This window comes from Hyperolius riggenbachi, chromosome 5 (genome assembly GCF_040937935.1).
Source record: "Hyperolius riggenbachi isolate aHypRig1 chromosome 5, aHypRig1.pri, whole genome shotgun sequence".
Lineage (NCBI taxonomy): Eukaryota > Metazoa > Chordata > Amphibia > Anura > Hyperoliidae > Hyperolius > Hyperolius riggenbachi.
Genome location: NC_090650.1, coordinates 346,307,358 through 346,451,536, shown reverse-complemented (window position 1 = coordinate 346,451,536; position 144,179 = coordinate 346,307,358). Strand labels below are relative to the sequence as shown.

General features: G+C 43.5%; 3 protein-coding genes across 5 annotated transcripts; all 3 read right to left on the bottom strand.

Moving 5' to 3' along the window:
• Nucleotides 1-16,281: 16,281 nt before the first annotated feature.
• LOC137517758 (cytochrome P450 7A1-like) lies at nt 16,282-31,737 on the bottom strand. Its single transcript, XM_068234785.1, has 6 exons — nt 31,658-31,737; nt 28,166-28,406; nt 25,020-25,630; nt 24,339-24,469; nt 21,855-22,033; nt 16,282-16,592 (listed from the first exon to the last, which is right to left on the bottom strand). Exons 1-6 carry the CDS (start codon nt 31,735-31,737, stop codon nt 16,293-16,295), a joined length of 1,542 nt encoding a protein of 513 aa, XP_068090886.1. The 3' UTR covers nt 16,282-16,292.
• Nucleotides 31,738-36,729: 4,992 nt separating this feature from the next.
• LOC137517757 (cytochrome P450 7A1-like) lies at nt 36,730-60,106 on the bottom strand. The gene is made up of 6 exons (XM_068234784.1): nt 59,983-60,106; nt 52,815-53,055; nt 42,393-43,003; nt 42,131-42,261; nt 41,183-41,361; nt 36,730-39,323 (listed from the first exon to the last, which is right to left on the bottom strand). Exons 1-6 carry the CDS (start codon nt 60,060-60,062, stop codon nt 39,024-39,026), a joined length of 1,542 nt encoding a protein of 513 aa, XP_068090885.1. The 5' UTR covers nt 60,063-60,106; the 3' UTR covers nt 36,730-39,023.
• Nucleotides 60,107-84,104: 23,998 nt separating this feature from the next.
• On the bottom strand, nt 84,105-135,172 carry UBXN2B (UBX domain protein 2B). Of its 3 annotated transcripts, XM_068237420.1 has the most exons (8): nt 134,858-135,170; nt 128,249-128,352; nt 121,063-121,183; nt 107,405-107,497; nt 100,465-100,574; nt 97,666-97,803; nt 92,594-92,755; nt 84,105-89,866 (listed from the first exon to the last, which is right to left on the bottom strand). In XM_068237420.1, the coding sequence occupies exons 1-8, from the start codon at nt 135,005-135,007 to the stop codon at nt 89,704-89,706; spliced, it is 1,041 nt and encodes a 346-aa protein (XP_068093521.1). In that variant the 5' UTR covers nt 135,008-135,170; the 3' UTR covers nt 84,105-89,703. The 3 variants fall into 3 exon arrangements, with proteins under 3 accessions (XP_068093521.1, XP_068093523.1, XP_068093522.1); XM_068237422.1 differs by lacking the exon at nt 92,594-92,755 and having other exon boundaries at nt 134,858-135,172; XM_068237421.1 differs by lacking the exon at nt 97,666-97,803 and having other exon boundaries at nt 134,858-135,171.
• Between the last annotated feature and the right edge of the window lie 9,007 nt (nt 135,173-144,179).

Sequence of the window (144,179 nt, the reverse complement as noted above, 5' to 3'; positions counted from 1 at the left end):
TGTGTACTGTGCTCACTGCTCACTGGTATTATTCATCTCATTTGGCAGTGATACCCTTCAGTTAGGTTGTACTCTGCTCACTGCTCACTGGTAATATTCATCTCATTTGGTAGTGATACCCTTCAGTTAGGTTGTACTCTGCTCACTGGTATTATTCTTCTCATTTGACAGTGATACCCTTCAGTTAGGCTGTACTCTGCTCACTGCTATTATCGATCTCATTTGGCAGTGATACCCTTCAGTTAGGTTGTACTCTGCTCACTGCTCACTGGTATTAATCATCTCATTTGGCAGTGATACCCTTCAGTTAGGTTGTACTTTGCTCACTGGTATTATTCATCTCACTTGGCAGTGAATACTTAGAACAAGAAAATGTATGCATGCTCAAACACCAAGTTTAACCCTAACAAATCTGGCTTTGCAAATCTGGCCTAATTGGCTTATCATGAGGCATAGCTCATGCAAATATGCATTTGCTTTCGCATTTCAAACTATGCAGGATCAAAAACCAATACCGCAAAGCGGTTGCCCTGCGGGAATTAGTTTATGCTACATTAGCACTATCCAGGAGCACCACGGGGAGGCGGGAACTAATTTCCGCAGGGCAACTCACAAACTGCGATATTGGTTTTTGACCCTGCATAGTTTGGCATGCGAAAGCAAATGCATATTTGCATGAGCTATGCCTCATGATAAGCCAATTAGGCCAGATTTGCAAAGCCAGATTTGTTAGGGTTAAACCTGGTGTTTGAGCACGCATACATTTTCTTGTTCTAATCATTTGGCAGTGATACCCTTCAGTTAGGTTGTACTGTGCTCACTGCTCACTGGTATTAATCATCTCATTATCCAGTGATACCCTTCAGTTAGGTTGTACTGTGCTCACTGCTCACTGGTATTAATCATCTCATTACCCAGTGATACCCTTCAGTTACATTGTACTGTGCACACTGCTCACTGGTATCAATCATCTCATTACCGAGTGATACCCTTCAGTTAGGTTGTACTGTGCTCACTGCTCACTGGTATTAATCATTTAATTGTGCAGTGATTCATTAGCAACATGTCTGGCAGGGTTCGTGGGGGTGTCAGGAAATAGAATTCCATTGCTTCAGCCACTTCTGGGACTGCTCCACGGCCAGGGAGATGCCGTTATCACAATATTTTAAAACTTCTGGTCCCCGTGTGGTGGTTGAGCAGATGGAACATGACATATTGATGGACATCATGACTGCATCCCAGACCTCTTCTGTGAGCAGCACTCCAAGCAGCAGCAACAGCAGCCAACGCCCCACACTTGCTGTGACTTCCACCCCAGCAGCCAGTGGTTAGCAGCCCTCCCAGGACGACAGCGCTCTGTCCCTCAGTCCGGCATCTGGGAACATATTTATGGCTGAAGCTCAGGACCTACTGGGGAATAATATGGAGGAGATTCAGCTCGGGCCAGAATCACAACTCTTATTGGATAGTGTAAAGTGGCTGGATAGTGTAATATTTAAGGGCTCTGCCTCTGACACGGGAGACCAGGGTTCGAATCTCTGCCTGTTCAGTAAGCCAGCACCTATTCAGCAGGAGACCCTAGGCAAGTCTCCCTAACACTGCTACTGCCTATAGAGTGCGTCCTAGTGGCTGAAGCTCTGGCGCTTTTAGTCCGCCAGGAGAAAAGCGCAATATAAGTGTTTGTCTTTTTATTGGACAATGTTGATGAAGAGGGGTCTGTGTCTGGGAATGTAGGGGTGGAAGAGGAGGTGGGGGAGTCAGAGGAAGAGCTTGATTATGATGATGATGATGATGATGATGATAATGATGTTGTGGATCGCCCGTATGTGCAGCCTGAGTCCGGGGAAGAATGGTTGGAGCAGGATGACGAGTCACCTAGGCAAGGATATCGCCATATGTCAGGCAGGGGCAGGTGCAGCAGTGGGCGTGGAGGAAGTAGACAGGACACTGATTCAGCCAGCACCACCACCATGCAACCCCCAAGCACAGATTGTTCTGCTGCACCCTCTGCTAGCGGTAGCGTCCAGGGCCACAGTAAATTGAAGTCACCGGTATGGAACTTTTTTGAGGTGTCAAGCCAGGACAAAAAATATGCGGTCTGTAAGTTATGCAGCAAAAAATTGAGCCGTGGGAAAAATATGTCCAAGATGGGTACCTCATCCCTCCAGGGCCACCTGAAGAGCTTCCACTGTCCTCAGTATGAGGAGTTCAAGAGGAGGCAGGCACTGCAAGCAGGGGGTGCTGAGAGCACAAGGCCCACCACCACAGCAGCATCATCCCTCCCTCAGGGTCATGAATCCCCCACCGCAGCAGCAGTACTAGCACGCAAGCGCTAATCCACCTCGGCTACTCAGGACGCAGACATTGAGGCTGGCAGCCAGTCGTCTCTCTCCTCTGTCTCCCCTGCATCACATCCTCTTCAGACCCTGCTGAGTGACACCTTTCAGGGTCTGCCCAAGCCTCTGACTCCAAGCCACAGGTGCATCCGCAAACTAAATGGCTTGCTGACCCGGGCCATGGCATCACAGCTCCTTCCCTACTCCCTGGTGCAGGAGGGAAGCGATATGCGGACACTGCTCCAATTTGGCATCCCCGAGTGGCAAATCCCCAGTCGCCTCTATTTTTCCAGGGACGCCATCTCAGCACTCCACAAGATTGTGGTGGAAAACGTGGCCCGTTCGCTCGACTACTCTGTTGGCAAGCGGGTCATCGTGACCATGGACTCGTGGAGTTTCCGATTCGGGACAAGTCGCTACCTGTCCTTTATGGCCCACTGAAAAAGAAGGGACACCGAGAGCCCAATATAGTGTAGTAAGTTGGGTGATGGGTAAATGGAAAAGTATATGATAGATATACTCACAAGTCAGGGTTACCAATTAGGCAACCACTGAGTAGGCAGGTGAGGAGATTAGACCTGTCCTCACTCAGGATTAATATGTCGCTCTCTGTAGATTAGGAGAAGAAAGGGAATTCAACCCCTCCACCAGGGGTGGATGCTGATATTTGTAAGGAGAACAGAGGCGCCAACAGAATAAAATATATCTAAAAACTTTAAAATTCCTCGGGAGCTGGTGGTGGACTCATCTCCCCGAAGCAGACATGATACTGTCAGTATTAGTACAAACACATTTATTTATATACTCCAACATACAGTGCAATGCGTTTCACGGGTATATTCCCGCTTCTTCAGGAAATAATTAACAGGAGTACACACAGTGCAGTCTTTAGGTCACGCTAAGCGCCTCTGGGTGACACTGGTGGAAGAGAGGGAAGACAAGAGCGCAGCAGCCCAGTTAGTGGTGCCACCATGCGGGATCAAGGGGGATGCAGCAGGCTCCTCTCATCCCACTCCCTCCACACCGGCAAAGCAAGCCCGCCTCGGCAGCAGCAGCACCAAGCCTCGGCACTGCCAAGCGCTGCTAAAATTGGTGACCCTGGGGAAGCAGAAACTTAGGGCCGCCAACGTCCTGGCTGCCCTCAGGAAGCAGGAGCAGAGGTGGCTGACCCCCAGAGGCCTGGAAGTGAGGTATGTGGCAGCCGAAAACGGGGCCAACCTGGTGGCCGCAGTGCAGCAGGGAAACCTCCAGCACATCCCCTGCTTGGCCCACGTGCTGAATCTTGTGGTGCAGCGCTTCCTGCGCACCTACCAGGCGTCAGCCACTCATCCTCCTCCAGTGGTCCCATCACCGCCAAGTGCCATTGGGACTCACCTTCACCTCTGTGATTGCTTAACGCGTATTTCCCTGTTTAAAACCACTTATTAACAATTAATAGCCCCATTTAAAGTGTTGATTTCACTTTAAAATCCATTTTCTCAAAAACAAAAAATTATTTTTGGAATTTTTTTTGTTTAAGTTGTAGCCCATTATCACCTTGATAATTTATGCAATTTGGGGGATTGTAGCATGTATGGGAGCTTTGCTATTAACGTTAAAAGAAAATCCGGATCCGACTGTGATTGCCTCATTCACAATTGAAAATCGGCGTTGTGGCGTGGACGCATTTCATAACACGAAACCAATCACCGGAGGCAGATTTTTTTTTAATAACGACCGTGGATCGAGACATCCGAGCATCACTATTTGGCACTGACTACTAAAGGGCCAGTGCTTCTTAAGTATGTGATAACTCCAAATCATAACAGCAGAAAAAGTTTTGAAAGTTTTGAATGCAGGATTAGCATCTTTATCACTTAATACACTCAGACCAGTTGCTGTTGAAATTTGATTTTTACGGTGACACTCCCGCTTTAAATGCAATTTTTCTGATGCAGATTTCTCATAGGCATTCATTCAAGTCCGTTTTCTGCATCCAGAATTCAGGTGTAGTGGAAATAGGCCCTAATATGCAAAAACGCACATAATGAAAATCAATGGGAACACAATGGTATGCATTTTTCATGCGTTTTCCATGCGTTTTTATACGCTTCAAGAAATTGTTTTGTGATGTATTTCCGCTTCCTGTTGTCTTCCTAGTGATTTGCATTAATGGAAATATAAAAACGCATAAACAACACATACAAAATGCATATGCATTTTGTATATGCCAACCGCAAACACATTAAAACGCATGCAAAACACTTGAAAACACATCTGTGGTAAAAAACGCGAACGCACCAAAAATTTTAAAACGCAGCTAAAACGCACAAAAAACGCTCACAACATAAAATGAAAACATGACATAAAATGCAGCCTTTCATGTTATGTTATGTGTGCACCCTGCCTCAATCAGACAAACTTTCTGAGTGCTGGCAGAGACGTAGGCAGCTGCAGATCATAAATTAATACTTTATGAAGAGAGTGGTATCGGGTTCTGCATTCCAGGTGTATAAAAACTATTTCAAACGGCTTGTTAATCCACAATACCATAAATATTAATGTGTATACCAAATTGGTCATTAGGTAGGCCGCTGCTCCCATCCCATTTTGAATAAAGCTTTTTATACAGATGGAACGCAGTGCCAGATACCTCTCTCTTCATAATGTATTTATAGTGATCTGGTCTCTTTTACCTGAGTGCGCAGACTTGTATATGAGACGGATACCTGATCTACAAAATAGCTCTCATAGAACCGTTGGTGACAGTGAACGCGTAGCCATAGCGCCCGTTTCGTTTTTTGACTTACACAGATCATAAATTAAAACTGCCTTTTCAAGCAATACAAGAGGCTACAAACAACATGGGAAGATGCCCTCAATCAATATGACAGGCACTAAACTGCAATCAAGGCTGGCCTGACAGTGAAGTTAGGGTCTTGGAGAGGGACTCTGAAGATTCAAAATAAGATACTACCACAAATTTTGTGTGTATTTACTTGTGTAGAAGGGCTCATGGGGAATTGTGGGATTTGGTTTGTTCAGCTAATAAATTTACAAAACTCTGATTTGCTGTGATTTCTTCCTGCTTTAGCTCATGATTGTGGCCAACTCACTCAATACTGATCTCATATTGCTCCTTCTGATAAACACATAACTAATAGGCTTTCTATTGATTGCAGATAACTGCTCAGGGCTGCCATTGACAGGAAAAGGTGCAGCAGTATCAAGGTCCTACAGGAGCTAAATACATGTTTTCTAAGTGCTTGTCTGCATGAACCATTTGAATCAGTGCATCCCTAAACTTCCAGAGTGCAGGTCACGTCATGATCATGCTTATGCATAGACAACCTAAGTAATGTATGTAATTGTTTTGCATAGAGATATAGTGGATATGTCAAAGTAGCTATTTTAAGACATATAAACATTTCTCTCACACCTAAACCTGTCAAATCTCTGCTGAAGTCAGACTAATTAATATGCATAAACATTATTTCCATACAAAGGTAGCAGTAAAAAATGAAACCTCTTCTTACAGTATTAACTATTTTACGACCAAAGAAGTTAAGTATTTTTTATCTAGTTTCAAGCCGGTGATCTGATAAGAAATTGAATTTTTTGTAGACGTCCAAATTGTTTCTGAGATTTTGTGATTGATTACCTAAAATCGATTGCAAACCGGCAGGAAATTTCTAATAGATTCATCCATCTGACAGAAAATTGTACCCAGCTTAAAGGGAAATTACCAGCATCTGGATTTGATGCTCATAAACCACCTGTGAGAAAACGCGGAAAAGCCGCTGCGTGTGCTCAGAACAAGGTGGCTGATTCCGCATCCAACGCGGCGGTTTGCACGCGTAGGCCTACATCTGCCAGTATGGCTGAACGAGGAGAAACCGCCGCATGCCCTGATAGTGATGCGGCTGGTTCCGCGTCCAGCGCGGCGGGTGGTACGCAAGACATGTCTGGTGTGGCTGGGACTGATAGTCCACACAGGTTCAGAAGGACGCGCGCGAGTGCTGAGAGGCAGAACTTTTATGACAGCCAGAAGGGAGTCAACTGACCAAGCCGGTCAGCTGACGATTCAACCAGTTCCATTGGTCCAGCACTTAGGGGAGGCGCTGGAGAGCGCTGGGCTATATATACTGGGTGCTGGTCATTCGCTGGTTGTCTGCCGTTGCGATCACTACGTGGAAGCACTCAGACCTTATTGTCAGAATTTGTGTTATCATTCTGTTATACTTCAGACTAGTTCCAGGGTGTAGATGATCAAGGACCTCACACCCAAGATTAGGGACTTGTGTTACCATTCTGTTATATGTCAGACTAGTTCCAGGGTGTTGATGATCAAGGACCTCACACCCAAGATTAGGGACTTGTGTTATCATTCTGTTATACTTCAGACTAGTTCCAGGGTGTTGATGATCAAGGACCTCACACCCAAGATTAGGGACTTGTGTTATCATTCTGTTATACTTCAGACTAGTTCCAGGGTGTTGATGATCACGGACCTCACACCCAAGTCTAGGGACTCGTGTTATCATTCTGTTATATGTCAGACTAGTTCCAGGGTGTTGATGATCACGGAGCTCACATCCAAGACTAGGCATTGTTTATTATCTCAAACACTGGTCCACATGACAGCCCAGGGGCCCCAGGTCTCTCTCACTCACTGGGGCCCCCAAACCACCATGCGACACCTAGGGGGAAGTGCGGGCAAGCCCTGGACCTCTCACCTCCAGGGAACTCACCCCACCACCTCTAAACTGAATGCCAACTGCAACAAACACAATTGCTAACTTCCATCAGAGCAATATCCTGCCTCTATCTGGCCAGCAGACGCTAGTCAGCCAATCAGGTGCACTGTCATACACCCTTTGCCTGCTGTACCATACCTAGCAGGAATTACATAGATTAGCATTCAGGTGGGAGGCTTCGGTTGGACGCAATCGTGAATTGCGTCGTTTACAGGGACGCCCCGTGTAGGCACATCTCCCACACGGTCCCCTCCCTAACCACTCACCTGTCAACCGCATCCTAGAAGCTGCAAAAAATAAATTTAAAATCACAAACACTGGTCCACATGACAGCCTAGGGGCCCCAGGTCTCTCTCACTCACTGGGGCCCCCAAACCACCATGCGACACCTAGAGGGAAGTGCGGGCAAGCCCTGGACCTCTCACCTCCAGGGAACTCACCCCACCACCTCTAAACTGAATGCCAACTGCAACAAACACAATTGCTAACTTCCAGTCAGAGCAATATCCTGCCTCTATCTGGCCAGCAGACGCTAGTCAGCCAATCAGGTGCACTGTCATACACCCTTTGCCTGCTGTACCATACCTAGCAGGAATTACATAGATTAGCATTCAGGTGGGAGGCTTGGGTTGGACGCAATCGTGAATTGCGTCGTTTACAGGGACGCCCCGTGTAGGCACATCTCCCACACGATCCCCTCCCTAACCACTCACCTGTCAACCGCATCCTAGAAGCTGCAAAAAATAAATTTAAAATCACAAACACTGGTCCACATGACAGCCCAGGGGCCCCAGGTCTCTCTCACTCACTGGGGCCCCCAAACCACCATGCGACACCTAGAGGGAAGTGCGGGCAAGCCCTGGACCTCTCACCTCCAGGGAACTCACCCCACCACCTCTAAACTGAATGCCAACTGCAACAAACACAATTGCTAACTTCCAGTCAGAGCAATATCCTGCCTCTATCTGGCCAGCAGACGCTAGTCAGCCAATCAGGTGCACTGTCATACACCCTTTGCCTGCTGTACCATACCTAGCAGGAATTACATAGATTAGCATTCAGGTGGGAGGCTTCGGTTGGACGCAATCGTGAATTGCGTCGTTTACAGGGACGCCCCGTGTAGGCACATCTCCCACACGGTCCCCTCCCTAACCACTCACCTGTCAACCGCATCCTAGAAGCTGCATGTGGACCAGTGTTTGTGATTTTAAATTTATTTTTTGCAGCTTCTAGGAAGCTTCTAGGATTGCGTCCAACCGAAGCCTCCCACCTGAATGCTAATCTATGTAATTCCTGCTAGGTATGGTACAGCAGGCAAAGGGTGTATGACAGTGCACCTGATTGGCTGACTAGCGTCTGCTGGCCAGATAGAGGCAGGATATTGCTCTGACTGGAAGTTAGCAATTGTGTTTGTTGCAGTTGGCATTCAGTTTAGAGGTGGTGGGGTGAGTTCCCTGGAGGTGAGAGGTCCAGGGCTTGCCCGCACTTCCCTCTAGGTGTCGCATGGTGGTTTGGGGGCCCCAGTGAGTGAGAGAGACCTGGGGCGTCCCTGTAAACTACGCAATTCACGATTGCGTCCAACCGAAGCCTCCCACCTGAATGCTAATCTATGTAATTCCTGCTAGGTATGGTACAGCAGGCAAAGGGTGTATGACAGTGCACCTGATTGGCTGACTAGCGTCTGCTGGCCAGATAGAGGCAGGATATTGCTCTGACTGGAAGTTAGCAATTGTGTTTGTTGTATTGTTTATTATCTGTTATGACTTTCTGCTTTCCTGACCACTCTTCTGTTCACTTATTCAGTACTTCGCTATATCTGATACTCTGTTGCCAAACCCTGCTTGCCTTAGGATTACCGAATCAGCCTCCTGTCTCTGTACTTTGTATGTCCGTGTGTTGCCGACCTGGCTTGTCCGACCTTGAGAGCTATCTCCTCAGTTAAGAGATAGTTCACAGATCAGTCAGTGACATCCTCCATTGGTGTCACTCACGCTCTGGTCCTTTCCTCTCCCAGTCTGACTCCTCCCTGCGGGAGATTCTCAGGCTGCTGATAGGTACTCATACTCTAGCAGTATTCCTTACTGCCTTTGTACCTGTCCTCCTGATATTGTTCTCAAAGTATTGCTGTTGCACCAAACACTCATATCTCTCAGGTGTCCAGAGGTTAGTAATATATCTGATTATCGGTGATACTGCAGATCATCAATAATCAGGTATATATCTGTATTTTTGGTGATACTGCAGATCACCAATGATCAAATCCTCTCTGTGTTACACCGATCGTTACACCACTATATATATATATATATATATATATATATATATAGTATCTTCTCAAAAAATTAGCATATTGTGATAAAGTTCATTATTTTCTGTAATGTACTGATAAACATTAGACTTTCATATATTTTAGATTCAAATACACACAACTGAAGTACCGTAGTTCGAGCCTTTTATTGTTTTAATATCGATGATTTTGGCATACAGCTCATAAAAACCCACATTTCCTATCTCAAAAAATTAGCATATTTCATCCGACCAATAAAAGAAAAGTGTTTTTAAAACAAAAAAAGTCAACCTTCAAATAATTATGTTCAGTTATGCACTCAATACTTGGTCGGGAATCCTTTTGCAGAAATGACTGCTTCAATGCGGCGTGGCATGGAGGCAATCAGCTTGTGGCACTGCTCAGGTGTTATGGAGACCCAGGATGCTTCGATAGCGGCCTTAAGCTCATCCAGAGTGTTGGGTCTTGCGTCTCTCAACTTTCTCTTCACAATATCCTACAGATTCTCTATGGGGTTCAGGTCAGGAGAGTTGGCAGGCCAATTGAGCATAGTAATACCATGGTCAGTAAACCATTTACCAGTGGTTTTGGCACTGTGAGCAGGTGCCAGGTCGTGCTGAAAAATGAAATCTTCATCTCCATAAAGCTTTTCAGCAGATGGAAGCATGAAGTGCTCCAAAATCTCCTGATAGCTAGCTGCATTGACCCTGCCCTTGATAAAACACAGTGGGCCAACACCAGCAGCTAACATGGCACCCCAGACCATCACTGACTGTGGGTACTTGACACTGGACTTCAGACATTTTGGCATTTCCCTCTCCCCAGTCTTCCTCCAGACCCTGGCACCTTGATTTCCGAAAAATCCGAAAAAAAGTACTTTGGACCACTGAGCAACAGTCCAGTGCTGCTTCTCTGTAGCCCAGGTCAGGCGCTTCTGCCGCTGTTTCTGGTTCAAAAGTGGGTCCATGCTTCCATCTGCTGAAAAGCTTTATGGAGATGAAGATTTCATTTTTCAGCACGACCTAGCACCTGCTCACAGTGCCAAAACCACTGGTAAATGGTTTACTGACCATGGTATTACTGTGCTCAATTGGCCTGCCAACACTCCTGACCTTAACCCCATAGAGAATCTGTGGGATATTGTGAAGAGAGAGTTGAGAGACGCAAGACCCAACACTCTGGATGAGCTTGAGGCCGCTATCGAAGCATCCTGGGCCTCCATAACACCTGAGCAGTGCCACAGGCTGATTGCCTCCATGCCACGCCGCATTGAAGCATTCATTTCTGCAAAAGGATTTCTGACCAAGTATTGAGTGCTTAACTGAACATAATTATTTAAAGGGTTGACTTTTTAGTTTTAAAAACACTTTTCTTTTATTGGTCAGATGAAATATGCTAATTTTTTGAGATAGGAAATTTGGGTTTTCATGAGCTGTATGCCAAAATCATCAATATTAAAACAATAAAAGGCTTGAACTACTCCAGTTGTGTGTATTTGAATCTAAAATATATGAAAGTCTAATGTTTATCAGTACATTACAGAAAATAATGAACTTTATCACAATATGCTAATTTTTTGAGAAGATCCTGTATATATATATATATATATATATATATATATATATATATATATATATATATATATATATGTATATATATATATATATATATATATATATATATATATATATATGGATTATCCTATAGAATAGGTTCTATCATGCAACTGCTTTGACTCATGCCTTATGCAGGTGCTTTGATCTTCTACACATGACACTTTTGTTTGTCAATTTTGATGTGCTTAGTGTGAGAGAAGCGACAAGGTTAAGGCTAGGAGTATTGTAGGGTAGGTTCGTTTTAGGCATAATTTAAGGCTGAGTGTAAATATTAGGCTTATTTTAGGGGTAACTGAAGTTTGATTTCTCAGTGTGGTATTTTATTTAGAATCCATCCATGAGGTTGTACTGAGGTGACCATTTGACCAACACTGGAGAAGATGTGTTCCCAAAATTCTGCCCACCAGGAATCAATATTCTAATAAAAACAAAAATAACTTGGAGTAAATTCGTTTCAAGGCTTATAGAAGAACTTTACTGAATATAGCTTAATGAATAAATTGCTAAATTTGTACAATATGATAATCTATAAAGTTTTGTCAGCTGTAACCCATAAACTAACTGGATTGCTGAAGCAGATATTTATGCAAATTTTGTGAGGAACCCTGGAAAGTATATCCAGAATTTTTTCAAGCATCTGAAAAGTTGCCTGAAAAGGTCCTTAAAGTAAAACTTAAGTGAGAGAAAAAAAAGTCAGATAGTCAAAGTCTGAGGGCTCTAGATCCTATTATGGTTTCTCTGTCCCCTCTCAGTTCCCTCGTTCCAGATCCGTCACCCCCGGTACAGCTACTCCACCAACTGATTGAATACATGTCTGTGAGCCCTCGGAACACTTTAGGAGCACTCATGTCTCCCAGTGTTCCCGAAGACGGGTTGCTCCGTACTGCACATGAGCGAGTGCACAGTCGCCCATATGCAGTATGGAAGCGCCATTCTTTGGGAGAACTCGGGACATGACTGCTCCAAAAGCCTTCCGAGGGCTCCTGGAGGTGAGGTAGCTTCACCGGAGACAGCGCTGGAAAGAGGGGAATGAGAGGGGACAGGAAAGCTTCAATAGGCTCCAGAGCCTTCCCTCTCCATAGGTAAGTACTTTTTTTCAGCACAGATTTGCTTTAAAGAGGAGCTGTCAGCCATACTATGCCAGATAAAAATAAGTAGATAAATACTAGCTCTTACATAACATGTGTATTGCACAGTCCAAGTGTTGATTTCAGTGAACTTTATAAAATAAAAAAAGGTAAATGGAGAAAATTCTGTTCGCTGGCAGGGGCCATCTTACTCCCTCCAGCTGAAGCCAATGGTGAGGTAATTTCCTCCCTTATTCCCCCCTCCTCCCCACACCAGTAGCGAGCATTGATTGTAAATGCAGGGAATCCCTAAGGAAATGGTAGCAGGGACAGGGTCCCCATGGATGCGGTGCGATTCGGTGGTGGCAGCCACTGCCCACGTGAATCAGCGCAGATGCCTGTGGGGCTGGAGTGTGGGGAGGGGGCAGACACGGACAGTCATGGGAGGCAGCCAATGAGAGGAAAAGTAGTGAGAGTGACACAGGCTGCAGCCAATCAGGCTGAACTAGCTGTGTCTGTGCAGAAACTCCCCCCGCCCCAGCCTGCACTGCAACTTCTCTTTTGCAGCTGATTACTGGCTGCGTACTAAGGAGCTGAGGACATGAGGATTAATCTCTGCAGTAAAAAGTAAGATTGATTTTAAAGTTATGCATTGCCTTTTTAGCATTCCTTTTATATGATCAACATATAGAAATAGAGAATTGATTTTGTTTCTCATGCCTAACAGTTACTATATCAAGATTATGATATACAGTTTATAATAAGGTAAAATTAGGACATCTTCTTGCTGGACTCTTTAACACTGCTACTGCCTATAGAGCGCGCCCTAGTGGCTGCAGCTCTGGCACTTTAAGTCCATCAGGTAAAAAGTGCAATATAAATGTTCTGTGTCTTGTCTTGTCTTGTTTGCTTTTTGTATTTTTATCTTTTAGAAAATTTTTAAAAAATGTGATTACATTTTATTTTATTTTCAAAGTCCATCATTTTCCCATAGAAATATTGTTATTGAATGTGTTAATGTGTCCACGTGTGCGTACCAGTAAACCTGTAATGCTTCTAACTATAGGATATATGAAAAACTATTGGATATGTGTCTACGTATTTCCAAACGACTTTTTTTGTGTATTACGGTACCTTTTTTCTTTTAGATTTAGAGTTTTATATTTGGTCTGACTTTGTTCAAGCGCAACTGCAAACCATTGGGAGGTCTTCCTTACAATTTGCAATGCAAAAGTGAGTCTTCACAGTAGAGTTCCTCTATAGTTATTACACCAATTGTAATAACATGAAAATGTAAATATGGATCTTCCATTTTTAAGTGCACCTGAACTCTTGCACAGGACAGAAGGAAACATAGAGACATGCACAATGTATGTATTTAGAGAGTTTAACCTGTGTAATTCCCCCTCATCTGTGTCTAATCACCACTGTAATTTTATCGCTCAGCTGTGTCAGCTCAAAAATCTCATCTGCCACGGCAGAACAGCTAATTTTTAAGCACAGGATGTTAACAATATGTCTGCTTCCATGAAAGCAGAAAATTAACACTTCAGATTTATTGAAGGATATGGATCAGCTGTAAGAAAGAAATATTTTTCTTTAGAGTTTATTATGCTGTTGCGTATCTTTTAGAGTTGAAAGGAAGTTCTGAGTTCAGGTCCGCTTTAAAATGCAATACCAAAGACACAGTAATAGTATACATTAGGAAGTAAAATAGTGGTACGGTTGTATTGATTCCACAATATTTTATTTACACATGAGTAAATGCTATCATACAGTTTCCAGTGTGTTTACAGCTATACAACACAATACAATAGATGCATTAAAGAGTAACTCCAGCATCCCTGATTAAATATCATGCAATTCATCAAACAATCTTTATTTTACAATGTATATTTAAAATGGTAAGGTTTGTACTTAAAACATAATTTCAAAATTTGAAAGCAGTTGAACTTACTAAATACAGTATATCAAGTAAAAGTGAGCCTCCCATGGTGCAGCATGTCCTAAGATGAGTGCTTCTCCAACAGGTCAGGGGGAAGGTTCATATGATGACATCATCACACTATGTCTAAAGCTAGGTACACACAATACAATTTTCTGTCAGATTTACCTGCCAGATCGATTTTCTTTCCAACATGTCCAATCTGAATTTCGATCGATTTTCCAATCGATTTCCGTCCACTTTTCTGGAAATTGATCTGGAAATTGATCGAAATTCAGATCGGAAATGTTGGAAAAAATCGATCTGGCAGGTAAATCTGCCTGAAAATGGTATCGTGTGTACCTAGCTTAACTCTACAGTCCTAACAGGGGTGTGTCTGAAAACAGACTTGAGGTCTTTAGAAGCCCTACAAAAGAGATCAATCTCCTGGCTGACATATTGACTTGTGGTTTCATTGCACTTGGTGAGACAAAACTGCAGTGATCCTGGGAATTCAATTTTTGTTTTTATAATGTAAATGGCAGATACATGTGAGAGCTTGAATTCAATGTATGCCTAGAGTTCCAGTTTAATACTGTAGTGTTATAGGTAGTACTAGATAGTTAATACAACGACTATACAAAAGAATACTGGGAAGATAAGTACACTTGGTTTGGTTGTCCAAAGAAAAAACACTTTAATGTTGGCCTTCTGGTCAGTTTTTTGTTCTCTTTCTTGAGTGAAGCAGTGAATCTGAAGTAGTTAGGATCAGTATTACCTACGGCACATTACCCATCTCTGATCCACAATAGTCAGGATTTTCACAAACCATGTAGTGTTGCTCTAATTAACAAGCATAATTGCATAAGGTTAAGTGTGGTTAGCTAAGTTAAAGAGTTCTGACCATCACAGAGCAGTAAAATTGACATATGCTTTGAGTGCTTGAGTTGGACAACCCTGTTCTAGTTATATTATTCCACCCCATTTTGCAGAAAGGCTCAGTGGCTACCAGGAGACCAGCTTTAGGGCTCATCCCACTATGCGGTGCATTGTGCATACTGTTCAATATAAAAGAACATCAGATTTTGCACAGAAATAATGTTTGGCCTTCCCACTAACATGGTGTCTGGTGTGCAATGTGATATTGTACTGCTGCGTGTGTTTTTGTGCACAGCTTCATTCATTGCAATGGATGGGGTCAGGGTTGCTATGGACTGGTAGCGTTGGTGTTCGCATTCTGGATCCTGCATTTGTAAACACGAATTTAACCACACACCGCACTTCAGCACCCAAAGCAGAGGACAGGGTCACAGGAAGTTCACTTACTTGTGGTTCATATGACTCCAATGCTTTCTCCTTTCAGCATGGCAGGAGAAAGCATCAAAGTCACGTGAAGCACGACGTGGGCTACAACCTCTAGACCATGGCTTTTCAACCTGTGGTACGCGTACCACCAGTGGTACTTTGCTGTTGCCCAGGTGGTACATGTCAGGTGTGCCTGCCACTTAATTGCCCATCTGCTGCTTGTCTTGGTCCTCCACAAAGTTCAGCCCCCCTCGCTCACTACTAATGCAACCTGTAGGCTAGCAATCTAATTTTAACCCTTATACCCACAAATACTTCCTGCCCCCCCCCCCACACACACACACACACACACTTTTCTTAAAGTATACCTGTAAGAGAAAAAGTGCACCTGGGGGGTACTTACCTCAGAAGAGGGAAGCCTCTGAATCATGAAGACGCTTCCTTCTTTCTCCTCAGTAGAGGGGATCCAGCGCTGGGACCCCCCAAAGATCTCCTTGTTGGCGTGCGCGAATGCACAGTAGCGGCTTTCAACTCGGCGGAAACAGCGGAGCCCGGTCGAGCCCAATCTACTGTACAGGCACATTGATGGTACTTGAAAAGTTTTATGCGATAAAGGTGGTACAATTAGTGGAGAGGTTGAAAAGCCCTGCTCTAGACCTTGTCCACTAGCTTGGGTGCTGAAACATGGGGTTTGGCATCATTCGGATTTCATTATTAAGGATCCTGAATTTGAACATTATGGAATGGACCATGGGTGTCCATGCATTGAATAATGTACCTTTAAAGAAATGGCTTTCTGGACAAATGCAGTGGAGACAAATGTAAGCTGAAAGATAATACTTAAGCTCAAAGTTTGCAGGGAACAGAGCTACTTGGTATGCTTCCTCGATATTTACAAGATGATTCATAGATAAAACACATTATATAGCTACACATAATAGTTAACATTTACACTAGGTTTATTAGACAAGTTTCAAAACTATCTACACAATTTACAGAAGGCATCAGATATTCAACACATTTACTGAGTTTTTAGGCGGTATCTGAAGTTCACATCATAGGTTGGCTGTAGAATGCCCAGGCCTGCCCTGGACTGGTCTATTGGTGGTACCTTGCCATTTTTATCAACAAGCTCTGCCTCAAAGTAACAAATCATCAAGGCCATTAACAGCTTTATCTCATAGACCGCAAACTGGCGTCCAGGACACTTGGTTTTTCCTGACCCAAAGGGTATATAATAATACTTCAGTTTCTTTCCTCTGAGGTAAAAGTTGGTCTTTTCTTTTCCATTTTCATCCAGAAAGCGATCATACTTAAATGTCTAACAAAGAAAACACATAAGAAGACACATAAACACAGGAGCACATATATTAGTATATTGATAAAGCAGGGAAAAAGAGCAATGACAAGGTGCAAATAAATCCAGCAATAAATCACATCTGTTTATATGTATATAGTTTTTGACCAAGGTGGCTGCAGACTAGCATATCTGTACTGCACTCAGAAGGCGAACTGTTGCCAGAGGCATAACTAGGGTTTTTATCTCCTGGGGACAATTCCTCTAACCACTTCTGAAGAGTTCCACAGTGGAGAATTTTATTTATCTGCTGCAGTATTGCGATGGGCCTCCTCACTTCTTCCTGGCAGCTGGACGCTGGATGCAGCATACCTCTAGCTCTTGATCATTTGATATGCAGTGCTGGAGCAGGTACAGTATAATACTCCACTGTGCACCTCTGCAATGTGTGGATGCGTGGAGGAGGTGCGGGGGGGGGGGTTGTTCTAATGGGAGGGGGTTACTGGGCAAACTTGCAAGATAATAAGGGAGTAAAATACTTGCAAACTTGGGGGGGAGATGATTGGGTCCTAGGGAGAGTGCCCCATCTTAGTTTTGCTGGGGGCCCCTGTGGTTTTCTAGTTATACCCCTAAAAACTCAAACATAATTACAGAATAGAACAATTGTTTGTAGCTTCTGAAGACAAGTGGGGCCAAGAACAGGGAAACCTTGCAAAAGGCAGACAAAATCAGTAGTAGTAACATCCCTCAAAAATCCCCCCAAACAGCAAATTGTCCATCATGCCTGTAACAGGTCATAAAATATGTACTTGAAAAGAGTATATACTTATTTACAACTAACTTTAAAGGAAACCTAAACTGAGAAGAATATGGATTTTTCCTTTTAAAGAATACCCAAGGTGACATGTGACATGATGAGATAGACATGTGTATGTACAGTGCCTAGCACACAAATAACTATGCTGTGTTCCTTTTTTTCTTTCTCTGCCTGAAAGGGTTAGACATCAGGTCTGAGGCAGGACTGGGTCAGACTACAGTGTAAATGGAAACTGGAAATAGACTATTTTATTTGAAAAAAAGCAGTGTTTATATTAATAACTAGCTGATTGCCCGGCATTGCCCGGGTATTTATTTGGTGGGTGTTGGCTCCGCCCACATTTTCTAACACACACACAATTACTCAATGTCCAAGTTTGTGAGCTTTGCGGTCTTTAGCATCAATAATTTGCATTGGAAAGAAAAAAATCTGATTGGCTGTTTGTGGCTCCACCCCTTTTTGTGAATTTGAACCCCAGTCACCCAATGACCAACTGTACCAGGTTCGAGGCCTGTGCCATTAACAGTGCAAGAATGGCAGCAATTCAATATTCCCCTTAAAAAGCAATAGGTGAAGTTTGATTTACTTTTGTAGGCTCCATCCACTTCTCTGAATATTAATCCCAGTCACCATCTGAGCTAAGTTTAAGAACCCTACCATTAACAGTGTAAGAATGGCTTCAGTTTACATTCACTGTGAAATTTGTATTTGTCTCCACCCACTGATGACCCGGGGTTGCCCATGTATGTATTTGACTGGTTTTGGATCCACCCACTTTTTCTAACTCTAACGCACAAACACTCAATGACCAAGTTTGTGAGCTTTGGGGTCTTTGGCATCAATAATTTGTATATTCCCATAGAAATTAAACTCATCAGATTGGCTGTTTGTGGCTGCGCCCCTCTACAGCATTTGAACCCCAGTCACCCAATGACCAACTGTAGCAGGTTTGAGGCATCTGATATTACCAGTGTAAAAATGGCAGAAATTTAAATATTCCCCTTGAAAATCAACAGGTGAATTTTGATTGGCTATTATAGGCTCCACCACTTTACTTAATATTAATCTCAGTCACCCAGTGACCATCTGGGCAAAGTTTGAGACCCCTGCCATTAACAGTGAAGAAGGGTTGCAGTTTACATTTTCCCAGGTAATGACCCTGCCATTAATGGTGAAAGAATGGCTGCAGTTTATATTTTCCCAGTGAAATTTGATTTTGGCTCTGACACTTTTTGTAACTTGGACACACAACCACTCAATAACCATGTTTGTGAGCTTTGGGATCCTTGGCATTAATAATTTGTATTTTGCCAGTGAAATGAAACAAATCTGATTGGTTGTTTGTAGCTCTGACCCCTTTTCTGAATTTGAACCCCAGTGACTCAATGGCCAACTGTATCAGGTTTGAGGCTTGTACCATTAACAGTGCAAAAATGTCATCAATTTTATAATTTCCCTTAAAAATCAACAGGTGAATTTTGATTGGCTTTTTTAGGCTCCACCCGTTTCCCTGAATATTAATCCCAGTCATCCAGTAACCAGCTGTGCAAAGTTTGAGAACCCTGCCATTAAGAGTGAAGAAGGGCTGCAGTTTACATTTCCCCAGAAAAATCTGTTTTTGACTCCACCCAGTTTTTGTATCCTTGACACACAGTTGCTTATTGACCAAGTTTGTGAGCTTTCGGGTTCCTGGCATCAAAATTGTGCTAATGGAAACAGTTTATCCAGCAAAGAAATCTGGCTGTGGCTCCGCCCCTTTAGTGAATTTGAACCCCAGTCACTTAATGACCAACTGTAGCAGGTTTGAGGCCTCTGCCATTAACAGTGTTTAAATGGCAGCAGTTTCAACATTCCCTTTGAAAATCAATAGGTGAATTTTGATTGGCTCTTGTAGGCTCCACCTACTTTTCTGAATATTAATCCCGGTCACCCAGTGACAAACTGTGTCAAGTTTGAGAACCCTGCCATTAACAGTGTAAGAATGGCTGCAATTTATATTTTCCCATGTAAAAAGTTAGTTGTTTTTGGCTCTGCCTACTATTTATAATTTAGACATACAGTCATTCAATAACTAAGTTTATGAGCTGTGGGGTCTTTGGCATCAATAAGTTGCATTTTCCCATTGAAATTAAACAAATCCGATTAGCTGGTTTTTGCCCGCTCCCTTTTCAGAATTTAAACCCCAGACTGACAGTCTCCCAGTGACTGACTGCACCAGATTTGAGGCCTCTGCCATTAAGAGGGTATGGATAACAGCAATGTAAATATTACCTTTGAAAATCAAAAGGTGAATTTTGATTGGCTGCTGTAGGCTCCACCCACTTTCCTAAATATTAATCCCACACAGTCACCAAGTGGCCATCTGTGTCAATTTTGAGAACCCTGCCAAAAACAGAATGGCTGAAATCAATCTAACAAATCTAATTGGCTGTTTGTGACCCTACCCCCTTTAGTGAATTTGGACACCACTCACCCAATGACTGACTGTATCAGGTTTGAGGCCTCTGCCATTAAGAGTGTAAGAATGGTAGCAATGTAAATATTCCCCTTGAAAAGCAATAGGTGAATTTTGATTGGCTGTTGTAGGCTCCACCTACATTTCTGAATAATAATCCCAGTCACCCATTGGCCAATTGTGTCAAGTTTGGGAACCCTGCCATGTAAAAAATTAGGTTGTTGGCACCGCCCACTTTTTCTAACCTTGACATACAGTCACTCAATTACCACGTTTATCAGCTTTGGGGTCCTTGGTATCAATACTTTGTATATTCCCATTGAAAAATAAACAAATCTGATTGGCTGTTTGTGGCTCTGCCCCCTTTCTGAATTTGAACCCCAGTCACCCAGTCACCAACTGTACCAGGTTTGAGGCATCTACTATTAACTGTATAAGAATGGTTTAAATATTCTCTTTGAAAATCAAACAGTGATTTTTTATTGGCTGTTGTAGGCTCCACCCACTTTCCAAAATCTTAATCTCATTCACGCAGTGACCAACTGTGCAAAGTTTGAGAACTCTGGCATTAATGGTGTAAGAATGGCTGCAGTTTACATTTTCCCAGTAAAATTTGTTTTTGGCTCCGGCCACTTTTTTTAACCTTTACACACAGTCGCTCAATGACCAAGTTTGTGAGCTTTCAGGCTCCTGGCATAAAAAATGTGTGAATGGAAGAAGTTTATCCACCAAGGAGATCTAATTGGCTGTTTGTGGCCACGCCCCTTTAGTGAATTTGGATCCCAGTCACCCAATAATCGACTGTAGCAAGTTTGAAGCCTCTACCATTAACAGTGTAAGAATGGCAGCAGTTTAAATATTCCCCTTGACAATCAATAGGTGAATTTTGTTTTGGCTGTTGTAGACTCCACCCACTTTCCTGTATAATAATCCCAGTCACCCAGTGACCAAGTGTGCCAAGTTTGAGAACCCTGCGATTAACAGTGTAAGAATGGCTGCAGTTTGCATTTTCCCATTTAAAATGAATGGCTGAAATTTGATTGGCTGTTTTATGCTCCGCCCACTTTTCCTGGATTTGTAACCTCAGTCACCAAGTAACCAACTGTGCCAAGTGTGGGGACTATGGCTTGATTACTGTGAGAATGGCAGTCTTTTACATTTTTTCCATTGACATGAATGGGTGAAATCTGATTTGCTGTTTGTAGCTCCGCCCAGCTGTGCAGGGGGGCTACGAGACCCCCAGAACATATCATCCCAGGTAGTAAGGGATCTGTATACCAAGTTTCGTTCAAATCAGTCAAGGCGTTTTCGAGTGATCGCGGCACATATACACATACATACACACATACATAAACACATACATACACACACACATACATACACACATAGACACATACATCCGATTTTATATAGATAGATAAAAAAAAACAACGATTCAGCAGCAATTAATTGCCACCAACGGAAAGCTCTGTTGCTGGCAAGAAAAGGGGGAAAAATCATTTGTGTGATGATTTGTATGGCCCTGCCGCGAGCTATGAATGCTGCAGTGGCCTGAATTGTAAAAAATAGCCTGGTCACTAGGAGGGTGTAAGCCTGTGGTCCTTAAGTGGTTAAAAAGTAGATTTAAATATAAAATAAAACTATAGAATATCTTAAAAAGTCATTTTAGTAGGAGGATGAAAGATACAATTGTTTATTTCATTAGTTTATTTTCATCTTGGGTGTCCTTTAAAATAACACCAGTTGCCTTCCTCTCCTCCTGATCCTGGGCCTCTAATACTTTTAGCCACAGCCCCTCAACAAGCGTGCAGATCAGCTGCTCTGACTGAAGTCAGACTGGATTAGCTGCATGCTTATTTCAGGTGTGTGATTCAGGCACTTCCTCAGCCAAAGAGATCGGCAGGACTGCCAACTGGTATTGTTTAAAAGGAAACATCCATATCCCTCTCAGTTAAGGTTCCCTTTATGCTCTATCTTCTAAACTCTGTACTACTTGTAACACCACCTATCTTACCTGGGGATCTTCATAAATTTCAGGATCCTGATGTACCGTTGGTGGGTATAAAGCAACAATATCATCTTTTCGGATGTTGAAAGTCCCAGCATCCTCTAGTTGTAGAGAGAAGTTCTCTTTTGCCACTCTGACATTCAGTGATGCGCTTGACAGTCTCATGGATTCTTTAATGATACTTTCTGTTAATGGAAGAATCAGATCACAAGAATCTCAATTTACACTTCTTTCCCAAGAAAATAATACATTTTTATTACAATTCCTTGCTGTAGAAATTCGGAAATCCTAAAGAATAACTCTGGAGTGCTGTGTACCTGTGTGACTGAGCCGAGGAGGCAAAAATGGAACAATGCCCATCCGAATAGATAAACTTGTTTTTTATAGGTTCAGGTAGGTCAAATCAGAGTTGAGGTACCCATACATCTTCTGATTTTGGGCCTGATCAGCCATCAAATTCGATAATTTTATCAAATCGGATCATCGATTAGGCATGTCGCAACTAGCATGCCTAATCGATGATTCAATTGATTTCAGTCCTATAAATGGTCGAATGTATTGATCGAGCATAAAATCTCTTGGTCCAATGTGATCGATTGGGTACTGGATGGCAAAGGCATGTGATATTGCGACGACCGACTTAAGCGATGTGCCCCTGACTCCTTTCCCCCAAAGTGGAAAATGCCCCCCCCCCCTTCTCTCTAGTGTCTGTGTGTGGTGTAAATTCTCACCTGTCCCACTGGCGCGACTCCTGGTCACCTTTGCTGTCACCCTCGTTTGGCACCAGTCGCGTGAAGCCCCAAGTGGTACACGGGGCACCAAGTAGTGGTGCTCATCGTAACGGCAGACACGGGGTTGATGGCAGATGAGGACGTAAGTCACACCAGCGGGACAGGTGAGATTTTACACTGCATGGGGTGGGGACATTTTACAGTTGTGGGCCGGCAAGGCAGGTGGCTGAGGCAGTGTTGTTAGGCTGATTCAGGATAGATTTCATGCCGAACTGAGGAAACTCATTTCAGGTTTGATACTTACCTAAGTAGGGGAGAGGCTCTGGATAGTATAGAGCAGGGGTAGGGAGCCTATGGCTCGGGAGCCAGATGTGGCTCTTTTGATGGCTACATCTGGCTCACATAAAATCAGTAGGGGTTGATTCACTAAGCGACACTACTCAAGCAGCGTAGCTTAGTGTGGCAGTGCAAGTAGAATTTTCAAAAGTAGGCACGCTACTGCTGTAGCATGCACTACTAACTTACTTGTGCTACCCCAAAACGAACAGCTGCTTCAGTTGTCCCTCTGTGGACCCTGTTAGGTCCAGTGACTTTTTAGGACAAGATGCCCACACTTTGATTGGCCCAATAGGCTACCTGCCACTTGACAGGAAGCCTATAGGGCCAATGTGCGGGGATCTCCTCCTACAAAGTGAATCAACCCTCAAGTCAGCTAGCTAATTGTACAAGCTGTTAGTCGGTATGTCTCCTGTCTGGCTCTCTGGGAAATTGCTGATGTTGCTAAAATCCAAAATAGCTGAAGACGTGTCTGACACTTCCGCTGCCCAGCAGATCAACTGTATACACATCACCATGGCAACAGGGACAGCCCTCTGCTGCGCATGGCCACTTTCACAGTTTCGAACATATTGTGTGGCTCTCACAGATATACATTTTATAATATGTGGTGTTTATAGCTCTCTCAGCCAAAAAGGTATAGAGCCTTCCCATTCCTCCATTTGGCCCATCGTTGCAGGCTGCAGCGCCGTCCCCAGTTTGGACTTGTGAATGCGCAGTTCGATTGCACTCATCCTCAGTACAACTCAGGGTCGCAAATAGTTCTGAAGGTTGCCCGAGGAGTTCCAGACAGCTTTTTGACCAAGCAGGTCAAATAGCTGCAAACGGGGAGGGTGCTCCAACGACAAGTGAGGCAAAGGAACTGGGAGGCTCTATACTATCCAGAGCCTTAACCCTTAGACTGGCAGCTAATATTTAACATCCCAGCTATGTTTGAATTGTGTTTATTAGATATCTCTCCCAAAGCTACATGTACCAAAGTCCACATCAGTCGATAGGGGCGTACATGAGGTGCAAATAAATTTGAGATGATTGAGAATTACATGAATTATTATGATACAGAACTATGCTAATTATTATGAAAATCTATTGTAAAATGGACTAATCAAATCTTGCAGTAAAAGCGTTGCTGTCCATTTTCAAGCTTCTTAGTTTTGCAGTAAGATTTGCATAATTCTGCATCATCTTCAAATTATATGCATATTTCAAGTAAAGTAGAAAGTTAGCACTTTGCAGACAAAACTTTGAACTAAACACCTTTTAGACATCTGTGGCACATGAATATGAAGAATTAAAAACGCGTATTGACGTCTGCTGTGGGCTGAAGTACTTTTGTGCTAAAATACATTTTTGTACGGATGCTAAAACAAAGAACACCAATGGAGGTCCATGGCAGTCTAAGGGTATTGACTCTTAAACATACCTAAAACATGCATGTCATCCAGTTGTTGCCGAGTTAGAGAAATGCATTTGCCATCAAAAGTCACTTTTTGATTGGAGTTCTTCAACACCTGTTGGACTTCCTCAGTGGCAGCTTTCATTGCTTTTGGGCACCTATAGAATTTTTTTTTTTAAAGTCTGTATATTAGATCTGATCTATTCAAACATAAGCATTTTGTATAAAATGAAGCAATTTAAAGAGACACTGAAGCAAAAAAAAAAATATATGATATAATGATTTGGATGTGTAGTACAGCTAAGAAATAAAATTTTAGGAGCAGAGACATAAGTCTAATAGTGTTTCCAGTACAGGAAGAGTTAAAAAACTACAGTTGTTATGCAAAAGAGCCATTGAGCTCCACTACTTTCAAAGTCGCAGAGAGCTCTGTTTTCTGAAGCCTGTTATCTCAACTGGTCAATAGTTCACTTGCCTGCTCTGTAAAAACATTTAAAATGTTGAGTAGTGCGTAAACTGAAAATATTAGAGAATGATGCAATGTTATAAAAAAACACTAGCTAAAAAATAAAAATATGATAATATTTTATTTTCTACTAATGTTCTAGTAATTATCCGTACTACACAACCAATTCATTATATCATAATTTTTTTTTGCTTCAGTCTCTCTTTAATGTACAATGAGTCTACTACTAGTTAAGACTTTACCTAATAAGCTGGTAGATGGCCCAGAATGTTGCTGGCAGTGTGTTAGCTTGGGATGCCCAGAGGAGGCCCACGTGGGTCTTGGCTTTATCTTGTTCGTTAATGCTGCTCACAGTGTCATTCATAAACATTCTGTGGAGGACAAGTTCCGAAAGGTTGTTCCTTTTTCTGATATTATCCTGAAGAAGTTCTTGGGTCAGCGTTTGCCTGGATTTGTACGCTGTTTTAAAAAACTGAATTGGCACGCCTGCTACAAGGGCAGGGAAGACCTTGTCAAACTGTTTGAAGTGTTCAAGGGCACAAAGAATCAGGGCACTTTCTGCTTCTCTTCTCGCGAGGTTCTCATCGCCTTTTGTGCTCAACTTTTTGCCAAAGATGGTCAAGTAGCCGGATTCAAACATCACGCGGTAACAGAAGGCAAAGACACCGTCAGTTAACCATTCATTGTTATTTCCTCTGGTTGCAGTCACGTGCAGCATGGTCTGTAGAAGGTTGTCTGACATGGTGGGAATGAGAGCCTCCAGCGCATCTCCTTGCAATGTTTTTGCAAATGTTTCATTGATATTCTCTGTAGTGTTGCCATCTTCAGGGTTCATGCTGGTGTGCCCAAAAGCCTAGCATAACAAAAAAAAAAAGATTCAATTTTACTTATTTATGTTGATAATAGCATCAAGCCAGTTTGAGACCAAAAAAACATGTTTTGCAATGGAAAAATAGCTGCCTTTGCCAGCTAAAGCAAAAAGTCAGCTTCTTTCTCATTCAGCTTCTAACCCCTTGAGGAATATTAAAGTAATCAAAGTAAATATTATTATTTTTTTTATTATTTCTGTTGCGACAACATCTTCTGTAGCGCTGCACAACGTACATTAATAAATATACTGTACATCCAATAATATATGCATAAATATATATCTACATAATTATAGAAACCAACAAAAGTGGGCCTTGTTAGTGAGCATATATGCTAATAGTTTTACTATTTCCATGCCATAAATTTGGACTTGATCACAATTTAAAATATTTAGCAATAACGTCATAGAACATATTAGTATAATCCTGGAAACAGGACATTTGAGCACCAGCGGTGCCGCACAAGTGTGGGTGCCCTGTGGGCGCCCACATTAATATTGGTAAATGAAGGAAGTTTGGGCGCCAGGGCTGTCCACTATGTACACTTTGGTGCCTGGTATTTGTAGTTTAAAGCGATAAGCACGATAATTGGCAGGTTTGTGGTTAGGGTTAGCCATGGTGGGGGGGGGGGGGGGGGGTGTAGGTTAGGTTTTTTAGCATTGGTGGAGGACCAGTTAGGTTTAGGCATAGGCAGAGGGAGGGCTATGTGTGAGAATAGGGTTAGGTTTAGCAACAGTAAATAGTAAAGAAGGGGTGGGGTGGCTCCAGGAGATAGTGTAGCTTGATTGGCTACAACGGGCCTGCTGACTGTGATGTAGAGGGTCAAAGTTGACCCTAATGGTGCACTATAGGGGCGAACCAAACTTCCGGGAAAGTTCGCATTCGCATTCGGACGCAAACCACCTAAAGTTCGCCTGGAACTGTTCGCTGGCAAACCGTTCGGCCCATCTCTACCCCATCACCACGAAGTGGGAAGATGCCAAGGAACCCCTGCAGAGTACTCAAGGAACCCTGGGATTCCAGGGAACCCTGGTTGAGAAAGCCTGATCTACCTGACTGGGTCCTCATCATAATACTGATTTACAAATTTATGTGCAACCACAAAACTATTAAGAAAAAAAACCCTTAAAAATAAATAAATTATCCAAACTAAGTTCTGTATAATGTTCATTCCATATGGTATGTCTCAGTAACCTAGACTGAGATTTTGGAACAATGATATGGGCATCATTATTTTTGGAACAATGGTGAGATGTTTCAGAAAGTTTCAGAACCCAACATTACTAGCAAGATAGTGAAAAAAAAGGTTTTAGTGTTAGCATGATTAATTCAATGGCATAGCAATAGGGGTGCAGAGGTTGCAACCGCATTGGGGCCCTTTGGCCAGAGCAGTATTAGCTCTCTATTGGTCCTGTGCTGGTAATGATCCCTTCTATAGATTATTTGAATAGTAGAAATCCTTCGCAAACTGTTTCCCATCCCCTTCTTGCTTCCTGCACCTCTGACACTGTGGTTGTCCTTGGCAGGTTTTGGTGCGCCATATCAACTGTTATGTATAAAGGAATGGGGGGGGGGGGAGGTCAATAACTCCTTAGCTAGGCCATTGACAATGACTATTGAGTATTAGGGTGATTGTAAATGTTGGGGTTAGGCATTCAGCTGAGGTAAAAGTTAGAGATGAGAATATTAAGATTAATAGTTGCTGTTAGGCTAAGATTTCAAGTTACTTTTAATGAAAGTTTTTTAAGTGCCAGAAAGCACGGTGCCCAAATAATTGCACTAAAATTTCCCATACTCAGATTTAATGGCTGAGCCTTCACTGGTACTGACAGTCACTACCAGGCTAATATTACAGTAGGTACAACATATTTACACTCACTCATTAAAAGCACAAAGGTGCAGTGGTTAGAACGTTTGCAATTTGAACCGTGAACAGAATCGTTCTGAGTGGAGCTAGTACATCTTGAGCTTGACTGGGCTTCCTCCAGGTGTACTGATTTCCTCTCACAATGCAAAAACTTTAGCTGATAGCCCAGCCCTCCAAATTTACCTTACTCTAAAATAAGGTCTTCAGGGTATTTGATGCAAATTCACCAATATATTCTGTGAATTGCTGCATAATATTCAGCCCCATATAAATAAAGAACATACATATATTGAAAAGCAATAGTTACAGTGTATTAACTAGCGAGAGAGGTAAAAAGGAGCGCCATGCGGCCGAGCACATTTGGGCGCTGCCGTAGTCAGCAATCTGAATTACAGCTAAAGTGGAGCTCAGTGAGTAATTCGGGGGCTGGCAGCCCAAATAGAGCCCAAATTGCTATAAAAACACCACAATTTGGCCACCAGCAGTAGCTGGAAGCCGAATTGCGCCTTACCCCCTCTGTACGATGCCTTGGAGAGTGAATAGTAATTAACGCCATCGGGAAATTTGCCACGGCAAGGTGAGCCAGTTCTTGGCTTCACCATGCACCCACATTTTCCGTGCGCCCTTTTTACATGTGCACATTAAGTAGTACCTTGGCAGCTGTTGTATAGTGGAACTTCATCCAATCGAAGTATCGCCCGTGCTTCATCACAGAGCTGAAAGCAATACCATCGGTGACAAAATGCACAAAGTTTCCAGCAATCTTGCAGGTGAAGACGGGACCAAGTTTCTTTTGTCGAGATCGGAGAAACTCAAGAGGGTTCGCCCCAAACTGTAATGCGCATCCGAAATAAGGAATGTATCCATTTTCCAAGGGCGGCTCACCTGGCTCCCTAAAATGACATAAACAGCCATATACAGCCACCCATTAGTTGTTATTTATTTGTAAGACTTGTATCACACTACATATTCACTACCAATTCTCACATAGCTTGGTGTAAACTGTTCTTTATTAATTCCTGTAATCCCCCTGCATGTTAAACATTTATTTGGCAATGGCATACTAAAGAAACAGTGCAGAACACACAAATGGCATTTACAGGACAAAATCAATGTTTGGTCAACAAAAGATAGCTTTTAATTGGCAATGTAAAAAAAATGGTGTGTCCTCAAAAAATAAAAACTCCCGTATAAAAGATGTCAGCCGTTATGCTGCCTGAACTTCTCGTAAGCAACGATCCTAATGTATGTTTCGTGGTTTCATGACCCCTTCCTCAGAGGCACATGAGAAATACATGAACCATTCCATCAATGGCAACCTAAAGACAACCCATCTATGTAGACCATCACACATCTGATCAGGCCAACAACAAAAGTTCAAAAATTTTATTGTTTTAGATATAGACCAATTCCAATAATTATTTTATATTACTGGCCCCCCACTTTCAAAGGTGGCGGTAGCTGCTAATGTTAAAAATAATAATAAATGCCATTATTTTTGCTCTAACTATGGTCATTGTGGCTGGAGCACTCCAGGATAAACCCTCTCTCACTCAATACTGGGAGAGGTGACTCAGCAGGCCGGTATGCTGTCGACCTCGAGTTTGAGAGGCCAAAGACACCAGTTGTAAGTTGTGGTCACATGACCCCTAGAGATGATCAATGAACTGTAACTTTTTCTGGCATAAAGTCAATTTAGTTGTAGTTTGTAAGCAGCTTGAAATTGGGCCAATCAGCTGCTGCCAAGATGCATACAGCATGCATCAAGATTTCCATGAAGTCACAAAAATGTAATCTCCTGTGACTTTTACAGCTTAATTGGAAACATAAGTAAAAGGGATATGGAGGCTGCCATATTTATTTCATTTTCAACAACACAGGACAGCCAGGCAACTGGTATTTTTTAAAATGAAAAAATATGGTAACCTCCATGTCCCTCACATTTCAATTGTCCCTATTTTTGACATTAGCAGCTTCCACTACTTAGGAGCATTAAACAAAGGATAAGATAGTGTTTTAGCAGGCTTTAAAAGCAGATTATTATATTATGGTGTTCTCCATTAAAGAACAAGCGACACCCATGCTAACCTAGAAATAAAAAACACATATATAAGTAGATAAATACTACTACTACTTACATAACAGATGTATTGTGCTATCCACGTAATGATTCCTGTGAATTTTACAAAGGAAAAAGCAGAAAATCCTATTGCAGGCAGTGGCCATTTTGCCAAGCTAATGCTGACATCATATCCTTCCTGACTCTTGTTCTCCCCCCCCCCCTTCTCTTGCTCATTGTGTATTCATTAGCTGCCCTCCTCCCAGAGTCTTCAGACACTCCCACTGAGGTGTATACTAGCAACTTCACTGTCTTTTTTTGTTTACACATCCAATCACTGAGTCACCTCAGCCTTGCTTGTAAACACAAGTAATCAGAGGGAGTTTCTGATAAGCAGCAAGGCAGGGAAATACATGGAAGAGGAGGAATATATTATAGATTAAAAGAACTCCCAGCATTCAACTCTTTGGCACTGTTTGGCACCAGGGCCAGTGATCCTAAAGTATGTCATAACTCCAAACCATAACAGCAGAAAAAGTTTTGCAAGTTTTGAATACAGGAGTAGCATCTTTATCACTTAATACACTCAGACCAGTTGCTGTTGAAATTTGATTTTTATGGTGACAATACCGCTTTAATCAGTTTGCCAGTTAAATTAACTTGAATAAATTACCTCTTATTCAAATGCCTTTAATGGAATGTATAGAAATTTTGAGTTTAATTACCAGCAAATGAATACCCCTCATTACCAGATCGGAAGTATTGAACTGCACAACGTGGATGCTGATTATAGTCTGCTACTACAAACACTATAGGAACATAGAATGTAATCCCATGCACGGGTTGTACTTGCTATCTATGTGGTAAATATTGTTAGATATTTTACTAATCATAGGACCAAAAAGTTTGAAACAGGCTGTCTGCATGTTGGGATGATGTGGCTCAGTAAAAGTATAAGCTATAGGCTTGCTATGCACCAGTGGTTCTGGATGTAAGCTTGGCTACAGGGGCATAAAGAGATAATCTGCATATTCCGTAGTGATGCATTGTGGGTAATGCGGACCTGAACTCAGAACTTCATCTCTGCTCTAAAAGATAAGCACCATCATAATAACCTTTTAAGAAAAACTTTTATTTGTTACAGCTGATACAAATCCTGCAATAAATCTGCAGTGTGTCTACTTACGGCTTTCATGGAAGCAGACATATTGTTAACAACCTATTAGCTCCGTGGCAGTCAGTGACAAAGCTGAATGATAAAAATACAACTTGATCCATTAGCCTGTCTAATTCACAGATGAGGGGAAATTAGACAGGCTGAACTCTCTAAATACATACAGGGTGCATTTCTCTATACTATCCTTCTGCCCTGTGCAAGAGTTCAGGTCCACTTTAAAGCTGAATTCTTGCAAATACCTACTGTTTTGAGAAGGCAAATTACACTGAGCCATGCTTTTTAGTAGGAGAGCTTTGTTCTGTTTTAGTCCCCTATACTCTCCTAGTGGTTCTGGGTCACCCTGAGCTGCTTGGGTACTCTATAGCAGAGTTCCCCAACCCTGTCCTCAATGCCCACCAACAGTAGATGTTTTGCAGGAAGCCACACACAATCACAGACAGGGTAATTAGTGTCTCTGCAGAACTGATTAACTGCCTCTGTGTATTTCCACAAAACATGCAGTGTTGGTGGCCGGGCCTTGAGGACAGGGTTGGGAAACACTGCGATAGTATAAGCAAAAAGCCCCCCAATGTGTTCATATATCACAGCCAACAGCAATCAGCAATAACTTGTCTCTAACGAACAGCAACAGAACACCTGTGACTGGAAGTATTTCATTATACAATGCTGAGCAGAGCTGGCTACTAGCTTTAAAAGGAACCTAAAACCAAGCTCTGTAGTTAATGCACAGAGCTCCACATTTTTTAAAAATATATCTGTATGTGCCCCAATGTCTAACTGACCTAGAAGACACTGCATAGGGAAAATAATTAATTTAACAACCCAGAAGGCAGACACAGAGAGGATACTAAGACAATACCAATGCAATAGAATATTAACCTAAAAGTCCCTCAAGAAAATTCCCTTACCTTTTCCTAATTCCAACAGCAAGCCATAGAAAACAGCAAAGAAGCACAACCAGTGCCCAGATCAGTGATACTGTCAGCATCGTATCAGGTGGCTTCACAAGTAAGAGCTCACTTAGTTATGCGCTAGGATCAATGCTCATAAGCAGGAAAGTCACCTCCACTTATATAACCATAGGAAGAATATGGGGATTTTATCTTTTGAACTCTAGTAGCCATAAAAGGCATTGATTAACTTCTCAGCCAAAGAATAGCATTGATTCAAATCTGTGCTCCTGATCAGGTATCTTTGAAAATAAAAAAAAATATAGGTTATTAAGGAGATAGTAGATAATTTGAAGGCCAGTGGGACGTGTTCAGGAATCTCATGCAAGTTCACTATCTAGCGCCTATAGTTAAAGTTCAGCAGTTACTGGAGAACATGTTTTGAGCAGTGTGCATCAGTGCTCTCTCATCTACCCCAGCATCTCTGCACACGTTAGTAGCACTAGGAAAGAACCACAAAAACATGATTTGTATATGAATCTGCGAAGAAACAATGAGAAACATAAGGCCTAGGACCCGCTAGAGCACTTCCAGATCGCCGGCGATTATGAGTGTTTTCAAAAATCACTTTGTCAATGAAAGTGGATTGAGGTTAGACCAATTGAGTGATAGGGATTTGGCCAAATCGCAATTGTTCTGCCTGCACCATTTCACTAGAAATTGCACTTCAATAACAAAACAAAGTGGCCCTATGGGGTATTTACCTTGGGGGGGGGGGAGCCTCAGGATCTTAATGAGGCTTTCCCTGTCCTCTGTAGCCTCAGAGATCCAGCGCAGGCTCCTCTGCAAATTCCCAGACAAGCACTGCGCAGGCACAGCAGCACATAACAATATTTACCTTTGAGGCTCCAGCGCAGACGCAGCAGCGGCTTTCCAATGGGCTCTGGCAGAAATTACTAAGCCCAATCAGGTCCACTCTACTGCACAGGGTCATCTGCGCAGTAGAGTGGAGTCATCTGCGCTGTAGAGTGGACCTGATTGGACTCCACTCTACTGCGAGTGGACACTAGCAAAAACGCTGAGCGATTGCAATCAGTGGTCTGTAGTGGATCCCAGGCCTTATTCTTAGGAGGTATATGTTACAATGATTTAAAATTTAAAAAAACTGCTAAAGTGGGTTTGTGGACCTGCATTTTTCCCTAGCTGCTTTTGAATACAGGGTTGTACATCCATCACTCAGTTTCATATTGCTCCCTGAGGGTTTGGCAACACATCTTACCTCTATAGGACCTATTAATTTCACAGTAAAACGGTTGTGATGAAAATGCAGGTGTGTGTGTGTGTGTGTGTGTGTGTGTGTGTGTGTGTGTGTGTGTGTGTGTGTGTGCGCGCGTGTGTGTGTGTTTGGGGGTGGGGGGGTCTGGGTCATCACAAAGGAAATATGTTTGTCTTTTAATTTATTTTGGAAATGTGACGTCACCAGTATGTATTCCCAATAAAATACTTCAATGATGTTCCCCAATAACAAGTGCCAACAATATGTCCTGATTACATGAGCATCCAGTAACAAGTGTTGCTACTATATCCCCCTGATAATTAGTCACTAATATGCTCCTCTGAAAACCAGAGACACCAACATGTCCTAAAGATAACTAGCGCCACTGATATGTCCCTCTGATAACTAGTGTTGCCTGCATGTGCTCTTCCCTCCAAAGCAGAATAACGCCTCCAGGGAAGTGGATCTTAAATATTTACTTGATGATGTAGTGTTGGTGTGCAATTTTCTTCAGCTATCACATCCAATTTCCCTCTGTCAGGCATGCATGTGTGTAGGGTGGCTGCTTGCCATTTGGACAAAGGTGGGCTCACATGGACCGGTGAGCCTGGGACACTTGCCCCTTTTGTCCCTATGGTTAATACAGCCCTGGTTGCTTGAGCACTTCACAATGTGATGCTTGCCCACCGACCCGGATTTACATCACAGGAGCCTATAGGCACATATGTCCTGGTACCCTAGACTTTGGCCTCCTTGAACTTACAAACCCCTGAAGCTGCACCGCAAGTGTGCTGGCTGTCCCGGCTGTCACTTCTCACTTACTTCCTTTGCCCAACATAGGTACCTACAGATACCCCTTAGTATTAGGTAACCAGAGCTATCCTCAGTATTAAGTAGCTAGAGGTGCCCCCGACTGAAGGGAGATCTGGTCAGTGGAATGCTGAGACCTGGGTAACCTCTCATTTATACTCCACTCAGGACTCTGCACAGGTAAGGCAGGAGGGAGGCACTTGGGGAGGGAGCCACTTTTCCGCAATTAGGTGCCTGTAGGCACATGCCTACAATGCCTTATGTTAAATCCAAACCGTTGTACACAAAAGGGTCAATGGAAAGCAGAAAATAGATATTTTATTGGACACATCCCACACACAGATTTCTGTCTTTATTCTTTACTTCTCACTCAATCCTTTTGGCCTATGTGCCCTTCCCCAGTAGTTGTCACATCAAGACAAGTTGATGTCTAGGACTGGAAGTTTTCAGTCAGTGCTGGTTGTGGATGGAGGTCCACATACCACCAGCAGACTCTGTATAGGAGCATGTTTATTTGACAAACGTCTTTAGTGTCAAACCAGTGTCTGACTGGGAGGTGAAAAAAATAAGGAAATCCACCTGCTGGCCAAGCAGCAGAAACCCTGTATTATCACTCCCAATAGAAACCTGCAGTAAGTCTTCACAGTGAGCAGCAACACATGATTACTGCTGCTTGGCCAGCAAGTGGATTTCCTCAGCTTTTCCAGCTCCCAGTCTGACACTGTGCCACACACCGCAGTTTAGTGATGGACGGAAACCTGTAGTGGGCACTAATAGAAGGCTTTGAAGAGAGGAGCAGAAGGTGACACCCAGGCAGTGTGTTTGAGGGATAGGGTGGATGATTTCATAAATAAATTTTAATCATTTATAATAAGCACATAATTATCAATGAGATCCCCAGTTAATGATGGACTTTCAAAGGGTCCCCTTGTTCTACACGGAGGGTCAGGGCAGCCGTTTGCTCCTACTTCATAAATTCTCCCTATAAGGCCTCTTGCCAAAAAAACATAGCAGCATGTAGTACTTTTTTAATCGAAATTAAAAATCCGATCGTATTAAAAATCAGAATCACATGTTGTGTTCAAGAGGTCGGGGACCGTAGAAGTCACGTTGGTAAATCCAAGCGACTTCCACAGAACCTATTGGAGCACCTTTGGATCTGACCTCTTTTCAAAGCTCTCTACACGGCCTACACAGCAGCATATGAGTCTCCGCCTCTCTCTACTTACAAACTGTCATTTCTGCCACGCTTTGTGACTTGCACTGCCTAGACATCTGAGCAAACGCTGCATTCAGTGGCGTAACGTGAGGCAGATTCTTTTTACTGGATCCTGGCAGGTCGTAAATGGAGAGAGGGGGAGGCTGATATGATACATTGCCATTTAGGCAGTGCTTTGAAAAGAAGCCCCATCCAAACGTCCAGGGACTTTGTGAAAGTCTTATAATATGCTTATTTTATATGATTCAAAATGATTTATGAAATTAAAGTGTGCATTCTGTTGGTATGAAAGGTATAAGAATTTACTGTGGCATTATTTTTTCTTTCTAAATGCTACTTATTTCACCATAGTGCTCCTTTAAGGGAGGCAATTGAAAGTGGGAGATATGTAGCAGAGAACATTACAAAGTTGGGGACATTGTTTAATAAATTCAGGTCAGCCTCTGTTTCTTATCCATGCATTGAGAAAGCCAGCATTGCCCAGAGAAAGTATTTTGTACCATGGCACATCAACTTTAGCCTTTTGGCATCGTAACCACCACCACCGCTATTCCGCTCTATTAGCTGGATGCTTGCTGGACACTTTTATGAGCATTCTGCCTTTTAGATTCACTGTATTTTGACTGTAAGTGGCCTGATACATATGCACTTTCTAGTATTATGCACGTACTGTGTGTATATATATATATATATATATATATATATATATATATATAGACAGTGTGGATCTAGGCTCATGGTGACCCTGGGTAGAGGAAGAATCGGCGGCCTCTTCGACAATGTCAATATGCTATCTTATGCACGATAAATGGCCACGTCCATTGCGGACACTGCATAGCTGCTTTGTGCTCATGAAACAAATGTTTAACATTTGCTGAAATTTGCCACTGCGTTTTGCCTCCTGATGGGGAGAACCTCCCGCCGGAGACTAGGCTACAGGCAGTGCCTTTAATAGTGACGCACGCAGGTGCTGGCACATCACACAGACCTGCTGCACTGCAGTGATGTGAGGCACTGTCATGTGCAGCCATAGTGACCAGGTCGTCCCTCGGTAAGTGCTTGTAGTTGTCCCCGGGAATGGTGGCCCTAGCACATGCACAGATGGCACATGCCTAAGGCCACACCTGATATGGAGGGGAAATTGGACTTTTCTAAATAAACTGGCAGAAACCTCTACCACATCCCCTTTGGTAGCCACTGAGTGGGAGGTCTTCTATGTAGTTTGTAATGTTCGATGAAAATTATATACGAGTGTTAAAAGTGGAAAATCTCTGTCCATTTAGCCATAATTTACTATATAAAGGGACAGACTTACCATAAGGCACTGAAGGCACGTGCCTACAGGCACCTGATGATGGAAAGGCCACTCACTCCCCTCCCCAAGTGCCTCCGTCCTGCCTTCCCTATCCACAGTCCTGATGAGAGGGTAAATGAGAGGTTACTCAGCCAGCTCTCGGCATTCCACCGAGAGATCTCACTTCAGTCAGGGCCACCTCTAGCTACATATTACTGAGGTTCTTCTAGCAACCTAATACTTCTAGCAACCTAATACTTCTAGCTGCCTAATACTTAGGGGCACCTCTAGCTACTTAATACTTAGGGGCACCTCTAGCTACTTAATACTTAGGGCACTTCTGGTTACCTAATACTAAGGAACACCTGTAGCTACCTATGACGGGCAAGGGAGAAGTTCCAGATGGGACAGACAGCACACTTGCGGTGCAGTTTGGTGGGGCTTTGTAGCTTCATGGAGGGTGAAATCTAAAGTAATAAATCAGTATGCAATTGTAAACAAAAAAATATATGTTTTATTTACATACAAACAATGCTAGTGATATACAATACGCAATGTACCATAATTTATTAAATACTTATTAAAGTGTAATTCTGGAACAAAAGTATGCTATATACATCAGTAAAATTTAACATTTATATTTAAAGTTTGTTTTTTTAATGTTTTAAAACACTTGTGCTAGCTGAGAAGTTCTTCAGAAGTCAGTCACACGTGACGAGGTACATCCTTATGAGAATGTCTTTGCAGAAGATGAGGAGGAGCGTTGTTGTAGTAACATACAGTAACAATCACAATCTGTTCAAGTCTAAAACAGATCTATACCAGGACAGCCTGGAGGTGCTTTACTCCCTACACTAAAGAGTCTTCTCCTGGCTGATAGGAAATCTGCTGGCTAGTAGTTTCAGCATTACATTGCACTAAGTTCACTGCAGTGATCCTGGGGTGAAGTGAATGGAAAACACATTTGAAAAGCAAAATAAAATGTGCATTTTGAGTTTCACTTTAATATCTATGAGTTCTCGTTGGGACTACAGAGAACAAGTCCTTGGGTTACACTCTAAATGTTTATATAGGTAATTACTAGTTAAAGAAGAACTCCAAGATGTGTTCTGCTTAGGGTGCTCTCGAGAAAAATATCATCGTCCAAGTACCTCTCCTGCCTCTGTTGCAGATGTCCAAAGATCCAATGTGTGAAAGATGGGCTTTCAGAGGGATTTTTCGATACTGAATAGCAATTGCTATATTATGATGTGCACTAAGCTTGTACTGAGAACGTATGAGTTGATTGTACTCCAATTTTATTGCCTGATGAAGTGGGATGTGCACATGAAACGTGTTGCATCTATCCGGAGTATGCAAAATCAATCACTTTTGTTGAATTAAGCAACATTTTTCTGTGTCTGTTTTGGGGAGGTAAGTCCACCACTAACCCCCCATTGTTCTATTTTAAAACATTTTATCCTACTTTTATACTTTTGGCACTGCTGTACAACTGTACAAAAACTGTTTGTAATAGTTGGGATCATTGCACCCCTAGGAAGATTACCTTATCAGCCTCACAAAACCCAGTTACTCAGAATCATCTATGGCTGGAGAAATTGCAGCGCTTCCGCATGAGTTGGGAGCCCAGTGAGGCCAATAGTAAAATACCCAACAAGGAGATGGGCTGGTCCAAAACCTGTTGGTTCTGTCAGATTTCTACTCCTTACTGTTAGTGACAGCAACACAGGAGAAAAGTAATTTATGGCTCATTTCCCTCTAGAAGAAACATACTTCTTATCTGTATATGTTTACATTTTATTTTACATTTTAAGATTTTCGTGACAGTAATCCTTTAAGGTCTGCTGGCTTTTGACACCAGTTTACTTTCAGTTAAGTTTGACTTCAGGTTATTTTCCAGCTATACAAAAGAAAATCAAATTGTACTCAAACTTTTGTCAACTAAACTCAAACTGAAGACAAACTTTTCAAATGACATCAACATGAAGTAGAATGGCTTCCAAATGGATGCCAAACTCAAGTCAAAATGAATGGACTTTAAGTACAGTGATTTTTCCAAGTCATGCTATACCAAATGAAAATCATTGGTCATTTTAACTGGAACCTAAACAGAGAAGGATATGGATTTTTCCGTTTAAAATAACACCAATTGCCTGACTCTCCTGCTGATCATGTGTCTCTAATACTTCCAGCCACAGCCCCTGAACAAGCATGCAGATCAGATGCTCTGACTTAAGTCAAACTGGATTAGCTGCATGCTTGTTTCAGGTGTGTGATTCAGCCACTACTGCAACCAAAGAGATCAGCATGACTGCCAGGCAACTGGCATTGTTTACAAGGAAACATCCATATCCCTCTCAGTTTAGGTTCCCTATAAAGATGTTTCATCATTACTATAAGAAACTTCTTCATAGCAAATAATGCAAAGGAATACCTTAAATATACATATGAACATCTGAGTATTCCTTCACCTCACCTGAACTGAAGAGGTAGATTGCAGAATTGATGAAATGTCTTGTGGAACACTAGAATGATGTCCACTTGTAACTACCTTGAGGCAATGGCTCCATGGACATCTGCAATGGAGCAAATTTGTACAATCATACTTACCTGACTGGCATCCAGAGGACCAAGATTTCTGGTGGCCTTCTTTGATATTTTCAATGCAATTTATAGTTAAAACACTATATTTGGTTACAGAAAATAGAGAACACTTGCAATGAGGTCAATAGACACATTTTAAAACTATCTACAAATATACACAACTGCTAATGAACACCCATGTTCAGTAAGCTTTTAGGCGGTATCTGAAGTCCACATCACAGGTTGGCTGTAGAATGCCCAGGCCTGCCCTAGACTGGTCTAGTGATGGTGTCTTGGCATTTTTGTCAACAAGCTCTAAGTCAAAGTAACAAAGTAACAAGGTTATCAGCAGTTTTATCTCATAGATTGCAAACTGGCGTCCAGGGCACTTGGCCTTTCCTGACCCAAATGGCATATAATAGTATTTCAGTTTCTTTCCTCTGAGATAAAAGTTGGTCTTGTCTTTTCCATTTTCATCCAGGTAACGATCATATTTGAATGTCTGAAAAAGAAGAGAAACATAAACAGGTGAGGATAAGATACAACAAATGTACTTATACCATTCTCATAGCAGCAGGGAGGAAGAAATTAAATACAACATATCTTTATTTATTTTCTCAAGAAATAATGATTAGAAACAGGAGCATACCTACAACCCCGAGGGCCCCCAGCAAAACTGAGCTAGCCTGGTTCCCTGCAAAGAACTGTCTCCACAGGGGTCGTAGGAGCTATTGTTACCCTCATGATCAGGGCCGGATTTAAGCCAAGGCCACATAGGCCATGGACTAGGGCACCACAGGATCAAGGGGCGGGTGAGCAGAAGGCTATACTAGGTAAGGGTCATCTGGCTACCTATACTGGAGGGAGGGGTGGTCATCAGGCTAACTTTATGGAAGGGGGGAGGGTCAGCTGGCTTCTTATACTAGAGGGAAGGGGGGATGGGTCATCAGGTTATCTAAACTGGAGGAGAGGGGGGAAGGGTTACCTAACTACCTATATTTGAGATGTGGGGGAGGGGTCATCTGGCTGTCTATAATAGCGGGAATGGTCAACGGGCTACTTATACTGGAGGGAGGGGGAAGGGTCATCTGGATACCTAAATTGGAGGAGGGCACATCTGGTTACCTATACTGAAGGGGGGCGGCTGCTGACAGTGGCCTTGGGCGGTAAACAGTGGAAATCTGGCCCTGTTCATGATAAGAAGGCATTGAGTCCCTAGCTTGACCAATTCTTTCCTCCATGCCATAACCTAGATGATGATGTCTGCAGAGAACTTAAAATGTCCAGACTGGGTGACTGTTATCTAATCTCTGTAGGTATTTTACCTTAAAATGTGAGGGTTATTCTATTGATCCCATGTTGTGATACAGGAATAGTGAGATGTATTTGACAACTCACTTTATGAAATACCCTTCCCACGATTCTTAAAAGCTGACACATTTTTGTGCAGAAAATATCCATTTCTATACCTTCTGAAGTCCGAGTACTTTGCGCTTGCGCAGTAGAGCGGATACGAACGGGCTCAGCTATTTCCACCTAGCTTGAACGAAGAGCCGCTACTGCGCCTGCGCTGGATCCCGGAGAGGTAAATAAATCCTCGCTTGTCAAGCTTGTCAGGGATGAATTTGGGGGAGCCAGCGCTGGATTCCTGCTATCTTCAGAGGTCGGGGAAGCCTCATTGGGACCCTGAGGCTTCCCCCTCCCGAGGTGAGTATCCCCCAAAGGGTTTTTTTATTTGCAGAGTCTCTTTAGTAAAATTAATTGGCTGCAATAACTTCTAGTACTTCCTGGGCATACATACCTTCTTAGTCTACATGTCCAAAAACCAGAGGAGAGTCGCACACCATGCAGAGTTGTGAGGTGCTGGACTGGTGCAGTCATTACAATACATTCCAGAAGGTCTGTACACTCAAAAAAAGGTTGTTTATTCACAAAATGTGCCACATGTGCATTCAATAAACCAACAAACATTTTGGGGCCACAGCGGGTCCCATTTGTCAAGGTATTAAACAGAATGGTAACAGAATGGCTACCTGTCTGTTTAATACCTTGACAAAGGGCACCCAACTTGGGCCAGAAATGCTCGTTGGTTTATTGAATCGACGTCTAGCACATTATGTGAATAAACAACTTTTCTTTGACTGAGGGTGCGGACCTTCTGGATTATACTTCTTGGTCTACATGTACTACAGGTTGAGAACTTAGGCCCAAGACAACCCCTCAAAAGCCTCTAATACCCAGCCTGACAGCCTGACAAAGAGCAGATCAGAAAACATGGACAATCAGTCTTTCATCACTTATGATTTCATAAGAATTAACACAAGTGATTCACAACTAAATCCACAATACTATGTAACTCACCTGGGGATCTTCATAAATTTCAGGGTCTTGATGAACTGTTGGTGGATACAAAGCAACAATATCATCTTTTCGGATCTTGTATGCCCCAGCATCTTCTAGCTGTAGAACAAAGTTTTCTTTTGCCACCCTGATGTTCAGCGATGCACTTGATAGCCTCATAGATTCTTTAATTATGCTATCTGTTAAATTAAAGATCACAATAATCTCATATGATTTTTGGTTCCTTTAAAAAAGCATCTCAGAAGCATTTGTGATTGAGTGTAGAAAATCAAAATAGTTTTGGCACTGCATAATATTGTGAGGGCCTAGAGGACTGAAAGGAAACCCGTAGCAAGAGGAATATGCAGACAAGTTACCAGGTTGTTAAGATGTTTTGAATTCAGCAGATTCGTAGCCACATCTTGAACAAGCATGCGACCAGTATAGTCAGACATTAGTCAGAACACCTGATTTGCATTCTATTTTTGAGTCAGTGACCAAAGAATAAAAATAAATGTACAAGATCAGCATAATAATTTTATAATATAAAATAAAGATGGCATCCTCCATATCCCTTTTTACTGTAGGCTTCCTTCCACTTTAAGTAGTCAATGTGGTAGAATTCATCACTATTACTCTGTACATTATTATCAAAGGTAATATACAATCTTGATATAGTGCTTCCAGATTATAAGGCACCAGAAGAGAATGACATCCTTAAATATCTGCTACTGCTGGCACATCAATATATGCCAGCACTTCATTGAGTTTATAAATAAATACTTTATTACTTGGGGACATTAAATTAGAAGCTTCTCAGTTGGACAGTTTGTGACATGATTATCTGTTGTGTAGAGCACTGTGGGAAATGTCAGTAATATATAAATGCAAATTAATATTGCTATTAAGATAACATGATTTGTCAAACTGGTATACATTTGGACTTAGAGAAAACGTGATTAATCATACCTAAAACATGCATGTCATCCATTTGTTGTCGAGTTAGGCAAATGCACTTGCCATCAAAAGTGACTTTTTGATTGGCCTTTTCCAGGGCCTGTTGGATCTCCTCAGTGGCAGCTTTCATTGCTTTTGGGCACCTAGGAAAACATGAAAAAAAGTTTGTAATAGGTCTGACCTAATTAATAAATGGTCATTTCAAATAATTAGAAGACAGGGTACAAAAAAATCAGTGAGATAAGGTGATTTTATTATCTTTTTAAAACTTTACCTAAGAAGATGGTAGATGGCCCAGAATGTTGCAGGCAGTGTGTTAGCTTGGGATGCCCAGAGGAGAGCCACGTGCGTCTTGGCTTTATCTATGTCATTCAAGGTAGACACCGTGTCATTCATAAACATCCTGTGGACAACAAGATCGGAAAGGTTGTTCCTCTCCCTGATATTTTCCTGAAGAAGCTCTTTGGTCAGATTCTCCCGGGCACTGTAAGCTGTTTTAAAAAACTGAATGGGCAGGCCTGCAACAAGGGCAGGGAAAATTCTATCAAACTGTTTGAAGTTTTCAAGGGCGCAAAGGATCAGAGCACTTTCTGCTTCTCTTCTCACGAGGTTCTCATCACCTTTCGTTTTTAGCTTTTTGCCAAAGATGGTCAAGTAGCCGGATTCAAACATCACGCGGTAACAGAAGGCAAAGACACCGTCAGTTAACCATTCATTGTTATTTCCCCTGCTTGCAGTCACGTGCAGCATGGTCTGTAGAAGGTTCTCTGTCATTGTGGGCATGAGAGCCTCCAGCGCATCTCCTTGCAATGTTTTTGCAAATGTTTCATTGATGTTTTCTGTAGTGTGGCCATCATCAGGGTTCAAGCTGCAGTGCCCAAAAGCCTAAAATAACACAAGCAGACATTCCATTTAACTTACTTATATGGATTGCAGCAGCAAAACAATGTATTTCTATTTCTTAAACACCCATCATCAAAGACCATGCCAGATGTAAAACCACAAACAAATCTTTCTACTAATATGCTACTGTGGTACCTTCTGTGCAGACTACTCTATATTAGAATACAAGAACTTTCTTACAAATTGCAACAGGAAGCCTTGTACACATGCTAGATTGTACATGACTGCCTCTTCTATGTTCATTGCAGCCTGCTGATCCCCCTTGGCAGACAATCTGCCACTAGGATTGCTGAGAGCATTGTTCTACCCACTCACCTCCACTGCTCTTTGTGTGCCACTCCATTGCCCCCCTTCCTCCGCAAAACAACAGAGCATGTTACTAGCCTGGAGACTAGTAACGTGTCTGTACAGCCTCGGCCCTGCACTGCCGCCTGGGGGATTGAGTACCTAATCCTCCCGGGTGACACGTGTACCCGACACGTGTGTGGACGAGACTTACATGTGGCCAGATTGGTTTTGTGCTGTGCTACCCTAAAGTATAATGTAACTGAACATGTCAAATATGATGATTACTTATGTTGATGATAGCTCTATTGATTACAGCCATTGCATAGATTCCTGATTAGATTTCTACTGAGTATCTTGCAGTCTAATCTCTACCATAGTCATATAATCCTACGATAGTCTAAAGGTGGACATACATTATTGTATTACTTGTATCTGTTCTACCACTCTGCACTGTTAGGTATACTGTAAGACAAGATTTCAGCAGAAATACTGTCTAATATCAATATCAGTGCTGCAGATGGATTGTGGCAAGTGCCAGGATTTCCAAACTACATATGATCTATTTTACCTTAGGGTGCATACACACATCCACCATCTCCATGTAGTGGGAGGGCCAACAGATTTTGAATACTACGAAGAGATTGTGTAAATAAGTTGTCATACTACATGGAAGTGGGATAATTGGTCAATCATCAATTGGGTGTGTGTATGCACCCTTAATCCTGCTACACACCTTTAGTTTTGATTGGTCAATGATTAGCTGTAGCAGAATATGACAATAGCTATTAGGCAATAAGAAGTTGGCCAGCAACAGAGGACACCTGTACACAATTCAACAGTGTATAAATCAATTGAGAAGGATTGATTCAATGGACCTGAGTCACAAAAGTATACAGGTCTCTACCTTGCTGAAGTCAAATCATTTAAAGAACGACTGAAGACAGAGGTATACGGAGGCTGCCATGTTTATTTCCTTTTAAACAATACCAGTATCCTGGCAGCCCTGCTTTCTAATACTTTCAGCCATAGACCCTGAACACCCTCTGGTGTTATTCAGACACTTCTGCAGCCAAACAGACCAGCAGGGCTGCCAGACAACTGGTATTGTTTAAAAGGACATAAACATGGCAGCCTCCATAGTCTTCTCAGTTAGGATGTCCTTTAAAACACCTGGCCAGAACCCCTTTTCACTATTGTTTTGTAGCACAGACTTCTAGAGCTGCAGGCTTTATTTAATCTGTTTAGATAGTCCTATGACCTGTTCTCTTGCTCTCTGAATAACATGCTGATACTGAGCCAAGCAGCAGTAGTAACCCTTTACACCTTTATTTAGAGCCTGCGGTTAACTCCATTAGCTGGTCTGATTCAAGTCACATGACCCCATTTTTAAAGTAGTATGTTTAGATGCAGAAGCTTTATTTTACAAAATAAATAAACAATACAAATAAAAAACGAGCACTCTGGTAAGCCATCAGATGGTATGTTTTGGTGTTTGAAATTGCATCAAAAACTGAACTTTAGAAATTAATTAGTTAAAAAAAAACTAGAAAATATTGTACAGCAGTTTACAGACCACCCCCAATCTCCTGTCCCTCCATCTCCCAGGAAACTGACAGCGAACCTGGAGGTACTCAGAAATAGTCACTTCCAGGTTCATTACTGCAGAGTATAATGTTGAATAGGTAGAAAAAAACAAAGTCTTGTAAAAGTAATACCTTTTAATTGCTAACTGATAAAAACTTCATTTTTTTCTACCTCCATAATTTGTTTGGCTAACATGGTACAGAAACATTTTTACTACTATTAATGTTGAATAGTAATATTTATGACAAAGGTACCTATTTATCCAAGTCACGATGTATACATAGAAAGATAAGATTTCAGCTGGTTACCTTTTTTTCCCAGTTGTTTCATCACTGCTACAGGGTAAGGCTCTGTTTTGCCTGCGCTGCTATAGCCGTAATGAACATTATGTCTTATGGTGGCGCTCAATTCAGGTGCTGCACGGTGCCAACATGACCTGGCTCGTCAGTTCCCACTACAGCAGAAAACTGACTTCCTTTTCCCTTTTTGGAAAACTGACAGTTGAACGGTTCCTATTTATTAATAGGCTCTGTTGACGCTTGTCAGTCTGTAATGGAGTGGTAAGTGGAACGCGCTCTTTCGTCTGTGATTTTTCTTTCCTGGACTAGTGGATGCATTTTCCATAAAGCCTATGCTGGAAACTCATCTGCACTGGGCTCCAATCAGACCATAAGGGCTTAAACCCACTAGTAGTCTTTTCTAAGCGATAGTGATTTGAAAAGCTCTTGCTAATGCAGTGCTATGGGGGATTTATATTAAATCACAAAATGTATAGAAGGCAACTGACTCTTGGGTGCATGTGGGAATACCTTTATTATAGAAAAGCCAAAGTCTATATCAAAATATCAACCTGATAAAACCACATATATGTTACAAAAACAGTGTAATACCCCAAGAAACTTAAACACCCCTAAAAACCCTTATAGGAGGCCATTGCGCTGACACCCTGAACTGCACTAAAAAGAGCTTATAGAGGCTGCAGTCCTCTAAGCTCTCCAAAAATGTACAATTGCCAGCTGGTTTGTGAAGTTCGTCCGTGTGTACTAGATAGAACCAAAGTTCATCAGGAGCATCATCCTCAGCATAGATCCAGTTAGACCATTTGGCTGCAAGCTCAGCGGATGACAAAACTGGGCCCAATTGCAAAGCAGAGAAGTCCAATATTTCTCAGGAACCCTCAGATGACATCTGACTCACATACATACACTATTGCTTGTTCATATTGTCATTGGACTCAATCGCAGTCCTCTCCAGGTCACGCCAGTGGAATCATGCATGGTGTATAAAGCAGGCAAAGTCATGCAGAGTCATGCAAAATGGCCTAGAGCAAGCACAGAGTCATGCAGGTAAGCTGTGTATAAGCTGTATATGGGTGTCCATAGGATGACCAAAGTTTAACCTTGGAGCAGCTGCATAGCTTGAAAGAAGTAAGCGTCTTAAGCCATGTAAGTTTAGAATGCGCAATGGCAGAGTTGATGGTGAAAAATAATGTCCATATACCTATGGCCGCCTGTTGTACTCCGCAGCACAAAGGTCAGAAGTGGAACAGACATATAGTTACCAGCATGGCAAGATGGTGGGTGCAGCTCCTAAGGGTGCAGCGGTTGGCCTCAGACGCTAAACGTCTGACATGTTTCGCCGTTCACTATCCCGGCCTCTTCCGAGACTAGCGTCTGTTCCTATGCCGCAATATGCGGCGCGCTTTGAATGGCGTTCTGTAGGATCCGTCCATCTCCTCCATCCCCGCTCGGCCAACCACGGCACACCCCGTCACAGGACCCCGGTCCCGCCCAGGGCTGCCCAACCTGCAGCGAGAGTGCGCGCGCCGAGCGCTCCACAGTGGAGCGCAAACAGGAAGCGCTCCACTGTGCATTGGAAGGGGAGAAGAGCGAAAAACACAGGACGTTCTACCTTCAATAAAGAAGCCCAAAAAAAACTTCTTCATCATACTCTGTGAAATATATGCATGTATATGTATATATACGCTAGACTAACCATTTCAAATCATATATAGTAACTGACAACTAGACATAGAAAAATGTACTGTATAGCTATCCAAAAACCATTCATGGAGATTAGATGTATCTATACAGCCTGTGACAGCAAGAATATATTACACAGAGGCAAAACCCAGGCACACATTATAAAGGTGAAACCATCATATATATAAAAATAATTATTGTACATATGTGTCTAAACGACAACTTATACAAGGTACTGAACTAGGGAACCAACATCCATCCAGGTCCAGGCGCGAATCCGGGTCCAAGAGAGAGGGAACAAGAGATGTGGAGGGAAGAAAAAAGGGGGGGGGGGGAGTAAATAAAGAAAAGAGAAGGAAGGGAGGAGGAGGGGGAAGGTAAAGTCATTTCAAGTGGGAAGGAATGCTCCATATTGGACTGCATCATTCAGGCCTTTGCCTTTAGTTGCATCTAGTGTAAAAATCCACCTTAATTCTGCCTGTAAGAGGGTCCTATCAACATCACCTCCTCTTTCATGTGGGTGTATTCTATCTAGGCCCACAAATTTTACAAAACTGGGGTCACCTCTATGTGTCAGATTAATATGTCTCGAGATGGGAGATCTGAAATTGCACCCCCCAATATCGCCAATATGTTCTTTAATGCGTTCTTTGAATGCTCGAGTAGTTTTTCCTATATAAAAACATCCACATCTGCATGTCATCAAATAGATTACACAGATTGTGTTACAATTTACAAAATGGCGCAGTTTCCAAATACGTCCATTCGGGAGTACAACCTCAGGTCCCATACTCAAAAATCTACAGTACACACATCCACCACAGCTATATGTGCCTAATACACTACAATGTTTGGAGGTCGACCCTGAACGGAAGTGACTACTTGTTAAAGAGTCTCTCAAGGTTCTAGAGCGTCTATATGTCACTGTAGGTCTGTGGGGTACAAATTCCCGGACTGAAGGGTCAGTTAGTAGGATGTTCCAGTGGCGGCCCAGAATTTTATTAATTTGATTTTCCTGGTCGCAATATCGAGTGATCAGGCGTATCTTATCCTCATCGCCATTTTTCGTCTGTACTTTGTCTTGACGACCTAGCAAGGTCGTTCTATTAGTTTCTTTAGCCCGTTTGTAGGCTTTTTTTAGCCATTTATCTTTGTAACCTCTCTCTAGAAAGCGAGCTCGCAGAGCTTTTGCCTCTTTCTCAAAGTCGGCATCCCTTGAACAGTTGCGCCGAACTCTGAGATACTGTCCAGTCGGAATTCCACGTATGGTATGTCTCGGGTGTAGGCTATCTGCCCTTAGAAAAGAATTGGTAGCTGTTTCTTTGCGAAACAAATTAGTGGTAATATGACCATCCACATCTACATTAACCCTTAAATCCAGGAAAGGCACCGATTGTGTGTCACAGTTCATTGTAAACCTAAGGTTCAATGCGTTGTCGTTCAGTCTACATACAAATTCGTCCAGGAGCTCTCTCCCGCCTGTCCAGAAAATCAAAATATCGTCTATGTACCTGTGCCATGACACAATATGGCACAGGTACACCACGAGTGAATCACTACCAAAAATGCTTCGTTCCCAATCCCCCAGGTACAGGTTGGCAAACGACGGGGCACACGTGGTGCCCATCGCCGCCCCCTGCACCTGGAGGTAATGGGAGCCATCGAACAAAAACACATTGTTCTCCAGGATAAAAGTCAACAGCTTTAAAACAAACTGATTATGTTCATGTTCAGAGCGACCCAATTCTGACAAGAATTTGCCCACCGCACACACGCCCCTGTCCTGGGGGATGCTGGAATACAGGGCCTCCACGTCCAGGGTTACTAAAAGAGAACCAGGAGGCAGCTGGAGCCCCTCTAATATACTGAGAAGGTGTGAAGTATCCTTCACATAAGACGGTAACCGAAGGACATGTGGTTGCAGGAAGTAGTCTACATAAATACTGATTTTTTCCGTTAAGGCTCCACAACCCGAGACGATCGGACGTCCGGGGGGCCTTTGTAAATTCTTGTGGACTTTTGGTAGAGCATAGAATGTTGGAGTGACAGGTTTTTTGACCTTAAGAAAATTTGCCGTTTGGGGACTAATCACCCCTGTCTGCACCGCTTCGTCAATTATACTTTCCATAGCCACCTGGTTCTCCACCACCCTGGACGGAGAAACCCTGCGATAGCACTCTCTCTGGCCCAGAATCCTTTGGCACATATATGTGTATTGCTCCACTGACATGACAACTATGTTTCCCCCTTTGTCCGAGGGTTTCACCACCAGATTAGTTCTGGCTGCAAAATCGCGTAAGGCGTTCATTTCACTCGAATCCAAATTTGGGATAGGGTTCGGTTCAAGCCATAAATGGCGAATATCCCTTTCTATTAGATGTACAAATGTTTGAACCCCCGGACAAAGGGAGAAAGGCGGAAAAGATGAAGATCTCTTTTTAAATTTATTCCTGTCTAAACCTGCTAGCTCCAAAATATCAGGACTATCCTCCGCTGGGATCCATCCCGCTTCATCGCCCAGGTCAATAAGATCCATTAATGCTCTATAGTCTTTATTCGTCCACTCCCTCCACTCCTTAATCACCCCGCCTAGAGGGGCATCCGCCCTTTTCTTATGCAGGCTCTTTAAAACTAAATTACGACAAAAAATATGTACATCTTTAATAAATTCAAAACGATCTAGAGTACGGTTGGGGCAGAAGCCGAGACCTTTCAATAGAAGTGTCTCTAGGCCGGCCTCTAAATGGACACCTGATAGATTGATGACCTGCATACTCTGGCGGGTGCTCCCAGAACAAGGGAGGAGAGGGAGAGAGGGGACAGAGGGACTGGGCCGCATAGTATCTACGTGTTTCCCATGTTTAAAATGTTGTTGGCCAAAAAAGCCGCCGAAACAGATGAGGCAGATGAGGGTCCGGAACCACCCGAGGCCCCATCCGCCTCCTCGCACGTGTCCTCTGAAGTGCATCCTGCCAAGTATTTATTAATTGGACCCTCTTTTTTGGGACGTTTTTTCTTTTCCTTATCTAATTTATTATCAATCTTATTCTCAATTTTATTAGATCTAGTATATGGTCGATTACTTGACGGTGCCTTTTGTATTGGTTGGGGCAGAGCACCTGCACTACTCAAAGACGAATCCGAGTCGTCAGGTGCACTGGAAATTGGGGTATCTGAGGGTTGTGCCTCTACAGGAATGGGGTTAGATGGCTTACTGGGTCTAGGTATGGGTCGTGTGGGTCTAGGTCTTCTCTCATCAATTGGGTTCTTTTGTTTATTCCACCTATAGGCGTAACCCAAACGATAAGCTGTTCTATCTTTTTCAAATTTATTATCCCTTCTGGTTACTATGTCGCGGTTATATTTTTCTATATGTTTTTTCAATTTTTCGTTCCTACTCACAAACAACGGATGGTCCTTTACAGGATCCAAAGATTGTAATGTCTCTATAATTTCTTTATCAATTCTCTTTAGGTCTTCCTCCTCCAATTCTTGAATTAGAGTAAGGCTGACCTTCGAACACGCCTCAAAATTTGCTTCCCATTTTTTCTTAAAGCTTTCGGTTAGATCACGCCTATAGGGAAAGATTTGAACTCGAAGCCACTGTGGTGTTTTAGAATCATTCAAGTAGTCCCGATTATACTTGATGTTCCACCAAACTCTCGATTTTTGTTCATACAGCCGTTCTAGTCTCCTAAACCCGGAGTTAATTGTTCTTATCTCACCTCTTGTTTCTCTCTCTTTAGTACATACCTCTCCCACTTGCTGAACGATATCCTCCCACTGGAACATGACAAATCAAAGAAAAAAGCACAGAAAGAAGTGAAGGGAAAGGAGAGGAGAGGGGGGGGGGAGGTTTGTAATCCCTCTCTCTATGGGCCCGAGCCCGCACACAGACGTGATGGACCAAACAAAACTGTGTGTATAGGTTTGCCTCAGTGAAAAAGACTGGTCTTGCTACGCGGGTGACCAAGGGCTGAATACCCCAAGGATTAATGTCAAAAAAATATAGGAATGAACACCCGCACAGCAAATAACCTCATAGACCAGGTGATTTGCATCACCTTTAAAGGAATAAAATCAAAGATTAGAAATCTGTATTATAAATTCCCACATGCACCATGTCAGTATAAATGTATCGAAAAATGTATAGAAGGCAACTGACTCTTGGGTGCATGTGGGAATACCTTTATTATAGAAAAGCCAAAGTCTATATCAAAATATCAACCTGATAAAACCACATATATGTTACAAAAACAGTGTAATACCCCAAGAAACTTAAACACCCCTAAAAACCCTTATAGGAGGCCATTGCGCTGACACCCTGAACTGCACTAAAAAGAGCTTATAGAGGCTGCAGTCCTCTAAGCTCTCCAAAAATGTACAATTGCCAGCTGGTTTGTGAAGTTCGTCCGTGTGTACTAGATAGAACCAAAGTTCATCAGGAGCATCATCCTCAGCATAGATCCAGTTAGACCATTTGGCTGCAAGCTCAGCGGATGACAAAACTGGGCCCAATTGCAAAGCAGAGAAGTCCAATATTTCTCAGGAACCCTCAGATGACATCTGACTCACATACATACACTATTGCTTGTTCATATTGTCATTGGACTCAATCGCAGTCCTCTCCAGGTCACGCCAGTGGAATCATGCATGGTGTATAAAGCAGGCAAAGTCATGCAGAGTCATGCAAAATGGCCTAGAGCAAGCACAGAGTCATGCAGGTAAGCTGTGTATAAGCTGTATATGGGTGTCCATAGGATGACCAAAGTTTAACCTTGGAGCAGCTGCATAGCTTGAAAGAAGTAAGCGTCTTAAGCCATGTAAGTTTAGAATGCGCAATGGCAGAGTTGATGGTGAAAAATAATGTCCATATACCTATGGCCGCCTGTTGTACTCCGCAGCACAAAGGTCAGAAGTGGAACAGACATATAGTTACCAGCATGGCAAGATGGTGGGTGCAGCTCCTAAGGGTGCAGCGGTTGGCCTCAGACGCTAAACGTCTGACATGTTTCGCCGTTCACTATCCCGGCCTCTTCCGAGACTAGCGTCTGTTCCTATGCCGCAATATGCGGCGCGCTTTGAATGGCGTTCTGTAGGATCCGCCCATCTCCTCCATCCCCGCTCGGCCAACCACGGCACACCCCGTCACAGGACCCCGGTCCCGCCCAGGGCTGCCCAACCTGCAGCGAGAGTGCGCGCGCCGAGCGCTCCAAAGTGGAGCGCAAACAGGAAGCGCTCCACTGTGCATTGGAAGGGGAGAAGAGCGAAAAACACAGGACGTTCTACCTTCAATAAAGAAGCCCAAAAAAAAGCTCTTTTTAGTGCAGTTCAGGGTGTCAGCGCAATGGCCTCCTATAAGGGTTTTTAGGGGTGTTTAAGTTTCTTGGGGTATTACACTGTTTTTGTAACATATATGTGGTTTTATCAGGTTGATATTTTGATATAGACTTTGGCTTTTCTATAATAAAGGTATTCCCACATGCACCCAAGAGTCAGTTGCCTTCTATACATTTTTCGATACATTTATACTGACATGGTGCATGTGGGAATTTATAATACAGATTTCTAATCTTTGATTTTATTCCTTTAAAGGTGATGCAAATCACCTGGTCTATGAGGTTATTTGCTGTGCGGGTGTTCATTCCTATATTTTTTTGACATATATTAAATCACAGACCTTATGTGGGATCACACCCACAGCATTACATTAGCAAGAGCTTTTTAAATCACAAGCACTTAGACATGGCTTAGTAATATACTGCTAGTGGGTTTGAGCCCTAACAGACCATCAGAGCAGACACTACACTGTCCATTCCCATTGGTTGTTGGAGGACTGGCTCAAGTGGGAACCTAGCCTAACTTTAGTTATAATATCCTTCATTTATTTGAACTGAAGAAGTCACATTACAAGAAGAAACATTTCTGCAGAGCAGTACCTTAGCTGCTGTAGTATAGTGGAATTTCATCCAATCAAAGTATCGCCCGTGCTTCATCACAGAGTTGAAAGCGATACCATCGGTGACAAAATGCACAAAGTTTCCAGCAATCTTGCAGGTGAAGACGGGACCCAGTTTCTTTTGTCGAGATCGAAGAAACTCAAGAGGGTTAGCCCCAAACTGTAATGCGCATCCCAAATAAGGAATAAACCCATTTTCCAACGGTGGCTCCCCTGGCGTCCTGAAACAGCACAAACAGACATACACACATTTAAGTGCTAATTCTGACTGCTTTGTATAATGTCCTCACTTGAAGTGGAAGAAAACTATGACATAACATTCCATAAAAAAATGCGTTTTCCTACATTTTATTATTTTTCATTTTTACTTTTGTGCACAAGTAATATTGTTCATTTACAAATTACAAGTTCCCAAAGTACAGTTTATCTGCTCTGAAAACTGCCATTGCACTTTATCATAGTTGTTGTTGTTGTAATAATATATTAAAATCTTCTAGTGACTATTTCTCAAAAGTGTGCATCTAGAAGAAGCAGAGAAAGCTCATATTCAAGGCAACTTTGTAACAACAAAGGAATGCAAACAAAAGATACTGTTATACTGTTATTCTTCGGATGCAGATCATAGGTAGGAGCTTTCCACTGCTGAATAAAGTGCTGTGTTTAATTAAATGCTATTCTGCTACAATTATTTTGTGATAGTAGCTTTAAGGCTGTAAGGAATCTTTTAGAGCAAAGAAGAAATGCTGCGTTTCGGGCCACTTTTAGTTAGTTTTAAATGTGAAAATCCAGAAATCATTCTCCTGCCAATCATGTTCTGTTCTGATCATTATGCAGAGGTGCAAGCCAAAAACACAAATCAAATATTTGTGAAAGGTGGCTCTGCAAGGTTACTGGCACGACAGTATACTGATTGAGGTTTTTTGTTATTTTGGTGGTTATTGGTTTTTGTTAAATTTCAACTTCAGGGAAACAAATGTTAGTTCTGCATAGTATTGAAAACTGTTGCCGCCTCTTTTAGATTTTCTCCTGCTGTTTATGTCCCCTTTGGGGGGATTTTCATGCCCCTGAATCTCCGTTATCAGTCTTGGTGAAAATGATTTACAGCAATAAAAACTCATTGAGGATTAATAATTTTTAATTAGAAATGTAAAGGTCCCTTCTTCATTTAGAATAGGAAATGAATGAAATCCTCTTAGGTGGGAACACAAATATTAAGAAAACCCCCTGAGGCCAGGTTGCCAGTGGTCAGCTGCATAACACATGCGTTATGACTGTGAACTGCAATGGAGACTGGGAATACATAGACTTTAATACAAAGCCTGCATGCAGTGAGTTAGAATAACGTGAGTTGCAAAACAGTTCTGTGAACAGGCCCATAGAATTACATGGACAGTGATTTGCAAGCAGAATTATTCTGCAATGCAACTGTCCACTGTGAACAAGGCCTCATTCGTTGACATCTTTCCACTCTAGCCAAAACTGAAATCACATTTTTCTTGTGACTGTGCTTTAAAGAGTAACTGTCAGGCTGCAGAAGCTAATTTAAACCTCTATTCTCCTGTGTTAAACAGTTTAGACAGAAGCCAAAAAGACATTACTAAAGATAAAAATCTCTCTTACATTTAATGTGTGCTTATCAGCACAGCTAAGCTCCTAAGGAGGACGCAAGCCGCATTCCATACTGCAAAGCATTCTGGGGCCCTCCCCTCGGCTGCTAAGGAGAAGACGGGATCAAGTTTCAGCAGCTTCTAACTCAGTCCAGCCACAGCACAGATAAATCTCCGGGAAGACTACACTGCAGGAGTCAGCTATTGTTCCTAGCCACATGGCTCATTAATATTCACTGCACACTGTGTTATTCTGTACCAGCTGTTCTGTGATCAGAAGCAGGCAGGACATGACGACACATTTGGCTTCACAAACATGGAACCTGCCATGGGCTGTCAGGAGCATCATTCTCTGCATATACTATATACAAATTCTGTGAAATCCAAACGTGGACAGTGAAATGCATATGTAATGTAAGTACAGCCAATCTTTAGCTACTGATATATGTGTTTATTTTCTCTGAGACCTTATACCTAACAGCTCCTCTTTAAGGGCTTGATCACACTAAGAGAGTTTTTGCTTTTTTTTTTTTAAAGGCGCTGGCAATTATTTAAAGCAGTAGGATCAGCCATACTATGCCAGGGAAAAAAAACACATACATAAGTAGATAAATACTTGGGGCTTGATTCACAAAGCAGTGCTAACTGTTAGCACGCCTGTGAAAACCCCCTTAGCACGTCTAAACAAGCTTTTCATGCATAAAACTTTACGTGCGCAAAAGTGCCTATTAAAGCCTATGGGACTTAGCGCGCGTAAAACTTTGCGCGCGTAAGACTTTGCGCGCACAAAGTTAGGGTGCGATCTGATTGAGAAATCCGGTGCTAACCTACTTAGCACCCTGGTTAGCGCGTCTAAAGACTTTAGACGTGCTAAGTAGGTTAGCACCGCTTTGTGAATCAAGCCCTTGATCTACTTACATAACACATGTATTATACTGTCCACATTTTGATTTCAGTGAATGTTATATAGTAAATGATGAGAATTCTGTTAGTGGTGGGGGCCATGTCTTTTGCCCACAGTTAAGGCTAACTCGTGATGTAATTTCTGCCCTTTACTTTTTTTCTTGTCTCCTCCAATCGCTGAGTCGCCTCAGCCTTGCTTATAAACACAAGTGAGTAGGGGATTAGGTTTCAGATAAGAAGCTGGCAGGGAAATAAAGGGAAGAGGAGGAATAGATTATAGATAAAAAGAACCCCTAGCATGCAATTCTTTGGCACGACTACTAAAGGGCCAGTGTTCCTTAAGTATGTGATAACTCCGAATCATAACAGCAGAAAACGTTTTGAAAGTTTTGAATGCAGGCTTAGCATCTTTATCACTTAATACACTCAGACCAGTTGCTGTTGAAATTTGATTTTTATGGTGTCGATACCGCTTTAAAAGCGTTTCTGCAATGTTGCTTTATCTGAGTATTCTCACATGAGCGATGAGCTTTCTTTCCAATAGCAAAATCAGTTCCTGCACCATTTCCTGAGCATTTGGGCTTCAATACAGAGTATAAGGAAATCGCAAAGAGTTTGAAAAAGCGCTTTGAAAAGCGATTTGCCCAGCGGTTTTAAGAATAAACATTGTATTTATTCTGTTTCAGGTCAAAGTGTTCACTTCCTGAGTACCGTCAGGAAGAAAAAAAAAATCACAGGGCAAAAGCGCTTAGAAAAGTGCTTACAAAAGCGCTTAACAAATTGCAAATCGCTATGAAAGCAAAGGGACAATCGCTTTCAAAAGTGCTCACAAAAGCGATTAGCGCTTGCCATTGCACTAGCCATTTAGAATCTGAGCTAGGCCTAAATGATCATTTCTTACTGATATTTTACAAACCTGGGTCTATATGCAGTTCACTTTTCCTCCTGAGTTCTCTCCTAGGTGATATTTTCACACCGTGTCAATAAAATGCCTTTTAAGCCACCAGCAAGCCACAAAAATACTTAGAATAATTTTGACAATATGTTTTCACCTAATTGTTGGTACTTTTTCAATTGCAGAGTATTGAAAAGTTGTTTTAAAAAGAAGTTGAAAAATGATCTCCTAGAAGAAAACTCAGGAGAAAAGGTTAAGTGCAAATGGCCCCCGGATACTTGAAAATCACTGTTGTTTATTAGTATCTTTGGCCCATATGCTATTCAATTATTCTAAAGGTATTTCGTCATAAAATGCTTTTTAGATCACCAGCAAGCAAGACTCAAAGTAATGTACTTTTTAACTAACTTTTGAATATTTGGGTTGTGCACCGTAGTGTGACTTTAGATACAAAACTCCCCTCCCCCCCCCTCCTCCTATAGGCGCTAACCCCCTGTCCCTCTGAGTTAAACAGGCTCAAACATTCCCTCCAGGAGACCCTGTCAAAAAGTCAGCAGACAAGGTCCCTCCTGGGGTTCTAAGTTACATAGATCTGACCACCGTATAAAAGGTGGAAGAAAACTGAAGTCTTGGCCGATGTTGGTAACTGGCCAAGCTCCTCCTTTAGATAGCTCTGCAACAAGTAGTAGGTTGGTTTAAAGGTTTTTAGACAGTAGTCACATTAATGTAGAAGCGTTCTTCACGCGCTCCAGTAGTATGTAGATAATATAGTTATATGCCTAATGCTATAAAGTGATACGTGTTGGATAAATCTAAGAGTTTAAGATATAAACATTGCATTATAAAAATATCCACTGTCTGTTCTAGTGTTCTATTGTGTAACATTCTTACATATAAAGCGTATGTGATATTGTCCAATTTCTTACTCATGTTATTGTTCTACTCTGTATGCAATTTTAAATTCAATAAAAACTATTGAAAGTAAAAGGTATTTTAAAGAGAATATGAAAATTATCTCTACTAGGAGATAACACAGGAGAAAAATATATTTGCATTTGGGCCTTTGAAATTTACTCAATTCACTTTTTTTCTCCAAAGTTTTCTCCTAGGAGATAATATTTCATCTACTGTTTAAAATAACTCTGCGATTGAAAAGGTACCAAAAAGTAGATAAAAAAGTACTGTCAAAATTATTCTAAGCATTTTCTTGCTTTCTGGTGTGTTAACGGGCATTTTATTGATAAGATATGAAAATATCACCTGGGAGAAAACGTAGTAGAAAAAGTGAATTGAATAAGATCCTTTCTTTCTTATGGTGCTTTCAAGAATGTACCAAGTTGTCCTGTTTGTGAGTCAGTATTACAATGAATGCTCATGGAGCAAGTCATTGATGTTCCAACTATAAGTGCCTAACCTCCTAAGTCAATTAACCCTTATAGCTGTGTATGAGTACAAACACACACACACACACACACACACACACACTCACACACACACACACACACACACTCACACACTCACACACTCACACACACACTCACACTCACACACTCACACACTGCGCACACACTCACACTCACACACACCGCACACACACCGCACACACACACACACACACACACACACACACACACACACACACACACACACACACACACACACACACACACACACACACACACACACTCACACACACTCACACACACTCACACACACACACTCACACACACACACACACACTCACACTCACACTCACACTCACAGACTCTCACACACTAACCACACATACATACACACACACACACACACACACACACAGATTCTCACACACTCATCCAGAAAGTAATAGCCATTTGCTTTTATCTGCCACACAATGACACAAGGTATTCTTTCCCCCAACCCATAGGTGAGGAGTTTGATGTTACTACAACAAGGGGATTGAAAACCTGCTTAACCTCCTGAGCGTTACACTGCTCAGGAGGTTTTGCAGCCTAGAGACCCCAGTATAAATTTAACAGATCCCATATCTGTAAAAGCTTTAGCTAGCACTAGGCTAGCTAGTACAAGTTGCCGGCACCCCCCGATCGCTGCTGATAATACATTACCCAGCCTGGATCCAGCAATCGGTGCAGCCTCCCCGAACCACTCCGGTCTTCACTATGGCAAGGATCGCACATGACGTCATGCGCAAATCCGATCCTCCCCATAGAGAGACCGTAGCGGGGAGGCTGCGTGATTGCTGGATCAAGGCTGGGTAGCGTATTAGCGGGTGGGGGGGGGGGGGATTTTTCTCCTTCCTGTCCCTTAACCTCTGCTGATGAATTGCTTCAATATGAACCTGGTACCTTTTCTACATTTCCAAAACTAAATATTTTAATGGTGTTGGGCATGAACTTTATGTACATGTTAAGATCTAACAAACCTAATTTATATAGCATAATAAAAACAATTCATGAGCAAGATGTGTAAGGGGTGTGGAGCCACAGAATCTGGGCTTTTCACCCCCTTTGAGACACGTAGATCCTTGGTGTTTGAAACTTGAAGGACAACTGAAGTGAGAGAGATATGGAGGTCGCCATATTTATTTCCTTTTAAACCATACCAGTTGCCTGGCAGCCCTGCTGGTCTGTTTGACTGCATTAGTGTCTGAATAACACCAGAAACAAGCATGCAGCTAATCTTGTCAGATCTGACAATAATGTCAGAAACACCTGATCTGCTGCATGCTTGTTCAGGGTCTATGGCTGAACATATTAGCTGCAGAGGATCAGTAGGATAGCCAGGCAACTGGTATTGCTTAAAAGGAAATAAATATGGCAGCCTCCATATTCCTCTCGCTTAAAGTGGATCCGAGATACACTTTTACTAATTGCATAATTGAGTTCCTTTCATATAGTTTATAGGGCATTCCTCAAGCCAAATACTTTTTTTGTTTTGTTTTAATACTCTAATTCCCTATAAACTAAACAAGCCTCACCCACAGCTTCAGAGAGCTTTGGCATTTTCAGACTCATGTAGCAAGGGCTTATGGTAGCTCAGTCTGGGCAGGAGGAGGAGGAGGTTACTAGCCAGAGATTTCAGAGGCAGAGGGGAGGAGGGAGGAGGGGAGGCTGAGGGCTGAGATGCTATCAGCTCGCCTGTGTAATGAGACAAACAGAACTTGGCTGCTCTAATTGTATCACAGGAATAAATAATCATAAACTGCTGAAGCTGTTTACAGCTAGATTTCCTGTGTAAACTATCTAAACTTTAGATAAGATATATAGACAAGTTACTTGTTATAGTTAGTTTTTCATCTCGGATCCGCTTTAAGTTGTCCTTTAAGCCTGGTACACACTTTTAATTTTGATTGGCGAATGGCTGACCAACTTTATCACCTCCATGTGGTATGACGGACAACAGATTTTAAATACTACACACAGATTGTGTAGGTAAGCATTCATACTACATGGAAATGGTAAAATTGGGCAATCAAAATTGGATGTGTGTGTACCAGGTACCAGTTATACCAATGGATACAAGTCTTTATAAAACCAAAACACTTTCTATACGATAACATATTATATATATATATATATATATATATATATATATATATATATATATATATATATATAACCCTATACGTGGCCTTGAGCACATTATTAAAGTAACTGCTACAAAGGCATAATTTCTGGGGGAAAAAATAAAAACTTGTTTTAAATAGAAGGAGAAACACAAGAAAATTGATGGACTCCTCTTACCGTCTTCTAATGCCAACAATAAGCCACAAGACACAGCAAATAGCCACAACCAGTCCCCATATCAGTGATATTGTCAGCATCTTCTCAGAAGGAGTTACAAGGTGGAGTACCCACTTAGCTATGCACTAGGAGCACTGCTGAGATGCAGAAAAGAGACCACCCCTTTTATAGCCATAGTAGGATTATGGACTGTTTATTTAGTGAACTGTACTTGCCAGGAAAAGGTATTAATTAACCTCTTGACCAGTAGTTAGTGTCCTTTCAAATCGGGCCTCCTGATCAGATATCTGCAAAAAAAAAAAAAAAAAAAATCTCAGCATTGGCTGTTTTAGAGATGGCCTTGATCTTAGTACCGAAGTATGTGATGAGGCTCCAGTTAAACAAAGAGGTGTAATAGCAGATAAGGCCAAGGTCTCGGGTGTGTTCAGGTCTCTCATGTTAGTTTACTCAGTGGTTATTGTAGTTCAAGTTCAGCAGTTACTGGAGAGCAGAATCTTTACAGTGTGAATGTAGTGACTAACCTTCCAGCTCTTCTCTGCAGAACTTATATAATACAGTATTTATAAAACAAGACCAGAGGATAGCTGATCTCTGCAGAGTGCTTCTAGTTTACAGCTGTGTGCCATTTCCTTTCTGCTGATCAGTGATGAGAGCAATGTGGTGTGTTTTTTTCCTGAGCTTATTATAGTCCTCTGTAGAGAGATGAAAAACGAGAGGTGTGAGGGGTGAAGCAGGAAAAAAAGGGCGCAGGAGCCTTTGCGGAAAAACTGGCGGCGCAATAGGCACCTTAAAAGTGGCAAATAGCAGCAAAGAAAGGAAATTTGGGCGCGCGGTGGCGGCAGCTATCGGATACTGAAATGTACCTTCTTTGCTGCAAATCGCAGCTTCTATAATGGCTGCGATATGTGGCAATCAAGGTAAGTTTCGGTGCCTTGAGTCGCTCGATTAGTGGTAGTGATTTGAAATATCGCGCTGGGACTTGTGGATGTGCAAATAGCGGCATTGCATTTCCACAATGAAATGCTGCTATTCCACAATGCAATGCCGCTATTCAGCAATACAATGCCGTTATCAGCATTTCAACAAGCCCCAGTGCCCAGGATTATTTCAAATCACCACCGCTAATCGGACGATTCCAGGCGACGAAATGTACCTTGATTGCTGTACATTGCTGCTTTGCTGTAGAGGGGGGAGAAAAGCTTTTGGGAAAGTTTATGGTTAGACGCCACCGGGAGGGTTAGGCACCATTAGTGGAGTCTTAGGGATTGGCACCGCCAGGGGGTCTTAGGGTTAAGCACCACCAAGGGGGGTCTTAGGGTTGGGCACCACCAGGGGGTCTTCAGGTTAGGCACCACCAGGGGAGGGTTTTGTGTGAGAGTAGGGTTAGGTTTAGCCATAGTAAAATATCGGTAAATATTAGTAATAAATATTCAGTAGTAGAATATCGCTAATTTTAGCGGCAAACCCTGCGCCCTATTTTTCGCAGGCACCTTTTTTTCATGAATGGGTGAGAGGACCCTTTGCCTAAACATTTCTTGCACTAACATAATTAACATGAAAAATTATTTTGCAAAACAGTTTATGTTTTTAAAATGAAAATGAGTGCACACCAGGTCAGCCAATGATGCACTGCCAATGAATACGTTGTGGGCATTACGCTGTTTGTGTGTTATGCATTCAGTGCAATGCCTGCTAAACTTGATGTGCGCTATCTGTGCACAGTCAAGTTTAGTGCAGCAGAATTAAAGCCAAAAAATCCCACATCACTCTTCCTGCCCAAACAGAATGCAAGTTCTTTGGGCTTGGCACGAAAGGCTGGTAATTTCGCCATAAATAAGCAGCACATTGTAATTTTACCAGATCTAATGCCAGGGAAGCGCCGTTATTAGCAGAATTTTAGCACAACTCACATTACTGGCATAACACGTACGTTGCTATGGTAACGTTAATGCATTAGCGTATTACAATAGGAACATTACCTTGGTAATGCAGGTGGTTCTTCACTGGCATATGGACTGGTAAAATTGCCGTACACTCTCTGCCTTTCCTGCATCATGGGTTCTGGATATGTGCCTGACTTTCAGGGGTATAAAGAGATGTTTTGCATGTTCAGTAGTGACGTATTATGGTAAATCACACTTGCTCACTTAAAGGAGAACTGTAGTGAGAGGTATATGGAGGCTGCCATATTTAATTCCTTTTAAGCAATACCAGTTACCTAGCAGCCCTGCTGGTCTATTTGGCTGAAGAAGTGTCTGAATCACACCAGAAACAAGCATGCAGCTAGTCCTGTCATATCTGTCAAAATTGTCAGAAACACCTGATCTGCTGTATGCTTGTTCAAGGCCTATGGCTGAAAGTATTAGAGGCAAAGGATTAGCAGGATAGCCAGGCAACTGGTATTGCTTAAATGGAAACAAATATGGCAGCCTCCATATACCTCTCACTACAGTTCTCCTTTAACCACTTGACCACTGAGGGTTTTTTCCCCTAAGGACCAGAGCAATTTTCACTTTTCAGCGCTCCTCCCATTAATTCACCAATAACTTTATCACTATTTATCACACTGAAAAAATAATTATTTCTCAGTTTTCAGCCATTATAGTTTTGAAATAGAAAGGGCTACTGTAGATAGAACCCACGCATCTTATTTGCCCATCTGTCCCGGTTATTACAACATTTATATTATGACCCTAATACAATGTAGGACACTACTGTATTTTATTTGGAAATAAAGGTGTATTTTTTCAGTTTTGCGTCCGTCACTAATTACGACCTCTTATTTGCAAAAATAACAGTAATATACCCTCATGACATACATATTAAAAAAGTTGAGTGCCTAATGTAACTATTTTTGTATTTTTTTAAATGTCACTTTTTATACAAGTAGTCACAGATAAGCAGCGCCGACACAGAGAATGCTGCTGGAGGTAGGCTGGCTTCACAGCACAATGAAATGGAAATGTAAATCTAAGTTTACCTCAGCGCAATATGGATAACAGTTACCCGTACAATCAGGGTGGCTCACAGTACCTGTTCTTGTAATTCCCACCTCTGGAGATATACGGAGTGTAAGTATAAGGAGTCTGATGTCTTGCTGTAATCCCGACAAACCCAGATCAACTCTGTCTGACTGCAGAGTGATCGCGCTAGACGGATTTCCGGATTCCCTGGTCATATGATCCACGTGGTATCGCGCGGACTGCCCTCTCTGCGTTCCCCCGGCATCAGCTGCGTCCCGTTGGTACTGAAAAAGATACGCAGACACAATAGTGCACACCGTAGGGGCCAATCAACACCAAGCGCAGGATTCCACTTACTGGATAAAAGCTTTTTTATTAGCAGTATTGCAGCGTTGTAACGTAGCCTCCACTTCCCGACTCGAGTTTCGGCTCTCGCCTTCGTCAGGGGGTGGGGCTACATGCACAGGAGGTCATTTTTATTTACATAACTCCTCCCTCCACATGACGGAGGAATTTTAAAACAGTCACAATCTAATATCAAATTCACATAAAAGTACAATGCTTGTAAAACAGCACGGCCATTTGCCACATAAACTTCAACCAGAGTTAATACACCAATAATAAAAACTAATAAAATTATAAACTAATAAAAGTAGGAAACATTGTCTTATATTCTTAAAGGGACAGTCTCTCATTTTTACTCATCTCGTATAAAACAATATTACTCATCTCGTATAAAGCAATTTAAATCAATATTGGCATTTAAGCCATGAGGTGCCAGGCTCTGTAGTTGGAAAATCCAGCGAGTCTCCAGCTGTGATAGCCCTTTAATCACACTACCACCTCTCCAGTGTGGTTTGATCAGGTCTATTCCATAACACCTTATACCTGCTGGATCTTTATTATGATGTTTAGAAAAATGTTCTGGGACACTGTGCGCCTTTTTATCTGGGTGTCCGATGTTGTATATATGTTCTGAACATCTTTTCCTCACACGTCTGCCCGTGCGGCCCACATACTGCAGGCCGCACGGACATTCCAGGACATACACAACATTTGTAGATGTACATGTGATAAATTTATCAATCACAAATCTTTTGCCATTAGAGGTGGAAGTGAAAACAGTCATTCTCCGTCCTCCATATTCACAGATCTTGCACACTTTAGGTTTTCTACACGGGAAAAAGCCTTTTAGAGTGGGAAACATAGGTGGTCTCATTTCTTTAATACAATTTTTCACAATTTTATCTTTCAAATTCTGGGGTCTCCTATAGATTATTTTAGGTTCCTCCGGAAGAGCAGGCCCCAAAACCGGATCCTTCTTCAAAATTCCCCAACTATCAGTTAGTATTTTCTTTATTTTCTTATGGTCACGTGAATAAGTGGTGATGAAAGAGAACTCCGATTTGTCCTTTCCAGGTTTCTGAGTTTTAGTTACTAGTCTAACCTGTCTTCCTTCTTTCAAAACCTTTAACCTTTCTTCCTCAATGTTGACTCTGTCATAACCTTTTTCTACAAAACGGTCCACTAGGATTTTAGATTGACTCCAGTAATCATCATCTTTACTACAGTTCCTCCGGACCCTACAAAACTGGCCCCTGGGAACATTCTTTAGCCAGGGGGTGTGATGACAGCTCTTTGAATCAATATAGGAATTACGATCACTTTCTTTAAAAAAACATCTGGTTAACAGGGAATTTTCCTCAACAAATATATTGAGATCTAAAAAATCAACAGCTGTTTTGCTATACGTGACAGAGAATTCCAAGTTCCATTCGTTATTGTTAATGGAATTGATGAAAGTCAATAGGGAGGTTTCGTCACCTCTCCAAACAAACAGACAATCGTCTATAAAACGTTTCCAACATAGCAGGGGGCCTTGCTTAAACATCTCTAAGGAGGTGTGTTCCCATTCTGCCATATATAGATTGGCTATGCTGGGGGCATGCTTAGCCCCCATAGCCACACCCCTTTTTTGCAAATAAAAAGATCCCTCAAACCAAAAATAGTTGCAAGATGTAGAAAAATCAAAAAGTTTGCATATAAAGTCCACCTGTTCCGTGGGGATCTTCTCCCCTTTTCTTAAATACTCTGATATAATTGTTGCTGCTTTGCATATTGGAATGCACGTGTACAACGACTTAACATCCGCTGTGCACAGAAAAAGGTCACTCCAATCTCCAATCAGGGCATCCAATTGTTGCAGATTGATGATCACATCCAACGTATCTTTTAAATAAGACGGTGTGGTTCTCACCAAAGGCTGGAGAAAAGTTTCTATATATTCCCCCACCCGGCACGTGACCGAATTGATACCCGATACAATCGGTCTGCCGGGTGGGGCTAGGGCATCTTTATGTACTTTAGGCAATGCATATATAACTGGTTTTCTTGGGAATTTGATATTAAGATAATCAAATTCCTGTTGATTTAATATTCCCACTGAAAGGCCCTGTTTAAGGATTTCTTCCAAAGTATGTTGGAACTCTATGGTAGGGTCACTTTTCAACTTTACATAGGTCTCCTGATCCTCCAATTGCTTGTGGATCTCTTTCAGATAAAGATCAGTTTCCCAGATAACAATACCACCCCCTTTGTCAGCTGGTTTTACAGTCCATTCACCTTCTTTCTGCATACTTTTTAAAGTCCTTGATTCCACAGCAGAAAAATTGGACTTGCAGGGATGTATAGGATTTGTCCTTACCTGCTGCAATTTTTCACACATGGATTTTTTAAAAACATCTATATATTTGTTATTGGGCAGTTGAGGATTAAACACAGAAGGCTTCTTCAAGCCAGTGTGTATATATTTGGTGTTTACTTCATTTTTCAAAGGGGCTGCATTCTGCATGAAATTCTTCTTAATATTGAGCTTTCTGACAAATTTGTTAATGTCAATATATGTGTGGAATTTATCCACACCTACATCTGGTATAAACTTTAAACCTTTATCTAGAACTTTCTTGCTTGGTTCGGATACAGAAACAGACCCCACTTCAAAGATTCCCATATGTGGTTTGGTGACTAATCCCTTGATCTCTTTGTGCCTGGTGTGTAGTTTCCTTCCTCCTCGCTTTCCTCTTCTTCTCTGTACCTTTTCTTCTCCCAGCTTTTCCCTCCCCTTTCCTCTTGACCCCATTGTGAACCGGGTCTCGGTCTGAGGTACCTCAATGGTGCTTTCGGTTTGTACTGAGATTTGTACCTGTGGGGTTCCCCCTTGGGGACCCTCCAGGGGGGGCGCTGGGGTCTCCAATCTTGAAAACCCGATGGTGATTCGGGGTCTAGGGGAGCAAATCTATTATAAGTATTGATATGTTTGGGGAATCTCACCCCTTTATAATTGCCCCCTCCTGGAGTCCCCTGAGGTAATAATAGATGTTGTGGATATTCTAGAGGAACCCACAATTGAAAGTAATGATTTGGAAACCACGTTTTGTCAGCTGGAAAAGCTATTAGTTAAGGAAAACAGTATGAAATGGGACGTTTTGATGTTAGAACAGTATAAGACAGATAGAATTATCCCTCCTACTCTTAGGTGGAATTTACAATTACATGAGGACATCAGGAAAGAAGGAGATGACCCCGAATGGCTCACCTTCTTGGAGAATTGTGCAATGGGAGCAATGGAGATAATTCTAAGTAGGAGATCAGCTAAATTAAAGGATGTGAGCCACAATATTGATATTATCAAGGAACAACTTACACCTTTTAAAGCTATGGAGGAATATGCTGTTTTATCCAAAAGCTGCAAGGATGCAGTTATTCAAAACGAGATTGCAGTAAAAAATAAAAAACAGAAAAATTTTTTGAGGGATAGAACTGATTGCCGTAATAAAAATATGTATAGATGGCAAAAAAAGAAACCACAACCAGCACCGCCGTCCAAACCAGCCCCCCGGCCGGGACCCCAGAAGCCACCTCAATATGCACCTCAGGGGACTCCAGGAGGGGGCAATTATAAAGGGGTGAGATTCCCCAAACATATCAATACTTCTAATAGATTTGCTCCCCTAGACCCCGAATCACCATCGGGTTTTCAAGATTGGAGACCCCAGCGCCCCCCCTGGAGGGTCCCCAAGGGGGAACCCCACAGGTACAAATCTCAGTACAAACCGAAAGCACCATTGAGGTACCTCAGACCGAGACCCGGTTCACAATGGGGTCAAGAGGAAAGGGGAGGGAAAAGCTGGGAGAAGAAAAGGTACAGAGAAGAAGAGGAAAGCGAGGAGGAAGGAAACTACACACCAGGCACAAAGAGATCAAGGGATTAGTCACCAAACCACATATGGGAATCTTTGAAGTGGGGTCTGTTTCTGTATCCGAACCAAGCAAGAAAGTTCTAGATAAAGGTTTAAAGTTTATACCAGATGTAGGTGTGGATAAATTCCACACATATATTGACATTAACAAATTTGTCAGAAAGCTCAATATTAAGAAGAATTTCATGCAGAATGCAGCCCCTTTGAAAAATGAAGTAAACACCAAATATATACACACTGGCTTGAAGAAGCCTTCTGTGTTTAATCCTCAACTGCCCAATAACAAATATATAGATGTTTTTAAAAAATCCATGTGTGAAAAATTGCAGCAGGTAAGGACAAATCCTATACATCCCTGCAAGTCCAATTTTTCTGCTGTGGAATCAAGGACTTTAAAAAGTATGCAGAAAGAAGGTGAATGGACTGTAAAACCAGCTGACAAAGGGGGTGGTATTGTTATCTGGGAAACTGATCTTTATCTGAAAGAGATCCACAAGCAATTGGAGGATCAGGAGACCTATGTAAAGTTGAAAAGTGACCCTACCATAGAGTTCCAACATACTTTGGAAGAAATCCTTAAACAGGGCCTTTCAGTGGGAATATTAAATCAACAGGAATTTGATTATCTTAATATCAAATTCCCAAGAAAACCAGTTATATATGCATTGCCTAAAGTACATAAAGATGCCCTAGCCCCACCCGGCAGACCGATTGTATCGGGTATCAATTCGGTCACGTGCCGGGTGGGGGAATATATAGAAACTTTTCTCCAGCCTTTGGTGAGAACCACACCGTCTTATTTAAAAGATACGTTGGATGTGATCATCAATCTGCAACAATTGGATGCCCTGATTGGAGATTGGAGTGACCTTTTTCTGTGCACAGCGGATGTTAAGTCGTTGTACACGTGCATTCCAATATGCAAAGCAGCAACAATTATATCAGAGTATTTAAGAAAAGGGGAGAAGATCCCCACGGAACAGGTGGACTTTATATGCAAACTTTTTGATTTTTCTACATCTTGCAACTATTTTTGGTTTGAGGGATCTTTTTATTTGCAAAAAAGGGGTGTGGCTATGGGGGCTAAGCATGCCCCCAGCATAGCCAATCTATATATGGCAGAATGGGAACACACCTCCTTAGAGATGTTTAAGCAAGGCCCCCTGCTATGTTGGAAACGTTTTATAGACGATTGTCTGTTTGTTTGGAGAGGTGACGAAACCTCCCTATTGACTTTCATCAATTCCATTAACAATAACGAATGGAACTTGGAATTCTCTGTCACGTATAGCAAAACAGCTGTTGATTTTTTAGATCTCAATATATTTGTTGAGGAAAATTCCCTGTTAACCAGATGTTTTTTTAAAGAAAGTGATCGTAATTCCTATATTGATTCAAAGAGCTGTCATCACACCCCCTGGCTAAAGAATGTTCCCAGGGGCCAGTTTTGTAGGGTCCGGAGGAACTGTAGTAAAGATGATGATTACTGGAGTCAATCTAAAATCCTAGTGGACCGTTTTGTAGAAAAAGGTTATGACAGAGTCAACATTGAGGAAGAAAGGTTAAAGGTTTTGAAAGAAGGAAGACAGGTTAGACTAGTAACTAAAACTCAGAAACCTGGAAAGGACAAATCGGAGTTCTCTTTCATCACCACTTATTCACGTGACCATAAGAAAATAAAGAAAATACTAACTGATAGTTGGGGAATTTTGAAGAAGGATCCGGTTTTGGGGCCTGCTCTTCCGGAGGAACCTAAAATAATCTATAGGAGACCCCAGAATTTGAAAGATAAAATTGTGAAAAATTGTATTAAAGAAATGAGACCACCTATGTTTCCCACTCTAAAAGGCTTTTTCCCGTGTAGAAAACCTAAAGTGTGCAAGATCTGTGAATATGGAGGACGGAGAATGACTGTTTTCACTTCCACCTCTAATGGCAAAAGATTTGTGATTGATAAATTTATCACATGTACATCTACAAATGTTGTGTATGTCCTGGAATGTCCGTGCGGCCTGCAGTATGTGGGCCGCACGGGCAGACGTGTGAGGAAAAGATGTTCAGAACATATATACAACATCGGACACCCAGATAAAAAGGCGCACAGTGTCCCAGAACATTTTTCTAAACATCATAATAAAGATCCAGCAGGTATAAGGTGTTATGGAATAGACCTGATCAAACCACACTGGAGAGGTGGTAGTGTGATTAAAGGGCTATCACAGCTGGAGACTCGCTGGATTTTCCAACTACAGAGCCTGGCACCTCATGGCTTAAATGCCAATATTGATTTAAATTGCTTTATACGAGATGAGTAATATTGTTTTATACGAGATGAGTAAAAATGAGAGACTGTCCCTTTAAGAATATAAGACAATGTTTCCTACTTTTATTAGTTTATAATTTTATTAGTTTTTATTATTGGTGTATTAACTCTGGTTGAAGTTTATGTGGCAAATGGCCGTGCTGTTTTACAAGCATTGTACTTTTATGTGAATTTGATATTAGATTGTGACTGTTTTAAAATTCCTCCGTCATGTGGAGGGAGGAGTTATGTAAATAAAAATGACCTCCTGTGCATGTAGCCCCACCCCCTGACGAAGGCGAGAGCCGAAACTCGAGTCGGGAAGTGGAGGCTACGTTACAACGCTGCAATACTGCTAATAAAAAAGCTTTTATCCAGTAAGTGGAATCCTGCGCTTGGTGTTGATTGGCCCCTACGGTGTGCACTATTGTGTCTGCGTATCTTTTTCAGTACCAACGGGACGCAGCTGATGCCGGGGGAACGCAGAGAGGGCAGTCCGCGCGATACCACGTGGATCATATGACCAGGGAATCCGGAAATCCGTCTAGCGCGATCACTCTGCAGTCAGACAGAGTTGATCTGGGTTTGTCGGGATTACAGCAAGACATCAGACTCCTTATACTTACACTCCGTATATCTCCAGAGGTGGGAATTACAAGAACAGGTACTGTGAGCCACCCTGATTGTACGGGTAACTGTTATCCATATTGCGCTGAGGTAAACTTAGATTTACTTTTTATACAAGTGTTTAATCTTAGTAACCATGGGAAAGGGGGGGGGGGGTAAGGGGTTAATGAACAGGATATTTTATTTAATGTGGCGTATGTAGGTATTACATGTACATTACAATGTGGTGTATATATGTATTTTATTGAGTCAAGCACACATCAGTATAGTCTCATCCACATGAAAGAAATATTTATAGATCTTCACTAAACAGCTCTTGATAGAGATCTTTAATCCCCCTTCACAGGGGAATCTAGTCCACCACCAGGACACCCGTTAGGTTAAAAGTACACAAGAAATAGTGTGTATGTTTTCACTTTTACTTTCTCAATGACCACCAGCATCTCATTGATGCCAGTGAGCATTGATCACAGGCACTTTGATTAGTGAAGGGGAACATTTATTTCCCATTCACCGATCATTGTACTAACCACCAGCATTGGGAGCGCGTGCATCGGCGCTTGTGGTGAGGCATGTATTTCAATACCCCAGGAGCTAAGAAGAAGTCTCTGGGGACGTGGATATACTGTCATCGGAACAATAAGTATTAAAGATTAATTACTGAATATATCTTCTGATTTAAGGCAAAATGATATTTAGCATTGCATTTCTAGTCTGAGGGTTTTTTAGGTCTCTTTTAGTAGTTCTGAGTCACCACGAGTTATCTGGGTACTCTGTAAAATGGCAGTTCTTCAGGAGTTAAGGTGCCCAGTAACAATCCCAATTTCCCAACTGATTGACCAGTCAACCCAATAAATGCAATTGATACAGAGACTCCAAAAGATATAAAATAATTAAAAATGTTTTAAGAAAAAAAGGTAGTGGTAGACTTACCTCAAAAATGTTAATCACATACCGTAAATATGCAACAGTTCTTTTAATCTTAAATCAAAAAAATGTATTGTTTGAGTATTCTTTGTCCTTTTTGGAACTTAAAGAGAACCCGAGGTGGGATTTAATTATGTTAGTGGGGCACAGAGGCTGGTTGTGCACACTAACACCAGCCTCTGTTGCCCCATGGTGTGCCTCCAGGACCCTCCTGTACGCCGCTATACCCCCCGCAGTGCTAGCGACACACAGCGTGTCGCCACCTATGCGGTGTCAGTCAGTGCCGCTCCCCCGCCTCCTCTGTATCGGCGCTACCCGCCCGCATCCCTTCCCTCCCGCTGATTGGAGGGAAGGGACACGGGCGGGTAGCGCCGATACGGAGGAGGCGGGGGAGCGCCGCTAACAGACAGGCTTAGGTAAACATTGTGCTGGCGACACGCTGTGTGTCGCTAGCACTGCGGGGGGTATAGCGGCGCGCAGGGGGGTCCTGGAGGCACACCATGGGGCAACAGAGGCTGGTGTTAGTGTGCACAACCAGCCTCTGTGCCCCACTAACATAATTAAATCCCACCTCGGGTTCTCCTTAAAGCAAATCTGAAGTGAAAATGAACATATGAGATAATAAATTGTATGTGTAGTACAGCTAAGAAATAGAACATTGGTGGCAAAGAAAAAAGTCTCATATTGCTTTCTAGTACAGGAAAAGTTAAGAAACTGCAGTTGTTATCTATGCAAAAAAGGTTTTCTGGGCTCTTCGACCCAACTTCTGAAGAACTTATACATCAAACAAACAGTGAGAGGCAGCTTCAAATAATGTTTCACTGCAGAGAAGTTCAAAAGGTCATTAGCTCTGCTCGGTTTCATAGTTTAAAATACAGAATGTGGTTTATAAATTGCAAATATGACAAAATGATGTAATGTTTTTTTTAAAAACAGCTATATAACTTCAAAAATATATATGAGACTCTTCTTTGCTACGAATGTTCTATTTATTATCCATACTACACATACAATTCCTTACATCTTAAGGTTTTTATTCGCTTCAGTGTCACTAAGAATAAAACAGCTGTTCTTCTTCTTGCGATTGTTGATCCACTCTTGGTGAAGTGTTCTGCCTCCAGCAGAACCCACGGAAATTGTTTTAACCAAATCGGGGTTGAGTTCTTTCTCCCTGTCTGCACATCAATTGATCGCTTGACCACCTTTGTGAGTATATTCTATAGATCAGGGCTTTTCAACCTGTGGTACGCGTACCACCAGTGGTACTTTGCTGTTGCCCAGGTGGTACACGTCAGGTTTGCCTGCCACTTAATTGCCTGTCTGCTGCTTGTCCTGGTCCTCCACAATGTTCAGCTCCCCCTCGCTCGCTACAATTGCAATCTGTAGGCTAGCAATCTAATTTGAACCCTTTTCCCCACTAATACATACTGCTTCCCCCCCTCCCCCCCCCCCCCACACACACTTTTCTTAAAGTGTACCTGTAAGAGAAAAAAATTGCACCTGGGAGGTACTTACCTCGGGAGAGGGAAGCCTATGGATTATATAGTGACTTCCCCCTTTTTCCTCAGTAGAGGGGATCCAGTGCTGGGACCCCTTAAAGATCTCCTTGTTGGCATGCGCGTATGCGCAGTAGTGTCTCTCCACTCAGTGGAAACAGCGGAGCCTGGTCGGGCCCAATCTACTGTGCAGGCACATTGGTGGTACTTGAAAATTTTCAGGCGATAAAGGTGGTACAATTAGTGAAAAGGTTGAATTAGCCCTGCTATAGATTATCACTAACACCTTTTAAAAAGTTACTACAGTATATCTGGCTTTCGTTATCTCTCCTGAGATGTTGGCTGCAGATATGTGGGTACATTAATAGTGCCACTTACATGGGGTGCATGAGAAGCTGGCTACCTCGTTATATAATATGAGGCATCGGATGACACCACATATACAGTCCATTGCCTCAGAAAGAGCATTACTACATCAGAAACCTTGGCGGAGCAGAAGCGCTTGACTACACCAGGAATCTTTCCTGTCAAAAGGGGACCCTATGGGTATCTCTCTGGGGTACAAGAATCAACAGACATGGAACTGCTCTACTGTCAGCATGGAAAGTACTGTGGACAAGGAATAACAAAATCGACTAAGGTAAAAGATGTTTAATGCCTGTGCAAAGCAACCACAACCACATATCAAATATCAGGAAGTACTATGCAGTATCTGGACTCTGGCATTACAGTTTCTTCTGCTTTGGTTTTTGACTTCCTCTTTCACATTGACAATATCCTTGGTTATCCCCAAAGACTCAGCATTCCCCAGGTGAAGGCAAGGCATTTGTACTGTAGATGAATCCTTTTCAAAGTAAGCAGTCTTGCATTTTACTCGGAGTATGGTTGTATAAAAGATGATGTACATAAGAACACTAGCCTACCCGTCCTTCTGCTGTTATATAACATCTGGTGAATATTAAAGCAGAGTGATAAGGACAACCTTCCATAAGGAGATTAAAAAAAACATATCTTATCTTACTGATAGACCAGAAAGAAGAAGAATGCCGCTTTTAACGTGCTTTTAGTTGAGTTAACAAAATGTTCATATTTACTAACAAAGAAAAAAGAATGCCAGACTATTAACATTGTGTTTACTACTGTCAATAATGTATGCCTGACTAATTAACATAAGTGCCTATGGCGGTGCCCAAACTAACGTGGCACTTCCAGCGCCCAAATTACCTGATTGAGCCAACACAGTTGTTCCTGAAAATGAGTAAGAAATGTTAGCCATGGATGAAGGTTTACGATTGGAAAAGTTAGGATAAATTAAGTCAGTTAGGCGATTGGAAGCAGGAGATTTGGGCGCATGAGACAAGTGGACAAAAAGGGCGCCCCATTTACTCCCATTATAAATATCGTTTAATGGGCGCCGAACAGAGGAAAAAAGGCGCCGGAGATTATTAACGTTTTACAAACGGCGCCCGGAGATTTTTAAGGTTTTATAACTGTGCTTGTGATGATTTAACTTTACAAAATGAGCCCGTGACAAATAACGTTTATAAAGATACTAAATCACTATTTGTAAAACATTTCTAAAACATTATTATCCACCCCAAAAATTATTTACATTTTTTTATTTAAATTTTTTATTTATTAATGTTTGTAAAACATTATTATCCATAGGGGGTCTTAGGGTTAGGCACCACCAGGGGGGGTCTTAGGTTTAGGCACCACCAGGGGGGTCTTAGGTTTAGGCACCACCAGGGGGGGTCTTAGGTTTAGGCACCACCAGGGGGTCTAGGGGTTAGGGATAGGTACAGGGAGGGTTCTGTGTGAGAGTAGGGTTAGGTATAGTTGTAGTACAATTTTAATTATACTAATCAACAGTTATTATGAATGTACTTATATTAATATCATTGTTATAAACAATATTTTCACATTTCATTATAATAATAAACGATAAATCAAGATTATCCATAACAATATATAATTATAATGTTTACACAAATATTACTGTTTTTTTAACAAACGTAATTATAAGTTTCAGTTTAGAAACAGGGAAGATTAACGTTTTAAGAACTGCCGATTTCATACACATTATTTAATGATTTATAAATTCTTAAAACACTATTTGTAAACGAAATTCTACACAATATTTTTATAAACGATAATACTGCTTATTGTTTACACCACGCGCCCTTTTTTGATGTACGCATGCGATTGGTCAGATACTCTAAAAATCTTCAAACATATGGTAGTGAATGGGTGGACGCTAGTGAATGGGTGGACCCTTACCGATACAACAGATCAGGGCCATTTCTGGGCACACGTCACACGTTTTCAGTTGGGAAGCCTTTAACTTTGTGAACTTGGTGGGTCTTCAATAAAGGAGCACAATTGTTAATGCTATCAGCATCCATTTAAATTGGCAGCTCTATTGAGTTCTGATGAGTTCGCCAAGCCAGATGTAAATTAGACAGACTCCATTAAAACAACAGATAGCTGTTCTCAGGCTGCATACTCTCCTGAAGATTTTATCCTGAGCTGTGTCACCCAAGAGATCAGTTACCAATCCCTGCCAGGCAACAGAGCAGCTACAATGTATGCTGTACTTATGCATCATTAGCCTCTGGCTGACGACCCGTATGTTGCTATTGGGGGGGGGGGAGTTGGAGGCACAACGAGTGTGCACGATAAAGCGGTTTTCTGCAGGTGGGGAAGCGTTGAGAATAATGTCGTCGTTCAGGTGTTCGTGTGTTGGGCATCGCTTAAGTTCCAACATGAGGGATCATTAGCAATCGTTGTTCGGCGACTGTTAGTGATGTCGCGAACCTCCGATTTTCGGTTCGCGAAACCCGTTCGCGAACCTTCGCGGAAGGTTCGGTTCGTGGAAAAGTTTGCGAACCGCAATAGACTTCAATGGGGATGCGAACTTTGAAAAATAGAAAAAATTATGCTGGCCACAAAAGTGATGGAAAAGATGTTTCAAGGGGTCTAACACCTGGAGGGGGGCATGGCGGAGTGGGATACATGCCCAAAGTCCCGGGGAAAAATCTGGATGTGACGCAAAGCAGCGTTTTAAGGGCAGAAATCACATTAAATGCTAAATTGCAGGCCTAAAGTGCTTTAAAACATCTTGCATGTGTATACATCAATCAGGGAGTGTAATTAGAGTCCTGCTTCATACTGACACACCAAACTCACTGTGTAACGCACCGCAAACAGCTGTTTGCGTACTGACGGCCATGGTGGACTGGTGCGCACCGTGGCGAGAGTGTAGGCCGTGGCGGTTTTCAAGCCCATATGATCGCCGGGCTGTGGTAGCTCAATGATAGAACAACAGTGACTGTCCAGCTGATCAAATTTGGTCTGACCACAATGAAGCAATGACCGTATTATCTTTTGTGTCCCACCCCCACCCGAGACACAAAAATAGCCGGCGGTCATTGCTTCATTGTGATACGCAAGCCCCTTCACCACGGCAAGGTAATGATCTTGAAGAGGGATGGGCACATGTACATGCTTTTTGTTTTTTTGCTGCAGCCGCCTGCAGTGCAGCCAGAAAAATTAGGCAGGCATGTACACGCACCAGAAAAATTCCGGAATCCGCCTAGAGTCCTGGACCCTGTTGGTGGTGGTGGAAAAGGCAAGTGGCCTGCAGGCATAGATGCTGCGTGTGGGGACTGACTTAGTTTTCGGTCGTGCAGTAGCCCTCCGTGATCCATTCCTCATTCATTTTGATAACGGTCAGGTACTGAACACTGTCGTGACTTAGGCGACTTCTCTTCTCAGTGACAATGCCTCCAGCTGCACTGAAGGTCCTTTCTGACAGGATGCTTGCGGCAGGGCAAGAGAGAAGTTGGATGGCAAATTAGGACAGCTCTGGCCACAGGTCAAGCCTGCACAACCAGTAGTCCAATGGTTCATCGTCGCTGCTCGCAGTGTCTACATCCACACTCAAGGCCAGGTTGTCGGCTACCTGCCGGCCCAGGCATTGGTGGAGGGTGGATCCGGAAGGACTATGGCGAGGAGTTGGACTAAAGAATGTCCACATGTCCGACATCACCCTGAGATCGCTGGAGCGTCCTGTCCTTGCCTGCGTGGACTTGGGAGGAGGAGGGTTACTGCCAGTGGTACCTTGATTGCGTTGTGCAGCCACATCACCCTTAAACGCATTGTAAAGCATCATCGACAGCTTGTTCTGCAAGTGCTGCATCCTTTCCGCCTTCTGTTGAGTTGGTAACAGGTCCGCCACTTTGTGCCTGTACCGAGGGTCTAGTAGCGTGGTCACCTACTACAGGTCATTCACCTTGAGTTTTTTGATACGGGGGTCCCTCAACAGGCTGGACAACATGAAAGAGGCCATCTGCACAAAGCTGGATGCAGACGTACTCTCCATCTCCTCTTGCTCTTCCTCAGTGACGGGACGCAACTCCTCTTTCTCCCCCCAGCCACGAACAAAACCACGGGAACGTGGAGCAGCAGAAGCCCCCTGTGACGGCTGCCGGGGTTGTTCTACTTCCACCGACTCTTCCTCCTCCACAGAAACACCTTCCTCATCATCATCATCAGAGTCTGACTCCTCTCTTTCCCCACATGACTCCTCTTCTTCCTCCTCCTCCTCCCCCCTCTGTGCTGCCGCAGGTGTTGTGGAAACATCGGGTTCGGATGTAAATCGCTCCCACGACTCCTGCTGCCGTAACTGTTCTCGTTCACGCTCCTCCACAGCTGTATCCACCACTCTACACAAGGCACGCTCCAGGAAGTAAGCGTAGGGGATCAAGTCGCTGATGGTGCCCTCAGCGCGACTCACCAGTTTGGTCACCTCCTCAAAGGGCTCCATGACCCTGCATGCATTTCGCATCAGTGTCCAGTTGTTGGGCCACAACATCCCCATCATCCCAGATTGTGTTCTTGTACTGTAATTATATAGGTACTGGGTGACGGCTTTCTCCTGGTCTAGCAGGCGAGAGAACATGAGCAGGTTGGAATTCCAGCAAGTCGGGCTATCGCAAATCAGGCGTCTCACCGGCAAGTTGTTTCTACGCTGAATGTCCGCAAAGCGTGCCATGGCCATGTAAGAGCGCCTGAAATGCCCACACAACGTCCTGGCTTGCTTCAGGACGTCCTCTAAGCCTGGGTACTTGGACACAAATCTTTGCACGACCAGATTCAGCACGTGCCATGTGTCAGCTTTCCCAAATTCAACGCGGAATTGAGATTGCTGCCATTGTCACACACCACGTTGCTGATTTCAAGCTTGTGCGGGGTCAGCCATTGCTGCACCTGTTTGTTAAAAGCAGCCAGGAGAGCTGCTCCAGTGTCTCCGCTTTAAGGCAAGACATGTCTAACACTGCGTGACACCGTCGTACCTGGCATGCAGCATAGGCCCTGGGGTGCGGGGGCTGTGTAACTGGAGAGGAGATCGCGGCACCAGCCAAGGAGGAGGAGGAGGATGATGACAGCGAAGAGGTGATAGCAGGCGGAGAGGAGGTGGCTGGAGGCCTGCCTGCAAGCCGTGGAGGTGTGACAAGTCGGTCCGCTGCGCAGCCACGTACTCCCTGCTTGCTGCCATTGGTCACTAGGTTGACCCAATGGGCTGTGTACGTAATGTAGCGGCCCTGCCCGTGCTTGGCAGACCAGGCATCCTTGGTCAAGTGGACCCTTGACCCAACGCTCTTCGCAATAGATGACACCACTTGCCTCTCAACTGCACGGTACAGTTTGGCTATGGCCTTTTGTGAAAAATAATTGCGGCCTGGTATCTTCCACTGCGGTGTACCAATAGCCACAAACTTACGGAAAGCCTCTGACTCCACCAGCTTGTATGGTAATAGCTGGCGAGCTAATAGTTCCGCCATGCCAGCTGTCAGATGCCGGGCAAGACGGTGACTGGCAGACATTTGCTTCTTACGCTCAAATACTTCCTTTACGGACAGCTGGGTACTGCTGTGGGCAGAGGAGAAGGAACCGCTCAAGGGAAGAGGCGGTGTGGAGGAGGGTGGCTGTGAAGGTGCAAGGGAGAAAGCGGATGAAGACGATGCACCTGAAGGAGTAAGAGGAGAAGGAGGGTGGCTTGTCTTTTCAGTGCTGCTTTTCCTCAGGTGTTCTTGCCATAGCTGTTTGTGCCTTTTCTCCAGGTGCCTTCGTAAGGCACTTGTCCCTACGTGAGAGTTGGCCTTTCCACGGCTCAATTTTTGCTGGCAGAGACAACAGATGGCTTTGCTCCGATCTGAGACACACGTTAATAAATGTCCAAACCGCTGAGCCCCCCTGGAGTGATGGCGCTATGGTGGCATCAGCAGCTGACGTTGAAGGGCATGTTGGCTGGGTGTCCATAGTTGGCGATACATGGCGCCGGACACTGCCCCCAGCTGTTTCTGAGGATGAGCTCCCTCTGCTTCTATCATGGAGTCGTCTCCTCCTACTCCTCTCTGACTCCCCCTCTGAACTGTCCCCCGGTCATCTCCTCTACTGGGATACGTGGCATCCGTATAATCGTCATCATAATCCTCCTGCCCAGCTTCGCTTTCCTCAGACACCTCCTCAACTGCACCAACTTCAGGTGGTTCATCATCCCCCTCCTCACACGTTACGTCCATACTATCGCCACCTAACTCAGACGTATGAGGTGGTGTACCTGCGCCTTCTTCTTGTTGTTGCAGTAGTGGCTGTGAATCAGTGATTTCACCACCACCAAATAACTCCTGTGAAGTGTCAAATGCAGCGGATGTGGTGCTTGTTGTAGCGCTGGTGGCTGCGGGAGATGAGGTGTTTTGTGTTAAAAACTCAAGCACGTCCTCACAATTTTGGGAAGTGATGGCACGTGCCTTCTTCTGAGCACTGTATTTTGGGACAGGTCCGCACGAAATCATAGCAACACTCGCACAGACCTGCCGGTGCCAGGTGGCCTTCCTCTGGGTCTGCCTCTACCTCTTCCTCTACCTGGTTTGTCCATTTTGTCCATCTTGGGGGGATGCTAGGTATATGCAGTGAGCTGGGTTCACTCAACACAACAGGTAGTTATATGCAGTGAGGTGGGTTCACTGAACAATAAAGGTAGTTAGATGCAGTGAGCTGGGTTCACTCAACACAACAGCTAGTTATATGCAGTGAGGTGGGTTCACTGAACAGTAAAGGTAGTTAGATGCAGTGAGCTGGGTTCACTCAACACAACAGGTAGTTAGATGCAGTGAGCTGGGTTCACTCAACACAACAGGTAGTTAGATGCAGTGAGCTGGGTTCACTGAACAATAAAGGTAGTTAGATGCAGTGAGCTCGGTTCACTGAACACAACAGGTAGTTATATGCAGTGAGGTGGGTTCACTCAACACAACAGGTAGTTAGATGCAGTGAGCTGGGTTCACTCAACACAACAGGTAGTGAGATGCAGTGAGCTGGGTTCACTGAACAATAAAAGTAGTTATATGCAGTGAGGTGGGTTCACTCAACACAACAGGTAGTTCGATGCAGTGAGGTGGGTTCACTCAACAGTAAAGGTAGTTATATGCAGTGAGGTGGGTTCACAGAACACAACAGGTAGTTCGTTATATGCAGTGAGGTGCGTTCACTGAACAGTAAAGGTAGTTAGATGCAGTGAGCTGGGTTCACTGAACACAACAGGTAGTTAGATGCAGTGAGGTGGGTTCACTGAACAGTAAAGGTAGTTATATGCAGTGAGGTGGGTTCACTCAACACAGCGGGTAGTTATATGCAGTGAGGTGGGTTTACTGAACAATAAAGGTAGTTATATGCAGTGAGGTGGGTTCACTGAACAATCAAGGTAGTTATATGCAGTGAGGTGGGTTCACTCAACACAACAGGTAGTTAGATGCAGTGAGCTGGGTTCAATCAACACAACAGGTAGTTAGATGCAGTGAGCTGGGTTCACTCAACACAAAGCTAGGTATATGCAGTGATGAGGTGGGTTAAGTAAACACAACAGGTGCTGGGTATATGCAGTACTGGGTGGGTAGTACAATGTGCAGCTCCCTGTCACACACACAGGTAGTCACTGAATGTGCTGGGCTGCTGGCAGTGGCACACACACTATGAATTAGCAATGAATTAGCAAGATTGTGCATGCAACAAAAGTGTCAGTTTGACACACAGAAAAAAAAAAGAACAGGATTAGCTCTGAAAAGAGCTGTTGAGGGGTGCTATAAAAGCAATAATAATCAGCCAGGAGTAAGCTAAGCAGCCAAGAACCTAACTTATCTGTCCCTAGGAGAACAACCTGCAGCAGCTCGCCCTAGTCTGTCTAATAGCAGGCAGATGAGCAACTGTAATGGCCGCCGGAGGCTGCCTTATATAAGGGGGGTGGGGCTCCAGGGCTTAGTGTAGCCTGAATGGCTACAATGTGCCTGCTGATTGTGATGCAGAGGGTCAAAATTGACCCTCATAGTGCATTATGGGGCGAATCGAACTTGCGCAAAAGTTCGCCTGGTGCAGGCGACCGCGAACCACCGAAGTTCGCCGGGAACCGTTCGCCGGCGAACCGTTCGCTACATCTCTAGCGACTGTACCCACCCACTGATATCGGAACGATCCATTGTGTATCAATTGTTCTGAGGGTATGGGCCTTAAAGAGACTCTGAAGCCTCTTAAAATTCATCTTTTTATTTAACAATCCCCTCCTGCACTATCACCACATCTAAAACGCTGCTATACCGCGGCAGAACGCCGAGTTTAACCCCCCCCAAACAACGGGGAAAAAATCCACGACTTTCCTGGTCGTGGATTTTGCTGCCTGGGGAGGCAGAGCTTTGAGCTGTAGCTTTGCCTCCATTCGCGTCAATCAGTGCTAATCGCCGCCTTTCCCTCGCCCCTCTCAGTGAAAGAAGACTGAGAGGGTCTGGGGGAGACAGCGATCAGCATCGATTGACGGGAGTAAAGGCAGAGCTGCAGCCCAAAGCTCTGCCTCTACTAGGAAGCGCTCCCACAACATTGCCCCGGGGATTTGTGGGGGTTTAACACCGCGTTCTGCCACAGGATTGCAGTGTTTTAGATGGGGTGATAGTGTAGAAGGGGATTGTTAACTAAAAAAAGAGGGATTTTAAGACTCTTTAAGACCTCTGCGCTGCACATAACTGGAGCAGTGTGAAAGGACATGACTGAACATAACTCCCAAAAAATCTATTCGAAAATCGTGAGTGGCTGGGGTCAACATAGCTCAATTTTAGAGCAAATAGGCAGCCTTGTCACCAGTGTGTCTAAATTAGATTCAATATTATTTTCAAGTTTTCAGTAACTCCTTGGGGACCATCCAGCTCTAGACACTTAAGGACCAGAGCCTTTTTTGTCATGTTTCTCTTTGTGATAACTCGGATTGGGTAACAGTGATCACATGGTCAGGTACCAATAAAATTGGCTCCTAACTGGAGCATGGAGCTCTAGTGGAGTCTAGTGATGATGGGCACAAGCGATGGCATCAGAAGTGGGGGGCTGGCACAGAAAAATCTATGCCATGTCAGGCTTAAAGTAAACCTGAGACAAACATACCACAAGGATTTATACTTATATGGGGCTTCCTCAAGCACCCTGCAGCCCATTAGCTCCCTCCCCGTCAGTCCGGTCCACTCCGTTGCGCCGCAGTGAGGCCCACACCCATCAATCGTTTTGTGCAAGTGTGGTTACAGTTTTAGCAAACTGCTCATGTGCAGAACGCGCCTAGCCACATGAGCACGTTTATTATTATGCGCATTAGTCCCCAACTGGCTCAGTCAGGGACTTTACAGGGGCAAACTGCAGGAGAACTGAGGGGACCGGACTGATACAGAGGAGCTGAAGGACTATATGGCGCAAGAAGAAGCCCTAGGTAAGTATAAATCTTTGTGATACGTTTGTCCGGATTTTACTATGCATGGTCCCCCAGGCGTTAAGGCCCCCGTTCACATTACAAACGCGGACAGCCATGCGTGCGGAACGCAACGCATGCAAGCGCATGCCATTCGCGTTTGTGTGCGTTTCGTGGCTGATCCCATCACTGAAAAGTGAATGGGACAGCCACGCGTTTTTGCAAAAAATGCGTGCAGCATGCGTTCCCGGACCACACAGGTCCGGAACGTATGCAGTGTGAAAATCAGACAGTGCACTCTATGCACTGTCTGATGTTGTGCGTGTCGGCCTCCCGCACGCGTTTCCAAAACGCGGCTGGAAACGCATGCAGTGTGAACGGGGCCTAAAGGATTGTGTACATTGGTTTTAACTTTCAATATAAATTATTTGTAGATTGCAGTGTTGCAAGGCAAATGCTACACTGCCCCAGAAATACTGCAAAAGACCTAAATAAAAAAAAAGCACAGTCATTTCAAAGATGAAATTTAATTTTTAAGGTGCATGAAACCAAATAAGATACTTTTATTGCATTTAATACAAAACATTGTTGAGAGATGTGAGACAGATGTTCAGTGTACTCTGTACTGTGACACTGAGCAGTCCACTGACAGTCAGAAAGTGTTGCCAACAACAAACACAAATTGTGAAATAAGTCTGGGCACACATTTAGCAGTAACACAACAGTGCAATACAATCCAAGGGTGATTACATCATGCAAAAATAATAAATAAATAAAATCATTTTCTGTTCAAGGCTAACAACATAAGATGCCAAACATTTATTAAACACAATTTCCAGATAAGAAACACACATGAAGACGTTGGATATAAAGTGAACCTTAAGGGCCCTTTTCCACTAGAGGCGATTGCGATGCTGAATCGCAAAAGCGCAACTCGCTAGAGATTTTACAATTGCTAGGGTTTGCTACACAACATAGGAATCGCGGTAGGTAAATTCCACTACCACGATTGGTTTGGTATTTAAGCTAAGCTCCACTACAATAGCGCCAAAAGGCGTCTCGGGCATGGGGGGTGCGTGAAGCTTAGCAAGAGGGCTTCTTGGGGAAAAAGGTGCCCCTATGCCTTGTAGTTCTTGAGGGGATGGTCCTGTAGCAGTGACCCGATGGGAGGAGTTGGAAGAAGCGGCTGCCAGGTTGGGAGCAGTCCTCGGAGATCCTGGTAGCCCTTTACCGACTGACAGCAGAGGAATGACGGGCAAAATGAAGGAATGAGAAGGTTCTATACTATCCAAAGCCTTCCATCTTAGGTAAGTATCACACCTGAATCGGATTTCTCTCTTCAGGTTTGCTTTAAAGGGAAGGTTCAGGGACGAGGAAAAAAAAATCTGCATCCACTTACCTGGGGCTTCGTCCAGCCCGTGGCAGGCAGGTGGTGCCCTCGGCGCCGCACCACAGGCTCCCGGTGGTCTCCGGTGGCCGACCCGACCAGGCCAGCGGCCAGGCTTCTTCTGCGCTCCAAAATGCGCCTCACGGCGGCGCGCTGACGTCATCGGACGTCCTCCGGGCTGTACTGCGCAGGCTTAGTAGTTCTGAGCCTGCGCAGTACAGCCCAGAGGACGTCTGATGACATCAGCGCCCCGCCGTGAGGCGCATTTTGGAGCGCAGAAGAAGCCCGACCTGGCCGGGGGCCTGCGGAGCGGCGCTGAGGGCACCTCCTGCCTGCCACGGGCTGGAGGAAGCCCCAGGTAAGTGGATGCAGATTTTTTTTTTTTTTACTCGACCCTGAACCTTCCCTTTAAGTATCGCTGTATGTCACAATTTGTATGCAGTTGCTGATTTAGATTGTGCCTCCTATTCAAATCTGCATACATATTGCAACCAAATTTACATTAACTTGCATAATTGGCATCTCTCACTGATCATCTCCAGTCATTACATAGGAAGCCTGGACAAACTAACATTCATGGCACATTAATGCACAGCAACCAATCAGCAGCAATCTTTCACTGCATTAAATGAATTAAGCTTATCACAGGTCAAACTACCATGTACTAGAGAAACAGGTAATAAATATAACATATCAGCAGAATGTACACACTCTGGGCTTGCAATAGTTCTTAATCAGGACAGAGACAGAAATGTATACAATGTACAAGGCTTTCAATGAAAACTCAAAATATTAGAGAGCAGCAATTTTAAGTAGCATTTAAAGTGGAATAAAACTCTGACATAACATTCAATAAAAACATGTTTTCCTACTTTTTATTAACCATACAGTTCTCATATTTGCTTTTGTGCACAAATAATATTGTCTGTTTACAAATTACAACACTCCAACGGAATACAATGATAGGTATAACCTCCTGTGGAACAAAGGGAAGGGTGAGGGAGATATCTGAGAGAAACCTTATAACAGGGAGGCTTAAAGATTAAATTACAAATAGCATCCAGGGGTTCAACTATTCCCACCTCATCATTGATCTTCGGCTTCTACTCTCCCTCACTCCTCCCCTAGTGCTAGCTTTTCCTGATCGCGTTATTACATGCGGCCGGCACTAGGGGATAGAGTGAGGGAAAGGAGAATACTCTGATTGCCACCAGACACGTGATCGGCTTCCAATGCTTTTTACTCAGCATAGGGAGGAGTGAAGGAGGACACAGAGGAGAAACGAGGACACAGAGGGATACGAAGGAAAACAGAGGACAAAGGGGGTCATGAATGAGGACACGGGGGACAGAGGAGTACATGGGACAAACGAAGTCGCAAAGGGGGATGGAGGACACAGGGGACACAAAGAGTTACACAGGAGACAAAGGGGGACAAAGGAGGACACAGGGGACAATGCATAAAATGGCGAGCATGCATTTTGGTAATTGTTTTTGTCAAGGGGTGCCTTAAAAAAAATTCTGATTCATCAAAGGTGCCTTGTCCCAGAAAAGTTTGAGAACCACTGCGTTAGACAATAAAGAACAACGTCCACATCTAAAAATAATAACTGAATGAAAAGTATAAAGAAAAGAAAATGCCCATTTCTCACAAGCGATTTTGTTCTCACCTGTACAAGCGAGGTAGCTTTTGCACGGCACTTCTCGACTACTGAATCACGCCATTACACATTTACATGTTAGACTATCACTAGGACCTAACACTAGTGGTAGCTGCAATTGTACCAGCCTCACAGTATCACATATGAATGCACATGTACCCAAACAAGCAGCATTTCTCTTTCACAGCCCTGTGGCTAATTACGACTTCCTGTCAGTATAAAACCCAGAACTAAACCAGCAACTCTGCTCCTGCGCTGCAAAAAAAAAAGGTGGCCAAAATGCGAATAATGAATGAAGATCACCAGGGGGGATTTTCAGAATAGTCAATATTTAACCATTAAAGCAAACCTCAAGTGAGAGTTATATGGAGGCTGCCATATGCATTTCCTTTTCAACTATACCAGTTGCCTGGCAGCCCTGCTGATCTTTCTGGTCAGTAGGGTCTAAATCACACACCTTAAACAAGCATGCAGCATATCTAGTCAGATTTATCATAGACCTCTGATCTGCATGCTTGTTTAGGGTCTATTGCTAAAGGTTTTAGAGGCAGCGGATCAGCAGGACTGCCAGGCAACTGGTATTGTTTAAAAAGAGACAAATATGGCCTCCTTATCCCTCTTACTTTAGATGTCCTTTAAAACGCTACACGTAACAGTCTGTGAGCATGAAATATCTATTAGCAAAACAAGCTTAGTCAAAATATCACTTAAATTAAAAACTACAGTGACAATAACAATAAAATTGCTTTTTTTTTTTTTTTTACAATATTAATTTATAAATTATTTATTCAGTGTTTTCCCATTGTAAAATCTTACCTCATCATTTACCATACATTCTGAAATGTATCACAGGTAGCAACATATTTAGTCCTGGCAGGGGCATCGCTGGGAAATGCTTGTTTACTAAGAGTTCTGAAGCCAGTAGAAAATATACCTGGTCTCCCAGAATCCTCTGGAAGAATTCTGCATAGCTAAACAGTCTAGGCCAGGGGTAGGGAACCTATGGCTCAGGAGCCAGATGTGGCTCTTTTGATGGCTACATCTGGCTCACAGTTAGGGTTTGATTCACTAAGCTACACTGCAGCAGTGCAGCTTAGTGTGGCAGCACAAGTAACATTTTCAAAGTAGGCTACTGCTGTAGCATGCACTACTAGCTTACTCACGCTACCTCAAAACTAACAGCTGCTCCAATTGTCCCACTCTGGAACCTGTCAGGTCCAGTGACTTTGTAGAACGAGATCCCTGCACTTTGATTGGCCCAATAGGCTGTCTGTCACTTGGCAGGCAGCCTATTGGGACAAAGTGTGGGGATCTTGTCCTACAAAGTTAATCAACCCCCAAGTCAGCTAGCTAATTGTACAAGCTGTTAGTCAGTACTTCTCCTGTCTGGCTCTCCGGGAAATTGCTGATGTTGCTGAAACCCTAGAGAAGCTGAAGTCGTATACCACACTTCCGCTGCCCAGCAAATCAACTGTATACCCATCACCATGGCAACAGGGACGTGACCTCCTACTGTCCCTGTTTGAAACATATTGTATGGCTCTCACGGAATTACATTTTAAAATTTGTGGCATTTATGGCTCTCACAGCCAAAAAAGGTTCCTGACCCCTGGTCTAGACTAAACATCACTAGGAGGGCTGGGTTATATACCAATATACATCTATAGAATGTGTTTCTGATGTTGAAACCAGTGAAATTACCATAACAGTGGGTATCCTGAATAATTTACTGCATTCTGCTATATGTCACTATAACTCATAACTCCTCTTTAAAGCAGACATAAACTCTTGCAGTAAGGAAAAAACATATAGTTGCTGAATAATTGACTGTGTGTGTTTAGGGAGATCAGCCTATGTAATTAGCTGATATCAGTAAGTGTAAATCAGAGCCGTCAGCTGTTTCTGAACTGTTTCTGTGCCAATATTTAAACACTGGAGCTTAACCCTTTATCTGCTCCCAGGAATTTCAGGAAGTAAACACTACAGGCTTAACCACTTTACCCCCGCCCGTACGAATTTCTCCGTCCCTTTTTCCATCCTTTATCCCCCAGGGACGGATAAATCCGTACTTTCCGCGCTCCCGCCGCTGCCCGTGCTCCCGCTCGTAAACACGCCGCCGGCCGCTCGTAAACACGCCGCCGGCCGCTCGCCCGGAGAACAATGAACGGGAAAATCCATTCCCGTTCGTTGATCTAAGCCCCGCAATGATCCGCTGCTCTCCGATGAGCAGCGCGATCATTGTGAAAAAAAAAACACTTACCCAGCCTCCTAATACTTCCTCCAAGAGTCCGGAAGGACGCTTGGAGGTCGCATTAAACAAAAAGTTACTGTGGCCATCTTGTGGCCAAATAGTAAAACTACACCCTAAACATTTTTCACATACAAATAAATTACTTTTACACAAAAAATTAACTCGTTACATTCCACACTCCCAAAAATTTTTTTTTTGGTAATTAAAATTTTTTAAAAAAATGTATAATAAAAAAAAATACATAAATAGTTACCTTAGAGACTGAACTTTTTAAATATTTATGTCAGGGGGGTACAACACTGTTACTTTATAAACTATGGGCTTGTAATTAGGGATGGACGCAAAACTGAAAAAAATGCACCTTTATTTCCAAATAAAATATTGGCGCCAAACATTGTGATAGGGACATAATTTAAACGGTTTTATAACCGGGACAAAAGGGCAAATACATTTCATGGGTTTTAATTACAGTAGCATGCATTATTTAAAAACTATAATGGGCGAAAACTGAAAAATAATGAATTTTTTCCCACATTTTTCCTATTTTCCCATTAAAACACATTTAGAATAAAATAATTCTTGGCATAATGTCCCACCTAAAGAAAGCCTAATTGGTGGTGGAAAAAACAAGATATAGTTCGTTTAATTGTGAGAAGTAATGATAAAGTTATAAACGAATGAATGGAAGGAGCGCTGAAAGGTGAAAATTGCTCTGGTGGTCAGGGGGTAAAACCCCTCAGTGGTGAAGTGGTTAATATAGGAGTTGTATAAGTTGTAACAAAGGAAGATTATTATAATGTTCCTTATTTTTTAGAGTTGACTGGAAGTTCTGAGTTTAGGTCTGCTTTAAGTGTTTCGTATCACAAGTGCTTTGCACGCGGTTTGTGTCTATATTTCACATAATCAGTTGAACTTCATTTCATTAGTTAAAAAGAAAACAAAAAACTAAAATCTGCACCTTTGGATATAAAATATTAACATTGTGAATAGGTTTTGTCTTTAGAAGGTATTCTGTAATCCACAATTTCGTAGAAGGTGTTTAACTTGCTCCCTTTGGTTTTCTTCACTGTATCCTGGTGGCTCTCCATAGGCTGCCACATCATGGTACCTCTTTCTAGCTACAGTGATAAAAGGACTTCCGAGGACAAATAGTTCATCTATTTTTTACTCACCTGGGGCTTCTTCCAGCCCCTCGCAGCCGTCTCAGTCCCTTGCGGCAGCCCTTCGGTGTCCCTGCTGGCTGGCTGCAATGACGCGACATGCTGGCTGCGTCTGCACGTCTACATCATCTGGTGCGTACAGCGCCTGCGCACAACTACTGCTTAGGAGCAGTATGCACCAGATGATGTTGACATGAGGACACGTGGGCACCCGCGCAGATGAGCTGACCCTGCCGGTGGTTCGAGTTTGCGTCTGGCCAATGGGGACACCCAGGGGGAGTGGGGCTGCAGCAAGAGACTGAGATGGCAGAGAGGGGCTGGAAGAAGCCCCGGGTGAGTAAAACATAGATTACCTACTTGGCCTCGGAAGTCCTTTAACCTCTGGCTACAAGACTTCTTAAATCACCAGCCTAGAGCCATTAGGCAAACATTTCCCGTGATATGTATTCCTGTTACACATAAGGCATTCAGAAAGTATAGAAAGCATTCATCGTAACAGTCAGTAATGTAACATTATCAGAACGTCAGTAGTTTCCGCCATGATAGGTGCACTTTAATGGAGAAACCAGGAGTCACTCATTCCAATTTAGAAGTGAGATTACTGAAGCAGGAAGTACGGACAACAATAAGAAACTTCATTTCTTAGGTCATTGAATAATTGCTTCCAGGGAATTGTCCAGCTTAGGTAGCAAACATCATAGACTTTCATGAACACTAAACAGAACTCTCTGAGCAGGCAGGTCACTGCATTTTCTACAAAAATAAACTGTGAAGTATCATGATTTCATCCATACGGAAGAACATAGAATCCAGTGACGCAATGCAGGAAGTGCTCGGGAATGTGAGGTTCTGACTGTTACTGGTCGGAGGCTGTGAAGGGCACTTTGTATTTCTTCAGCTGTAGCTCATCACTTTAGTCTCTGAAGAAGAACAGTGTTGAGTAAATCAGCTTCTTCCAACGTCTGGTTCTCGTCTGTCAGGTCTGTGTTTGGAAATGTGGTGACTAAAATAAAGTCAGTCTGTGCAAATTCTGGTCGAGACTGAATGATAAAGCTGCGAATATCCATAATCCTGGAAGACAGGAGGTAAAATAAATACATTATCTGCAGAGAACAATTTTACTACACAGAATGCAGCATTCCACTTCAGGATTCTGTAGGAGTCACTATCTCTGCTTTATCTGCTTTCCCTAGCAGGGACTGCATAGGAAGGTAAATATCAGGTGAAATTTTCACGGCCCGAGCCATATGCACCTGCGCAGTAGAGCGGACCCAATCGGGCTCGGCTATGTCCACTGGCGCCCGAGCGGAGAGATGCTACTGCGCATGTGCGCAGCAGCAAGTTTAAATATTATTGCTGCTTTGTGTCTGGGGGATCCAGCATTTGATCGAGATGGCTGGGCAGGACAGGGGAAGCCTCTTTATGATCTAAAGGATTCCTCCACCAGAGGTAAGTACCTCCAGAGTTCTTTTTTTTTTTTGTTACAGATTTTCTTTAAGCCTCAGTGTTTCCTGTACATGCAGAGAGCCCTGACAATCTGATTCACAACTGCTAATAAGAGCTAATTGGACCCATTGATTTATTCTAGATAAAAAAAACACAGAATACAGTGCAGTGAATTTCTTAAGTGACTATATGTGTTCTAAAGACTCTTCATTGGGTGCTGTGCAAGAGTTCAGGTGCACTTTAAGCAACCATGCCAAACAGCAGCAGTGAAAGGTCCCTTGGGTCGGGACCTTTGAACCAGATCTAGTACTGTCCGCACATGCACTGTTTGCACCGTCTACATATTGCACATATCAATCCTGAAGGATGAAGCAGCTCCGCTTCTGATGCTCCATATGACTGCGGCGCACTCACAGCACTGGTAGCAGAGCACGTGAGGCCACGCCTACTGTAACATGACATAGATGGTGCGAACAGCGCATACGCGGACAGAACTAGAAAGGTTCTGACCCAAGGTGGGTCGGGGGCTAGTCCGGGGGGGGGGGGGATTACAAATATATTGAGCAGTGCGGGCCCGAAAAGGAGGATGGAGTACTCATCTGGAGGACACTATCTTTACAAGTATGTACACTGTTTACTATACTTATCTCACCTTGGAATTCCAAGCAAGAGATAAAGGACCATATGCAATTCACCTCATCACCTAGGAGAGGATTTTTTCCTCTTCTGCTAAAAATAAATTTTCATCTCTTTGCAATTGTAAAAGTACCAAAAGTAGGTGAAAAAAGTGCATTACAAAATATTCTGATTATTTTCTTGCTTTCTGGTGGCTTAAAAGGCATTTTATTGGCAAGGTGTGAATTTGTTACCTACCTTACACACTGGGGGATCTCTGTCACCCGGCAGTGATCGGTGTACCATCCATTGGGTGACACAGCACTGCAGACGCTAAACAGACGCGTCATCAGCCTCCTGGTTGGTGACGTGGCTGTTGCTACGCGGAAGAGTCAGAGGGAGAACAAGCATCATGCGATGGGAGGGAATTCCTGAGGGTGGGCGGGGACGAGCAGAACAATGCGATTTTACGGTGCTTGGGCGTCAGGGATCACTAAAGCAGACATGCAGCTGCTGCATGTAGGTTGATCTGACTCCCAATTCTCAGCCGTGGCATTGTTTATTGTCTACCAGGGCCGAATTTAGACCAGCGTGTGTACGTAGCTTAAGATGTGGAATGTCTTAATTATTATTTTATCAGGTAAAACCCATTTTGAAAGAGCCCAAAAAAGTGACTCTATACAGAGTTAATGAAAATGTAATAAACACATTCATTTTAAGAATAAACAACAGTGCGGTCGATTCATAAAGCATTACCGAATTTGGCAATGCAGAAATCAGCTGACTTTACTGAGCACTTAGGAAAACGTCAATTCATAAAAGCGGTTACTGCATGAAAAGCTGAAATTACCAAGCAGTGAGGTAAATTACCGGCTTTTGCGGTAAATACTTCAACAAATGTCAGTAAATGTAAATTCACAAACCCTACAACATGCAGTAAAGCCACAAAATAATACCGTCTCCTTTGAAGTGGTGAAAAGAGTGCAGAGTCTGTGCGAGGAGACTGTGCTGGGAGTTGACTCACAAGCAGAAGCAGTAAGAACTCTGACTGACAGGAGCAGGGATCCAATAGAAATAGTCCTAGTTCTCCTGCAAGCCTCTATGATGGAATCTGAAAGAAGCCGCAGGCTTCTCCAGTGGGACAAGCTTTTAAACCCCCCAGGCAGCAGCAGAGCAAGATTGAAACAAAACAGGCTTCCCCTGAATACCTTAGGCCTTTTGGCTGTTTAACCTCTTGGGTACCTGTGTGAAGATAGGAGCTAGTAGGTAAAATCACCTAAGCATGGCATGTGTAACATTTCTTGAAATTCTTCTAAGCTGTGGCAATTAAATTGAATGTTAAGAAAGACTAATAGACAGAATCATGAGCAGATTCAGAGTAAGCAGATGCAATATAACAAAACGTACATCTAAAGGGATGTCGGTATGCCTCTTACTATTGTAATGCCCTCACTGCAGGGAACAGATTGTAACAACACAGATACACTCCACTGTCTTCTGCTGTTACAAACAAGTTTTTGTCAATTGAAGCCGGTAATTTACCGAACTTCTACTGCACCTGTGAACATTTTTATGAATTAGCACACAAAAGTCTAAAATACCGAATGTGGTATTTTCCCGACCAAATTTTCACACAACCTTTTATGAATTGACCCCACTGTGTCTACTAATGTTTTATAAGAAATCATTGCGCTTTGAATGGGAATGTTTCTTTTGCATGCACAGGCCGAGTGTTACCTATGGCTGAGATTGAATCTTTGGATAAGGCGGGTCCCATCAGCCAGCCTGATCTGAATTTTGGTTGTTGGCACATGTTCATCCAGCTCAACTTCAGCATTTAGAAATGGCTTGTGTTCTTCCTCAGGCGATGAAGGAGTACTGATTATTTCAGGGGTAAGGCTGTACGGATTCATACATAGGAGAATATAGTACATTATAATCATCTAATATTCAAAAAAACAGATCAAGCAAGTAGAGTATATAAAATAAACATGTTTATAGCTAGTTATATCTGGAAGCAGGTAATTTGGGCACCGGCAGCTGGCTGGTAATATGGGCGCCACATAGACAGCAATGTTAAAGGGGAACTGAAGAAAGAGGTATATGGAGGCTGCCATGTTTATTTCCTTTTAAGCAATACCAGATGCCTGACAGCCCTGCTGATCCTCTGCCTCTAATACTATTAGCCATAGCCCCCGAACAAGCATGCAGCAGATCAGGTGTTTCAGACTTTAAAGTCAGATCTGACAAGACTAGCTGCATGCCTGTTTCTGGTGTTATTCAGATACTACTGCAGAGAAATAGACCAGCAGGGCTGCCAGGCAACTGGTATTGATTAAAAGAAAATAAATATGGCAGCCTCCGTATACCTCTTACTTCAGTTCCCCTTTAAAGCAGATATCCAGCCTGCTGGAACCAAATTTGTAGGGGTCCTCCTGTAAGGCAAAGTTATAATTGCCTGCGCTGTTTTGTCCCCCAAAGTCGTCCCCAAAGCACCTGAATGAGCTGGCGTCCAGCATGTAGCCACGCCCCCTGAAAAAAGGAGATTGCGGCACCGATATTCACAGGGGTACAGTGTTAGGAATAGGTAGAGGGTGGGTTAGGGCCAGTTCAAACATGCTTAAAACACATACCTGTTCGGGACATTAGTGCAGGAAGCGGATCCTAATATTGAAAATAGAATCTGCCTCCACCTGTTAAAAAAATTGGATATGCTAGCTGTGGAACTCTAAGCGGAATGCAGTCCCAACTTGGCACGTTTTCCCAGACCGGACAGGAAAATGTATGCAATGAAAGCTTATGAGAACAAACACTGTCCATTCTCACTAGGCTAGTTGCTGCTTCCACTTCGCCTGTTTTGATCGCCACTGTGGATGTAATACTCATCTGCTCATCATGGTGAGAGGGGTCTGCTGCAATTCATATCCAATGTCTGAAAATAATAGTCCAACGCAAGATTTCTAAGCAACTGCATGCCTCGTCCACCTTTTGTCTCATTAATAATAATCATGTTTTATGAATAAAATATACCAGGTCATCATAGTCAGTGCTGAGACAGCAGTTTTAAAGAGTGACTAGGAAAAAAAGCATTGCGAGTCGCTCATTCATTAGGACCCCTGGCTGTGCATTGCAGACCCAGCAGCACCCTCCCCTGTTCAATCTCTGGCATGTTTCTGTACATGCATGGTTACAATTCTTTGCAAAACACGCATGCGTAGAACACTCTCAGACGAAACAAAGCATGCGCCATAGCTACAACTGAGCCCAATCAGCTTTTTAAGAGGGGGCGACAGCAGCACAACATAGCGAGGACAAGAGAAACCGATGGCCACAAAGATTATTGGGGGCTGGAATAAAGCAGAGGTAAGGCTTTTCTTCAATGAGTGGGGGAATACCACTGCTAGATTCATGCACAACTGACTCTGCCCACCACATCATGATCACGCCTATGCAAATTATGGCCACACTCCTCTTTTCACCACACCTAAGTGTCCCATTTATCTGTCTCCAAAAGTTGGGAGGTAGGATTTCACTTGAAGGTGTGAAACCATGGGGATATGCAATGTTGTATGTTATTTGTAGCAGTGTCACTTTTATTGATTTTAAAGGGGCTCAGATCACAGTAAAAGTAAAAAAAATATACATACCTGGGGCTTCCCCCAGCCCCATCCGCCTGGATCGCTCCCAAACAGCCGTCCTCCAATGTCTGCAGCTCCTGTACCAGGTACCCGCACTTCTGCACAATCGGCTCCAGTCTACGCAGGAGAAGTGTGCTCTTTGCGTATCTCTCCAGTAGCTGCTGGAGAATTACATAGAGGGCACACTTCCCTTACGTCAGACTGGCTCCGACTGATGGAAGTGCGGGGAGACCCGGTACAGGAGCTGCAGACATTGGAGGACGGCTGTGTAGGAGCGATCCGAGCGGATGGGGCTGGGGGAAGCGCCAGGTATGCATAATTTTTTTTACTTTTAATAAGCTCTGGTATACTTCAAGCACATGCTGACCTAAGGATGCAAGAAAAACTCACAAAACCCCGTCTCAGGCTAGTGTTTCATTGGAGGGTAAGTAAATCTCAACTTTTTTCCCCACTTACAATATCATTTAAGCCATCCATATTTAATCCATATGATGGCACACTTGCAATTACCAACAATACAAAATGCTTTGTGCATTGCACATCTGTACTTTTTGCAATAAATATATAGAAAGTGTCAGGCTGGGTGTGTCCTGTAGCTTCATTAGTGTTGAGATGACAGATCAAAAGCTTTCCAAACTCCTCCCCTTATCCCAGCATGACTCATATGAGGTGTTAGCCATTTCCTGTCAGCACAGATCACATGGCTCTGCCAACTTTCTGACGGTGCTGGTGTAAGATTAACTTTTTGTGGCCAACACCACAGCTCAGCATAATGTTTAGAACCTGCTAAGATGCAGTGCTGGCCACAAATAATTAATCATTAAACAGCATAAGGTAGGCAGGGTGGCTATGTGCTCAGCAATGAGAGCTTCTCCATAGCTGGGAAACATCCACTCTCTTGCCAGCACCATGCTTTCTGGATGGCTCCCCTCAGGGGTGAGCCTGGGGTGCCTGGCACCTGGGTGCAAGATTTTCTCTGGTGCCTATGGGAGTGGTTAAATTAACCGCGCCCAACCACATAACCACACCCATGTACTGCCTAATCACACCCACACCTTCCACCTCTTTACGCATGCATGTGATTCCCCATTCCTACCCCTCTTCCATGGGCTTGCTCCTGGCTGGCTTTGGCTGCCTGCCAGTCTGCTAGTCTCTGGACTGACGCAGGCTGAGAGGTTCTGCGAGTGCGATGCAGTCACACACTGCATATTTATGGCTGCCTGCGGCCACCCTACTCTCGCTTGCTGTCGTCGGCTCCTCCCCCCGCCAAGCCCAAGCGTGAGGTGGGCTGCCTGTATCTTTCCCGTTGCGCCGCGCAGCCTGCCAGTGTTGCCAACCTTTCACGTTATTTTTTACTGACAAATACCTAAAAATTTACTGACAAAAGATTATTTTTACTGACAAAAATGTCCCCACTAAATGCACATAAGAGACAGCGTTTCACCAGTAAATGCACATAATAAAAGACAGCTTTTCACCAGTAACTGCACATAATAAGAGACCGCTTTTCACCAGTAAATGCACATAATAAGAGACCGCTTTTCACCAGTAAATGCACATAATAAGAGACCGCTTTTTTACCAGTAAATGCACATAATAAGATACAGCTTTTCACCAGCAAATGCACATAATAAGAGACAGCTTTTCACCAGCAAATGCACATAATAAGAGACAGCTTTCACCAGTAAATGCACATATTAAGAGACAGCTTTTCACCAGTAAATGCACATAATAAGAGACAGCTTTTCACCAGTAAATGCACATAATGACAAACAGCCAGTGTCCCCAGTATATGTAGCCAGCCTGGACCCCCTTTAGGTAGTGAGTGACAGGGAGCCCTTTAGGCAGTGAGTGACAGGGACCCCTTTAGGCAGTGAGTGACAGGGACCCCTTTAGGTAGTGAGTGACAGGGACTCCTTTAGGCAGTGATTGACAGGGACCCCTTTATGTAGTGAGTGACAGGGACCCCTTTAGGTAGTGAGTGACAGGGAGCCCTTTAGGTAGTGAGTGACAGGGACCCCTTTAGGCAGTGAGTGACAGGGACCCCTTTAGGCAGTGAGTGACAGGGACCCCTTTAGGTAGTGAGTGACAGGGACTCCTTTAGGCAGTGATTGACAGGGACCCCTTTATGTAGTGAGTGACAGGGACCCCTTTAGGCAGTGAGTGACAGGGAGCCCTTTAGGCAGTGAGTGACAGGGACCCCTTTAGGCAGTGACTGACAGGGATCCATTTACACAGTGAGTGACAGGACCCCCTTTAGGCAGTGAGTGACAGGGACCCCTTTAGGCAGTGAGTGACAGGGACCCCCTTTAGGCATTGAGTGACAGGGACCCCCTTTAGGCAGTGAGTGACAAGGACCCCTTTAGGTAGTGAGTGACAGGGAGCCCTTTAGGCAGTGAGTGACAGGGACCCCCCTCTAGCTTGCAGCCAGAAGCAGCCCAGCGTCAGACCTCAGGATCAGCGGGCGACCCGACCAGTAAGAGCGGGTGCCAGATGCACCCGCTCTATATGCAGAAGTGATGTCACTTCCGCATATCAGTGCGGTGTGCTAGGTCCTAGCGCCCGCACTATTGGTCGCCTCCTGATCGAGGTCTGACGTGCTAGAGGGGGGGAGGGAGCGGCGGCCAGAGGGGGTGAGCGGCGGCCGGGCAGCGCCTGTCAGAGACAGGCACCTAGGTGCATTGCACCCGCAGTGCAGGTGCGGCCCTGGCTCCCCTCACCCTTTTCACATGTATACAAAAAAGAGGCATTAGAAGCTCCGAATTTCCATTTCCTTTTTACAGCATTTTTGTTGTCTCAATACAGACTTATTGTGAAAACGGTTTCTCAGGCTTTAAAATTTTGCATCTCTGTTGTTCAGTAGATCATATGCTGACAGGAATCAAACTTATTAACACTTAGGCCCTGTTCACAGTGGTCAGTTGCATAACGCATGCATTATAATGAGTGTGAACTGCAATGGAAAATGGATATAGACATTAATACAAAGCCTGCATGCAGCGAGTTAGAATAATGTGATCTGTTACAACGCAGTACTGTGAACAGCCTCATAGAATTCCATGGACATTAGTTGACATGCAGAATTGCTCTGTGAATGAGCACTGTGAACTAGCCCTATTAAAACAAGCTTCAGTTAGACTGAGAACATAAAGTGCAAAGTTAAATAAATACCTTCCAAGTTTTTTCCCCTCACCACTAAAGGCTTTGAACTTTAATCTTGGCTTAACATATTCTTGATCCTGATGGTCTTCCATGTCTACGCTGACTTGACCATTGTGGACCATGCGCTGGAGTTCCACAGGAATTTCTCTGAAATTAATTAACATTACTGTTCAGAGATCACTTATGTGTACACATAAAATTACACAAAAATGGAGCTCACCAGCTCAGCCCAGCTAGGAATAAACTAGCATTCCTATCTAAACATCTAATAAGGGCCCGTTTCCACTACACGCAGATTGGATGCAGAATGAATGCAGAAAAACTGACTACAATGAATGCCTATGGGAAAATCTGCATCAGAAAAATCGCGCTTAGTGAAAACAGGCCCATAGGAATTCATTGGAGTCAGTTTTCTGCATCCAATCTGCGTGTAGTGGAAACAGGCCCTTAGGAAGGTCACGTGCCAACTGTCCATAGGTGTTACCTGTCTGCCACATAAAGAACTCTGTACCCAGGTATGATCAGCAATCTACACTCTGTTCATACCCCATCTCTGCTTTCTCAGCCAGTATCCTCATAATGTCATGTTTATTTTGGGCCATTGGTCAGCTGATTTTTATCTTTATCTATAATCTTGCGGTCCCCCGCCATGGCTCACTTTCATTTTCCACCTACTGACCAGTCGATGGCCACTGCACCTGCACAGCCCTGGCCGTGTGTATCCTTATTCGCACTCCCATCTCCGGGAGTGTCCTGCACAGGCGGGGTAAAGATTTACTCTAACTGCGCCTGCGCAGGACAATTTCACCAATGGGAACAAGGACGTGCTGGCTGCGCAGCCACTGTGGCCATTGATTGGTCAGTAGGTGGGAAACTAAGTGAACTCCACTTGGGGTGTCCAATCTGGACTGGGTGCGGTCGCTCTCCTTGGTAGAAAAAGCTGACTGGCTTTCACATGGTGCGTCCTTATCTACACCTGGGCGCCTCTTTATCCCTATTAAACCAATGTGACATTCACAATGTGGCCAGTGAGGTGCAATCTAGCGGAGTGCGGTTTCCTAATGTACTGCATGCAGTGCCTTACCGCATAGCGTGATAGTAAAGCATACTGTACTTTTCATTGACTGTATGCTTTACTGTAGGTGACACAAAGGACCCACAATGCACGGAGCAAATTTTGGTTCTGTTGCGCTCCTGTTTATATAGGGAACGCAATTCAGCTCCCACTGTGAACCTAGCCTCAGAATAGCAGCCACGCAACAGGCTTTGTTTACATGGGAATGAAGATGACAGCCTCTGTATTCCTCTAGCTTCTGGTGCTATTCAAATGTATGTACACTCCTAGATCTGGAAGCAAACCTGTGTAAGTTTAATGCTCACAGTATATACTTACTGTATATTCGCCGTTACCAGGGGAACCACTCTGCTCCCTTCACTGTGAAGTAAGGAGAGCAGTTCCACTGGTAATGGCACATATACAGGCAGTAAGTACTTGCTGTAATGCGCTGCTATGGGAGACGCTCTCCTCCCTTCAGTGTGGCACTGCGGGTCACCGCTGATCTGAAGTCTACTGTAGTAGCACAGAGGAGCACCGGGACTGTCCTGGAGGAGGTGGCAGCTGCTCAGAAGGTAAAAGAGCGGTGGTCGGGAAGCCAGGGACAGGCTGGCTGCCTTTCGGGGGCACGTGCTAGTCTAACCTATACTGTGGGCAACTATACTGGCCACTTGTACTGGGGGCAACTATATCTGGCTACCTATACTGGGGCAAATATACCGGCTACCTATACTGGGGGCAACTATACTGGCTACCTATACTGGGGGCAACTATATCTGGCAACCTATACTGGGGGCAACTATATCTGGCAACCTATACTGGGGGCAACTATATCTGGCTACCTATACTGGGGGCAAATATACCTGGCTACCTATACTCGGGGCAACTATACTGGCTACCTATACTGGGGGCAACTATATCTGGCTACCTATACTGGGAGCAACTATGCCTGGCTACCTATACTGGGGGCAACTATACTGGCTACCTATACTGGGGGCAACTATATCTGGCTATCTATACTGGGAGCAACTATGCCTGGCTACCTATACTGGGGGCAACTATACTGGCTACCTATACTGGGGGCAACTATATCTGGCTATCTATACTGGGAGCAACTATGCCTGGCTACCTATACTGGGGGCAACTATACTGGCTACCTATACTGGGGGCAACTATACTGGCTACCTATACTGGGGGAAACTATGCCTGGCTACCTATACTGGGGGCAACTATACTGGCTACCTATAATGGGGGCAACTATGCCTGGCTACCTATACTGGGATCAACTATACCTGGCTACCTATACTGGGGGCACCTATCTGGCTAACCTATTCTGGTGACAACTATACTAGCTACCTTTACTGGGGGCAACTCTACTGCCTACCTATACAAGGGCAACTATACTGGTGGCACCTTTACCTGGCTACCTATTCTGTGGTCACCTATACCTGGCCACCTATACAGGGGGCAACTGTACTTGGCCACCTACCTATACTGAGGGTGCTTTTTTTATCGCACCACAGCTATAATAACCTACATCCTCACAAGTTTACCTCAGGCAGCAAAAAGTCTATAACCGGCCCGGAGCATAACACCTCCATAAGTTTTTTGCAATGCTAATTGCTCCAAACATCATACTTTTATAAACTAAAGTATTTGCAACTTCTTTAAAGCAGTAAGCAGCCAAATACAACTCAAATTTTATACATACAGTAGATACATAAATATTTATATATATGACACTATATTATTACCCCCTCTTAATGGAATCAAGAAACTGAGCATTCACTGGATCTGAGTAAGGTCTTAGTTCTCCATCATCTATACTGAACCCGTTACTCCAGAGCTTCAGCAATATCTGCACCTGTCAATAAATTCAATAATAAAACAATTAAAACAAACATTGGCAGACTGTGAGACAATCATGTCTTGCAGTATGTTTAGTACATGATAAGAAACACTAACACAAGTTTTCCAGTTCCTCCAGGACAGCCAATCAGAATCCCTTTTTCATTTAACACTTGAAAACTGATTAATTGCTCCTGGCAGCTGCATCAGCTTTGCTCAAGTTTTCCCTATGCTGGTTTTGATAACTCAGACTAAAAACACTGTAAAATACAGAGCTATGCAGATTCATATTTGTTTTATTGCATTTGTGGACTTTTGCTGTCAGCTTCTGCAGAACTATGACAAATGTCATGGACACCCAACAGCCTTGGCATCAGCCCTGTTAGGGATTACCAGCATGATGGCGTGGTGACAGCTAAATGGCCTTGAAATGGTCAGTTAGCCTTGACACAGCCTTCAGTGACGCAGCTGAATGATAAGGTTTGCATGTATTGAGTATAACTAAAATCTCTCAAGGTTAAACATGATGACAGACACTGTATGCATACCTGTCAAAAGCCAAACATAGCTTGTGTTAAAGCAGTCTTGTCTCAATTCCCATGGCCCACCTGTCTGTAAAGTATCAAAACTAGCCCCTTAAAGTGAACCAGAGACGAAGGTATGAAATTTTTTTATACAAACCTGAGGCTTCCTCCAGCCCCCTTCACACTGATTCGGCAAATCAGGGGCAGGTGCAGTCCGGCTGCGCACGCTCCGCCATCACCAGGAGATTTCTGGGCCTGCGCAGTACTACTAGAGAGCTCCCAGCCGCGAGAGCGCAATGGGGGAGCGTGCGTGGCCGGACTGCACCTGCCCCTGACTTCCCTAATTACCGAGACGGATTGCCAGTCCCAGGTACGAATAAAACTTTTTTTTTCCCTTAGTCTCAGGTACACTTTAAATATTTTTCCTCTCTGGAAACATAACTCTCCTGACATATTTTGTCTTCCATATAAATGGCAGGATATGATAAAAAACGTGACTAACCTGTGTGTGGAGAGATTTAAATTACTTGATCACCTCATAGGAGAACAGAAGTGAAGGAGGCTGCCATATTTATTTTCTTTCAAAAAATGCAGATTGCCTGGCTGTCCTGCTGGTCCTCTGCCTCGTATATGTTTAGCCATAGACCTTGAATAAGCATGCAGATCAGGTGCTCTGACTGAAGTCTGACTGGATAAGCTGCATGCTTGTTTCAGGTGTGTGATTCAGACACTACTGATGCATGAAAGTTCAGCAGGACTAGTAGGCAACTGGTATTGTTTAAAAATATGACTAGCTCTTTATTGTATGGTTCTCACTTCAAATGTGCTTACTCAAGGTGAACTGCTGTGTGGGATTTCAAGCTACAGAGATGTGTAGGTATGTGTGCAGATGCAACTTTAGCCACTGGAGCATGCACAGTATGTCAGATTAACTGTGGTATGTGATGAAAGCGTGCGTCGGAAACATAGGAAAAAGCAGAGTGCGAACAAAAGGGGTTGGATCTGACATACTGTACATGCACAGGTGTGTACCTCCGGGTCAAAGGTCAGCTACTTACTAAAGTCGCGGTCACTACCGAAGCAATTCATAGGGAAATGAAGACTCTCGGTAGACATCAGAAATCATGGTAAGGCTCTGCACATACTGCATGTCCCCACATCTCTGTAGCCTCAAATCTCACACAGCAGTTTGCCTCGGGTATCTTTTAAAGCAGGGCTGTAGAGTCGGAGTTTAGGAGTCAGAGCAATTTTGGGTACCTGGAGTCGTAGTCGGTGGTTTCAATAAACTGAGGAGTTGGAGTCGGTTGATTTTCGAACCAAATCCATAGCTTTTGTAAAAATTAAACTAAGGAGTTTGAGTTGAGTAGTCGGAGCAATTTTAGGTACCTGGAGTCGGAGGTTTCATAAACTGAGGAGTGGAAGTCATTTGATTTTTGTACCGATTTACAACCCTGTTTTAAAGGACATCCGAGGTGAAAATGATCTTATGAGAAAAACAATTGTATTGTCCTCTTTCTCCTAAAAATGACCCTTTTTTTTAGATATCCCAAATTTTATTTTATATTTAAATCTAGTTTTTAAGTTTTTACTGTTTCATTGACTCTGCTCAATGACACCTTCATTGACGTATGCAAAATCTCAAATCTATGAATTATTGCCCATTTTTATCTCTTTCCTGCTCTCAGAAGCCAATTACTGACAGGAAAGCGTTTTATGGCTGTAATTACTTATCATTGAGGATTTTGCTATAGTCTGACTCGGCCACGACCCGGACAGAAACTGTCACTTGCATACCTAATATTTAACTCTTTCCGGCAGAGAAAGTAAAAAAGAAACATGGTCCTAGTTATTTGTGTGCTTGGAGCTGTACATACACATGTCTATCTCATGTCACATGTCACCTCGTGTGTCCTTTAAAGAGGACCTGAACTATTGCACAGGAAATCACAGAAAAATCTACCCTGTGTGTATTTAGTATTTAGAGAGAAAAGCCTGTCTAACTCCCATTCATCTTCAAATAATCACAAGTGTAATTTAAGCTCTTAGCTGGGACTGGAAATCAGTGATGGAAATTAAAAAGAACATAAGAGAACACAAGAATTACAATTCTTTCAAACCCAACAAAAAAGGTTTATTTGTTGCTGTCTCTGTCACTCTAATGCCTAGTACACACCATGCAATTTACTGTTAGATTTTTCTGTTAGATGATTTTCTGTAAAGTACTGGTAGAGACTGGTCACTATCTCTGGTGCATTGTCTTCTGGTTATCTCTTGCTGAGTAGAACAATGCTTCATTGCTAGGCAGATAGATGTTTAGATAGATCATTTCCATCTGCCAGGTAAATCAAACAGAAAATCTAACAGAAAATTGTATGGCGTTTACCTAGCATGGCCACACAACATACAATTTTCATGCAGTCTGGCTGTACAATCAATCACCAAGTGCTGTTATGCTGGGCATACACGGCGTAGAGGGGAGGATTATCAATCGAGTCTGATGGCTCGATTGATAATATCCGGCGTGTCCGATCACCGCGGGGATCGACTCCGCACTCGATCCCCGCAGGCAGACAATAGCGGCGAATCGAGCAGGTAATAAAAAGAGTCGGCGGGACGAGCGGGAATTGATCCGCGGGGACGTGGCGGGGGTCGATCCGGCGGCTAATCGGCCTCTGGATCGACCCGTGTATGCCCAACATTATACTACATGGATGTTGGTAAGATTGTATAAAAATTGTACAGTCAGATTGCATGAAAATTGTATACTGTACACTTATAGATTTGCGGCAGATTCGACCATCAGATAGATTTCTGTCAGATACCTATCAGGTCGAATCTGACAGGAATGTATCTGATGTGGAGGAATCGAATTTCAATAGATTTCAGAATGAAATCGATTAAAATTCGATCGAAATGCAGTGTTGCACCATTCGATCCAATGCAACCTTATGGGCCATCGGTCGGCTGCCAGCAGCCGATCGACCCAGATTTTCAGTCTGGACCGAACGATCAAATCAATCAAAATCTGCTGGAAATCGATCGTTCTGCCGATCGATCATGCTTTCTGCTGCATCAAATTCTAGCCGATTAGATCAAAACGGTCGAATCGGCCGTCGATCGATGGCTAAAATCGACCAGTGAATGGGCCCCTTAAGAAATATTTACACACTTCCATCCGAACAGGAAATTATGGAAATGCACAGATGAAGCAGATGGCAGCAATAAATCCAAAAGTTCTAAGGCCCTATTTCCACTCGGTTGCCGCATCCGAATTGGACCTGTGATTCGGATCCGTGTGCCGGTAAACTGTAGCAAGCCAACCAGAATCAAAACGGCATGCAATTCGGATGGAATGCTATTGACTGGATAAGCAGCGTTAATCTATGCGACTCGGATGTGGGGAAATGCTGCATATTCTGCACAAGTGGAAACAGGCCCCAACCTTTTCCAAATTACTGATAGAAAAATCCTGTAACTGATTCTTGAGATTTGGGGGCATTGGGGATATTACTATTTATTGTCCAGCGCTGCGTAATATGTTGGCGCTTTATAAAAACAATAAATAATAATAATAATAATATTACAGAAAAAATATGGGCAGCACGGAGGCGTAGTGGATAGCACTAGCAGCAATGGGTCCCCAATAAAAATCCCAGCCAGGGCACTATCTGCATGGAGATTGTATGTTCTCCCCATGTCTGCGTCGGTTTCCTCCGGGCACCCCTGTTTCCTTCCAGAGCCCCAAAACATAAGTTAATTGGCTTCCCTTTAAAACTGGCCCTAGACAATGGTCTTAATTCACTAAACAGTTTAGACTAGTCTACACTCTACATATGGTTTTTAGTCTACTGATGGTTTGGTGTAATGTTTTAGACCTGTTTTTAGACCTGGTCTGGCATTCAATAATTACACAATTCACAAAGGCAAACAAGAAGTAACTGCCTCCACTTTCTCTGACAGAGATAAGGCCACATACACACATCAGACCATAGTCTTTTGAAAATGAAAGATCACAGACCAATCTTACCACCCTTCATGTAGTATGAGAGCCATACTCTACACAGTCTTTTCTATGGAGCTGAACTCCACATCAGAAAAAAATCTTTGCAAGATGCTGCACACACAGATGCTGTACAGACACAAAAGATCAGTATCTGCAAAAGATCTGTTCCTGCTAAAAATCCATTCCTGCAAATTGCAATGATAGTCTATGAGATCTGCAGATCATCATACACACATGATTTAACTGACATTCATCTGCAGATCAGATCCACCAGGATGGATTTTCAGATCTGCAGATGATTGCTTGATCTGCAGATGAATGTCAGTTAAATCATGTGTGTATGATGATCTGCAGATCTCATAGACTATCATTGCAATTTGCAGGAATGGATTTTTGGCAGGAACAGATCTTTTGCAGATACTGATCTTTTGTGTCTGTACAGCATCTGTGTGTGCAGCATCTTGCAAAGATTTTTTTCTGATGTGGAGTTCAGCTCCATAGAAAAGACTGTATAGAGTATGGCTCTCATACTACATGAAGGGTGGTAAGATTGGTCTGTGATCTTTCATTTTCCAAAGACTATAGTCTGATGTGTGTATGAGCCTTTAGACCAGCTGATTTCTGTCGGTAAAGTAATTCTGTGAGGTATGTTAAGGCTCATACACACATCAGACTATAGTCTTTGGAAAATGAAAGATCACCGACCAATCTTACCACCCTTCATGTAGTATGAGAGCCATACTCTATACAGTCTTTTCTATGGAGCTGAACTCCCCATCAGAAAAAAATCTTTGCAAGATGCTGCACACACAGATGCTGTACAGACACAAAAGATCAGTATCTGCAAAAGATCTGTTCCTGCCAAAGATCTGTTCCTGCAAATTGCATTCATAGTCTATGAGATCTGCAGATCCTCATACATACCTTGTTTAACAGACATTCATCTGCAGATCAGATCCACCAGGATGGATTTTCAGATCTACAGATGATTGTCTGATCTGCAGATGAATGTCAGTTAAACAAGGTGTGTATGATGATCTGCAGATCTCATAGACTATGAATGCAATTTGCAGGAATGGATTTTTGGCAGGAACAGATCTTTTGCAGATACTGATCTGTTGTGTCTGGACAGCATCTTTGTGTGCAGCATCTTGCAAAGATTTTTTTCTGATGTGGAGTTCAGCTCCATAGAAAAGACTGTGTAGGTATGGCTCTTATACTACATGAAGGGTGGTAAGATTGGTCTGTGATCTTTCATTTTCCAAAGACTATGGTCTGATGTGTGTATGTGGCCTTAGATGTGAGGATGGAACCTTTCGAATTCATTATGCAGGAGTTTAATTGTATGCAGAGGAGAGCTCATCAGAGAGGGATGTCAGTCATAGCTACTCATTTGTGAATTGCATGTTTTGATCATTTCCCCTGCTTTACCCACCTAATTACCAAATGGTTTACCATTTGGTAATAGTGAACTCCTCTTTGATACAACTGACCAAACCATCAGTAATACAAATACCATCAGTAGACTAGTCTAAACTGCTTAGTGAATTGAGGCCAATGAAGGACATACTGTATGACTATGGTAGGGATTAGATTGTGAGCCCCCTCTGAAAGACAGTTTAATGACAAAACAATATATACTCTGTACAGCGCTGTGGAAGATGTCAGCGCTATATAAATACTAAATAATAATAAATAACAGGTAGTCGTTACTCTGTTATGCTAGGTACACACCATACAATTTTCTGTTAGATTCTTCTGTTAGATTTACCCACAACATGGAAAAAAGCTATCTGGCAGGTAAATCTAAAAGAAAATTGTATGGTGTGTACCTAGCATTAGGCCTGGTGCACACCAAAAACCGCTAGCCGATCCGCAAAATGCTAGCAGATTTTGAAACGCTTTTTCTTCTTTTTCTGTAGCGTTTCAGCTAGCGTTTTGCGGTTCTGGGAAGCGGTTTTGGTGTAGTAGATTTCATGCATTGTTACAGTAAAGCTGTTACTGAACAGCTACTGTAACAAAAAACGCCTGGCAAACCACTCTGAAGTGCCGTTTTTCAGAGCGGTTTGCGGTTTTCCTATACTTAACATTGAGGCAGAAACGCATCCGCAATCCAAAATCTGCAGCAGCCCGGGAGTATGCGCTTCTGCAAAACGCCTCCCGCTCTGGTGTGCACCAGCCCATTGAAATACATTACCCTAGCGGATCCGCACCCGCAAGCAGATCGCAAACCGCAGCGGAAACGCTCCGGTGTGCACTAGGCCTAATACTGGTTAACAAACAAATAATATAACAGGTGAATGTAAAAAGGAAACTCACATCTGGTCCTCCGCTAAACAGATCATCATCTTGGATATATTCAGACTGCTTTATGGATGAGTCACCCAGTTTATAGCCACCTCCAGTGAATGACTGGCAGGAAAAAAAAACACAACATTTAACCTTGTCATCTCATGCCTTTCTTAGAATATGACTGTAATAGTTATCGGAATGAAGATAATCACAATCAGAAGCATTACAGCCATATTCTAAGAATATGGCTGTAAATTAAGCCTGTCAGTTATCATTTTTTACCTGGATTTGGGGTATTTAGCTGTTTGTATAGAGTTCAAGTATAATACTATGCAATATATTAACCACTTGAGGACCACAGTCTTTTCGCCCCTTAAAGAGAGTCTGAAGCGAGAATAAATCTCGCTTCAGACCTCATAGACGCGACTGGAGGCAGGGCTGCAGCCGTTCGCCCTGCCTCCAGAAGCGACCAAGTCTGCGACCAAGTGTTGCAGTGGGGGGTTTGGGGGTGAAGGGACCCCCGTTTAGCGGCGCTGTAGCGGCGGTTTAGCAGGGGCACACGTGCCCCTGCTAACTATGAGCTCTGAAGCAAGATTTATTCTCACTTCAGAGTCTCTTTAAGGACCAGAGCCTTTTTCTCCATTCAGACCACTGCAGCTTTCACGGTTTATTGCTCGGTCATACAACCTACCACCTAAATGAATTTTACCTCCTTTTCTTGTCACTAATACAGCTTTCTTTTGGTGCTATGTGATTGCTGCTGCGAGTTTTAGTTTTTATTATATTCATCAAAAAAGACATGAATTTTGTAAAAAAAAAAAAAGATTTTTTTTACTTTCTGTGCTGACATTTTTCAAATAAAGTAAATTTTCTGTATACATTTTTGTCCAAATTTATTGTGCTACATGTCTTTGATAAAAAAAAAATCCATTCAGTGTATATTTATTGGTTTGGGTAAAAGTTATAGTGTTTACAAACTATGGTGCCAAAAGTGAATTTTCCCATTTTGAAGCATCTCTGACTTTTCTGACCACCTGTCATGTTTCATGAGGTGCTAAAATTCCAGGATAGTATAAATACCCCCTAAATGACCACATTTTGGAAAGAAGACATCCCAAAGTATTCACTGAGAGGCATGGTGAGTTCATAGAAGATTTTATTTTTTGTCACAAGTTAGCGGAAAATGACACTTTGTGACAAAAATTTTTTTTTTTTCCATTTCTTCTAACTTGCGACAAAAAAAAAATGAAATCTGCTACGGGGGGGGCGTGGCTAGGCACGCGATGATGGCGGACGCTTGAGAACTGAGCTCCGGACCCAGAGCTAACACTGATCCACAGGATAAGCAAACTAAGCTACTACGCCGTTTCTGGGCATGCAGACCCGAATCCAGACCAACAAGAGATCGCATATGGAAGGATACAACCCGGCAGGCAAAACGGTCCCCGAGATATTTAAACACCAGCAAGCGAGGAAGCAGAACAACGCGGCTGGGAAAATGGCGCCCACACGCAGCGAGACCGCGGCCTCTCCGGCTCCATCAGAGGAATCCCCCGAAAAAAGTAAGAATCCCTCATCTCCTAAGGGGTCATCCAGGGAAGCTCCCCCCACTATGGCAGACTTGCGAGCCTTTGCAGAGGACATTAAAAACTCCATTACAACAGCCATAGCCGGAGTCAAAGAGGAGGTAGCCGCCATAAACATAAGGCTGTCTGAAATAGAGCAAGCGGGGAGGAAGAGAGACACTAAAATAAAAGGAATGAACAAAATGGTGAACTTACACAACCGCAAGCTAATAGATCACTGCAGGCACCTAGAGGATCTGGACAACAGAGGGAGAAGATCCAACATAAGAGTGAAAGGGCTCCCAGAGTCGGTCTCCAATGACACTCTCACAGACGCACTATCGGCAATCTTCAACGAGCTCCTTGGGAGGGACAAGGACACCCCGATAGATTTTGTCAGAGCCCACAGAGCACTAAAACCACGGGGCGCGGATAGTGACCCCCCGAGAGATGTGGTATGCTGCCTGGCGTCATTCCAGCTGAAAGAGGACATCATGAAGGCGGCCAGGACACAGGAGGAAATCCTTTTCAATGACTCTGCAGTATGCTTATATCAGGACCTCTCCCTGATTACTCTGACAAATCGCAGGGCGCTTAAGCCACTAACAGCCATCTTGAAGGAAAAGGGAATGCAATATAGGTGGCGATTCCCCTTCGCGCTAACAGTGCTACATAAGGGACGCACAGCGATCCTGCGAACACCGCAAGACCTGCCAGGCTTCACTAAACTTCTGGGCTTACCCAAGATCGCTCTCCCCAGCTGGTACGAAGAATATCAAGTACAAGAGGCGAAGGCTGCAGACTCGGGAGGAAGAGGAGACCCAGCTGTCTCCCCTGCACACTCGCAAACAAACAAGAAAGCCACGAGGAAGGACTCAAGCCTCTCGGGCTCAGAAGATGGGGACTCCTCTTAATCAGTTCCTGAAACCGTAAGTTACCACAGCGGCCCCACTTGGGAGAGACACCGCATTTAGACTCCATTCCATATGTCCTAAAGTTCATGATACGATTTAATCTTGTATACGCCTAGCTTTGGCGGCATTACTGGCCTCAGTCACCCTATAACACTTTAGACCCGGACCCTGCATCCCCACAACTCATGTGGTAACTACAAACTATCATAAAGGTCCCCAGGTTTTAAATCGGACAGATTGCGTGCAACAACTAGAAATGCTTGGACTCCCAGATACTTTTAAGAATGCAAACTTGCCATGCGTCTGAAGTAATGCACTGCTGCTGAACTGAATAGCAGAGATGACTATATAACCTATTTGCCCGCTTTGGCTGGCCCCCCCTTGGTGTGTGTGTCCCCCCCCCCCCCCCCGCGCACGCTGAAGAAGACAGCCACTAACCAGCAGACGGGGCATAACGCTATGATTCGCAGGAAAACCACAACCTCCCTTCCCCCTATGCACTATGCCTTGGTAACAATGATGTATTTTCACTGAGTTGTGAATGCAAAATAATGTAAAGTATGATATAAACACGCATACAAGGGGCATTCAATAAGAGTGCAACAGGATAAAAATGTGTGTTGGGTGGGGGGGGGGGGGGGGGGGTTAAGCTTACTGTGAGAAAATCTATACAAAGCATGATTTTACACCCTACTACACATCGAACGATCCCTGCTTAAGTTCCAGCAGTAAGAGTCAGACACAATACCCAGGCAAAACATAACCTTAAAAGTACTAGCTGAGGAAAATATTTGCTACAAGCAAAAACTAGAGAGGCAGGGAGGATTTTTAGGATTACTTGGCAAACTCTTAAACAACCCTCCCAATAATGAACACTCACTAAAATTACACAACAACATACCCCACTGAGCTATAATGCAGGCCAGATAGCCTAAGAGACCATCACAAATCACAAATCCTGTTACACAATGCGACAAGTAGGGTCCACAGATCTCGGACTCAATCCTTACTGTTCGAAACTTTATTTTCTTTCTATCTTTACGATACTGTTTTGATTACCTTTTATAGAGCCTAGAACCATTACCCCACATCAGGAACCCTCTCAACAGGGCACCCTGAAAACACCCCCAGTTCATTTTGAGAGGGTACTCTGTGACAGGCAAGTACTGCTAGTCACAAACTACCCCTCAAAGGGGATTCCACCAATTATCCACCGATAAGACACGCATTCAACGCTAAGTACACCGGGGCGGCGAGCCCTGAGACCAAAACTAAACGATTAAACAACCTCAGACCAACTATTATCACAGAGTTTAACCCAATCACAACAGACCTACCCCTTGGGAAGGAAAAATGAAACCTACAAAAAGTATCTTCAGCCCAGAGGGGAAACAGGCAAACTGGAATGTGACCTCCTGGAACGTAAACGGCCTCAACACTCCTGAAAAGAGATCCTCCCTTTTCAGGATACTAAATAGGCAAAAAACTTCAATTGCTATATTACAAGAAACACACTTTAAAAAAAACAAAATCCCATTTTTAAAAGACAAAAACTACACTAAAAGCTACCATGCAACCTCAGGGGCCGGGAAAAATAGAGGGGTGTCAATCCTAATCCATAAAAACTGTGCCCTGAACATCACAGATAGCAAAATAGACCCAGAGGGCAGGTACCTCTTCCTAAAAGGAAATTCAAGCAACAGGACAATTACAATTGCGGCAATTTATGCTCCAAATGAAAAACAGGAAGCTTTCCTGAATAAAATTACTAACCTATTGCTTGACTTTGCACAAGGTATGATAATCTTAGGGGGAGATATAAACACTCCTTTAAACCCCATCATGGACACCTCCAATGGCAAATCCTCAATACCCTACAATTCAATCAAAAAAATAAAAAAGAATCTTTTATCCCTAAGACTTATGGATGTATGGAGACTTCAACACCCACAGACAAAGGATTACTCGTATTATTCAGACCCACACGCTAAGTACTCTAGATTAGATTATATTTTGGTGACCCAGGCAGATCTGGAGTGGGTCATAAAAACAAACATTGGACAGCGTGTGCTTTCTGACCACGCGCCAGTTTTTGCGACTATACAGATGCCGATCCACAGATCAAACCAATTTATTTGGAGACTCAACCCAGATCTACTGGACAGCCAAAGCTCTGTTGACCGCATAAATAATTCCATAATAGACTACTTAAATAACAATACGACCACCGATAGCCCCTCCTTACTGGTTTGGGAGGCCCATAAGCCAGTGATTAGAGGAGAATTCATAAGACTAGGTAAAGAACTAAAAAAGGAAAGAGAAGCCAAATTAAACACCCTCCTACTAAAATTACAACAACTAGAGAAGAAACACAAAGCAAAACAAGCAAAGCAAACCCTTGCGGAGCTTCAAACTATAAGGGAGGAAATCAAGAACTTACTCCATCAGTCCGCTAAAAAACAAATCCTTAGGGCTGAGAAACATTTATATGAATGGTCCAATAAGGCGGGAGCATACCTGGCCAGGAAGCTCAGGAACCTCAAACAGGCACAACAACAAATAGATATGATAGTAGATAAAAAAGGGCAAAAGCACACAATCTCCAAACGCATATTAGAGGCATTCAGACAATACTATGAAGAACTGTACAACATAAGCAACAAAACCATGACTAGCCAACAACACAGAGTCAGACAAAATAAAATCCAAAACTTCTTGAAAAAGTTCGGTCCAAAACCCCTAGAAAGGATAAAAGCAGAAAATCTAGATCACCCGATAACTAAGGAAGAATTCTTAAGCACAGTGAATAATTTGAAAACAGGCAAGAGCCCAGGCCCAGACGGACTAACTGACCTGTACTACAAAACCTTCGCAGAAGTCCTAGCCACTCCATTCCTAGCAGCCTTCAACTCGATAGGCCCAGGCACCCACCCTTCCAACCAACTTCTTGAAGCCCATATCACAATACTACACAAACAAGGTAAAGACCCAACTAATTGCGCAAGCTACAGACCCATTTCCCTTCTTAATAACGATTTGAAAATTTTCGCAAAAATTATAGCAAACAGACTATCACCTATACTCCCAGACTTAATAGAGCAGGATCAGGCTGGGTTCGTTCCAGGAAGAGAGGGCAAGGACAATACCACAAAAGCAATCGATATACAACAGTGGCTGATTCGGCGGGCCGTGGAGGGATGTTTTATCTCCACGGACGCCGAAAAAGCCTTTGATAGAGTGGCTTGGGACTATATAGAGGAAACAATTACCCACTTGAACCTTGGACCTAATATGATTAACTGGATAAACCTATTATACTCCCGCCCCACAGCCCGAATCAAAGCAAACTTTCTGCTCTCTGACCCTTTTGCCCTCTCAAATGGAACGAGGCAAGGCTGCCCGCTATCTCCCATCATTTACATCCTAACTTTAGAGCCTTTTCTAAACCAAATCCGACAGAACCTCAACATACACGGAGTTACAATTAAACAAAAAGAATACAAAATAGCAGCCTTCGCAGACGACATGCTATTTTTCATCACGCAACCACTAGAGTCCATCCCAAATTTAATTAAGAGTCTAGAAGACTTTGGATCAATATCCAACCTAAAGATAAACTACTCAAAATCAAGTGCCTTAAATATTTCCTTGTCCCACCAAACACTGCATCAGTGTAAACAAACATTCCCCCTAAGGTGGGAAACAATAGCTATCACATACTTAGGGATTAAACTGCCCTCTGACCCCCAAAAACTATATGCGCTAAATTACACACCACTAGAACTAAAAACAAGTTTGGATCTTGAAAATTGGGGAAAAATACAAGGGCTATCCTGGTTTGGGAAAATGTCAATTGTGAAGATGACTATCCTACCTAAATTTCTGTACCTTTTTTCAAATCTCCCAATCTCAGTACCTAAAACTTTCTTACCCAACATTCAACAGAAACTTGCGCAATTCATCTGGAGTAAGCAAAAACCTAGATTAAAATTCGAAGTCCTCTCAAAACCTAAAAGCGCAGGGGGAACGGGTATGCCCGACTTACAAAAATACTATCTTGCAAATCATTTAGTCAGAATATTAGGATGGGCGAGGAATGATTCGGGGAAAGACTGGGTACAGATTGAAAACGCCTCGCTACAACCACAAGTCCCAAACACACAGAGCTTAATATGGGACTCTCTCTCCCCAAAAGCAAAGAACCTACAACATCACCCATTAATAGTCCCGACTCTTAAAGCTTTTAGAGCATGCAACAAAAAATACAATCTAACAGGGAAAGGCAGCCTCTTGACCCCCTTAACCAACTTGTGACAAAAAATAAAATCTTCTATGAACACACCATACTCCTGACGGAATACCTTGGGTGTCTTCTTTCTAAAATGGGGTCATTTGTGGGGTTCCGATACTGCCCTGGCATTTTAGGGGCCCTAAACCGTGAGGAGTAGTCTTGAACCCAAATGTCGCAAAATGACCTGTGAAATCCTAAAGGTACTCATTGGACTTTGGGCCCCTTAGCTCACTTAGGGTGCAACAAAGTGCCACACATGTGGTCCTGCCGTACTCAGGGTAAGTAGTATAATGTGTTTTGTGGTGTATTTTTACACATACCCATGCTGGGTGGGAGAAATATCTCTGTAAATGACAATTTTTTGATTTTTTTTTTTTTTACACACAATTGTCCATTTACAGAGAGATTTCTCCCACTCAGCATGGGTATGTGTAAAAATACACCCCAAAACACATTATACTACTTCTCCTGAGTACGGCGATACCACATGTGTGACACTTTTTTGCAACCTAGGTGCGCTAAAGGGCCTAACATCCTATTCACAGGTCATTTTAAGGCATTTGGATTCTAGACTACTCCTCACGGTTTAGGGCCTCTAAAATGCCAGGGCAGTATAGCAACCTCACAAGTGACCCCATTTTAGAAAGAAGACACCCCAAGGTATTCTGTTAGGAGTATGGTGAGTTTATAGAAGATTTTATTTTTTGTCACAAGTTAGCGGAAATTGATTTTAATTGTTTTTTTTCACAAAGTGTCATTTTCCGCTAACTTGTGACAAAAATAAAATCTTCTATGAACTCGTCATACACCTAACAGAATACCTAGGGGTGTCTTCTTTCTAAAATGGGGTCACTTGTGGGGTTCCTATACTGCCCTGGCATTTTAGGGGCCCTAAACCGTGAGGAGTAGTCTTGAACCCAAATGTCTCAAAATGACCTGTGAAATCCTAAAGGTACTCATTGGACTTTGGGCCCCTTAGCGCAGTTAGGCTGCAAAAAAGTGCCACACATGTGGTATTGCCGTGCTCAGAAGAAGTAGTATAATGTGTTCTGTGGTGTATTTTTACATAAACCCATGCTGGGTGGGAGAAATATCTCTGTAAATGACAAATTTTTGATTTTTTTTTTACACACAATTGTCCATTTACAGAGAGATTTCTCCCACCCAGCATGGGTATGTGTAAAAATACACCCCAAAACACATTATACTACTTCTCCTGAGTACGGCGATAACACATGTGTGACACTTTTTTTGCAGTCTAGGTGCGTTAAGGGGCCCAGTGTCCTATTCACAGGTCATTTTGAGGCATTTGTTTTCTAGACTACTCCTCACGGTTTAGGGCCTCTAAGGCTGGTTTCACAGTGGGACGTTACAGGCCCACGTTAGAGCAGCCTGTAACGCAGCCCACCGCACAGTAATGAAAAATCAATGGGGCTGTTCACAGTGTGGACGTTGCGTTACATTGTAACGCTGCGTCACAAGACAACGTACTGCATGCAGTACTTTGGACGCGGCTGAGCCGCGTTAGACTGCTTGCACATGCTCAGTAATGTGGGGGAGGAGCGGAGAGCAGCCAGGCACATGGCTAATTAATATTCACTGCACGTTATGACGTGCAGTGTTTACTTCCTGGAGCAGCCGCTCTGTGCGGCGATTGGCCGGCGGGACCACGTGATGCCGCATGCGCACAAGAGTGCGCATCACGGCATCACTGACGCCAGAGTGAGCTGCACAACGCGGCTCACTCTGACGTCCAGATCCAGCACCACCAGGCGTTCCGTTAGGGGGACGTTATGCGACCTTAACGCCCCCTCTAACGCAACGTCCTGGTGTGAAATTAGCCTAAAATGCCAGGGCAGTATAGGAACCCCACAAGTGACCCCATTTTAGAAAGAAGACACCCCAAGGTATTCCGTTAGGTGTATGGTGAGTTCATAGAAGATTTTATTTTTTGTCACAAGTTAGTGAAAAATGACACTTTGTGAAAAAAACAATAAAAATCAATTTCCGCTAACTTTTGACAAAAAATAAAATCTTCTATGAACTCGTCATACACCTAACAGAATACCTTGGGGTGTCTTTTTTCTAAAAAGGGGTCACTTGTGGGGTTCCTATCCTGCCCTGGCATTTTACGGGCCCAAAACCGTGAGTAGTCTGGAAACCAAATGTCTCAAAATGACTGTTCAGGGGTATAAGCATCTGCAAATTTTGATGACAGGTGGTCTATGAGGGGGCGAATTTTGTGGAACCGATAATAAGCAGGGTGGCCTCTTAGATGACAGGTTATATTGGGCATGATCTGATGGATAGGAGTGCTAGGGGGGTGACAGGAGGTGATTGATGGGTGTCTCAGGGGGTGGTTAGAGGGGAAAATAGATGCAATCAATGCACTGGGGAGGTGATCGGAAGAGGGTCTGAGGGGGATCTGAGGGTTTGGCCGAGTGATCAGGAGCCCACATGGGGCAAATTAGGGCCTAATCTGATGGGTAGGGGGTGACAGGTGGTGAAAGGAGGTGATTGATGGGTGTCTCAAGGTGTGATTAGAGGGGGGAATAGATGCAAGCAATGCACTGGCGAGGTGATCAGGGCTGGGGTCTGAGGGCGTTCTAAGGGTGTGGGCGGGTGATTGGGTGCCCGCAAGGGGCAGATTAGGGTCTAATCTGATGGGTAACAGTGACAGGTTGTGATAGGGTGTGATTGATGGGTAATTAGTGGGTGTTTAGAGGAGAGAACAGATGTAAACAATGCACTTGGGAGGTGATCTGACGTCGGGTCTGCGGGCGATCTGATGGTGTGGGTGGGTGATCAGATTGCCCGCAAGGGGCAGGTTAGGGGCTGATTGATGGGTGGCAGTGACAGGGGGTGATTGATGGGTGATTGACAGGTGATCAGTGGGTTATTACAGGGGGGATAGGGGCATACAGTACACAGGGGGGGGGGGGGGTCTGGGGAGAATCTAAGGGGTGGGGGGTGATCAGGAGGGAGCAGGGGGCAGTTTAGGGCATAAAAAAAAATAGCGTTGACAGATAGTGACAGGGAGTGATTGATGGGTGATTAGGGGGGTGATTGGGTGCACACAGTGGTCTGGGGGGTGGGCAGGTGGGCAGGGGGGGTCTGAGGGGTGCTGTGGGCGATCAGGGGGCAGGGGGGGGGAGATCAGTGTGCTTGGGTGCAGACTAGGGTGGCTGCAGCCTGCCCTGATGGCCCCTCGGACACTGGGACCACCAGGGCAGGAGGCAGCCTGTATAATACGCTTTGTATACATTACAAAGCGTATTATACGCTTCCTATGCGGCGATCGTCGGGTTAACAACAACCCGCCGGCGCTTACGATTGGCCTGGCGGGTTGACGATGCGGGTGGGCGGAGCCTATTGCCGGCGGATGCGCACGCATAACAGCGCACGATCCCCGGCCAGCAGCCACATGAGGACCCACCGCCGATGGGCGTGTTGCGGTTATCGGCTGCGGGCGGTCCTCCAGTGGTTAATAAACCTCGTGGCTAGGTTCACAGTGGGACGTTGTGTTGTGATCTTCGTTCAACAAGATCACAACACAATGCAACAAAAATGTCACATTGCACATTAACGCCGCATTACATTGTATACAGTAGGTACAGTAAAGCATAAAGACAAAGAAAAGTATGCTTCCCTGTATCTGTTAATGTGTGCTTTTAGAGGTAACGCCTCCATGCAGTGCGTTACCATAACACAACACATTACACCCTAAGGCTAACGCCACATTGTGAACGTTGCATAAACTTACCATTGCAGTGTGGTAAGCAGTGTTATAAGATTTTATAGCGCACAACTATAACGTCGCACTGTGAACCTAACATGAGGGAAATCTATAAATCTGCAAAAACAATTAATTTGTATCCATGTTTTTTTTTCCTTTGAACTGCATTTTTTTTTGTAAATCCCCACAGGCAAATGCACACTGGTCCCTGCTTTCTGTCTGCAGTCACTCAGGTATTGGGGATCTAGTGCTGACAGTGATTGCTCTATTTACATACAATCATTTCCTCTGGAGGCTTTAGGACCTGGGTTCTTAACGTGTGTTTTGCGAACCCCAGGGGGGTACTTCTGATGGTTCCAGGGAGTACTTGGGCTTGATATACTTAACCAAGAATAACAAATTTAGAGTTTCAGAAAATGCCAAATCTTATTTAAACAGTACCAAATTAGTATTTTGGTTAAAAACAATAGTAAATGTTTGGAAATTGTTTAGAACCAAATATCATGTACTACAATGAAATATATATTTGTCAAGGGGTGCTTGTAATAATGTTTAATATGCTACGGGGTACCTGGTGAGTACAGGGTTTGATAAGGGGTACATACCAAATACATGTTGAGACACGCTTCTTTAGGACACTTCTGTGCTGCAGATGGCGGATGGCCTGTCCAATGAATTGAGAGGCTGTCCCTCAGCCCCCTCTCATCAGCTGCTGTCAGTGTTGGACCCTAACACATCTGGGTGCAAACTTCTGCTGCAAGCAGGTGGCGGAGGCCTTGGGGAAGAGGTAACAGGAGCTACAGAGGCCTATTACGACAAGTGTACAGTACTTATTTAAGTGGACCCCCAGTAAAAAATTGCACATCATGTCTTCCTCTTGTAATGTGAGTATACAGTATATTTACTTGCTGTGTCTTGTTCCCCAAATCCTTCCCCAAAGCCCCGCAGCCACTGGCTTTCAGCGTGGAGCCCTGTAGAAAAACTTCATTCCGTTTTCTCTATCTCAATAGAAAAAAAAAACAGAACTGTGTTTTTTGTAGAGGGGTTGGGGCTACCCGGCAGAGGCTGGGGTTTTGGGGACAGATTCGGGGGACAAGACACAGCGGGTAATTATAACTTCACATTACAAGAAGACCCATGGAATGTGCAATTTCCACCAGAGGTCCACTTTAAGTACAGTACACTAATTCTTTAAAGGACCTCTATCGCAAAAAAAGTAGGCAGTTAAAATCTAACAGAACTGACAGGTTTTGGGCCAGTCCATCTCCTCATGTGGGATTCTCAGGGTTTTCTTTGTTTTCAACAGCATTTCCTGAACAGCAGTTTAACTGCTAAAATAGTAAGATACCAGCCAGCCTCCACTTGCACACTATTTTGTCAGTTAGACAATGCAACTGCTGTTCAAGAAATGCTGTGGAAACAAAGAAAACCCTGAGAGTCCTCTATGAGGCGATGGACTGGTCCATAACCGGTTCTCTCAGATTTTAACTGCCTACTTTTTTCGCGATAGTGGTCCTTTAAGGCAGGGGTCACACTTACCGGCTTTCGTACGCGTTTTCTGCACAGAAAAACTGACTTCAACTGAGAACTCATGTTATTCAATAAGCAAGGTCACACTTTAATGCAGATTTCGCATGCAGAAAAAAAACTGACATCTTGCGCAATTTGTCAGTTTTCTCTATAAATTACATTAGCTGCTGTAAGGCAGGGGTCACACTTGCCTTTCAGTTTTCTGCAAAGTCTAGAAAACTGAAAGACAAGTGTGACCCCTGCCTAAAGAGAAACTCCAACCTAGAATTGAACTTTATCCCAATCAGTAGCTGATACCCCCTTTTACATGAAAAATATAATGTTTTTCACAAACAGACCATCAGGGGGCTCTGTATGACTGATTTTGTGCTGAAACCCCTCCCACAAGAAGCTCTGAGTACCGCGGTACTCTGGGCAAACTGCCACAATGTAACAATGTTCACAGACAGGAATTAGCTGTTTACAGCTGTTTCTTGGGGCCCTTTTCCACTAGCGGAATCGCAAAATCGCAAACCGCTAGCCATTTTACAATCGCTAGGGTTTGCTAAATAACATAGGAATCGCGGTAGGGTATTTCCACTACCGCGATTCGTTTTTGCCTGAAACGCGATTGCGGCGCAGAGCGATATTTGCCGAGATTTTGCTATGCAGTGCATAGCATAGCAAAATTGCGGCCGCAAACGTCGGGAAATCGCCGGTAATTTTTTACCTTTTGCGATTCAGCAGTCACTAGCGTTCAGCGTCAACGCTAGCGACTGCTAGTGGAAAAGGGCCCTAACAGCCAAAACAGCTAGCAGCAGCTACATAACCTGCCCACAGTAACAATGTCACCGTGTAATAAATGTCAGAATGTGAATCTGGGAGAGGAAAGATTTTACAATGAGCAAACACTGACTAAATCATTTATACATAATTATGGTAAAAAATGAAGCACTTTTTTTACTACATTATTTTTACTGGAGTTCCTCTTTAAGTGCAACAGATTTATTTATCACATTAATATGCGTATGTTGTGGGGTTTTTTTTTGCAGTCTTGTAAGTTACATAAGGCCTGATGCTATATATACGTAACGGATGCTATATATAAGGCCCGGCTCACATTTGCGTTTTTTAATGGAACCGGCCGTCTGGATCTGGTGAAAACGGTCCGTTTTACAGCCAGTGTGTTGTAAAACGTCCGTTTTCCATTGATTCCTATTGCGCTGCAAAACCTTCCATTTCCATTCCGTTGAGCGACACGGTTCGAGAAATTAGGTCCTGCAGCATTTTTTGGTCCGTTCAGCGGAAAGGACAACAGAACCGTACGGCCGGTTCCGCTGCCAAAAGCTAAATGTGAACTGGGCCTAAAGTTGCCATACACAATGCTGGGGGAGCACTGCCTGTTAACCCATGCCTGCTACTGGGCTGACACGTGCGTTGCTATGATAACGTGGCGTAAAGCGCAGCCATTTACCATAGCACACATGGCACTAATAGATTAACAGGCGGTGCTTTCCCAGCGTTAGTAATGGTAACAGCAACTTTAACATTGTTTAGTGCATCAAAACCAAATTATATATTTTCTGAGCTGCAATTGTCCCACTCTCTGCTTCTCGAGCTTTACAGATATGTCTCTGAATGTATGATGCTCAGTGTGTTCAGACACATACCTTAGCATGAAAGATACTTGGTGAGGACTTGCTGGCTTCTTCTGCAGTGAGAGCTCCGTGCTCCTTTGCTTCCTTAAAAAGCTCATTCACAATTTTTCCAGGGGAATGAAGTCTGGAAATGCTACAAGGAAAGACAGATCACAAACCCAGGTCAGAAAACATGGTTTCTGGCAAGTCCTTCCTAATAAAGTATCAGTTCACCTAACTGTGCAGTGAGGCCTCTGCACTGAGCTGCTGAGTCTGGATGTCTGCCAATGGGTTCTACTACACCTGCTGGATTTTTAAATATATTCCATGCCATTGTGAAAGCAACAGGGAGATCTGGAACAACTAGTAACGTGGTGTAGTGGGTGACACTCTTGTCTTTCAGCACTAGATCCCCAGTTTGAATCCCAGCCAGGGCACTAACTGCACAGAGTTTGTATATACTCGCATATAAGCCGACCCGCATATAAGCCGACCCCCCAACTTTTCCATGGAAAAACAGGGGAAAATGATTGACCCCCATATAAGCCGGGGGTAGGAAATGCTGGATTGGTGCAGGCCGCGTAATCCCCCCAGTGTGTCCCAGTATAGCTAGTATAGTGCCCAGTATGGGTATGTAGTGCCCCAGTATAGCTAGTATAGTGCCCAGTTTAGCTAGTATAGTGCCCAGTTTAGCCAGTATAGTGCCCCAGTATGGCTAGTATAGTGCCCAGTTTAGCTAGTATAGTGCCCAGTTTAGCCAGTATAGTGCCCAGTTTAGGTAGGTAGTGCCCCAGTATAGCTAGTATAGTGCCCAGTATAGCTAGTATAGTGCCCAGTATAGCTAGTATAGTGCCCCAGTATAGCTAGTAGAGTGCCCCAGTATAGCTAGTAGAGTGCCCCAGTATAGCTAGTAGAGTGCCCCAGTATAGCTAGTATAGTGCCCCAGTATAGCCAGTATAGTGCCCCAGTATAGCTAGTAAAGTGCCCAGTTTAGCTAGTATAGTTCCCAGTATAGCTAGTATAGTGCCCAGTATAGGTAGGTAGTGCCCCAGTATAGGTAGGTAGTGCCCCAGTATAGCTAGTAAAGTGCCCAGGTTAGCTAGTATAGTGCCCAGTATAGCTAGTATAGTTCCCAGTATAGCTAGTATAGTGCCCAGTATAGGTAGGTAGTGCCCCAGTATAGGTAGGTAGTGCCCCAGTATAGCTAGTAAAGTGCCCAGGTTAGCTAGTATAGTGCCCAGTTTAGCTAGTATAGTACCTAGTATAGGTAGGTAGTGCCCCAGTATAGCTAGTATAGTACCTAGTATAGTGCCCCAGTATAGCTAGTATAGTGCCCAGTTTAGCTAATATAGTGCCCAGTTTAGGTAGGTAGTGCCCCAGTATAGCTAGTATAGTACCCAGTGTAGGTAGGTAGTGGCCGGTATAGTGCCCTGCTCCCCCGCTGCTATTACCTGCAGCGGCTTCCTCGTCCCCGGCGGCGCTTCCTCTTCCCCGCTCTCATGCCTCTATGAAGAAATCACAGCAGCGCGCCCGGCGCTGCTGCTCTGATGATGCAGGGGGCAGGAAAGAGCGCGGCTCCCTGTAGCGGCGATCTGCATCGCCGTTACCATGGGAACCGCTCTTTCCTGCCCCCTGCATCATCAGAGCAGCAGCGCCGGGCGCGCTGCTGTGATTTCTTCATAGAGGCATGAGAGCGGGGAAGAGGAAGCGCCGCCGGGGACGAGGAAGCCGCTGCCAAAACAAGTAATAGCAGCGGCGGCGGCGGCGGCGGGGGGAGCGGGCAGGGGGGAGCGGGGGCCGCGGACCACGGACCACCAGGGAAGACTCGCATACAAGCCGACCCCCCAACTTTTGACCCCCTTTTTGGGGGTCAAAAATTCGGCTTGTATGCGAGTATATACGGTACTCCCATGTCTGTGTGGGTTTCCTCCGGGCACTCCAGTCCCCCCCCAAAAAAAACAAACCCCAAAACATACAGAAAAGTTAATTGGCTTCCCCCTAAATTTGCCCTAGACTACGGTACATAAGCTACACGATACATAGACTATGGTAGCGATTAGATTGTGAGCCCCTCTGAGTGACAGATAAGTGACAAGACAATATACTCTGTACAGCGCTGCGTAAGATGTTGGTGCTATATAAATGCTTATTAATAATAATAATAATAATAAAAAACGAATATTACTAAAATGACAACAATCATCAGATCTAAACACACTGTCAAAATTGAAACAATGCACATTCAATAGTTGGATAGTGACACAGGAGACCAGGGCCAAATCTCGTCTCTACCTGTTCAGGAAGCCAGCACCTATTCAGTGAGGAGACCTTGGGCTAGACTGCCTAACAATGGTACTGCCTATAGAGCGTGTCCTAGTGCAGGGTTTCTCAACATTTTATTGGTATGTACACCTTTTATAATCCTGTACTCACGAAGTACTCCCTAGCATAGTAAATATTATCACAAGTACCCCTTGGCAAATATATATTTAATCGTAGTACATGATAATTGGTTATAAACATTTTCCAAGCATTTACTATTGCTTTTAATCAGCTAAAATACTAGTTTGGTGTTGTTTTAATGAGATTTATCCTTTTCTAAAACTTTACATTTGTATTCTTGGTTCGGTATATCAAGCCCAAGTAACCCCTGGAACCATCAGACGTACCCCCTGGGGTACAAGTACAAGTACCACACGTTGAGATCCTAGGTCCTAGTGGCTGCAGCTCTGACACTTTAAGTCCGCCAGGAGAAAAGCACAATATAAATACAAACACAGCACAGGTGATTTCTGAAATCTCACTTTTTAGGTTTGAAGTCTTCTGAAAAAGAACTAAACCAACAGCAGGGACATACAGGTGATGATTCATGGAAGATCCACTTGCCAATGGACTGTACTATGGTTGCAACCAAGCAAAAGTTACTAGTACGTTTTGGTGTCTTTAGAAAATTATAGCTGGCTGGATACTGGAAAATAATAGTGATTTTACATTACATTCAATTACAGAGTGGATTGTATATTATCTATTTTTTCTTTTGTTTTCAAGTAAAAATAAAGTAATTAAACTACAAACACAACCCCAAGTGGGGCACTGACTGCACTCACAGCATGTGCTTCCTGTTATGATGTGCATTTGTATAGTGCAGCATTCCCCTCAGCCAAACTCTCTACATATCCAAGCATCAACAATCAACAACATCATCAAAGCATGACCAGCATGCAGAGGAAAGGTTTGTCCCTCTCTATCCCACTGTTACATACCTCTCTGTTAACAGCGGTGGAGAGGAGCAGAGCGGGACACTGCATTCTGCTCCAGTGATGGTGCTGATGGTTGCATCTGCATGCAGTTCAACCCTGGTGGATATGGTGCTATACTACATGGATCAGATAAAGTGATGGCACTGACGGCAGTGTTTTCACTATCCTCTTCATGCCAGCTGCTTCACATCACTGATTTCCCTCACCACCTGGCTGTCCCAAATCAGCTCCCAATCTGTCAGCAGTCACAGGTGGTCTTAAACTCAGTTTATGAATAAACAAACAGGCTAGTGCCATATTCCCTGCTGATCAGGCAGTACGTCACTGGGATGCCTGTCGGTCCGCGCATGCGCACCGCGCTCCCATCCTGTACACTTAATACATCACCCATTGACTTGCACTACTGCATAATCCATGCAGTAAGCACGGATCATGCGGTAATGTGCTGCAGCCCTTGAGTCGGCAATGCAGCGATTTGCATACTTCCGGCCATTGTGTGAAGTGTGCAAATCGTGTAATGAGTAATGCTGTGCGACACAGAGTGCAAGTGTGCAAGGGGCCTTAGTCAGGCCCATATGGTAGGAAGGAACCTACTGTAAGAATAAACTTAGGCTCTTTACACCAACTAGCAGACTAGCAGAGCATGGATTGACAATGTTGAGGATGAGAATGGAGAAATGGCCTTTAGACCCATGGCAGCTCTGGTACGGTAAATTTCAGTAGAATGTTTGCAGCAGAAACTACAGTAGACTGCAGGGGCCCAAACAGAGATAAGAACATTTGAACTTATAAAATGAGCAGTTTGGATATGAAGACGGCTTTGAAAACCAAGGCTACATCCACAGTGATGTGTTGTGTCGGACACCATAATCACATTGCTAATCATATTGTAATGGTGCCGGGTGCAATGGATCCTTTGGGCATAACACAAGTGCTGACAGTGAAGCATACTTTTTATGTACTGTACGCTTCACTGTTTGTGTTGCACCACATGCATAATGTGCAATGCGACTTTTCCCCTTCATTGCGTTACTGATTTTACAGGGAACACAACTCCCGGCTGTGAAGTACACTTACAGCATTTCAAATTATTATTTGAATTATTATTCTATGAAGCTACTGTATGTTGTATAAACTAAGTTCTTTTTATTGTTTTTATTTAGTTGAACTATGTATGTCGGCTTGAATCGTGTTCCCACGTGCAAGATTTGCTTTCAGATATCAGTATATGACCTACAACCTTATCAGGTATACATACAACACAGAGAGCAATGTACAAGGACAGTAATCCGCAGCCACTAATTGGTTTGTATCTTTCATTGATCTGTCGTCAGTAAAGAAAAATGTTACAGTGTACTCTAGGTATATCACAACTGCTCCCTGCACTGCAGTTCTCCAATATATGTGCTAAATTATTAAGCCCACCTGTCAAGCTGTGATTTTTCTCTCCTAGAAACAAGAGAAAAAGGAATACAACCCAAAGCAGTCAGCCTTGGATTGGTTTTCATGCGTTGGTAACAAATTTGTACTAAAACAGAAATTAAAAAGGTGCATACACACGCACTATAAGTGTCACTTGTCAAGATGGCACTCACCTGCTGGTGACACTGCGAATCGCGTACTGAATAGACACATTGCTCAGGTATACTTTAACAACGTGCACTGCTTCAACGTTATCAAGCCCGGTACTTGCAAGTTCAGGAGGCCAGCTACAGTAGGAGCCACAAGAGAGAGCTGATTGCTGCAGAAACCAGGAGAGGCGAGAGCAGGGCTGTGGAGTAAGAGCAATTTTGGGTACCTGGTGTCGGAGTCAGTGATTTCAATAAACTGAGGAGTTGGATGATTTTTGTACCAACTCCACAGTCCTGGTAAAAATTAGACTAAGGAGTTGGAGTCGAGGAGTCTGAGAAATTTTCGGTACCTGGAGTCGGAGTAGATGGTTTCATAAAATGAGTCAGAGTTGGATAATTTTTGTACAGACTCCACAGCCCTGGGTGAGAGATACTTACCAGCATTGCCTCTGCTGACCTCTGCAAAATGGGGATGGGAGGAGGGAGGGAGAGAAGATAGGACACGAAAGTCGGATACCCTTTAGTTAGTCAACTAAATACCTTGTGGGGTAATGAGTCACAGACAAGACACAGAACATTTATATTGCACTTTTCTCCTGGTGGACTTAAAGCGCCAGAGATGAAGCCACTAGGATAAACTCTATAGCAGTGTTAGTGCCCAAGGTCTCCTACCAAGATTCGAACCCTGGTCTCCTGTGTCAGAGCCAGAGCCTTAACCAGTACACTATCCAGCTTCTGTGCACAGTTGCTGTGATGATTGGCATTATAGAATCATTTTTTCATATCTGCCAAAATTGGTGGCAGGCAGAATGAACCCTAAGTACAATGTTTTCCGCCTAACCCCTCATGCTGGGCTTAACTTCATATTGCGCAGCACAGTCATCCCTCCTCCTCCCTCGATAGCAAAAAAAAAAAAAAAAAAAAAGCATTGCATCTGTACAATGTTCAGCCACCAGGGATTAAGTCCCAATCCCTTTAGGCAACGACTATTGGGCATTTAGAGGTAGAAATAAGCAGTTTAGTCAGAAAGAGTGTCTGGGAAACAGAGACAACACATTCCTCTCAGCTTGGTCCTGCGAGGTTATATAACAATAGGAATCAGTAAAACAACATTACAGTATACAGGGATACAGAACATAGCAGAGATGAAATCAAGTGTAAGAAAGTTTGCTTAAAGAATACTTCAGTATCAGCACATTAATACTTTAACCACTTCAGCCCCAAAGGCGTTTTTACCCTAACGAACAAGAGCGATTTTCACCTTTTCAGTGCTAATCCCTTTCATTTGCCAATAGCTTAATCACTACTAATCACAATGAAATATCTTGTTCTTTTCACCACCAATTGGGCTTTTTGGGGTTAATATTTGTTTTCAGTAATTACTTTATTTTCTATCCATTTTAAAGGGAAATACAAGGAAAAAATGAAAAAATACACGATTTCTCCAATTTCATCCCCTATAGTTTTAATATAAACACTGCTACTGTATATAAAACTCACACATTGTATGGCCTGGTGCACACCAAAAACCGCTAGCAGATCCGCAAAATGCTAGCAGATTTTGAAACGCTTTTTCTTCTTTTTCTGTAGCGTTTCAGCTAGCGTTTTGCGGTTTTGGGAAGCGTTTTTGGTGTAGTAGATTCCATGCATTGTTACAGTAAAGCTGTTACTGAACAGCTACTGTAACAAAATACGCCTGGCAAACCGCTCTGAAGTGCCGTTTTTCAGAGCGGTTTGCGTTTTTCCTATACTTAACATTGAGGCAGACATTGACATCCGCAATCCAAAATCTGCAGCAGCCCGGGAGTATGCGTTTCTGCAAAACGCCTCCCGCTCTGGTGTGCACCAGCCCATTGAGATACATTACCCTAGCGGATCCGCACCCGCAAGCGAATCGCAAACCGCAGCAGAACCGGTCTGGTGTGCACTAGGCCTATCTACCTATTTGTCCTGGTTATCACAAGGTTTGAATTATGTACCTAGTACAAAGTATGGTGACAATATAGTATTTGGAAATAAAGGTGTATTTTTTCTTTGGTGGTTTTTTTTTCACTATTTTCACGTGCACGAGCATGGGAATGCACGTGCACAGCGGCAGCAGCACTGTCTGACTTATAAAAATGTCCTGGAGCCATTAAGAGGCTCTAGCAGGACGTTTTTATAAGTCAGCTTGTCATTAAGTGGTTAAATAAAACATTTAAAACAGTTATCTTTTTTACGAAGTTATTTTAATCAGAAAGCTTCTGGGAAGCCCAGGGCAAAGCATTTTACCTCCTGGTTTTTAGCATGGTTGGAAGCGTTTCAATTTATTCCTGTTCCACCCAGTCTTGGGGATCTGGTTTAATTATAATGAACAAGTGGGTAAAGAAATACGCATATGAAATCTACCTTTCTCCATATTGTTCTGGATCGGTTTCTAGTATAGAGTCAGGCCCGTCAGACTCGGATGGCTGCTCTCTGGACTGATCCTCACACAGGCGTTCCAAAGCTAGCTGAACACAAAATAATAAGACCGTTAATTATCAAAGGCATGTGGGATGCCCAGAGGCACACTATATTGTGACACCGCTAGACAAGTACATAGAAATGCACACTGCAAATAAGGGAAAACGTTTCTTAGCTCGACAAAGACATTTCCTGCACTTTAAAGGATACCCGAAGTGACGTATGACATGATGTATGTACAGTCCCAAGCACACAAATAACTATGCTGTGTTCCTTTTTTTCTTTCTCTGTCTGAAAGAGTTAAATATCAGGTATGTAAGTGGCTGACTCATTCCTGACTCAGACAGGAAGTGACTACAGAGTGACCCTCACTGATAAGAAATTCCAACAATAAAACACTTTCCTAGCAGAAAATGGCTTCTAAGAGCAAGAAAGAAATAAAAAGGGGAATTTCTTATCAGTCAGGGCTGAGTCAGCCACAAACATACCTGATATTTAAATATGTCAGACAGAGAAAGAAAAAAGGAACACAGCATAGTTATTTGTGTGCTTGGGGCTGTGTATACACATGTGTATCTCATCATGTCACATGTCACTTTGGATATCCTTTAACCACTTGCGGTCAGCCCACTACCTATGGGTGGCGGCAAAGTGGCACACCCAGGACCGCGTAACGCCGATCAGCGGCGGCTCCTGGGGGACTGAATTGCCAGGGATCGTGCGCAGTGATGCATTAGGCTCCGCCCACCCGTGACGTCAACCCGTCGGCCAATTAGCAGCACCGGCAGGTTGTTAACCCCCGATCTGCCGCATAGTAAGCATATAATAAGCGTATTATACAGGTTGTCTCCTGCCCTGGTGGTCCCAGTGATCGAGGGACCACCAGGGCAGGAGACATTCCCCCTAGTACGCACACACAAACACTGATCCTGCCCCCCCTGCCCCCTGATTGCCCACAGCACCCCTCAGAACCCCCCCCCCCCCCCCCGATCACCCCCTCTGACCACTGTTTGCACCCAATCACCGCCCTAATCACCCATCAATCACCCCCTGTCACTATCTGTCAACGCTATATTTTAGATTAGGTCCTAAACTGCTCCCTGGGGGCTCCTGATCACCCCCCAAACCCTCAGATCCTCCCCAGACCCCCCCCCCCCGTGTACTGTATACATCTATCCTCCCCTGTAATCACCCACTTATCAGCTGTCAATCACCCATCAATCACCCCCTGTCACTGCCACCCATCAGATCAGACCCTAACCTGCCCCTTACGGGCACCTGATCACCCGCCCACACCCTCAGATCGCCCGCAGACCCGGCCTCAGATCACCTCCCAAGTGCATTGTTTACATCTGTTCTCCCCTCTAATCACCCTTTGATCACCCATCAATCTCCCCTGTCACCACCTGTCACTGCTACCCATCAGATCAGACCCTGATCTGCCCCTTGCGGGCACCCAATTACCCGCTCACACCCTCAGATCGCCCTCAGACCCCCCCTGATCACCTCGCCAGTGCATTGCTTGCATCTATTCTCCCCTCTAATCACACCCTGATCACCTATCCATCACCCTGTCACCCCTGTCACTGCTACCCATCAGATCAGACCCTAATCTGCCCCTTGCGGGCACCCAAACACCCGCCCACACCCCCAGATCGCCCTCAGACCCCCCCCCTGATCACCTCCCCAGTTCATTATTTACATCTGTTCTCCCCTCTAATCACCCACTGATCACCTATCAATCACCCCGTCACCACCTGTCCCTGCTGCCCATCAGATCAGACCCTAATCTGCCTCTTGTGGGCACCCCCCCCCCCCACACACACACACACACCCTCAGATCACCCTCAGATGCGCCCCCCCCCCCCCGATCATCTAGCCAATGCATTGCTTGCATCTAATCACACCCTGATCACCTATCAATCACCCCGTCACCCCCTGTCACTGCTACCCACCAGATCAGACCCTAATCTGCCCCTTGCGGGCACCCAAACACCCGCCCACACCCTCAGACCGCCAAGGTATTCCATTAGGTGTATGATGAGTTCATAGAAGATTTTATTGTTTGTCACAAGTTAGTGGAAAATGACACTTTGTGAAAAAAAAACAATAAAAATAAATTTCCGCTAACTTGTGACAAAAAATAAAATCTTCTATGAACTCACCATACACCTAACGGAATACCTTGGGGTGTCTTCTTTCTAAAATGGGGTCACTTGTGGGGTTCCTATACTGCCCTGGCATTTTAGGGGCCCTAAACCGTGAGAAGTAGTCTAGAAACCAAATGCCTCAAAATGACCTGTGAAATCCTAAAGGTACTCATAGGACGTTGGGCCCCTTAGCGCACCTAGGCTGCAAAAAAGTGTCACACATGTGGTATTGCCGTACTCAGAAGTAGTATAATGTGTTTTGGGGTGTATTTTTACACATACCCATGCTGGGTGGGAGAAATATCTCTGTAAATGGACAATTGTGTGTAAAAAAAATCAAAAAAATCTCATTTACAGAGATATTTCTCCCACCCAGCATGGGTATGTGTAAAAATACAACCCAAAACACATTATACTATTTCTCCTGAGTACGGCGATCCCACATGTGTGACACTTTTTTGCAGCCTAGGTGCGCTAAGGGGCCCAAAGTCCTATGAGCACCTTTAGGCTTTACAGGGGTGCTTACAATTTAGCACCCCCAAAAATGCCAGGACAGTAAACACTCCCCACAAATGACCCCATTTTGGTAAGTAGACAACCCAAAGTATTCAGAGAGGGGCATGGTGAGTCCGTGGCAGATTTCATTTTTTTTTGTCACAAGTTAGCAGAAATGGAAACTTTTTTTTGGTTTGTTTTTTGTCACAAAGTGTCATTTTCCGCTAACTTGTGACAAAAAATAAAGTCTTCTATGAATTCACCATGCCTCAGTGAATACTTTGGGATGTCTTCTTTCCAAAATGGGGTCATTTGGGGGGTACTTATACTATCCTGGCAGTGCTCAGAAAAGTCAGAGATGCTGCAAAATGGGAAAATTCACTTTTTGCACCATAGTTTGTAAACGCTATAACTTTTACCCAAACCAATAAATATACACTCAATTGATTTTTTTTTTATCAAAGACATGTAGCACAATAAATTTGGACAACAGTGTATATAGAAATTTTACTTTATTTGAAAAATGTCAGCACCGAAAGTTAAAAGAATAATTTTTTTGACAAAATTCATGTCTTTTTTGATGAATATAATAAAAACTAAAAATCACAGCAGCAATCAAATAGCACCAAAAGAAAGCTGTATTAGTGACAAGAAAAGGAGGTAAAATTCATTTAGATAATAGGCTGTATGACCGAGCAATAAACCGTTAAAGCTGCAGTGGTCTGAATGGAAAAAACGTGTCTGGTCCTTGAAGCCCAATCTACACGATACGATTCTTTGTGCGATTCGATTACGATTCTATTTACGATCTGATTAAATCCGACATGTCCGATCAGGATTCGATTTGATTCAATTCAATTTGCCATTGCAAAACAATGGCAAATCGAATTGAATGGAATCGAATCCCGATCGGACATGTTGGATTTAATCGGATCGTAAATAGAATCGTAATCGAATCGCACAAAAAATCGTATCATGTAGATGGGGCTTAAGAAAGCAAGATTTACACTGTTTATTATAAACTGGCAAATTCAATCATCTAGTTAATCTCCTAAACTGTCAGCTGCAGTTCAATAACCCTTCAATGGCAGTAATAAGCCGGCCATCGCCATGCACCTCTGCGTGCTGTCCCAGTGACGTCACAAGATGCGGTGCCGCAGGCTGATGATGATGCGTGCAGCCAGGGGAGGACTGGGACCTTTTGGCCTGGGGGGAAACACAAACTAGAGGCCCGTTATCATGGCAGCCCCAGCCCAAATGATGTCACACACGCACCCCACGTCGTATATGCCAGTAGTATCCAGTGGAGCGCCAATGCGGAAATTTAGAAAGAACACTTTAGGAACAGTGTGACAGCCATTATGATTCAATCATAGTGAAAGAATCTGTCCATAACAATTGATGCATGTTTATGACAAGCTTTAGATTATGGTTTCTAATAACAAGATTGGAGAGAAGAGTGCAGGTGGTTTTGGAGCACGGCGCTCAGCAAGGGTTACCCAAACCATAATAGCAATAATAAGCTGCACGGGGCGCGTTAGGGTAATCCGGGGTTCAGATGATCGCCGTACCCCAAATTACACCTCCGTCAGAGTTGCAACTACTCGGAGAGTGAAAAGTATTTAACACCGCCAGGGAGTTTATTGGCAGCAGGAAGAGCCGTCATTCGGCGCTCCCGGCGCCCAACACACCTGCAGCGTACAAATACTAAGGACTCAGACACTATAAGTGCTTTTATGAGCACTTTTTAGCCATCAGAACTTTCTGAGCTTTTTAAAGGGGCTCCCTTTGACTTACATTAAAAACATGGTAAAATCGTGATCGCGGTAAAATCGCTCAGGAAAGCACTTATAGTGTGTCTGAGACCTTATGCAGAGAAGGGGAGAAACGGTGAGGAGAGAAATGCTGAAAGAGACGGAAGAAGATAGTTAAGTGACAAGATAATATGCTCTGTACAGCACTGCGGAAGATGGTGGCACTATATAAATACGAAATAATAATTTTCCTCACCAGGATTGCACTTTTATTTAGCTTTCCTGTATGATAAGACACAGACACCCAGCACTAGGGGAAGAGGCAAACAAAGGTGAATGAGGGTGGGCTGATACACACCAAGAGTGCTTCTGAGCGTTTTTCAAATCGACAGTGATTTGGAAAGCACTTGGCTAATGTTACCCTATGAGGGTGTTCCCACAGCAGCATTGTGATTTTTTGAAAACCACAAACACGCTGCATGTAGCATTTTTTTGAGCGATCCATTAAAAAAATTGCTCTGAATTTGCTTCACAAAATTGCACTCACAAATAGCTAGCGATTGCTATTGTGATTTTGTCGTGCACTAGCTCAGAGATTGGAGGAGGGAAGAGAAATTGAGAATAGCCTGAGATGGAGCAGAGAGCTTATCTGTATTGCAGTGCCACATTACACAGAGACTATATGCCTGTAATAAGACTACTGTCCCTGTCAGTCTCTCACACAAGTCAGAAAGCAGCCCTCCTGGGCCCATATGCAATTTACTTTTTCTCCTGAGTTTTCTCCCAGGAGATAATTTTTCATCTTTGATTTAAAATAACTTTGTACAGCTTTGTAATGGAAAAAGTACCAAAAAGTATGTGAAAAGTACTGTCAGAATTATTTTGAGTATTTGTTTGCTTGCTGGTGGTGTAAAAGGCATTTTATTTTCAAGTTGTGAAAATATCAACTTGGAGAAAACACAGGAGAAAAAGTGAATTGCATATGGCCCCTGGAGTCTAGGGACTGTCAAAAAGTTTTCAACTTGTTTAACACCTTATCCACACATGCAGTCAGTCATTATAGCATAGGGGAGAGACCAGACAGATATTTTCCCACGGACCCTCCAGGCAAGCTCTGGGCGCTAGTAGTCTACTTTAAGGGACCCACCGCAAATACCCATAGAGGATTTGAGCTGTGCTGAAAATGGAAAGGATTTTTGCTTTCAGCTCCTTGAAAACACCACAAGTCATATATCTATGGAAAGCTGAGACTCTGCTCTAACGAATGATGCCACTTTCGGTGAGCAAAAGTTGAAACTGACCGCGTACGAGTTGCCGAACGCGGTTCCGTCGGCCATCTTAGTTCTGTGCTGCTGATATTTTTCTCCCTCCTCATTGGAGGGATTGTTAGCTAGGTGCGTGGCAGAATTTTTTTTTTTTAAGCCGGAGAATTGGCGAGTGGGGCCGTGATGTATGATAGTTCCCTAGGACCGGGCATACCCCACCAGCGACAGAATCATCATCACCCGTGACCCTTCCCTGGGCCAGGACACCACGGGTTCCGGCGTGCCAGGAGGGCACCCCTGCCAGCCAGCAACATGGAGTCGTGGATCATCTCAAAGGCTGTGGTGTAAGTTGTCCTCACTGATCACTATAGCTGCCAGCTGCTGGGGTGGTGAAGGGTTAACCCCACCGGTGTTTACACACAGCTGTATTATTTGTAGATGGCCGACGGAGCCGCTATCACGGCCGTACGGCGCCTCCTACGCGGTGAGCTTCAGCTTTTGCTCACCGACTGTGGCATCATTCGTTAGAGCAGATTCTCAGCTTTACATAGATATATGACTTGTAGGGTTTTCAACGAGCTGAAAGCGGAAATTCTTTCAGTTTTCAGCACAGCTCAAATTCTCTATGGGGATTTGCGGTGGGTCCCCTAAAGTAGACTAGCCCCAAGCTCTGCATCATGCTGTGCCTGTCCTATAATTGCACTTTTATCAGCTAGCCTAGTGTTTCCCATTGCATTACAACAACAAACCTGAATACACCAGACACCAGACCAGCCCTAAATCCCTGAATGAAAGGAGGCCTGGGGGGGAGATTGCCCCCCTTCCCCCTGGCCAGTCTGGGCCTGCGTGCAGCAGAGGTGAGCCCTGCTCATCTGTACTGTAACGCACCTGAATGTCCAGCACTGACGGCCGCAGCAGAGGCCCCGCCCCCTCTTCTGCCTCCTCCCTATTGCTTCCATCTTCGTAGCCATTCCCTCCCTCTTCTTCTGTTGGGATCTCCTCGCTGTCCAGCTCATCCTCTTCCCTCTCTTCTTCCATGCTAGTGCGACGGGCTACTAGGACTTGTCTCTACTATCTACGTCACTTGCCTCACTCTCTTCCGACAGGCCCGGAGCAGCCGGTGCTCACCCGTGGCCATAGCAACCATCCATGCTGCGCAGGCTTGCACGGAGAGGGGGGTTCTGCTGGTGACGCAGCTGATTCCCCATGTGACATTTCTTGCACAGTGCTGCTTTCTGAGCATGTGATGGCTGAGCTTCTCTCATGGTCAGATTTGCCACGGTTTTCTAGTTTCCACAATCTGATCAGAGTTTATCCATCAGCCCTTATGGTGATTGGCACAGCAGGCCTGGACTGCCCAAGGGGAAGGGGGGCAATCTCCCCCCAGGCCTCCTTTCATTCAGTGTTTTAGGGCTGGGCTGGTCCAGTGCCTGGTGTATTCAGTTTTGTTAATGGGAAACACTAGGCTAGTTATTAAAAGTGCAATTAGAGGACAGGCACAGCATGATGCAGAGCTTGCCTGGAGGGTCCGTGGGAAAATATCTGTCTGGTCTCTTCCCTAGGTTATAATGACGGCATTTGTGGATACAGTGTTAAGTTGAAAAGTTTTTGACAGTCCCTAGACTCCAGGAGGGCTGCTTTCTGACTTGTTTGAGAGCCTGACAGGGACAGTAGTGGCATGTAGCCTCTGTGTGATGTGGGGCTGCAATACAGATAAGCTCTCTGCTCCATCTCAGGCTATTCTCAATTTCTCTCCCCTCCTCTCTCTGGGCTAGTGCACGCCAAAATCACAATAGCAATCCCTAGCAATTTGTGAGTGCGATTTTGTGAAGCGATTTTCAAAGCGATTTTTGAATGAGTTGCTGAAAAAAATGCTACATGCAGGCAGTGTGTTTGTGGTTTTCAAAAAATCACAACGCTGCTGTGAGAACACCTTCATAGGGTAACATTAGCCAAACGCTTTTCAAAACACTGTCAATTTGAAAAACGCTCAGAAGCTCTCTTGGTGTGCACCAGCCCTCCCTCATTCACCTTTGTTTCCCTCTTCCCCTAGTGCTGGGTGTCTGTGTCTTCTTGTCATACAGGAAAGTTAAATAAAAGTGCAATCCTGGTGAGGCAAATTATTTAGTATTTATATAGCGCCGCCATCTTCCGCAGTGCTGTACAGAGCATATTGTGTTGTCACTTAACTATCTTCTTCCGTCTCTTTCAGCATGTCTCTCCTCACCGTTTCTCCCCTTCTCTGCATAAGAGCTCAGACACACTATAAGCGATTTCCTGAGCGATTTTTACCGCTAACACGATTTTACCATGCTTTTAATGTAAGTCAATGGGAGCCCTTTTTAAAAATCTCTCAGAAAGTTCTGATGGCTAAAAAGTGCTCATAAAAGCACTTATAGCGTCTGAGCCCTTAGTATTTGTAAGCTGCGGGTGAGTTGAGCGCCGAATGACAGCTCTTCCTGCTGCCAGTATAATCCCTGGCGGTGTTAAATAGTATTCACCCTCTGAGTCGTTGCAACGCGGACGGAGGTGTAATTTGGGGAACGGCGATCACCTGAACCCCGAATTACCCCTACGTGTCCCGTGCAGCTTATTATTGCTGCTATGGGGCTCCTGGTTTGGGTAACTGGTGCTGAGTTCTTTCCTCTCTCCAATCTTGTTATTCGAAACCATAAACTAAAGCTTGCCATACATGCATCAATTGTTATGGACAGATTCTTTAACCACTTGCCGACCGCGCACTCATACCGCGCGTCGGCAAAGTGGCAGCTGCAGGACCAGCGACGCAGTTCTGCGTCGCCGGCTGCAGGCTAATTAATCAGGAAGCAGCCGCTCGCACGAGCGGCTGCTTCCTGTCAAGTCACGGTGGGGGGCTCCGTGAATAGCCTGCGGGCCGCCGATCGCGGCTCGCAGGCTAAATGTAAACACAAGCGGAAATAATCTGCTTTGTTTACATTGTACGGCGCTGCTGCGCAGCAGCGCCGTAAGGCAGATCGGCGATCCCCGGCCAATCAGCGGCCGGGGATCGCCGCCATCTGACAGGGGACAGCCTGTCACTGTCTGCACAGGACGGATAGCGTCCTGTGCAGCCCAGATCACCAGGGGGGAGAGGGAGGGGGGGAATCACGCCGCGGAGGGGGGCTTTGAGGTGCCCCCCCCCCCCGCAACACCCATCAGGCAGGAGCCATCAGACCCCCCCCCCCCCAGCACATCATCCCCCTAGTGGGGAAAAAAGGGGGGCGATCTGGTCGCTCTGCCTGCACCCTGATCTGTGATGGGGGCTGTAGAGCCCACCCAGCACAGATCAGCTAAAACAGCGCTGGTCCTTAAGGGGGGGTAAAGGGTGGGTCCTCAAGAGGTTAACTACGATCGAATCATATTGGCCTCAATTCACTAAGATCATGCTGGAGATAATAGGGCAAGAGATAACTTACCTCCACACAGTGAGAGAGTTATTTTATCTCTTCATTCCTTAAGTTACCTCCTCTGTAGTTAATTTACCTCCTCTGTAGTTATTTTCACACGCAGATAATTAACAGCCTGTCTTTAACTCTGGAGTTATTTTAAGGATTGAAGAGTTAACTTAAAGACAGAAGAGTTAACTTTAGGTTTGCCTGAGGTAAAATGTTTCCAGAATACTACATGCCTTATCACCATGGTGATAACTATAGAAGAATTATTAAAGACAGGAGATAAGCTTAGTGAATTGAGGCCAATGGCTTTTCCACCGGTCAGTACTGAGTATGGATGTGGCCTATAGGGTTTCATACTATAGTAAAGTGGGTCGTGGGCAGGCAATGATGCACTGCCACTGACCACCAATAAAAAGCAGGTAAACAATGCATGGATGAAGGGGGGGGGGGGAGTGAAAACTGTGATGGAAGGAGGGGTACCGAAACTTTGGAAATTAGCATTAACCAGGCAGGGATCATGGTGCTAGGAGGGAGGTCAGTAAGGATGTGTCTGGTAAAGGGGGAGGGGATATCTGAGGTGGAAGAGGGGCATATTTGAGGGATTAGTAGAGATGGTGGCGAAGGGGAGGACATAAGTGTGGGGGGGGGGGGGGGGGGGAGGAATGAGCTTTGGGGAATTAAAGTGGCCATACATCTGTTGACTCGACAGCTGTTCGGCCAACCGTTTTGATATTATCGAAACGGAAAATTTTTTGGGGTGGAAATTGGTTGAATGTATCAATCTGAGATGTTGGGAAATCTCGGTTGTCAGGTGTGGTTGTCAGGTGCGATACTCACGGCATGCGATAACTACGAATGATAGAGACGACGTAAACCCCGGCCGTTGTCCCTCAAAATGTATTATGTACCCCCCCGGTGCCTGTACTTTACCTGTCACACTGTCCCTAGAGTGTTCTTTCTGTATTTCTGCATTGGCGCTCCACGTGACTACTGGCATATACGACGTGGGGTGCATGTGTGACGTCATTTGGGCTGGAGCTGCCATGATAACGGGCCTCAAGTTTGTGTTTCCCCCCAGGCTAAAAGGTCCCAGTCCTCATCTGGTAGCTAGGTACAGTTGCCCCCAGTATAGGTTAGCCAGGCTCAGTTGCCCCCAGTATAGGTTGGCCAGGCACACTCTTCACTTCCTGTTTCTGCCTGGTGCTACCCCAGACTTCTGCCGCTTGAGGAAGTCACCTCACTTGGCATCATGGGCGGACTGGGTCTGGGTAGCACAAATGCTTAAAATCACTCTATACAGCTATTCGGGAGCGATTTTGCAGTGGGCCATTACTTTAAATTGTAAGTGTAAGCGATCCCAAAGTGCTGCCTGACCTGCAATTGCTATTAGCTATAATCGCTCTAGTGGGTTCCACTCTATTGACTTTCACGGGCGAAGCGTTTTTTTGGAATCGCTGGCGATTGTGATCTAAAAATGTCGCCCAAACCGCTCTAGTGGGTCCTAGCCTCAGCACTGAATCTGAATCCTGACCACAAAGGCTATGGGTCCCTTCTGCCCAATAATGTGTGGCGTTAATAATAATTAGGAACTCTCCTTTTAATGTAAAGGGCAAAAAATAATCCTTCCCAGGGCAGTCCACTTCACTGTAAATCATACATTTCAAACTCCGGCCCGTGGGCCAAATCTGACCCTTGGGGTAACAGGAAATTTGGGAGCATGAGGCAGGGGGGAAAAAAGGGCACCGCCATGGACACCCATATAGTTTAACAGGCGCCGAACAGGAAAAAAGGGCGCCTGTGATAATTTACCTTTTTTAAACTACATCCGTGATAATATGTTTCCCAACTTCGCCGGCGACCAGTAACGTTTACACATAAAATAATACTTATAGTTTTGAGTTCAATCGTAATATAATATTTAAATAATCACTTTTTTATAAATCATTATTTTCAACATATAAAGCCGTCAACAAATAAATCATAATATACTTTTTTTTATTTTTTATTATTAACACTCTCTAAAACATTATTATCCACCAAATAAACTGCGCAACAACAAAATCTTAATATATAGTTTTTTACACTTAATACTTATAAAACACTATTATCCATCTGATAAACCGAGCAATAGCTAAATCTGACGAATAATGGTTATAAACATATCAATCGTATTTAAAGTGAAGAAGTCAGAAAAAAAATGAGTTTTACTCACCTGGGGCTTCTACCAGCCCCCTGCAGCAGTCCTGTGCCCTCGCAGCCACTCACTAATCCTCTGGTCCCCCGCTGCCAGCTAGTTTCATTTTTGCCGACAGGACTGGCCACGCATAGCTTTTTCTGCATTCCCAACTGCAATTATTATATTAATACTGCACTATTGCGGGCCGCAACGCGTACAAAAATACGCAATGCCGCATATCTATGCGTTCTATATCGGCAAAAATGAAACTAGCTGGCAGCGGGGGACCAGAGGATTAGTGAGTTGCTGCGAGGGCACAGGACTGCTGCAGGGGGCTGGTAGAAGCCCCAGGTGAGTAAAACAATTTTCTTTCTGACTTAAGGTTCACTTTAACTAAAACTTTATTTAAAATGTTATCACTTACTCTTTGTAAAACATTGTATCCACATTATAAAGCGATCAGTAAGTACATTGTAATATATTTTTTACAGTCACTATTTGTACAGCATTATTATTCACACAATAAGGCCATAACTAAGGGGGGGATTTAGGGTTAGGCACCAGCAGGGTGAATTTAGGGTTAGGCACCACTAGGGGGGATTTAGGGTTAAGCACTACCAGGGGGGACTTAGGGTTAGGCACCACCATGGGAGATTTATCGTTAGGCACCACCAGGGGGGTCGTAGGGTTAGGCACTACCAGGGGGGTCGTAGGGTTAGGCAGCACCAGGGGAGATTTAGGGTTAGGCACCACCAGGGGGAGAGGTTAGGGTTAGGCAGCACCAGGGGAGATTTAGGGTTAGGCACCACCAGGGGGGTCTTAGGGTTAGGCACCACCAGGGTAGTCTAAGGGTTAGGGATAGGTAGAGGGAGGGTTCTGTGTGAGAGTAGGGTTAGATTTAGTTGTAGTAAAATGTTAGTAACATTTACTAATGTTTTACTACAGTTATTACAAACGTACTTATAATTTTTATGATTTGTTTTTTTTTTAAATATGTGAATTGAGTTTCAATCTGTACTAAATGACTTTTTAAAGGTTTATCAAACATACTAAACATATCTATCGTATTTAACTAAAACGTTATTTAAAATTTTATCACTTACTCTTTGTAAAACATTTTATCCACATAATAAAGCGATCAGTAAGTACATTGTAATATATTTTTTACAGTCACTATTTGTAAAACATTATTATTCACACAATAAAGTGATCACTAAGGGGGGGATTTAGAGTTAGACACCAGCAGGGTGGATTCAGGGTTAGGCACCACCAGGGGGGATTTAGGGTTAGGCACCACGAGGGGGGTCTTAGGGTTAGGCACCACCAGGGGGGTCGTAGGGTTAGGCACCACCAGGGAGGGTCTTAGGGTTAGGCACCACGAGGGGGGTCTTAGGGTTAGGCACCACGCATATGCGTTTTCTATGCATTTTTAAAAATGCTGGTTTTATTGCATAGTTTTAAAAAACGCACACAATGAAAGTCAAGGGTAACGCAATTGTATGCATTTTTCATGCGTTTTTTGATGGGTTTTTTTTTTATTGTTTTATGATGTATTTCCACTTCCTGTTGTCTACCTAGTGATTTGCATAAAACGCAATATAAAAACGCATAGAAAAATGCATATGTGTTTTTGTATATGCGAACCGCAAACGCATAAAAACGCACGCAAAACGCTTGCAAAATGCATATGCAGGAAAAAAAGAACACCAACACAAACGCACCAAAAATGCATAAAAAACACACATAGCAGAAAACTCGCACTTTCACGCACAGCCATGTGGCCAGCCTCACAGCCAGTTGATCAATATTCATGAAAATTGCAATTGAAATGTGTATTCAGCAAAATATTTATGTGGCCAATAAGAACAATAACTTGAAATAGATGAGCCAATACTTTTCTAGGCGACAACATTAGTTCTTTTCAGGCGAAAGCCCTTCATTAGGCCTTAGTTTAAAAAAAAAAAAAAACATTAACCACTTCACCACTGAGGGGTTTTACCCCTTGAGCACCAGAGCAATTTTCACCTTTCAGCGCTCCTTCCATTCATTTGTCTATAACTTTATTATTACTTATCACAATTAAATGAACTATATCTTGTTTTTTCCGCCACCAATTAGGCTTTCTCTAGGTGGGTATTATGCCAAGAATTATTTTATTCTAAATATGTCTTAATGGGAAAATAGGAAAAATGTGGGAAAAAATTCATTATTTTTCAGTTTTCGGCCATTATAGTTTTTAAATAATGCATGCTACTGTAATTAAAACCCATGAAATGTATTTGCCCATTTGTCCCGGTTATAAAACAGTTTAAATTATGTCCCTATTACAATGTTTGGCGCCAATATTTTATTTGGAAATAAAGGTGCATTTTTTTCAGTTTTGCGTCCATCCCTAATTACAAGCCCATCGTTTATAAAGTAACAGTGTTGTACCCTCCTGACATAAATATTTAAAAAGTTCAGTCCCTAAGGTAACTATTTATGTATTTTTTTTTAATTGTAAATTTTTTAATTTTTTTTTTAATTACAAAAAAAAAAAAAAATGGGGAGTGTGGGAGGTAATGAGTTAATTTTTAGTGTATAAGTAATGAATTTGTATGTGAAAAATGCTTTAGGGTGTAGTTTTACTATTTGGCCACAAGATGGCAACAGTAACTTTTTGTTTAATACGACCTCCAAGCGTCCTTCCGGACGCTTGGAGGAAGTACTAGGAGGCTGGGAAAGTTTTTTGTTTTTTTTCACAATGATCGCGCTGCTTATCGGAGAAGCAGCGGATCATTGCGGGGCTTAGATCAACGAACGGGAATGGATTTTCCCGTGCATTGATCTCCGGGCGAGCGGCGTGCGGCGTGTTTACGAGCGGGAGTGCGCGCTAGAGCGAGCGGGAGCGCGGGCAGCAGCGGGAGCACGGAAAGTTCGGATTTCTCCGTCCCTGGGAGTGAAAGGATGGAAAAAAGGATGGAGAAATTCGTACGGGCGGGGGTAAAGTGGTTAATATTGCGCTTTTCTCCTGGCACACTCAAATTGCCAGAGCTGCAGCCACTAGGACAAGCTCTATAGGCAGTAGCAGTGTTAGGTAGTCTTGTCCAAGACCTACTGATATTGATCTCTCCTTAAAGGGACCCTGAGCAGTAGCCCACAATGTCCCCTGGCAACAACCTCTTTGGCTCTTCCTTGGCTGGAGGAAGTCCCAGGTAAGTCCCAAAATAATGAAACATTTGACCAACCGGATATAATCCAATAATTCTTGCACAGCAGGAGTAGATGATGCAGAGTGGGGAGGTCCTTTAACCATTTCAGCCCGCGGGGACTTTTCGCCTTATGCATCAGAGCAATTTTCACCTCCCATTCATTCGCTAATAACTTTATCACTACTTATCACAATTTATTGATCTATATCTTGTTTTTTTCCGCCACTAATTAGGCTTTCTTTGAGTGGTACATTTTGCTAAGAATTTTTTTTTTTATAAATACATTTTAACAGGATTAATAAGAAAAAAATGGAAAAAAAATCATTATTTCTCAGTTTTTGTCCATTATAGCTTTAAAATAATCCACGCTACCATAATTAAAACCTATGTATTTTATTTGCCCGTTTGTCTCGGTTATGACACCATTTAAATTTTGTCCCCATCACAATGTATGGCGCTAATATTTTATTTGGAAATAAAGGTGCATTTTTTCCGTTTTGCGTCCATCACTATTTACAAGCTTATAATTAAAAAAAAAAATTGTAGTATACCCCCTTCAAATGCATATTTAAGAAGTTCAGACCCTTAGGTAACTATTTTTTTTTATTGTAATTTATTTTTTCATTACAAATTTTATTTGGGTAATATTTTGGTGTGGGAAATAAACAGTTAATTTTTAATGTTATTATATGTGTAAATTGTAATGTAAAAAATATGTAGATGTAGTTTTACTATCTACTACCTTGAGTTTAGGACAAGGAGGACGAGGAAACTTTTTTTTTGGCAGAAAGACTAAAGCCTCTAGTAAGAGCGCTTCAGTTTTTCTGCTGGGGACACGGATCGGTGATCGGGAACCATGTTCCCGTTCACTGATCCCAGGGCTACCGGGGGACAGCACGGGGGCGCGCCCGCGATCGCATGCGGGAACGCGCCAAAGTGCGGCACCGCAGCAGAGCAGCTGCCTGGACGTGAGAATCACGTCCAGGCGGCATAAATGGTTAATTTGCTACAGTTGTCCTTTAATTTTAAAGCATTCAGGAATGTTTAAAAAGCATGTGTACACAATTATGGAGTGCTACTAACAAATATATCTGTCATGGGGTACTTGAGATGATTTTTTCCACAACTGGATGTGCTTAGCAAACAGTGTTATTCACAAAGGGGTACATGCTATTATTATGTTCCATGTGATGCTTCATTTACAGTATCTCACACCTCACCTTTTTGTAAATATTTTGATATATATTTTCATGGGACAACGCTGAAGATATGACAGTTTGATACAATTTAAAGAGGAACTCCAGTGAAAATAATGTAATTAAAAAAGTGCTTCATTTTTACAATGATTATGTATACATGATTTAGTCACTGTTTGCCCATTGTAAAATCTTTTAAATCCCTGATTTACATTCTGACATTTATCACATGGT

Bases quoted from the DNA above. Each gene is read 5' to 3' on its own strand.
- LOC137517757 (XM_068234784.1), bottom strand. From the start codon at position 60,062: ATGCTGACAATATCACTGATATGGGGACTGGTTGTGGCTATTTGCTGT. The intron at 53,056-59,982 runs GTAAGAGGAGTC...GTGCTGTTTCAG, and splicing joins ATTGTTGGCATTAGAAGACG to GACGCCAGGGGAGCCACCGT. The intron at 43,004-52,814 runs GTACTGCTCTGC...GTGTTATTTTAG, and splicing joins ACTATACTACAGCAGCTAAG to GCTTTTGGGCACTGCAGCTT.
- UBXN2B (XM_068237420.1), bottom strand. From the start codon at position 135,007: ATGGAAGAAGAGAGGGAAGAGGATGAGCTGGACAGCGAGGAGATCCCA. The intron at 107,498-121,062 runs GTATGTGTCTGA...TTTTCCTGCCAG, and splicing joins CAAGTATCTTTCATGCTAAG to TCATTCACTGGAGGTGGCTA. The intron at 89,867-92,593 runs GTAACACTCGGC...CCTGTCTTCCAG, and splicing joins AGATTCAATCTCAGCCATAG to GATTATGGATATTCGCAGCT.
- LOC137517758 (XM_068234785.1), bottom strand. From the start codon at position 31,737: ATGCTGACAGTATCACTGATCTGGGCACTGGTTGTGCTTCTTTGCTGT. The intron at 25,631-28,165 runs GTACTACTTAAT...TTGTTATGCTAG, and splicing joins ACTATACAACAGCTGCCAAG to GCTTTTGGGCACACCAGCAT. The intron at 22,034-24,338 runs GTATGTTTAAGA...TTCCATTAACAG, and splicing joins GGATGACATGCATGTTTTAG to AAAGTATCATTAAAGAATCC.